At 40.8% G+C, this 143,032-nt stretch overlaps 11 protein-coding genes and 1 pseudogene across 16 annotated transcripts; 8 read left to right on the top strand and 4 right to left on the bottom strand.

Moving 5' to 3' along the window:
* The first annotated feature begins 9,973 nt into the window (after positions 1 to 9,973).
* LOC145488666 (uncharacterized) lies at positions 9,974 to 10,697 on the top strand. Its single transcript, XM_081467587.1, has one exon. The coding sequence runs from the start codon at positions 10,074 to 10,076 to the stop codon at positions 10,695 to 10,697; it is 624 nt and encodes a 207-aa protein (XP_081323713.1). The 5' UTR covers positions 9,974 to 10,073.
* Positions 10,698 to 29,824: 19,127 nt separating this feature from the next.
* On the top strand, positions 29,825 to 34,629 carry LOC145488678 (uncharacterized; annotated as a pseudogene).
* A 189-nt stretch (positions 34,630 to 34,818) lies between these two features.
* On the top strand, positions 34,819 to 36,408 carry LOC145487711 (uncharacterized). Its single transcript, XM_081466534.1, has one exon. It carries the CDS (start codon positions 34,819 to 34,821, stop codon positions 36,406 to 36,408), a length of 1,590 nt encoding a protein of 529 aa, XP_081322660.1.
* A 3,586-nt stretch (positions 36,409 to 39,994) lies between these two features.
* LOC145488669 (uncharacterized) lies at positions 39,995 to 42,935 on the top strand. Its single transcript, XM_081467591.1, has 4 exons — positions 39,995 to 40,021; positions 40,394 to 40,598; positions 41,133 to 41,251; positions 41,654 to 42,935. The coding sequence occupies exons 1-4, from the start codon at positions 39,995 to 39,997 to the stop codon at positions 41,876 to 41,878; spliced, it is 576 nt and encodes a 191-aa protein (XP_081323717.1). The 3' UTR covers positions 41,879 to 42,935.
* On the bottom strand, positions 42,927 to 66,442 carry LOC145488642 (uncharacterized). Its single transcript, XM_081467548.1, has 2 exons — positions 63,441 to 66,442; positions 42,927 to 44,506 (listed from the first exon to the last, which is right to left on the bottom strand). The coding sequence occupies exon 1, from the start codon at positions 65,038 to 65,040 to the stop codon at positions 63,805 to 63,807; it is 1,236 nt and encodes a 411-aa protein (XP_081323674.1). The 5' UTR covers positions 65,041 to 66,442; the 3' UTR covers positions 42,927 to 44,506; positions 63,441 to 63,804.
* On the top strand, positions 50,763 to 58,100 carry LOC145488676 (uncharacterized). The gene is made up of 4 exons (XM_081467598.1): positions 50,763 to 55,678; positions 56,059 to 56,241; positions 56,382 to 56,609; positions 56,911 to 58,100. Exons 1-4 carry the CDS (start codon positions 51,487 to 51,489, stop codon positions 57,141 to 57,143), a joined length of 4,836 nt encoding a protein of 1,611 aa, XP_081323724.1. The 5' UTR covers positions 50,763 to 51,486; the 3' UTR covers positions 57,144 to 58,100.
* On the top strand, positions 58,191 to 61,174 carry LOC145488668 (uncharacterized). Its single transcript, XM_081467590.1, has 3 exons — positions 58,191 to 59,357; positions 60,033 to 60,101; positions 60,261 to 61,174. Exons 1-3 carry the CDS (start codon positions 59,072 to 59,074, stop codon positions 60,455 to 60,457), a joined length of 552 nt encoding a protein of 183 aa, XP_081323716.1. The 5' UTR covers positions 58,191 to 59,071; the 3' UTR covers positions 60,458 to 61,174.
* A 4,191-nt stretch (positions 66,443 to 70,633) lies between the features above and the next one.
* On the top strand, positions 70,634 to 73,402 carry LOC145487710 (uncharacterized). Its single transcript, XM_081466533.1, has 4 exons — positions 70,634 to 70,660; positions 71,033 to 71,237; positions 72,645 to 72,763; positions 73,166 to 73,402. The coding sequence occupies exons 1-4, from the start codon at positions 70,634 to 70,636 to the stop codon at positions 73,388 to 73,390; spliced, it is 576 nt and encodes a 191-aa protein (XP_081322659.1). The 3' UTR covers positions 73,391 to 73,402.
* A 4-nt stretch (positions 73,403 to 73,406) lies between these two features.
* Positions 73,407 to 104,032, bottom strand: LOC145488614 (uncharacterized). Its single transcript, XM_081467501.1, is given in 7 exon segments — positions 73,407 to 77,953; positions 79,485 to 79,596; positions 81,311 to 81,921; positions 82,405 to 82,816; positions 83,301 to 88,063; positions 88,065 to 98,032; positions 103,823 to 104,032. Coding segments are annotated over 7 exon segments (15,984 nt in total). The 5' UTR covers positions 103,856 to 104,032; the 3' UTR covers positions 73,407 to 77,868.
* Positions 103,339 to 126,300, top strand: LOC145488647 (uncharacterized). 5 transcript variants are annotated; one of them, XM_081467554.1, is made up of 7 exons: positions 103,339 to 103,556; positions 105,154 to 105,238; positions 113,580 to 113,846; positions 114,504 to 114,776; positions 121,624 to 121,995; positions 122,466 to 122,674; positions 123,924 to 126,300. In XM_081467554.1, exons 3-7 carry the CDS (start codon positions 113,729 to 113,731, stop codon positions 124,083 to 124,085), a joined length of 1,134 nt encoding a protein of 377 aa, XP_081323680.1. In that variant the 5' UTR covers positions 103,339 to 103,556; positions 105,154 to 105,238; positions 113,580 to 113,728; the 3' UTR covers positions 124,086 to 126,300. The 5 variants fall into 5 exon arrangements, with proteins under 5 accessions (XP_081323680.1, XP_081323683.1, XP_081323679.1 ...); XM_081467557.1 differs by lacking the exon at positions 103,339 to 103,556 and adding an exon at positions 104,626 to 104,778 and having other exon boundaries at positions 113,588 to 113,846; XM_081467553.1 differs by lacking the exon at positions 103,339 to 103,556 and adding an exon at positions 104,626 to 104,778.
* Positions 114,745 to 118,179, bottom strand: LOC145488649 (melanopsin-like). The gene has a single exon (XM_081467560.1). The coding sequence runs from the start codon at positions 116,617 to 116,619 to the stop codon at positions 115,516 to 115,518; it is 1,104 nt and encodes a 367-aa protein (XP_081323686.1). The 5' UTR covers positions 116,620 to 118,179; the 3' UTR covers positions 114,745 to 115,515.
* An 80-nt stretch (positions 126,301 to 126,380) lies between the features above and the next one.
* Positions 126,381 to 139,711, bottom strand: LOC145488639 (serine/threonine-protein kinase OSR1-like). Of its 2 annotated transcripts, XM_081467545.1 has the most exons (17): positions 139,612 to 139,711; positions 139,429 to 139,541; positions 137,163 to 137,271; positions 136,048 to 136,189; positions 135,416 to 135,471; positions 134,792 to 134,901; positions 133,925 to 134,026; positions 133,633 to 133,772; positions 133,303 to 133,351; positions 132,763 to 132,828; positions 131,099 to 131,248; positions 130,356 to 130,425; positions 130,113 to 130,149; positions 129,894 to 129,946; positions 129,055 to 129,123; positions 128,889 to 128,953; positions 126,381 to 128,265 (listed from the first exon to the last, which is right to left on the bottom strand). In XM_081467545.1, the coding sequence occupies exons 1-17, from the start codon at positions 139,676 to 139,678 to the stop codon at positions 128,188 to 128,190; spliced, it is 1,476 nt and encodes a 491-aa protein (XP_081323671.1). In that variant the 5' UTR covers positions 139,679 to 139,711; the 3' UTR covers positions 126,381 to 128,187. The 2 variants fall into 2 exon arrangements, with proteins under 2 accessions (XP_081323671.1, XP_081323670.1); XM_081467544.1 differs by lacking the exon at positions 126,381 to 128,265 and having other exon boundaries at positions 128,277 to 128,953.
* Between the last annotated feature and the right edge of the window lie 3,321 nt (positions 139,712 to 143,032).

Below are 143,032 nucleotides of genomic sequence, written 5' to 3'. Positions count from 1 at the left end.
TTATAAGAAAAAATATCTATTTTTAGTTCTTGAAATGCAAAATTAGTGTTTTATTCAAAACAGTATTGGTAGATGGAACATCGTCGACAAGTTGAAAAGATAAAGGGTCGTAAAGCTCTTTAATTACGTAAGGGACTTCTCTGACCTTGACGGCGCCTTATATTTTTATAACCTCTTAAAATCCCAACAACTTTAAAAGAAAAACGCCATAACGCATCGACTTATGCACATAATCTATCAGCAACCCAAAGGGAACCTACAGGTTTAAAGTAAAATAAAAACAAAAACAAAAACAAAAACAAAAACAAAAACAAAACGATTGTAGCAGCACACTTACGAGATGCTTGATATAGCCAGATATAACCCCACAAAACAGCGCCTACCTTTCGTTCTGACAGAAACAAAGTCGTGAATTTAATATTCATAGACGCTATTGCCAAGACTACCGACAAATTTAATAGGAAACCAGCGTGGGTTAGCTCCTCATTGTCATTACTGACGCTACCTGTGATAATTATTGTCATCACGTCTTTCCTACTCGTAAATTTCCATCATCGATGATGAATATTGCGATCTAACAAAGACAGGCAATTGACAATCGATATAGAAATTTCGTCTAAAATTTTTTTTTTTGACTGTAGTATGCAATTCTTTAAAAAATCGAGTAAAAAGCGAAATAATAAAATGTCAAAATAAATTGACGTGCAGGACAATACTTTTTCCCAGCAGATGCAATGACCGGCAGTCAAAACATTTTTGTAGTTTAGGCTAAATAGCACCGCTCCAGTTAGCCTAAAAAGCACTCCGGTTAGCCTGAATAGCACTCCGGTTAGCCTGTTTACGGTTAGCTTTCAATAATGCTAAGGGTTAACACGATATATACTTAAAAAATTCCGAAAGATGCCAGCCGGTTTCGGTGGCATAGTGGTCATACAGCATGGGAACCGCTTGCCATGCGAGCGTCCCAGGCTCGATGCCTCTTGGGGACACCTGTTTTTTTTTTTTTGTTTTTTTTTACGTTGTTTTAATTCATAAACAATTTCAATTTCAAAGTCTCACGGCCGGTCGTTTAGTGTGGTTAAAACCTTAATCGGCTGCCGGTCATATACCCACAGCCTTTTCGAAAAGCTACCCACCTTCTTTTAAAAATTGTTTTCCGTCCACACGAAAACGAAAAGCCGGCGTTTTCAAATCCGTTCCGTTTGAAAAGTGTTTCGCAAAAGCTCTGTTTTCGTGACGCATTAGTGTGGACGGTAGGCCTAACCGTTGAAACAAAGCTGCGTTTTCAACTTCCTCCGGCGTAGTGTGGACAGGGCCTTTCGAGCCAAACACTGGTCAGTTCTGCACGTGAATTTTGAAACTTTGTACATTTCTTACCCATCATTAAAAGCAAAACAACAACTTGAAATGACCAAGTTCTACGTATTTTGGAGAACGTGAACCGCAATGAACGCTGCATCTATTGCATATTTAGCCTGAACAAGATTTTAGCCGACAGGCGTGCTGAGCAGATCTACACAGTTGCGAAATTCAAAGTTGAAATATAAATCTATTTTTTAAAAGGCGTCGTCCTCGCCGTCGCCGTCGTCAATGCTGTCGAAATGGCAACTGCCCAGTTTACAGAAAACAAACAAAACAAAATTGCTTATTGAAAATGATGATGCAGGTCAGAAACTGGAGAGAACATGGCTCTTGCTCCGCGCTTTTGATATAGTTAGGTGATAACTAATTCTATATAATATGAAACTCCGATAAATTGGTAAAATCAAATGACTATGATATGGTTTGACTGCCTACACTTACATATTAATGAAACGGGACTCAATTCAGCTGCGGATTTTGGTGTTTCTGATATGAAAGATGGCAGCTTGAAATTGGAAAAAGTTATCTTACAACTAAGGTTATACAAAAGGCCATTTTACAGTTGTGTATTTATTTACCTGGTCTATGAATGGGTTACGGTTAGAGATGATCTTGCTTTGATACAGTCCTCTCTGCTTTTCTCATTTAAATGCCGACTTGTTAGTATAATAACAACTTGATTTACATAATAAAAGTAGTGAGGTCTTTATGATTCTTTATCAAAACAAGGTCATCTGCAGCCCTTAGCTCAGTTGGTAGAGCGCCAGTCTGCTGTGCGGAAGGTCGAGGGTTCGAGCCCAAAACCGGACCAACACTCAGGGTCTAACTGAGGACAATGTGCTGCTTTTGTAATTGCATCTGCAAATGGTTAGACGTTTTTGAACGTCTAAAAGTCTTAAAAGTCTTCTCGGATAAGAACTGCAAACCGTAGACACCGTCTCCTGCATCTTCAGAATTACATGGTCAGCAGTTAGCACAAAAAAACAACGAAAAACGAGCGAATAATGCCCGCCAAACAGTGGCCTAACCCCTCGGCCATTCCCATGTAAAAAACGGTTGGTATTTAGATCCAAAAACTTCCCCACGAAAGACTCATTGACGCAGAATCGCAGCAATGTTGAAGACAACAATGACGTCACAAAGCAGAGTCTCAGCTCCATTCCCTCCATTAACGTACGCGGTCATTCTGGAAACGTTTTCGTGAAGCCATCGGCTGTCTTCGTGCTTTTAACATTTTCACGGCTTAGAGAGAAAAATTTCCGCATAAGTTTCCTTTTACATGTTTTTTTTTTTTTTTTTTTTTTTTTTTTAACATTTCGTCGCTATAAAATGGCTGAAGAAAAGATGTCCGGCTAAATTTTGGTTCATTTCACCTTAAAGAAAAAATAATAACCCTATAAAGCATCGACTCATATCATCTATCAGCAACCCAAGGGGAAGCTACAGGTTTAAATTAAATAAAAACAACAACAACAACAACTGTAGCAGCAGACTTACGAGATGCTTGACATAGCTTGACATAACCCCACAAAACAGCGCCTACCTTTCGTTCTCACAGAAATAAAGACGTGAATTTAATATTCATAGACGCTATTGCCAAGACCACTGACAAATTTAATAGGCAATCAGCATGGGCTAGCTCCTCATTGTTATTACTGACGCTACCTTTGATAATTATTGTCATCACGTCTTTCCTACTTGTAAATTCCCATCATCGATGATGAATATTGCGATCTAACAAAGACAGGCAGTTGACACCCGATATAGAAATTTCGTCTGAATTTTTTTTTTTTTTTTTTTTTTTTTTTTGACAATTTGACTAAAGTATGTGATTCTTTAAAAACACCGAGTAAAAAGCGAAATGATAAAACGTCAAAATAAGTTGACGTGTAGGGCAATACTTTTTCCCAGCAGACGCAATGACCGGCAGTCAAAGGATTTTTGTAGTTTAGGCTAAATAGCACCGCTACGGTTAGCCTGAATAGCATTTCGGTTAGCCTGTTTACGGTTAGGTAATAATAATAATAATAATAATAATAATAATAATAATAGTAATAATAATAATAATGATAATAATAATAATGATAATAATAATAATAATTTTTTTTTTAAAATAATAATAATAGCAAACTTTATTGAGCACTTTTCCATACAAACTTGAATCTTACATGTATCTGGTAAAAAATTCAGAAATTCTGTTGTTCCTTAAGTTTTCGGTAATTATAATAGTAATAATAATATCAAAATAATAATAATAATAATTTATTATCATCATCGTCATATCATATATGTCATGATATCATGGTTACTACAACTAATGCTACTACTACTACTACTACTTTTTTTTTTTATAAATAAGGTATATACAAGGTAAAAGTAAGTAAAAGAAATAAACTATTAAAACCTATTTCAACAGTGTTTACATAATGGCTCCCTCCTGGGTTTCAACGTCAATATCGGTATATTACAAGGTAAAAGTAAATAAAAGAAATAAACTATTAAAACCTATTTCAACAGTGTTTACATAATGGCTCCCTCCTGGGTTTCAACGTCAATATCAATGTTCTTAAAGTCACAAAAGGCTTTCCTTCTAGCTCTTGAACCTCTTAGGCAGATTAGTGCGGATCTTAGTAAAGCGAAGGATGTCCTTGCTCTTATCCAGGAGATTGGTTTAGCATAATGTTCTCCTTTCTTGATGGAGATCAGCTGCGCCAGTCTGGAATGGTATTGCAGGCACTCGTTTCCCATGCCGCCTGTTGACGTGAAAATAAGGGGTGTAAAAGTTCCTTGTTCGATATCCAAAACCCTCCTCGCGTAAAGACGCTTCTTCTCGTTCTCATGATTGCGGTATATCTGTTGGAGCTCTAGGTCCCTATACGAATCAGCATTAGGGTGACAAACCCTCACGTCAAAGAATGCTGATCGTTGGTTCTCCCAGAACCCGCGCGCATGAATATCTAATCTCGCATCTGGAGCTCGATTAGAACCTCTTCCCAGCTGTTCACCCGAGATGTCTTGCAGGACAGGCTCAATCTCAACATCGGTACAAACCATATTCAGGAGTTCGGCTTCTAAGTCCCTCAGCTCATTGTGACGTTGGGTAACAAACCCACCTCTCTTGCATATCATTGCGTGGTCCACTGTAAAAGCATCACCGCATACACAGGTGGAGGGGATATCATCGACCGGCCAATCGTAGCGCAGTTTGATTGCATCGCGGAACTCTCTCTTATTTAGATTGAAACCCATTTCGCGAAGGGGGAGTACCGTCAGCCAAACAGATGACCCTTTTTCCGCAGCAAGGTCAAGTGCCCGTTGGACTTTCTGTGGGGCTACCCCTCTGATATGCTCTGCCCTGTCTTGGAGCACCGTTGCTCTCTCACTCCTCATTGCCTGTTGTAGCGGCTTGACCAAAGAATCATCCGGCATCTGATGAGATTGAGCCACGATCTGTTGGACCAGCGGGATGGTAACTTTGACGGAGAAGGATTGCTCAAGATTTGCGTCAAGACACGGGTTTGTCATGCCAAGCCCCCCTAGACGGACTGGCAGTGCTAGAATAATAATAGTAATAATAATAATAATAATAATAATAATAATAATAATAATAATAATAATAATAATAAACTAATATTTTAAGAGGAGGCCTCCAATCACCTAGAGGTGGTTTTCAGGAGGATCCTCTAAAAAAATAAAAGTCTAGAATATACACTAAATGTCTAAAATACAAAAGTAATAAAAGCTAAAAACGTGATACTGAAACTAAGGTTTAAAACTAGAACCAGGATTAAAAATCTACTGCTAACTAAGGTTAAAAATGGTTAAGTAAAAACTCTTTCAGTTTGTATTTAAGAATCCTGTTTGGTATAAGCTTCTTTAGCTCACTTGGCAAGTGAGACCTAGTCGGTTATTGCTTTATAATACGTTTTGTTTCTGCCTCATTCCGTTCTTGGCTTGCTAATTTTGGAAATGCAACCATTTCGGGTATTGTAACCGTGTTGTTGGCTCATGGTAGATCTGAACACATAGAAATGTTCGGGGATCTCTCCTTTCATTACATCTTGCACAAGACAACACCGATGACCAAAACGCCTCGCATGCAATGGGACCCACCCTAACGATGTTAGGGCCTCAGCTGATGTCACTTTTCCCTTTACAATCTTCTTTGCAATGCGACTTTGGAAGATTGCAATTGCTTCATCTGTGTTGTTAGACCAGGCTGATCTCCCCAGACGATATCAGCATAATCTAGGTGTGGTATGACAAGGCCATTAATAAAAGTATGCTATCAGACTTTTCTCGTCGACCATACGATAGATTCGGCTGAACACTGAGAGGCGATGCCCCAGTTTTTGCAAAAGGCTATAGACATGCATCTTCTATTTCCATTTCTCATCCTCTACTCCTAGGTATTTAAAAGATGAAACACGATTCACTTGCTCTTTATCAGTAGAAAACTTAGTCATTAAATGACGACAACATTGTTTCAATAATGGTTAAGAGTGCCTGCCCGTAAAAATCAGACAAATTCTTAATTTCGCGGCAAGGGTCGAAAATTCGATTTCGCTCATATTCTTATGGCAGATAGGCTAGGGCATGACAAAAATATCCTTTTATTTCAAAGAAATATGCAAATTACCAAATACCGTTAAAATCGTCATTTGACGCACCATTTTATTAAACAAGTTTGAGAGCCTCGCATGCAAAACCACATCATTCTTCCGTCTTTAAAACACTCAAATATTTTTGTGCAATGTTTAAATGTGTACTGGGTTGATTTTAGGGAATGTTGCGTTGTCTTTTTGGGTGCACAATAATTAAATTTCGAAGACATGTATTTCATTCACTTAAAAGTACTTCGTGAATATAATTAATTTTCACCATCTGCGAAACCTTCAAATGGACCAAACTTCTGGTGGTTGAATTGCAGAAGGATGGTCTACAGATTCCTGTAAATATTTCTTTGGGCAAATGATTGTGAGCGACGCGAGAGCTTTTCAAAGTACGTCAAAAATGCAAATATTTGACCATCCGTCGTCAAATTTCAATTTACGGGTTAGACGTATATTTTAGCATGCGCCACATGACTTGACCTATGTTAAGTTGAAATAGACACAGAGCTGATAATTTCGAAATGTTCTAACCTCATTTGCTGTAAAAGGCAGGTCCAAAGCCGATTTGACGTGTTTCTATCACCATTCTTCGCACATAAAGCAGAAGTTTGGTTTTGTTTACATAACGTCCGATGTACATCGCCAACTGTCAACTTATTTAACGGTCGAATACCATGAATCTGTGACCCTCGTTCGACACATATGATCACCACTGCATCTAAGTCAAAAACGGCTAAGTCATTTGTAGATAGCTGCTTGCTTTGCACTACATATTACGTTTGATCATCATGGTTTGATGGCTTGAATCCTTGCTTGCAGCGGTTCCTTGTTCGTCACGCAATTCTGTCATCCCATTTTAGGGGGTAGGGGTGGGACAATTTCTATTCTGATACGTAAGGTTCCGTAAGGCTTGCAATCACTGGGAGCACGTAATCGGGTTGAGTAGGAAGAGATTAAATTAAGAAATGAAAAGAATGAATAATTTACCATTGCCCCTGTTGTTATCTTTTACTCGACCACCGCTACCTACATGCCCCCGCGTAATACTGTAACGCTAAACTCATACCTAGGTCTTTTCGCGCTATGCAATTATTTTTGGTTTACATGTAATACAGTGGGCTATCCCCGGGGAAATGGGTGGCGACCTCTTAATGGAGCTAGCCGCTTAAATAGAGGTTGTGTACCTTGAATATTTAATTTTTCACTATCGGGCTATAAATTTCTTGGTGAACATGGAGTCAATTCAATACAATCATGATAGACGTGTGTTTGAATTATCACTCGTCATGCACCTTCAATTTCAGACTCTTCTCTGCCATCGCCCTTTCCAAAACAAAGTTCTTAAATTTTGGGTGGCCGCTTAATAGGGGTAAAGACAATAATGAAACCCTTATCGGAATGACCAAATGATGGCCGCGGAGGTAACCGGTCAATAGGTGTTTTATTTACAATATTTTACTGACGATAATTTTGGACTGTATTGACAACAGTCCTCTATTTTCTGTTACATACGAATGCCTCGCCACTAAGCAAACAACTGATACGCCAAACAAAATGGCATGGCCAGGGCTATTTACTCACGTAATTACTAATTAAATTTAGTCTGTTTTTCTCACGAATTAGACACGTTGTGATTTCCTATTTTTATTTCAGCTAGTTCTTGCTTCATTAATCTATAACTTTTTTATGGCGATTTTCTTAAAATTCTAGTGAGTACAGGTACTAGCTTTATCAGCTGTTGTCTGAAACATCAGAACGTACAACAAACGTGATATGGACCGAGGCCACGTACATTATAGAATATGATTATATAAATATACACATATATTATTATATATATGAAAAAACAGAAGAACAATGATTAAATTGTTTCACTTATGCTGAGAGTCAGGCTCTACAAAATAGATCAAAATGTGCAGCATATGCCGTGACAGCACTGCGTGACGAACAACAACGGCTGTAAGATTGTGCTGCGCCGACACGCTTATCAGCAATGATCAGCAATCGATCAAACGCAATATTTTGGCGCAGCGCAAAGCGAGCAACTATCTACAAATGTCTCAGCCGTTTTAGACTTTGATGCAGTGATGTTCGTATGCGCAGAAAGATGGTCACAGATTCATAGTATTCGACCAATAATAGGTTGACAGTAGGCGATGTACATCGGATGTTAACCTTGTGTAAACAAAAGCGAACATATGCTTTATTTGCGACGAATGGTGAGAGATCGACTAGAAACACGTCAAATCGGCTTTGGACCTGCCTTTTACAGCAAATAAGGTAAGAACATTTCGAAATTATCAGCTCTGTGTCTATTTCAGCTTAACATAGGTCAAGTCATGTGGCGCATGCTAAAATATACGTCTAACCCGTAAATTGAAATTTGACGACGGATGGTCAAATATTTGCATTTTTGACGTACTTTGAAAAGCTCTCGCGTCGCTCACAATCATTTGCCCAAAGAAATATTTACAGGAATCTGTAGACCATCCTTCTGCAATTCAACCACCAGAAGCTTGGTCCATTTGAAAGTTTCGCAGATGGTGAAAATTAATTATATTCACGAAGTACTTTTAAGTGAATGAAATACATGTCTTCGAAATTTAATTATTGTGCACCCAAAAAGACAACGCAACATTCCCTAAAATCAACCCAGTACACATTTAAACATTGCACAAAAATATTTGAGTGTTTTAAAGACGGAAGAATGATGTGGTTTTGCATGCGAGGCTCTCAAACTTGTTTAATAAAATGGTGCGTCAAATGACGATTTTAACGGTATTTGGTAATTTGCATATTTCTTTGAAATAAAAGGATATTTTGCCAAAAAAACTATCCAGTAGTTTTTGTCATGCCCTAGCCTATCCACCATAAGAATATGAGCGAAATCGAATTTTCGATCCTTGCCGAGTTATTTTCCATTTTTACGGACAGAGACTCTTAAAGGTAGCACGATATATACTTTAAAAATTCCAAAACATGCCGGCTGGTTTCGGTGGCATAGTGGTCATATAACATGGGAACCGCCTGCCATGCAAACGTCCCGGTTCGATGCCTTTTGAGGACACCTGTCTAATTATTCTCTTTACGTCGTTTTAAGTCTCACTGTCGATCATTTAGTATATTTAACACCTTGATCGGCTGCCAGTCATATACCCAAATCGTTTTCGAAAAGCTACGTTTTTAAATTGTTTTCCGTCCACACGAAAACGAAAAGCCGGCGTTTTCAAATTCGTTCCTTTTGAAGAGTGTTTCGAAAAGCTCTGAACGCGTTCCAAACTAAAATGGGTTTTTTCTAAAATGCGAAATTCCGTCAAAAAGGTCAATTTTGTTCAAGATAAAACGCGGTTTTCGTTACAACATGAGGATTCTCGACTGCAGGCGCACGATTTACAGAGTCATTCCCGGTTAACGCAATGAAAACACAACTTCAAAACGTTGTTGGAAATACTGACATTTATTCTGAACAGAATTCCACACCAAAAATCTTCTGTTAAGATTACCCGCAACACACGGAGGCGAAGTTTGGCCTGAAAATCTGTAGTTAAGGAAGGGTATTATTATCCAAAGGCCTGAAAGATGCAGAACAACTTCGGTGTTGAATTTCCAACATAATAGAGCATGGCCGCTACTACGCGAAAATTTTGCATCTCAGTTACCAAGAACCAGATAATGCAGAATTTCTGCAACTTAGCCTCAAATAAAATTTAGCATCTAAGACATACAACAACCAGCTTGAGATGCAGAAATTCTGCATCCTGATCCCTAAGTAAATTTTAAAGTGAAGTTCTACAAATTTGTCGGATGCAGAAACTCTGCAAGTTCGTTCCGCTTTATTCACTGCTGTACGTACAGCAAAAGAATGATGCAGAAATTCTGCATTTCAACCGGCTTCTCATAATGCAGAAATTCTGCAATGTCCTAAGACTCGGTGAAAATCCGATGTGAAATAGTTCACTGTATTAATAAGGTGGATAGATAAATTTTGCACTGCAGTAAAGTCACGCCGGGAATTTCTTGGCCCGAACCCGGCCAAAGCGACAGGCTCAAGTAATGCGTCAGCGGTCGACTCCAACTAAGCTCTTTTACTAAACAAAGATGGCGGCCATAAGTGGAGTATCTTCGAATACTGTTCGAGGAGCACTTGCGATCGCACAAGCAGAACTTGCATGTAAAGTTGTTCAAATGGAGAAAATTAAAGATGCACTTGAGGATATGAGAAGTTTGTTGGGGCCTATATGCATTCGTCATTTCAATACATGCGTTGGATTTAAGCACGTTGTCGGAAATTTGTTCCCAATGCTACAGAGGCAAACAATGGATTGGCTCAAGCAATTTCGGCGACGAATGTCTCCCCGATGCTCTGTCAAACACCCTTGGCAGGTAATTGTGGAAGAAAAGCTACCTAGGGAGCTTTTTGATGTTTTTGAAACGATCGTTTCCCTAACAAATTTCGGGGTAATAACAATTAAAACACCCAAGAACTGCGTGTTTGCCTTCACTTCGCACAACCGAGTGAGAAAGGTTTTTTCTGATTGTACCGATCAGAATCTTACTCAAGCCACCTTCTTGAAAAGAAAAATTAAAGGAAACAAGCGTGTAGAAGCGATTATCAATGAAGAAAAACAATTTGGGATGAAATATTCCTACAACAAGGAACTCATGGTCATAGATTTCAATTATGGTTATTGGAATGAACATGACTGGCCTCAACATGTATAAATATAATAACGACAATCAGAAAAATAGTTTCAACACTTTTGATTTGCTGCCTTATAATATTTTGCTATAACTTTCAGGCCTGATCTCATTACAGTAAAAAGTTTATACCTGCTTGGTTAAATAAAGTGTATATTGTTATGTTATGCTTAGTTGGGGACACTATCTAGATATACTAAAGTATAATTAGTAGTCATAGTCGTAGTCATAGTAAATTTTCTTGCCGTGGTCAATTCTGTCCAAGAGAGAAAGGTGCAATGAGGTTTACCCTATGTAAAGCACTAACCCGTGAGACAAGGCCAGACCACAACACCGGGAATTACGTGCCCTACTCTTTTCGATGTGTGTGGGGTCTAGATCTTTTACGCCCATGTAACACAGAAGCTGCAGGAGACAGAGCTTACGGTCTGTAGTCCTTATCCGAGAGGACTTGAACGTCTAATCATTTGCAGTTATATAATAATCCAGGTTATTTTCGCATTTTGATTGGTTTTCGCTTATGATCTATTAGAGGACAGACGCACGATTGACGTCATCATTACAACGCTTTTCCCTCTGTGTTTTAAAATGGAGGAAAGTTTTGAGAATTTGGATAATATTTTACATGACTGGGCAAAAGATAAGGTACAAAAAAGTCTTGTCGAGGCATTGAACAGGTACGAGAAGCATAGTCTAGCAGAAAGAAGAAAGATAAAGCCGTTTCTTTTTTGGAAAATGCCTGAGAAAAATACTCGAGCAGTCTCAGTCGGCAGTCGAGCGAGACTAGACCAAACACAAAATTGGTCTTGGTAAGCGGAGAGCCATTGCTTTATCTCGAATTTAACAAACCCAATAAACAAAATGTTTATGAGATTAATTTATTTAAAAAATTCAACTTTTCTCAGTCTTAAAATAATTGTTGACGCACTGATTGATGGCAGGAATGAAACATCAAAACCGCTTCTTAAAATCAATTAAAATGAACACATAACCTTCCTTTCCGATGCGAATGTTCCAGTCCGTTTCAGGGCACAGAAGCGAGTAAAGTATAGCTCACTATAGCTCACGGCCAACTGTATCACAGCTAAAAGGTATTTCCAACACTATTTGAAACTGATTTAAGAATCATCAAACACAGAGGACATTTCCACCATCACCATAAACGCTCCTTTCATTCAAAACTCAAATCGAATGGCCTCCAGGTTGACCGCAACCGCAAGTTTTCCGAGCGTATTTTTTCAACTCCTGCAATATTCAAGGCAACGTCCAAGCTTTTCGGCTCACAGGGCTGCTCTGATGACTTATCCAGCATTTTCTTTAAGGTTTATAGATTTCACAATTCTGCCTTCACTGTAAGTTTTTATTCCACGAGAAGCGACGCTCGGGTCAAGTTTGACAGTGGCGTGATTTCCCTGGACCAATCACAATTCTTTGCTACGCATAGCAACCAATGAGATTGCTTCATTTTGTATAGACAATAGATTACGTCAAATGGCTTTTTTCGTGTTCGCCAAAGTGGGCAAAGGCCGGCTTTTGAGTTATGTTGAAAGATTTTGAAATTAAAAAAAAAAGCTTTATCTGTAGTAGTTTGTTTCGTTATTGTATGAATCAAACAGATTCCCTGTTGCCGTGTGTCTGTTCAGTAACAGATCCCAGAAGACGTCAAAATGTGGTAAGAACATCAGTGACACACTCGGCTGACATCATCTGTGATCTATTACTGAACAGACGCACGGCAACATGGAATCTATTTGTTAAATTTAATTACAAAAGGAACACATTGTCCTCAGTTAGACCCTGAGTGTTGGTTCAGTCTTGGGCTGGAACGCTCGACCTCCGGCACAGCAGACTGGCGCTCTACCAACTGAGCTAACCAGGCGGCGGTAACTTTTTGCATGTAAGCCAGGGTTTTCTTCCCTCCATATAAACAGCCCATGTGTCGTTAGTTTAGGTTTTTCAATTGTTCAATTTTGTTTTCATTTTACTACATGGACTTGTACCTCTTCGGTTCAGAATCGATAAGTATACAGTAAAAACCCGCATGAAAGAACACGTGTTTTGGGGGTTTCAGCCTGATTTTGTTCTTATATATCAGGTGTTTTCTGCAAAATCAGCCTGAAAGTGTTCTTAAGGTGTTCTTAAAATTGTTTCTAAAAATTAAATACTGCATAGACTATCAACAGATGAAATCAATGTGCAAGCACAACATTTCAATTAATTAATGGATAGCACATATATTGATCTACTTAGTACTGTACCCTAGTAGGTTAATCTAATCTAACTGGCAGGCAATTTTTTTTCATATAAGAACAATTTTCATCTTTCAGGCTGAATATGTTCTTATGTATATGGTACTTTTTCGACTAAATTTCAGCCTGAGTGTTCTTAATCCACTTGTTCTTTTATGCGGGCTTTTACTGTATAGCGTTACAGTAGCAAAGAAAATAAACATAGAAAAGAAAAGAGACCAGCTTATGTAGTTATATTTATTCTGTCACCTTTCAGGCATAGTCGTAATGCAGAGTGTTTGATAATTAGTATGCATTGTCCCGCAAGCCCAAATATATGCAGAGACGCTTCTGGAACCTTCTAAGATTTACATAAGTATAAAAACTTGTAAGTTTAGCTCGGCATTTTATTCATTATTAGTGTATGTGTTCAAGCAATAAAACGTTTGCCATCCGGAGTAGTTAACATGGTGTCAGGATTTTACAAACCCAGCCAAGACTAACATCGACAGCGATCACCGCCAGCTTTTTCGGAAAGATAAATTCTCTAATCCACAATGGCTGAATTAGAGCATTTACCAGCGTCGAAAGAAAACTTCACGCCGGGCCCCGAATGTTACCAAAAGTGCTTAGATTGGGTTGAGGAATGTGAACCCCTTTTGAATGGTCCGTTAGCTTCGAAGAGCAAAGCCGTGAAAGCAAATTATGTTCTCATTTGGGCAGGAAAAACTGGAAGAACGCACATAAAGTCACTGAATCTCACCACGGAACAGAAGGGAGATCCAAGCGTTTTGTTAAAAAAATTCGTGGAGTGGACAAAGCCGAAATCCAACGCACTCGCAGCCGCATCAAACCTCCGCCGCCTGGAGCAAGGTGATCTTAGCCTTGCAGAGTACATTGACAAAGCCACTATTCTGTGCGACTAGTGTGAATATCATACAGAAGCCCGCGATCCACTGCTTCGAGATGCAATAGTAATTGGGCTACGCTCCAAAGAGGCCTATTACAAGTGCATTGAAAAAGGCTCAGCATTGACGTTGGAAGAGGCAATAGAAATCGCTCAGAATCAGGATGCCACAGCACACCAGGTTGGTTATATGCGACCGGAATTCAAAGGCGATCCACTACAAATGGAAGTTCATAAACTCCAAGGAAACAGGCAGACAGGAGCCAAGTGGAACAGACAGCAGCCCCAAAGACCCGGTTCCAACGATAAGCCCCATAGGACAGGTTCCAAGGATCAGAAACAAGTAAAGTCCAAAAGAGAAAGTTGTTTCAACTGTGGAGCGAAACCGTCACATCCCAAAGGTGAGTGTCCCGCAAAGAAGGCAAAGTGCTTCAAGTGTTGGAAGGAAGGGCATTACGGTTCCGTGTGCAGATCAAAAAGTAAAGATGCACGTGTCAATGAGTTACAAGTCCAGTCGGCAACAGCTCCCGAGTGCGTGGACTGCGTAGTGCATGAATACGAGCCAGTTTACTTCAACGCGCCTATTCATCACCTCAAGACAGTAACAGTGGAAAGTCTCAATCATCCAAAATCGGAACCGCATATCCGCCCGTTATGGACCAGCCAGGAATCTTCATCACAAATCTTCCAGATTGATTGCGAGGTTGATACCGGAGCAAGTTGCAACATTCTGCCGTTGTACAAGGCTAAAGCACTCTTCGGAGACGACTTGAAGTTGGGCAAACCAACGGTGAATCTCAAAGGCTATAATTACAGTCCAGTGGAAAACCTTGGATCCTGCATTGTGTGCCTTTACCATGGTAACAAGATATTCAGAGTCTTGTGCGAAGTCGCAGACAGCAAAGGTCATATGATCCTAGGCAGGAAGCAAGCGTTAGTCATGGAATACGTCAGTTTCCCTGAGATCCAGAAACCTGCTGTCCAGGCTAAGACAGATAGGTCTATCAAGACACTCGTAGAAGAGCCGGCGAAAACCACTAATGGTCCAGTAATTCCAAGAGTTCAGAAATGCACTGATCCAGTGGTACCAGTGATCCAAAAGCGTTCTCAAGAGAAGATCACTATTAATGGAAAGACACACTCGTTGCCTACAACTAAGGATTATTTACTGCAGGAATACGCTGATGTGTTTCAAGGCATAGGAACTTTGCTAGGTGGACCTTATCCTATCCAATTAAAAGAAGGCTACAAACTCGTTCAACACCCACCGCGCCAAGTTGCAGTTAGCCTGAAACCACCCTAAAAAGCAGAATTGAAGAGATTAACACAGCTTGGAGTCATTAAAGAAGTAAAGGAGCACACTGAGTGGATTAACTCGACTGTTCCAGTTAAGAAACCAGATTGTTCCTTACGGCTATGTCTTGACCCAAAAGATCTCAACCAAGCGATAAAGAGGAATCAGTGGTACAGCAGAACAGTCGAGGACATCCTACCGGAGCTAGCACATTCCAAGTACTTCAGCTTGCTTGACGCGAAGTCGGGGTATTGGCACGTTCCTCTTGAAAAAGAGAGCAGTTTCCTGACAACCTTCAATACACCCTGGGGGAAGTACCGATGGCTGCGCCTACCCTTTGGGCTAAAGGTAGCAGGAGATGTTTTTTTCAGGAAAGAATCGACAGAGTGCTGAGAAGTGTCCCCAATAGCGCTGGAATCGTTGACGATATCCTTTGCCATGGCAACGAAGAAACTACCCATGACGCTGCAGTCATCACCCTGCTAGAAACAGCGAGAGCTAACAATCTCACCTTCAATGCGAACAAATTTGTGTTCAAGTCTTCAGATTGTGCATTCATTGGAGGAAATCTTACCTCAGCCGGCTACAAGATGGACCCTAAAAAAGTGCAAGCCATCACAGGAATGAAACCACCAGAGAACCTTCAAGATCTGCAAAGCTTCCTGGGACTGGTGAACTACCTAAACCGGTTCAGTCCAGCACTGGCAGATTTAACAGCACCGCTTAGAGCGCGCTGTAAGAAGGACACCCTCTTTACCTGGGAGAGCTCGCAGCAAGCAGCATTTGAGCCCATTAAGAAGGAGATTACGAGTGCACCAGTGTTGGCATACTTTGATCAGTCCAAAGCTATAGCTAGCACTATTTAGTCAGACGCATCCAAGAAAGGCTTAGGAGCAGTCCTACTCCAAGATGGTAAGACTGTGATCTACGCATCAAGAACCCTCACCGAGACAGAACAACGTTACTCGAACGTTGAACGAGAGCTGCTCAGTGTCGTCTTTGCCCTTGAAAGATTTCATTATTATGTGTATGGATACACAGCGACGGTCCAAACAGATCACAGGCCATTGGTCATCGTGTGGAAGAAATCGATAGTGTCTAACTCACCACGCCTTCAGAGGCTATTGCTGAGACTATCCCATTATGATGTGAGCATTGAATACCTGAAAGGAAAGGATACTGTCGTAGCTGACGCACTATGCAGAGTGTCTCCTCAGCCTAAAGAAGGAGAAGACGAGGAAGAATTCATCCCAGTTCACGTGCTCACAGACGAAATCCCCGTCGATTCTACGAGGATTGGAGTTTTCAGACGCGCAACTGCAGAAGACACTACTTCCCGCTTACTGATGCAAGTGGTAATAAATGGTTGGCCTGAATTAAAGAAAGATTGCCACCCACTTCTTGTAGACTACTGGACGTACAGAGAAGAGATCAGCGCAGAGAATGGTCTGTTGTTTAAAGGCCATATACTCATAGTTCCCGAGAAACTGCGTAGCAGAGTCCTCCAAACCATCCACGAAGGTCATTTTGGTTTTGAGAAGATGCAGCTGAGAGCCCGAGAAGCAGTATTCTAGCCAGGAATAACCTCAGATTTACTACAGACAGCCCAGAGCTGTGAAGTGTGCCAGGCGTTCTCGAGGAGCCAACAACGTGAAACACTATTGCCCCATGAAGTTCCTCAAGGACCTTGGGAGAAGTTAGGAATTGATTTCTTCGAGTTTCAGTCTACCACCTATCTCCTGATAGCGGACTATTACAGTAGGTTTCCTGTGGTCAGAAAAGTACGCAGCACTACCGCAAGCGCTACCACCGAGATTCTGAAGCAGGTGTTTAGCGAATATGGATTACCTCAAACCGTTATGACAGACAATGGCCCCCCATTCTCGTCAAAGGAATTTGCAGCCTTTGCAAACCAGTACCGATTCGACCACATCACGTCCAGCCCTCGTTACCCGCAGAGTAATGGTTTCATTGAACGTATGGTGCAGACGGTCAAGCAGTGCATGAGAAAGTGTGCAGCCGCAGGACATGATCCAAACTTAGCTATGTTGATTTCGCATCCATAATGGCGGTTGAAACATGAAGCAAAACAAAAAACGCAAACAAACTCTCGATAGTGCGCAGTACGAACTGGAAATAAAGCTCTGCTAGTAACGCGAATGTAAATGATGATGATGATGATGATAACACCTCAGTCAAAACCACGGAAAAGCTTAACAAATACAAAGATTTGGAAATCGAGATAGAGAGAATGTTGGGGTTCAAAACAACAACAGTCCCGGTAGTTATAGGAGCCCTCGGTACCATCAAGAAGGGCATGGAAAGCTACATCAACAAAATCCCTGGCAACATCAACATACATGAACTCCAGAAAATAACTCTCCTTTCTACCGCCCACCTTCTCAGGCGGGCTCTCTGCATCAAGTAGAAACCCTTTTTGCCTCCCAAAGTCCATGGTTTGGACTCGGATGCTGCGCGAGAAAATCACCCACAATGACACTTATAATAATAATAATAATAATAATAATAATAATATTAATAATAATAATAATAATAATAATAAATTAATATTTTAAGAGGAGGCCTCCAATCATCTAGAGGTGGTTTTCAGGAGGATCCTCTAAAAAATAAAAGTCTAGAATATATACATTAAGAATGGCTGACTGGTAGGATCGAGAAACGCCGGTCAACGACCCATTTGGCAAATCGCTTATATTTTGCCCAAAAAATCATATTATAAAGTTCCAGCGAATTTTTATTTTTCAGAAATTCGCGAAAATTTGAAAGCGCGGTCAAAGTGCGGTTTTTCCGGAAATTTCGAATATCTGTATGCCGTGGAAGATTAAGTGGTCTCCAGCTCTTAACGCCAACACTGAAACACCAGATGATTCTCGAAGTATCACAGGGATCACTAAGCTAAATAATTTTGAGTTTAGCTCCGCTGAGTCAGTTACCTGTTGGCGCACATATTGCATTGACCTCGGACAGGTGGAAAAACAGTCAAACCGGAAAAGCCTGTGGCACATTGTAATTCAGCGTTGTCCAACACGCAATATGTCTGGTTGTAATGCTAATCGTATTTCATAGAATCTCAAGTTTTCTTTCGACACATACTCACATAATGGGGTGGTGACATGCTACTAGATGGGCGTGGCCGGGAGCCACGAGTCAAGTCAGTCAACTCGCAAAGCTTAACCGAGAAGAGTGATAGTGAACCACTGGTGGAAGGACTGCAGATTGTCCCTACGCCTTACCCTAATAGGCCTCTGTGTTATTCTAATGAACTGATGCTGTTACGATGATACTATTTAGCTTTATGAACATGCTAATGGTAAATGTTTTCTTTTGCAGTATAAAAGAATCAGTCTAAAAGTTGATAAAGGCCAATTAATCGCTGGAGCGAATTTGGAAAGGGTGACGATTCCAACCTCGTTCCCAGAGTCTCTCATCTTACCACCCCCTCGTTCCCAAATTCGCTGGGAACGAGGTTGAGACGATTCGACCGTTAGTTTTTCCTCTAAAGGATCTCCCTCCTCTACTCCCTCTCCCTCTCTACAAAAATTTACCGATCCTCCCCCCCCCCCCCCGGCTAGAGATGTTTGCTCAATATCGAAGAAGTCAAACATCGACAGTTCCTAAGAATACTTCCGGCAAGTGCAGTTGTTAGTAAAATACTTCACAAGTGCTGAGTATGGAGCTATTCCGCGCACGAATGGGAGAGGTGTATCTAATCCCATGTCTTCGCACCCGCACGGTAGCATAGGCAGTTTGAGGTTCTTTAGGCCACCCTCCATCGCCAAGGTACAGGGGTCTTGCTGGTCGTATACCAAAGGATGCTGGAGCTGAAGTATTTCTACAGCTTCCTTTACCTGACTAAAATTGCTCTCCTCTTCAGATGCCTGAACATGCATCTCTTCAGGATCACTTTGGTAAGAGAAAAACTAGCAACTGAAAAAGACGAATATTATAAGGGTCCCGGGCTCTGCACATTTCCTGCGCCACCATTTCGGCGTCAAGCTTTCGACCTGTCGTTTGACCTACGCAGAATTTTGCCATAAGATACGATTGCTGCTTGTCATTGGCTGCCCTGAGAGCCCAACCCTCTTTTAAAGCAACAAGGACTTCTTGGTGACCTACTGTGGCTTTGAGTTAAGCGCCAACGCTTGCTCCAAGCAGGGTTTGTAGCACATTTTGGCTAAGTCCATAAGGGAATGTCTCTCCAGGGACTGAGTACGTTTCTCCAGTGACAAGTGCCTCTCTAAAGTAGACAGCCTATGAAAAACACGCATGCAGCTGCCTTAAAGACATTAATACACCCTGTCGTACATGGTTACTATCCATGGAAACATCAGCAGACGCTTCCTCGGTCACAACCGTTGATACTGGCACTGATGTTGAGGTCGCAGTGTTCGTACCTCTTTACAAAATGACCTAAAGTCTCCTTCAGAGAACGAAGCTTCCAGCAGAAATAAACAAAGAGCGATGTCTGACTAAATTGCAAAAGAAACCCCTGACCATTACCATGTTCATAAAGCTAAATAGTATCATCGTAACAGCATCAGTTCATTAGAATAACACAGAGGCCTATTAGGGTAAGGCGTAGGGACAATCTGCAGTCCTTCCACCAGTGGTTCACTATCACTCTTCTCGGTTAAGCTTTGCGAGTTGACTGACTTGACTCGTGGCTCCCGGCCACGCCCATCTAGTAGCATGTCACCACCCCAGTATGGGAGTATGTGTCGAAAGAAAACTTGAGATTCTATGAAATACGATTAGCATTACAACCAGACCGATTGCGTGTTGGAAAATGCTGAATTACAATGTGCAACAGGCTTTTCCGGTTTAACTGTTTTTCCACCTGTACACGGTCAATGCAATATGCGCGCCAACAGGTAACTGACTCAGCGGAGCTAAACTCAAAATTATTTAGCTTAGTGATCCCTGTGATACTTCGAGAATCATCTGGTGTTTCAGTGTTGGCATTAAGAGCTGGAGACCACTTAAGGTAATTCCTCTGAAATAAAAGTGACAATAGATTTTTGTTCAAACTTTCTCCACTGAATATTTGTCATATGATAACTTCAATTTTGAAATAAAAAAGGGGGTGTCCACGCTCATTAAGGAGCAGTGAGGCATTGAAAATGCCCCACTTTAGCATTATTTAATGCTGATTATAAAAACGCACTCCCAGTAATTGTAAAATCTTTGTGAGCACAGACTCATAAGAACACGCTTTAAACTACAGTCAATACATTGTGTCGGACACAAATAAACGTTTTGAGTTTGATTCAGACAGAAAGCTGAATCCTTGATTAAAAAATTAAACCAAATGTCTTGACGTGGTTACCAACTGCAAAATAGAAAAGACCACAGTGTATCTGCTATTTTTCTTATTTATTCAATTTTCAGCAATAGAAATTAGATCAGTCTTTTCTCACGCAAAGCTTATGACTGGTTGATTACAATGACTGGAAAAAAAATTGGGGTGCCCGTGCTCGTTGGTGAGCTAGAGCCATTTTTCAACTGACAGAGCTCAATATCAAGGCAAATCCGTGATGTTTTCAATATAGTGAGGTGGCTTAGGGTGATTTTAAGGCTAGATCGTTACAGAGTGGAGAAAAGCATGAAATTTGGCACAAAGAATCTTGATGGTATAAGAAACAAATTTAGCCTGGATGTCACGTGGTTCGATGATCCGGGGGGGAAGACATGTCATTTGAATTCTCGATAAGCGTCATTAGCATGAAAACGAGGCTGATAAATCAATCCGTAGCTTTTATGCTTTTGATCACCAAATTAAACCAAAGTACGTCAACAGCTTGTAAATTAGGTCGTGTGGTTCACTTAGATAGCCTTAACGTGTTTATGTCAAGTGAAAATAGCATGTTTCTGACTTCAGAGCATGCAGTTGAGTTTGAAATCGTTTTTTTTTTTTTTTTTTTTTTTAATATAGTGTTACTTTGGTTTTTCATTAAGCGAATAAGAAACTGAGGAAATAGAAAAATATACAATCGCTGCCACGTATGCAAAGGATAATACACAACCGGTGCCAAGCGCGGAAAAATATGCAAAAGGCACCAAACACAGGAAACGCGAGTCCAGGAATTCAGTTGAGGATCAGTTTTGGTTTTATGTCGAAAGTGTGATCTGTAAACAACCTTTAATCATGGGCTAACTTCGTTCAGGCAACACGAGGTAAGACAAGCAGAATATTTGATTATCTGACGATACAATTTAAACTTGAGATGACCGGCGAAATATATTAATTTTAAGAGGCCAACTTTCTATTTATATTGAACAGAATGAACAGAATGCTTGGTTTCTACTTTGGGTAGATAGTTATTTAATTGAATTCAGATTCTTCGGGCTACTGTTAACTGTTTATTACGGCAAAAAAGAATAATTTCCGAAGGGTATTTTTAACGAAGTTCAGAACCTGACTACTAAGCGACGATGAAACTTCACCAGCTTTAAGTCCCCAACAATCAGGTATTGGAAATGGAAATGCATTTACTAAACAACAACAAAACTTTTCGGTTATATTTTCTTTGGCAGGTAAAAGAGCGTCGTTCCAACTGAGAACTGCGATAAAACATTTCTGGCCGCACATTTTTATTGCAATGTAAAGGAAACAAACTAATTTTTTCCTGGCCTTGCGCCAGTGACAAAGACAATAAAAATTAATACCATAGCGCTCATTTGCATATTTTATGTTCTTTTTAAAGTTCGCTCTTTTAAATAAACGTTCGCAGAATTCTAGATAAAGATAATTCAGGCAAATACGTGTTCGTTACTTAGATAAGGACTTATTTATATCTGTATCTAAATTTAATTGTCTAGAGGCAATGGATTGGATTTCATGCATTATTTGTGGTAGCCGTAAAGGAGAACCATTAAAATGCCCTGTAGATAGTCCTCACAAAGATTGTCAGCGAGTGTACACGGCTTTTCTGCAGAACGTAAAACAATTTAAGGAACTTGATGCTTTGCCAGTAATTTTGGAGTTTGGGCCAGAAGTTACTGCTAAATTGTTAGCAGAATGTCGAGCATCCTGGCATAAATCTTGTCGCTTGAAGTTTTCCAATTCAAAACTTGAACGTGCAAGAAACAAAAGGAAAAGCGATGTTTATCAAGACGAAACCTCGACCAGAGTTGAGAGGTAGTTTTTGAGCAAGGCGGTTTGTTTATTTTGTGGGGAAACTGGCGACCTTCACGAGGTCATGACACTAGAAGTTGATGAAAAAGTGCGAAAAATGGCCACCGACCTCCAAGATTCAGCTTTGTTAAAGCACATAGCAGGTGGAGATGCGATCGCAATCGAGGCAAAATACCACAAAAAGTGTATGACAAATCTAACTAATCGTCACAGGGCATTTCTTCGTCAAAGTCAAGATTGCCAGTCAGGTGAGGAAGATATGAAGAATGAGGCTAGGGCTTTCGTAGAGTTAATTTCATTCATGGAGAGCTGCGTACACGATGGAAAGTACATATTGACCCTGACAGAACTACATCAATTGTACGTGAACCGTCTACAAGACTTTGACATTGAGAAAGAACTTAACAAGACCCGTCTAAAATAACGCATCCTAGGTCAATTCCCTGGCAAACTTCAGGAACAAAGTGACGGGAAGAATGTTCTCTTAGTTTTCAATAAAGGAGTGGCGTCCTTGCTTAGGGAAGAGTTATGGAAACATGATTATGAATCCGACGCTCTAATTTTGGCGAAAGCAGCAAGGATTGTGAGATGCGCAATGTTTAACGAACCTGGATTCCACTTTGACGGGAGTTTCCCCAGTAATTGCATCAGTTCCCTCTTCTCTAAAGGTGTTAGTATCAATGCTGTTGAACGGGTCCAATATAGCACAAGGAAGCGCAACAGAGTCACAAGCAACACTGACAACATCACAACTAATTGTTTTCAACTCCAAGAAGAAATCCTCTTCAACTTCCAGCAACCGACATTCACTGGAAAAAGAACCCCCATTGCCACTTTACGTTGGCCCGAGTATACACGCATATACCAGAAGCGAGAAGATCATAAACCAGCTCTATCAACTGGGGATAAGCGTCTCGTACGACAGTGTGAATGATTTGATGGTTTAGGTACTGCTGTATGCAGTCGCTTTCAACAAGATGGAGTGGTTTGTCCCCTAAACTTGAACTGTGGCCTTTTTACTGTTGGAGCCCTTGACAATATAGATTACAATCCTTCTTCAACTACAGCACAGGGATCATTTCACGGCACAGGGATAAGTCTCTTTCAGTTCCCAAGCAGCTCGGTAGCTGGCGCTCAGTCGAGGCCTCCAATAACACTTCCTCAAGGATCCGAAAGGAATATACAGCTTCCAGAGAGCTATACAACCGTTCCTGCAGTTGGCGTTAAAACAACGGAAAAACGGCGTATACAGAAGGTTTTTCCGGAAACTTACAGGAAGCAATGGCACATGAAGATTGTTGGGCTCAGCATGCTCTTGCTACTGTAGACAAGGAAGTTCGAAGTAATGACGTCATTACTTGGCAGGCTACCACGGATCCATGAACAGGCTACCACCCATGTTGCCAGTAATTTCTGGACTGCTGCCCCTGTTTTACGGAAAAGCTTCTCCATTGGCAATGGTCAAACATGGAATGGAGATGCAGCGAAAGGAAACGGCGTACCTAAATCCGGGCCAAATTCCTATCACCGCATTTGACCAGCCATTGTTAGCAATTGCAAAATTTGTTCAATGGAACTGGCCCTTGGTCCATGGAGAGAGCAGGCATGTAGTGATGTGTGGCGGACTGCACATCAAAATGGCTCTATAGAGTGTATGCGGTGACCTCCTGGGAGATTCAGGATGGACAGCATCATTGGCAGAAGCTGGGATTGCATCTTCTTGTACAGCAGAGTCATTCTTAAAAGTGACCCAATTAACAAGAATAAGGCATGCTCACCAAGTAACTGTTTTAGCTCTCCACAAGCTCCAAAGGGAGGCATTTCTCCCAAGTCCCGGCCCTGTGTATGATGAACAATCTTTTGAGCAGTGGAAGTCTTCCACAAGTGAAAAGAGCCCCGCTTTCCATTTTTGGGACATGATTCTCAGGTTGGAAGTCCTCATACTCATTTTCATTAGATCCCTTCGTGAAGGGAATTTTCTACTCTATGTTGAAACACTTGAAACCCTCGTTCCATAGTTTCACTCCTTGGATCATACTAATTATGCACGATGGCTTCCAGTGCACATCAGGGACATGAAATCCTTGTCACCAGCAGTCAAAGAAGGCCTACAGAAATACTGGGTTGTGGCTAAGACAAAGAAGCCATTTTCCATGATACCAATTGATTCAGCTCACGACAGAGCAACGCCATCGTAAAATGTTCTGGTGATGCAGTGGGCTTAACCGAAAGCCCAATAGCATTTCAAAGATGAATGGTCTCTAGTCCGGAGTTTGCTCGCTTGCTGGGAGAGTTTCAAGCTCAGTACCTCGCTGAAAATGACCCCAATGCTGAAAAGTCGTTAAAACACCATGAAAGTGGCATTTCTGCACAGAAGACATACCAGACGCAGGTGCTAAACCTGACAGACGCGATGAAAGCATTAGGAAATCCGTTTCAAGGAGACGTGGAAGAGCTTGTGAACATTGCAACTGGAGATTGCGCATCAGAAGAGGTTGTAAATGCATTGAAGTCTATCGAGAGTGTGGGCCAGAATCAGTACAAGAATTTTGTAAAGACAGTGATCGAAGATAGAACTGTATCGATTCATGATACCATCAAGAAAAATTCTCTGCCGCTGTTTAAACGACAAAAGCCCAAGCCAAAAACAAAATCCAAACAGCAAGTAAGTGCACTGAAAAGCGATCGCAACCTTTTCAGCCGTTTGTACAATGCCACCCAGCATCGAAGCGGAGACCTAGACGAATTTTTTTTTTGCCCGACAACCAGCCCTACCCACCATCTCTCTTCGAGTTTGGAAAGCTAAGATTCGGGAAGAAGTCAGACCTCTTGACATGTGTTAAGCATGCCAGTACAAAGCAGCCGCATCCACCTCCACTCTACGATTGTAAGATCTTTGATGGAGCAGCTGTTGTTCACGCCCTTCCATCCACAGCTGTTTCCACCTTTGATAGCTATGCTGAAAAGGTCTTTATCCCATTCATTCTGAATCATCTCCAATCAAGTAAACGAGTGGACATTGTTTGGGATACGTACAAGGCGAACAGTATCAAGGATTCAACAAGAGAGAAGAGAGGTAAGGGTCAGAGAAGAAAAGTAACAGGTGACACCAAGATTCCTCCAAACTGGAAAGCATTTCTTCAAGACAATACCAACAAGAAAGAACTCTTTGCCCTCCTGACAGGCAGAGTTTCAAACTTCCAGTTTCCCGAGAACAAGGAAGTAAACATCACCTCAGACGAATCTGTAGTCTCGAGCAGAGGTTCTACCGATATACAAAGATGTGACCACGAGGAAGCCGACACAAGAATTGCTGTACATGTTCAACACGCGCTGAACAAAGGATGCAGTCAGGTTTTTGTCCACACAGTGGATACGGATGTTCTTGTCATAATGATAGGGATTTTTCATGACTTGATCGCTTTGTATCCGTCTGCAGCCATCTGGATTGGTTTGGGCATGCGAAAATATGTCCAATACATCAGTTTGAATGCCAACTGCGCATTTCTTGGCCCTGAAATGTCTCGGGCACTCCCTATGTTTCATTCATTCACTGGATGCGACACGACCTCCTGTTTCTTTGGCAAGGGTAAGAAGTCCGCCTGGGACGCATGGAAGTCATTCCCTGACGTGACAAAGGCGTTTACGTTCCTGCAAGATCACCCTTATTACCAGCTGGACAAGGAAGATTCCATCTTCAAACTTCTGGAGCGATTTATCGTAGTTCTGTGCGACAAGGCCAGCAATGTGATCAATGTGATCAATATAAATGAAGCCCGCAAATAAATTTTCACCAAAAGAAAAACAGGACCCAAGAGAACATCCCTCCCACACAGGTAAATTGAGTTCGCAACATTTTTTAAGGACTGAAATTCAGGCTTTCGACTTATTCTACTGTTCTTATTTATTTCATGCCGTGTTCCTGTAGTAATAAATGTATAACGACAGGGACAAAAGTAGCAAAGCTGAATTCTAATTTTGCTTATGTAGGACTCGCTATTACAGCACGCTTTAAGAGCAGTTTACCAAAGTAGCATCTGATACACAAGCCTGCAGGCCGTTCAGATGGTTCCTTCACCCGAGGGATGGGGTTGGTGTGACATGGATGGCACGTGGAAACCTGTCTGGATGACCCTTCCTGAAGCGGCCAAAGCCTGTCTAGCTAGAACTCCTTAAATGTGGTTACAAACAAGAATGTGCTGGCAGATGCAAATGTATCAAAGCTAATCTCCCTTGTACAGGGTTATGTCAGTGTTCAGGAGAATGCAGCAATAATTAACATTAACCTGATCTAAATAGAATGTGTTTCAAATTCCATGTTGCCAGCCAGTTTTTAAAGTTTTCTTGATAGCTGGTAACCTCAGACGCCGCCCCCGCCCCCCCCCCCCCCCCGACACATCTTCGTGATTGATTTTTTTCGAGCTTGTTATTAATAACATTTTCGTAGTACGACTTGCAGTTTACGATATAAACATAAACAATGGACGTCTGTGCTTTTCTTAGTTTACTCCATTCTGTAATGACATTCTTGTTACGTATTCAGTATGTGCGGTAAAACAAAAATCTCGGGATGTGGTTGTCAGGTGATTACATCATAATTACTATTAAATCTTTGTGAAATAAATAGAGTACCCAAATGATTATTTCTAATGTTCTTAAACAAATATTAACCGATTATTTTACAACATTTTGATGTACAAGCCTCGTTTTCATGCTGGCAAAGAGTGTCGTAAATTGAACTGCGTGCCACGCTCCCCCGGGTAATCGGATCATGTGGCACCCAGCCTAAAATTGTTCGCAGGACCAAAATGAATTTGTGTGCCAAATTTTATGCTTTCTTCCAGTCGGTAACGATGTTTTCCCTAAGCCACCTCACTAATATGCGCGTGCACGAGCGCGTCCTAATGACGCCATAAATTATGCCCAGTAAGGATGTGCGATGCAAATGTGAGGAATGGCCTTAATCTTCCACGGCATACAGATATTCGAAATTTCCGGGAGTGCCCCCCTCCCGCCCCCCCTCCCCGACTGTAGCTACAACTAAAAGCCATTCAAGAACAAGAAATAATTGCTTCTGGATAGGACAGCTTTAAAAAGCGCATTTCAATCTACTGTCACTGCTTTAAACTTGTAATTGCGAAATGTTGAACATTTGCGCGAAAGCAGTGGAAAGCGTGACTGGGCTGCTCGTACGGTTGTGTGACAACTTTTACTTAGTCTCGAATATCAGCCACGCAGCATGGTTGCCGATATAATAAAAACAGATTCATGAGGCCCCTGATTCTTACAGCAGAAAGCTTGGCCTCTTTAAGGCAATGTGGAGTGCTATTGAGGGGAATCGACGGCTTTTAGGTATGTTTTCTGTAATATTTTCGGATTAAATTAGTCGTATTAATATTTCGTTTATTTGTTTCGGGTCAGACCGTTTCACTTCTCGTTTCCAATTTATATAGGCGAACTTGCTACTACACTTTTAAACTTATGCATCAGTCAATTCCAGCAGTGCCCATCCCCCCCCCCCCCCGGCTAACCCCGGGCATTAGCATTTTTTTTTTAAAAATGGGCAAATTCCCCTGGGTGGGGACACATAAGCTGTCTAAATGCCCCGGTGTGGGGACGAAGAAAGAGGGCAAATGTCCCACCCCCGGGATCGTCGCCTTCCAACACCTCTGCAGTTTTCTTATTAATCAGTGAATAAAACGTTTAACTGTTCAGTTTTTTAATGTAATGGTAAGACTTCAAGGACAACAGTAAGTGTTAGTTGATTCTGATTATATTTATTTCTTTATATTTGTTTTTAACAGTTTGCTGGAGGATAGCTGGGATTGCGGCGGACGTGCCCCCAGCCGCGAGCGATGATAGGCGCCTGTATTTGCTGGCTACTTTTTCTGTGAAGAATCGAGACATTTTAAATGATGATGCATTGCATTTTAAGCTCGCAAGATCTGTCTTGAACATCGCATCATTTGAATTCGCCAACATTAAGTATTTTAACTCCACTTTCATGAATTTAAAAATGCTAGGCTAGTTTTGAATGCGAAATGCGAAATAGTCGTGTTCACGTCAGTAATTGTTTTGTGATGAACAAAATATAGTTCACCTTGTCGCTTATATTTATATGCTTACAAGTAATGAAGAAATATCTGAAATTGAGAAAACATACGTTTAAAAACATCTGCAAGTTTGTCTAGTCCCTGACGGACAAGCCATTGTTCGACAAACGCCTCGTCTTTCCCGATGAACTCATCCATGGCACTTTCCAAAACACGTGTGTCGAATGCCCGGGGGTCGCTCCGGGGTACGCAAATGCCCAGCCCCCGGGCGGCGATATAATTGCGGATGCTCCACCCCCGGGACTGACAACGTGAGCAAATGCCCCGCGGTTGCCCGGGGGGGGATGGGCACTGCTGGAATTGACTGATGCATTACACTTTTGATGACCTCGCTTTGATTTTGTTGTTGTACCGGTGATACATTGCCGAATTAACCTCTCGACTTCTTGAACTTGAACGGAGATCAGCTGTTTAGCAATTAGAATAAGGGCGCGATTTTGATTTGCTTCAAGATATTTCAACTCGATTAATTTACAGTCCTTTAACGTCCTTAATGCTAAACAGCATTCCAAGTTGACCCATTATTGTGTCTTAACGAACTTAAAGCGTCTTGGTGAATCGAAAACATCGACGTTCCAGGAAACCTCTGTGCGTTTGTTATGAGAACCATTCACAGTGTTGTCTACATTAAGGAAATACACGCGATGACAAACCAGACATGACGGCGGACAGGAAATTAAACAAAGTTAACGCGCAATGTTTCAATCGAAAACGTCTAAAAACAGTTTTTATGTAGTGGACATTATGTGGACATTATGTTTCTACCGGTAGCAGTGAATTGATTAATTGTTGAATTGATTGATTAATGATAGCCTTTTACTTTCGCTATTGAAATTGATTTGTCTCTTGTTTGTGTATAATTGTTGTGTTATTTGCGCCCAACACATCGACATAGATTTTCGTTTTTCTCAAAAGGGAAATACTGCGAGTTCGAGCATGAAACTTGGCATGGTATATGTCTAATAATGTTATTTTAAGGCTGTAAAGTAAAATAATCGGAAAGTGAGGTACCAGATGCATTTTTATGCTGTTAAACATGACCTATATTTTGCCATTATTTTTCACACGCTTCATAGGTGTTTTTAAAATGGTTTGGAAAACCACTATATCAACATATATGAGATTAGTTTAAAACGAGGAATAAATTAGAGTGGTTGTTCCACATTTGTGTGAAGTTTGAAGTCAATTGAATTTATTTTAAGACTTTAGCAGCGCTTCGTCCTCGCACCTTATTTCGGTCATTTCATAACACGAAAAACTGCACTTTGACCGCGCTTTCAAATTTTGGCGAATTTCTGAAAAATAAAAATTCGCTGGAACCTTATAATATGATTTTTAGAATTAGCTCAGCTAAGGGCATCTTTGGGCAAAATATGAGCGATTTGCCAGATGGGTCGTTGACCGGCGTTTCTCGATCCTAACAGTCAGCCATTGTTAGAGACAGTTTGCCTTACCGTGCCCCTCTGTACCCCCCTTGGGCGGGTCACGTGATTTCAGCCACCATGTGCTCTGAGCAGTTTGATGTGCGTTGTTTTGTGTGTAGGCGGAAAGTTTGCTTTTACCTTCGCCTTTTACTTTCTCGATGCTGACATCTTGATTAGGCCTGAAGATGCCCCAAAATATGTAAGTGGTCGCTCATTTGTATTGTTTTTTTTGTAATTCAATATTTGTTCGAATCGCAAGCTTTACATTTGTAACTTTCAGCTGTACCGAACCGACGGAAGGACGAGTAACAGAATAAACATCTTCAGTGTGCAATTTGTTTGTGGATTTATTCAACATCGAACGTACAGATATTTGGTGGAAACTCTGGATTGAAGTTCTCGATTGTGGTCACGCAAAAGGTCGCTGGTTGAAGTTCGTATTCTTGTGTGCTGCATCGGATTACATTTTGCGTGTTTGGAGTTCGAAAACCGAGTCTGTCATCGACGTTTGTGGTCTGGCTGTTTGTCGTGCTTGGTTTGAGTTCTGCTAGCGAAATGTACCGTGGAATTGGCGAACAAAGGAGCCTGTCTGAGGAGAATCTTTGTGTCAGTGCTCGGCCTCGAAGGAGCAATGTAACTTTGGATTTACATGCTGTCAATTTGGAGAAAATGGCGGTCTTGCGAAAACAACGTGGCGGCTACGCGTCAAATCTGACAAGGAAGCGGGATGAGTTAAAATCTTTGTTGGGCAGTGGAGCGAGTGTTGATCGCGTCCAGAAAAGGTTGGAACAGGTGAGAACAGCTCTTAAGGATTTATTTGACTTTAATGTTAAATTAATTCAGTGGCTGGAAAAGGCTGGTATGCCAGAAGAGGTTCCCAGTGCCCAATTGTACTATGTCGAGGCTGAAAACAATTGTAGTGAAGTGTTGAAATTAGCAGATCACCGCGTGAGTGTGTCATGTGCGTTAAATCTCTCAAATGGTCGGTTAGAAGACGAACTTAACCCAGACGATAGTATCAGTCAGACAACTAGGAGTACAAAGAAGTCCTCTTCAACAACCGCGTCCAGTGCGCGGTTGAAGGCCGCGGCTAGAAAGGCGGCGTTGATGGCGCGTGCACAGGTCCTGAAAGATGGTTTGGAGCTCAAACAAAAACAGTTACAATTGTAATATGACCAAGAGCAGTTGAACTTAAGAGCTAAGATTTCAGAGGTTGAAGCTGAGGAGAGAGTTTATCAGATGTTTGGGGAGAGAGATGGATTGAGTGATCGCATCAGTGCTGTAAGAAGTTCAGTTGAGAAGTCGCCTTTAAATCCAAACGCAGAGGAGTGGCCAACGAGTATGTCAGGCAATTTGAAGAATGCAGTGCCTGATGCACAGACTCGAGGAGCCAGTGTTGAAGTAAAGAAGAAGATGACTGGTGAGCAAGTTAAATATGCTAATGTTGAAGGGAATGGTCAGGACTCCCCTGCACAAGGCAAAGAACAGCATGTCGGTCCAAATTCCACAGTCTGTGATGAGCCACGCCTCCTTCAGATGATTAACATAATGCAGTTGCCAAAGGCTGAGCTTATGACTTTCAATGGGGACCCATTAGAGTTCTGGATGTTCATGCGTAATTTTGATAACAGCATTGGAAGTGCTGCTATAGATGATAGCGCAAAGTTGAACAGGCTTTTTCAGTATTGTAAAGGAGATGCCCTCAAAGTCATCAAGTGCTGTGCCGTCATGAGTCCTTCAGCGGGATATGCGAAAGCAAGAGCGCTGCTGAAAGAGAGGTTTGGAGATGACTTCAAAATCTCTGAAATGTGGGTTAAGAAAGTCACCGAAGGACCTATTGTAAGACATGGTGAAGGGCACTGCCTTCAGGAACTGGCGGATGATCTTAGAAGTTGTAAGGAGACTTTAGAAGCCATGAGCAAACTTGAAGAAATTGACACTCGCAGGAGTATGGTCAAGATTGTTGAAAGACTGCCACAGTCGCTTCAGAGTCGATGGAGGAAATTAGTTGTTAAGACCTTGGAAGTAACAGGCAGATACCCCTCAATTGTCAAGTTGACACATTTTGTCTCGGAAGCTGCTCGGGAGGCCACTGATCCTGTGTTCGGAGTCTCGGAAAGCAAGTCTAAGGATTCCAGTGGAAGAAGCCCGCGAAGGCCAGGAAGAACCATAGGATCTAGTTTTGGAGTGCAAGGCCATGAGGACCAGCAAAGCCCAGAAAGTCAGGGAAACATCAATGATCCCAAGTTTAAGAACGCTAAGACTACAAGGCATGTTTGTCGGCTGTGTAAGGGGGGTCATGTCTGGAGTGTTTGTTCCCGGTTTAAAGCTATGTCGCCTGGGGAAAGACTAAGTTTTGTTTGCGGTAAGAAACTCTGCTTCTGTTGTTTTGATGGTAGACACATTGTGAAGCAGTGCAGAGCGGGCGTTATATGTGGTGTAGAAGGATGTACTATGAAGCACTCTAAACTGTTGCACCAATCCTTTGGACGATCTGGAAAGGAGGACCCTGGCGAACAGCAGGCAAAGCCTAATCCTGGAACTAGTAGTCAACAAGTTGAAAGCCACACCCATGCATGCAGCTCACCAAAACAAGGGGAGATCAAGTTAGCGCTACCCATTGTTCCCGTGAAGGTGAGAGCCAAGGGTCAAACGGTTTATTATTACACACATGCCTTGCTCGATTCAGGGAGTACCAAGACCTTTTGCTCCGAGGCCTTGATTGAGAAAATTGGGGTGAAAGGCCAACAGGCGAATCTTTCCCTAACTACTGTCAGCAGTAGAGAAAACGCCAATGTGGAAGTGGTGGCTCTAGAAGTAGCAGCGGCTAAGAGTGGGATGGGGAAAACCAGTGTTATCCAGCTGCCAAAGGTGTACGCCCTGCCCAATCTACCTACCTTGGAGAGTTGTATAGCCTCAGCTAGCGACGCCATTAAGTGGCCTCATCTCAGAGATCTTCGCCTCCCTCGAGTTGACAAATCGGGCGTTTCTATTTTGATAGGCCAAGACGTTCCTGAAGCTCTTTGGCCCCTAAAGCTGCGAAAGGGGGAAGAAGGACAACCTTATGCCACCAGGACTCGCTTGGGGTGGTCCCTTAATGGTCCCTTGGAATCTGAACGCCTGATTGAAGAGTCCGCCCTTTCCAATCTTGCTCGTGCCGATGAGAGTCTGGATGCGCAGGTGGAGCAGTTTTGGAAGATCGAAACAAGTGAAGCCTTGGCAAACAGTTTGCCACAGTTTTCAGTCGAAGATAAGAGAGCTGTTGATATATGGGAACAGTCGGTGGAGGTAGTTGAGGGACATTATCAGATGGATATCCCCTTCAAGTCCAAGCTCCCTAATTTGCCTGATAATCGAAGTGTTGCTGAAAAGAGGCTTCAGTCGTTGGCGCGTCGGTTCCGGAAAGACCCCGAGTTACACGCCAAGTACAAGGGCGGAATTCAAGACCTTCTTGACAAAGGTTATGCAGAGAAAGTGCTTGACGAGGAAATAGGTGCAACGCCTGGACAGACTTGGTACCTTCCCCACCACAATGTTGTCAATGAAAACAAACCCGAGAAGTTGCGAATTGTATTTGACTGTGCTGTGACCTTTGGTGGCACGTCGCTGAACAAAGAAGTTTTGCAAGGCCCTGACTTTACAAACAATCTCGTAGGGCTCTTACTACGTTTCAGGGAAGAACAAGTGGCTGTAATGGGAGACATCGAAGGAATGTTTCATCAGGTTCGGGTGTCTCCCAAGCACCGTGATGCCTTGCGTTTTCTGTGGTGGAAGAATGATGAGATTGGTGGTGAGGTAGAAGTCTACAGGACGTGTGTGCATCTGTTTGGAGGAGTGTGGAGTCCGAGTTGCGCTAGTTTTGCCCTGAGGCGCGTGGCAGATGATCACAGAATGGATTTCCCTGAAGAGACAATTCAAACTGTGCTGAAGAACTTTTATGCTGATGATTGCCTTAAGTCTGTTGGTACTACTGAGGAGGCCATCAACATCGTACTTAGCTTATGCAAGTTGCTTGCGCTTGTGGGCTTTCGACTGACAAAGTGGATCAGTAATGACCGAAGAGTACTGGAGGCTATTCCTGTAGAAGAGAGAGCGAAGGGAGTCAAGAACCTCGACCTTGACCGAAGTTCTCTGCCTGTTGAGAGGGCCTTAGGGATTCACTGGAACACTGACACTGATCAATTTGGCATTCAGATCAAGAGTAAGCAGAGAGAGTTCACCCGGAGAGGGCTTCTGAGTATAGTTAGTTCTGTTTACGACCCTTTGGGGCTGGTGTGCCCATTTGTTCTTCGTGCTAAGGTGATCTTCCAAGACGAGTGTAAGTCCGGCAAGGAATGGGACGATCCACTGAGTCCAGAGAATCAGGTGCGGTGGAATAAGTGGTTGGAGGAGCTCCCACTATTGAATCAGTTCAAGGTTGAGCGTTATTTGGTGCCTGCCAGTTTCGGAAAGCCGTGGAAATGTGAATTACATCATTTCTGTGATGCTTCTATGTCAGCCTACGGTTCTGTTTCGTATCTCCGCGCAGTGAACGCAGAGGGAAGAATTCACTGCTCCCTGTTGTTGGGGAAGTCCAGATTGGCCCCGATTAGGCAGATGACCATACCAAGACTTGAACTGTCTGCTGCCGTGATTGCCGTAAGAATGGATCGAATGCTATCCCGTGAACTCTCTTTGGAGATTCAAGACTGCATATTCTGGACTGACGGTATGATTGTTCTTCAATATATCTACAGTTGCAGTAAGAGGTTCCAAACGTTTGTAGCGAACCGGTTGTCTGTCATTCATGATGGTTCAATGCCGAGACAGTGGAGGGAGGTTGGCACAAAGTAAAACCCCGCTGATGATGCCTCCAGAGGTTTGAACGGGTTTGATATGATTTCTAGTGATCGTTGGAAGCGAGGTCCAGAATTCCTTTGGCAAGATGAGACTGCCTGGCCCACCAATCCAGCTGTGCCAGAAATTGCTTGTGAAGATGAGGAAGTAAAGAATCAAGTCAAGTGTTGCGTTTCAAATGTGCAATATGATGCTGGGGATAGGGGATAGGGGGAGACACGGCATGCCCAGAGTGGATAAAGAACAAGAATCAGAAGACCCCATGATCCGTTTTATAGAGAGTTACTCTTGCTGGCATCGTCTGAAAAGGAGTGTGGCTTGGTTACTTCGCTGCAGGGATTGGCTGAGAGCGAAGACGAGAAGTAAGGAAAGGCCATCTTCAGTAATCGCTGATCCTCTGGACCCACTAGAGCTGCAAGCTGCAGAAACAGCTATCGTTAAGTCTGTACAGCACAAGCACTTCAAAGGAGAAGTGGGGGTTCTTAAATCAAGAAAGCCTGTTGTGAAGAAGAGCCCGATCTATATTCTGGAACCGTTTCTGGACGAAGAAGGGATACTCGAAGAAGGGATACGAGTAGGAGGCCGTCTGAAAAATGCACCCCTGCCCGAGAAAGCTCAGCATCCCATTATTTTGCCAAAGAATCATCACGTATCAAGGCTTGTTGCGAGACGAGCTCATGAGTTTCAGAGCGGGCATTCTGGTAAGGAGTACGTACTCTCCCTCATCAGGCAGAAGTTTTGGATCGTAGGGGCTAGACCACTGGTGAAGCGGGTCTTAAGGGAGTGCGTACTGTGTAAGAGGCTCAAAGGAAAGCCAGGAGTTCAGCAGATGGCAGATCTACCTGCCGAAAGAGTCACGCCAGACAAGCCCCCGTTTTCCTATGTTGGTGTGGACTGTTTTGGCCCTTTTGTGGTGAAGAGGGGCCGGAGTCAACTGAAACGTTACGGCTGCTTATTCACCTGCCTTACTATGCGAGCTATACACATAGAAAAGCTTGACAGTCTTGAAGCTGATTCATTCATCAATGCTTTAGTGAGATTTTGCGCCAGGAGAGGCGTACCAGAGAAGATTAGGTCGGACAATGGCCCTAATTTCGTTGGAGGGGAAAAGGAATTGCGTGAGGCAATGCGGAGCTGGAAAGAAGATAGCAAGGCGAAAGCTCATTTTCTGCAGAAGGAGATCAAGTGGGAGTTCAATCCCCCGGCAGCTTCCCATATGGGTGGGATATGGGAGAGACAGATCAGAGCGGTCAGAAAGGTGCTGAATGTCGTCCTCAGGGAACAGATCGTAGATGATGAACGCTTGTCCACCCTATTCTGCGAGGTGGAGTCGATCGTGAATGGAAGACCGTTGACAGTTCTATCTGATGACCCGAATGATGAAACTCCCCTGACGCCAAATCATTTGCTACTTCTTCGTGGAGGACCTCATCTGCTTCCCGGCCGGTTTGACCAGAGTGATATCTATGGTAGGCGTTGGAGACATGTTCAGTTTCTCTCTGATCAGTTTTGGAAGCGCTGGGTCCGTGAGTATTTACCCACTTTGCAGTTGCGTCACAAGTGGTTGCGGCCAAAGAGAAATTTTCAGGATGGAGATGTGGTCTTGATCAGGGATGAGAACACCCCCCGGAAGAATTGGCCTTTGGGACGAATAATTCAGACTTTCCCCGGAAAGGATATATTAGTCAGAGCGGCCCGAGTGAAGACCAGCTGGTCGATCCTGACCAGGCCTGTAACTAAGTTGTGCCTTTTGGAGTCTACAGGTGGCGAGATGTGAACCTGTATGCGTTATGCGATACACTATATACCGGACTTGTCTTAAGCAGGAGTACTTACTAGAAAACTGGACTGTCGATCGTTAAAACACTGAACTGTAGAATTCTCGGTAAACGCTCGGTGCTTATCTTTTCGCGTTTAAGGGGCCGGGATGTTAGAGACAGTTTGCCTTACCGTGCCCCTCTGTACCCCCCTTGGGCGGGTCACGTGATTTCAGCCACCATGTGCTCTGAGCAGTTTGATGTGCGTTGTTTTGTGTGTAGGCGGAAAGTTTGCTTTTACTTTCGCCTTTTAGTTTCTCGATGTTGACATCTTGATTAGGCCTGAAGATGCCCCAAAATATGTAAGTGGTCGCTCATTTGTATTGTTTTTTTTGTAATTAACCGCGCGGCCATGGGCCGAGCGCGGTTCTAGGTTTACCCGTGGTTTATTTTTTTTTTTTTTGTCGGTGACCAGACGCAGACCTCCGCTCGGCCAAACTTTGAGTCACGCAACGTGTGATGTTTTTCCGCCAGAAGCTGTTAAAACATAAATACACGGACAATATTACGGATATCGTTTTCTTTTTTGTGGGTAAAATATATTTTCTTTTCGTTTTATCAAAGCGTTGGATTTAATGGGAATAATAAATACGCTAAAAAAAGGTATTACGTCAGCCATGGAATGCGCTGACGTTGCAGCTTTCACTTTCGCTACGTGACAAATACGATCGTGTTTACTTTGCAAGTTTATTTCGGCAGAAGCGACGGTCATTAATTTATTTGTAATTTTGTGAGTATTTCTTGTGGTTTTACGCAAATGAAGTAAATCCTTTGACGGTTTCATCGCAGCCAGTTCATAGATCGGAAGGAAAATTAAATATTTGCAAGCCAAGCAACGAACTTGTCAGAACGTGCAAGGATTACGTCATTGGTAGGGAAATAACCACCGTACTAAAGAAAGCCGTGGATAACGCAATTCTTGAATTATGTGACTTGTGTGACTTCTTTGCTAGCCCTTTACTCAAGGGAAAGAACAATTTAATTTAATCGTGATTTTTAAGAAAGAAAGCTGTTGTTAATAGTGTTCGTATCTTCATGCACATACATATCCCGAAGAAAGTTCCAGATTAAGACTATTACGTCATCGGAGATTTCACACCGGTTACGACTGATGGTGCAATAATACAGTTTGTGTTGATCAAGTAATGTGGTGTCTACAGTAATCAATGAATCATCAAGGATTGCTTTTGGAATGTACACTGCGTTGCGACTGTAGTGCTAAGAAAACAGTTAAATTTTAAAAGCGCGGTTATAAGATCTAACAGATCTTCTTGTTCAATATTTGTTCGAGTCGCAAGCTTTACATCTGTAACTTTCAGCTGTACCGAACCGACGGAAGGACGAGTAACAGAATAAACATCTTCAGTGTGCAATTTGTTTGTGGATTTATTCAACAGCCATTCTTAAATGTCTAAAATACAAACTTAATAAAAGCTAAAAATGTGATACTAAAACTAAGGTTTAAAACTAGACCTAGGATTAAAAATCTACTGCTAACTAAGGTTAAAAATGGTTAAGTAAAAACTGTTTCAGATTGTATTTAAAAATCCCTTTTAGTATAAGTTTCTTTAGCTCACTAGCTCACTCACAAATTGTTACGAAAAATTGTCTGAGTCAAGTTCTAGAATAATCCAGAACCGAAAGTCATTCAGCCGTGACCAATTTTCAATATTTGAAGAAGCTTAGTGCTGTAAATTCGTGAAGTTACCTTACGGAAATAAATTAGTTTGTTGCTGTTACCGGCGATCCTGAGTTCTGTCTCGAAACAACCCTGCTCTACAACGATACTCGTAACACCGGATCATCTCTAAGATGGTTGAAGTAAAGCGTTGTTCAATGATTTGTGACTGGAACTGTTTGACAGTTACGTTATCGTAACTGAACGGTACTTCACTCCTAGATAGTTCATAAACTACACACCACCTATTTCTTAATTTCACATCTTTTGATAAGAAAGTGCATTTCTTGATAAGATGAATGCAAAAAGGTAACTCATAAAAGAAGTAATGTATCTGAAAACAAAAGAGCGGAAGTTGGGGTCAGTTAGATGTTGTTTACATCTTTCTCAATCAGCATACGACTTCCGTCAGAGAAGGAAGAATGTTCCAATTTAATCACAACCGTCCCAAGCTCACGTCTCGAGAAAGGCAATCGGGCAATCTTTGCCATCACTGTTATCGTCTTATGAAGGGAATAACAGTGGCGGCAAAGAAAGCCCAAATCAGCAGAGATCACCAAAAATCACAACGTACACACAAGAAATGAGTAAGTTTTATTAATATTAACTGTAAAATGTTGCTATTTCGGAATATTTAGCGTTCTATAAATTGACCGTATTTCTTTCCTAATACATATGGGTTATTGACCAAGTGTGAAGTCAAGATGGCTGGATATTGGCCAAATTCTTTCTTTGCGAGTTTATGGACCGAGAAGGACTCGAGGTTCATAAACTCGCAAACAAAAGAACGAGGCCAATATCCAGCCATCTTGACCAAACAAGCTTGGTCAATAAAGGATTTATTATATGGCTTTCCGGGAAGTTTTTCTTGCGGAACACGGCGGGTAGTTCCGAGCGGGCAAGATAGCTCCATCTTGCCCGCTCGGGTGGCCAATCACAGCGCTCCTCGCTTAACGTAACACTGCGTCAGTTCAGCATCACTAGGAATCATACCGCCCTGGACTCACACAACGCTCACTTGACGCTTTCATGAAAAAATACGTAGTACGTGTCTGAGAATTCATTTATTTTTTGCTTTTCTCGAGACGTGAGCTTGGGACGTCGGTGGATTAAATGACTCCAAATCTGGTATTCGTTTAGCTCGTTAAAAAACGGAAACACTCATGATGCTAGTGAACTTACATTCTCCGTGGACATGTAGATAATGTTACGCACGAGTAACGCATTATTTCAATAGTTCATAGCAATAAAGATATGACTGATCGTTGCAGCTATACACACAACTTAAGCAGTCGTGAAATTAAAGCCTGAAAAAAATTTAGGCCTAAACGGGATTCGAATTCATCACCTCTGCGATACCGGTGGAGTGCACTACCAACCGAGCTATCAAGCCAACTGTGCAGGTCATATTGTGAGGAATACAAATGAATATACCTGGCATAGTCAATCGAATCCAATCGAACTGTATTTCAATCAAACTCAATCGACCTAAATCGAACTCAATCCATGGATTGAGATCGATTGAGTTCGGTAATCAACCCAATTCGAACTCACACAAAAGTAGTTGAACAATCGAACTAAATCGAACTTTTAATTTCTGAAGCTTTGATATTGGATTCGTGAGCGTTCTAAATCGGGTTTTGACGCCGTTTTGAAGGGCATTATTCAGCAGTTTTGTTTCCTTTCAATTGGTTGCTAGGTGTAGCTTGTACGTGCTGGTAGATTGGCCTAAATATAATAAATAACAAACGTTACGTTGACTGTGAAACTTGCATAACACATTGGTATAAATAACGACGGTACTGGGAACCATGCATTTCGACATAGCCATTGACCTGATTAAAACAGCTTTTAAGAAAGTGGACTAAATGGATAAAGCACCGTACATTTTCCTCGTAAGTATATATTTTCCTTGGAAAAAGAAATAATTTAAAGCAATTTGTGTTATAGTTTTCATTTCTAGTTTTCTTCTACCTTTTTTACCTTCGGTACAAATTTGATATTTTCGTTAGTTCTGCTGAAAGGAAAATACCAAATTGTACCAAGGGTTATTTTGAACCACAACATTAACATTTATAGCCCGTTAGCCAGTCATTTCACTTGAACAGTCCATAATTGATGCTTTGTAGCTTAAGATGGGTAAATGAGAAGGATTTCGGTCCTTGGCAGTGTATTGAAACAAGTTTTCTCTTATCTATACCATGTTCTGAAAACACCCCTTCAGTGGCATGGGCTTGACTGAAACATGTGCATCCGTTTATTTGTAGATTGTAACCGGGTATACTTTCTTGGTGGGCTCAGTGGAGACCAAGTCACAAAGTGCTTGCTTCAGCTCACTTTTCACATATGAAAGAGAATGTGGTGGAGGCCATCTTTTTAAGATTCACACAGGCAGACGTAACATTTCTTCGGCTGTGAAGCGCCAATTTGACGTATCAGTAACTGGAACAAGCACCACAGGCAAAAGGACTAGTAAGTTAATAAGAAGTATTAGTAAAATGGGGTAGGATTCCTTTTGGAGGAGTATACTACTAAAAGAATTCTTAGGAATAACCATCGCCCCTTTAATACAGCTGCAGCTGCAGGGGACTGTAACGACGACGTCAACGCCGAGGACAACGTCGATTAAGAAAACAATGAATGTATATTTTACCCACGAATCTCACGATACTCTTAATTCATTTAGTTTGTTTCTCAGTTATCTATGGAATTTTACGGTACCATGCTCTATCTCAGTATCATAGAGGTTGATGTTTTGTCTATCATGCTACGTCAGAATATCTGAATATTTCTGGCCCTGAAATATACCCGATTCCCAGAATCTAATTTATCGGCTTGGAAGTATGTATTATATGATGAATATAGGGTAGTCAGGATCAGAAGTATTTAACCGGACAATCCTCCATTTTTCTACAAGATAAGAAAAAAAAGAATCATTTATGTGATTTTCAACTTACAAAACTGAACTTCCAGTGGTTGCTTATAAGAGTATTTTATATATTGAAGGATTTACAGTTGTGGACGTCGACGCTAGTACAAACAGGAAGTGCATTCAATTCATCGATAAACGCGGTACTACCTATGCATTGAAGGTCATCAGTGGTACGAATCTTCCGCGATTCGAGGTGGGTAAAAGCAAATTAAATTTAAACGTATTCGAAGCTTGTCATTGTTATTTGCACTCTTTTTACTTAATGAGTGCGACAGTGAAAGACTTGATAGAAACGGGAAACCCTGCCTAAAAACTCTTGCATCAGCAGAAATAACAGGTTTTTGAAGCTTCGTTCGAAACGAAATTTCGTCCACTTGCGTCGAAAACCCCCGAAATTCCCGAATTTCGTCGAATTTCGTTTGCATTACTTTTGTACACTGTATTGGTCGTGAGATATGGCCGAAGTTCTGGTATGGAAGTCCATACTTCAATAAAACTGCACCGTTGAACGTGGATATATTGCATTCAGTAATCCCGGGGTAAATTTAAGGGGTGCTGTAAATTAACTTGTACTTTATTTTAATTATGTTCACAGCAATACGATGGATGTAAAAATTCAACTAGTAATGATTTCCTGTTTGAAGAAACCGAAACCGGCCTCGTCGAAGGAATGAAAACATTCACATATGAACATAAACGCAGTGGTGTCAGTGGCAAGATGTGTCTTGGTGTTATTGGAGGCTGTGATAAAAAACTGTATCTGTTAAGTCCAGGTGGTCCTAATGACAGGCGCTGTCTATTTTGGAAAATAATCGTGTAAATAGCGTCAAGATATTTCGTGTTTTGAATAAAATGAACGAAAGGAAATCAGCATTGGTGGTAAATTTAGCCTGGGATTACGCAGACAGGGACCATGGAGACGGGGGCTATGAGGGGAGGGGGGAGTGGGGGATGGGGCTTTAGCCCCAAACCCCAATTTCAAGCAAAAATTACATAAAATAATAATTTTACAAATATCGCCAGACCCCCTACAAGGCAGCGTCTCTGGCGCTTGTAAGCCCCCATCCCCCTCCCCCAATTGAAAATACGCTCCGCCATTCCCGGCAGTAGGTGCCACGTTTTACCATCTTATTAGCTTGCATTTCAGCCATTTTGTAATAAATGAGAGCGAAAAGGAAACCTCAGGGTAGAATAAAGACGGTATCTCAATTAAGTTTGCGAAGGGTTTGGCGCGAATGGCGAGCTTGAGCTTCTTATAAGACGTCATATTCCAATCTCAGGCCCCATTTACACGGGTCCGAACAAATGTTTGCGCGGACAAAAGTTTGCATGGTTCCAGCATGCGTTTACACGGTACCGGCGGAACTGCCCAAATTTTTGAACGGCTAAGTGTGCAAGTTTGGGACCTGAAGAAAGGAGGTCAACTTTTTGATCGGCACGGTACCATATTTCGTACGGACTCGTGTAAACACCCGAACCGTGCAACGTTTTGCTCAGATGGCGCGTTTAAGGCCTGGAATCTAGTTATGTTTTGAATGGTTGGTTAACAAAAACGAAACATTTTTTGTTGTTCTGCTCAGTACGTCTGTCGGCTAAAAACTTGCTCAGGCTAGATATGCAATAACAGCATTCATTGCGGTTCACGTTCTCCAAAATACGTAGAACTTAGTCATTTCAAGTTGTTGTTTTGCAAATGATGGGTAAGAAATGCACAAAGTTTCAAAACTGACGTGCAGAACTCCTCAGTGTTCTGCTCAATAACGTCCCGTCCACACTACGTCGGAGAAAATTGAAAACGCAGCTTTGTTTCAACGGTTTGGCCTATTCTACCATCCACACCAATGCGTCACGAAAACAGAAATGCGTTCCAAACTAAAATGGGTTTTTCCAAACTTAGCATTTTCGGTCAACCACATGCATATTTGTCGGAGCCTGCACTGTGTTCATTGTGGAAGTCAATATTCTCACCAACAACTAAACTGGTTCATGAAGAAACGCCTTTATTTAACCGGGTCTATTTAATAGTCAGAGTAAAATGACAGTTCTCAGTGGTATCAAGCCGATTAAGGATGCAGAAATTCTGCACCTTGCTCAATGTGTAATTATAAAGTTAGTGAACCCATCAATGATGCAGAAATTCTGCACTTGGTTCAATGACTAAATACACTCAAATCTACTGAACCAAACAACGATGCAGAAACTCTGCACTTTTTTCAACGACACTCAAATCTGCTGAACCCAACAACGATGCAGGAATTCTGCACCTTGTTCAATGTGTAACTATATATGTAAATTTAGTGGACCCATCAATGATGCAGAAATTCTGCGCCCTGTTCAATGACTAAACACACTAAAATCTTCTGAACCCAACAACGATGCAGAAATTCTGCACTTTGTTCAACGACACTCAAATTTGCTGAACCCAACAACGATGCAGAAATTCTGCTCCTTGTTTAATGTGTAATTATATATGTAAATTTAGTGAACTCATCAATGATGCAGAAATTCTGCACCTTGTTCAATGACTAAACACACTCAAATCTTCTGAACGCCACAACGATGCAGAAATTCTGCACCTTGTTCAATGCGTAATTATATAAGTAAATTTAGTGAACCCATCCATCAATGATGCAGAAATTCTGCACCTTGTTCAATGACTAAACATACTCAAATCTTCTGAACGCAACAACGATGCAGAAATTCTACGCCTTGCTCAATGTCTAACTATATATGCAATTTTAGTGAACCTAACAAAATCACAACAATTCTCAAATTATTCTGTTTTAGGAGTGACTAATAAATTTGTGGTGTTCAAAGAGCATCTATCACTTGGTAGACGCACAAGACAAAACTCAGAATTCTTTACCTTGCCCTATCATTGAAAATACTCTGCATGCAAGAAAGAGGTGAAATCTGTGGACTACAATATTTATGTAGTCAGTGGAAAGAGGAGAATGAGCAAAAACAGGTGCATATACCTCTATGGTGTTCAGAATTAAGTCACTGTATGAATGTTAACAAATGAAAATTCTTCACAAACTTAGAATTTTAAGCTATGAACACCACTCTATGTAGGACTATCTGCAACATTCCTCAGTGAAGTATACTTTTCCATTAAGTGCTTTCTTATGGTTGCCTGAAGCTTCTTTGCTTCTGTAAGTTCAAACGAATGAAGAATGACGCATTCTTTTGGAAGTATCTGTCTCTAAGGCTCTATTGATCTTGGCGAGTTTAATGGAGACCATCTCCCCCTGTAAGTCCCTATCCAGTAATGGATCTTGAAATGATCCTCAGTCACCTCTTTCACAACACCAATTACTGACTCTTCGTCGCAGTTTGACAAGAAAACCGCCACAAACTTTTCCTCATCAAGCCCTTCCAAGAAAGGGTCAACCCGCTCAACTGGATTCTCCATGTTCGTTGGGGCAACATATCTTCCAGTGTAAATCTGAAATAGTGGACCAAAGTGATTACAAACTAATATCAAAAAGAAATTTCCTTCCTTGTATTATGAATTCACATGTAAACAGGCTAGTGAAAATAACTAGTGAAAATATCCATACCAATGGCTATTCTACCAGTACTTCACCATTCAAATGCTCTTGATTTACTATGCAATGAAAGGGTCTTAACATCTATTTGATTACTGCGTGCTCGGCAGCAGTCGGAAGCTGGGAGGAGCGGACGAACATTTCGGTAGCGAAAAACGCATTTGTCGTTTGAGCTTTGAATTTTAGAGTCAGTAAAGCCAATGAAATTAAACTTAATTTTGCAAACTTGGGACTTGCTCGTCTAGCTTTGTGGCTCATTTGCGAAAGAAAAAAAACATTTTTCGGAGAACCTTAACTTGTTGGCCGAAAAGTATTCAGGAAATTAGAGTTACGAAACAAAATATTTAATCACAGCGTGACCTCATCTTAACATATAACGAAAAGACCTCAGATAGAAGCTTGTATTTACGGTTGCCGTATTATTAAAAGGAAATTCGTCTCTTTTCTCGAAACAATTAGGTATTAATTGTACTTGTAAACAGATCGGACTTTCTCTCATTTCCACTGTGGCTGCGGCAGCCACTCGTGGAATTTACTAAAAAGTCCGATGTGTTCATGTGTACAATTAACCCTAATTGTTTCTCGAACAGACCGATTTCCAATATACAAATAGACCGCCTGGGCTGGTTGGATATATATTCTGGCCACATGAGAAGTTGCCGACACATTAATATTGTAAACAATAACAATATCACACTGTAATTGAAGCTACGACAATCACAGACGAATCGAGAAGTGTCGGGCTTCGGAGAGAAGTATTTTACGGAGAATGGGGTTTACATACATTCACATATTATGTGAATGTTTAAATATATATATTGAAACGATTTTATGTAAATGTTGGAATATGTGATAATTTAATTTCTCTTATATACCGAACGAAAATCTCGCCGATGATCAGCGGCGAGGTAATTCTGTCTGTATAATAAGGAACCAAAATCTCGCCGATGTTCAGCGGCGAGGTAGTTCTGTCTGTATAATAAGGAACCAAAATCTCGCCGATGTTCAGCGGCGAGGTAATTCTGTCTGTATAATAAGGAACCAAAATCTCGCCGATGATCAGCGGCGAGGTAGTTCTGTCTGTATAATGAAGGAACCAAAATCTCGCCGATGTTCAGCGGCGAGGTAGTTCTGTCTGTATAATAAAGGAACCAAAATCTCGCCGATGTTCAGCGGCGAGGTAGTTCTGTCTGTATAATAAGGAACCAAAATCTCGCCGATGTTCAGCGGCGAGGTAATTCTGTCTGTATAATAAGGAACCAAAATCTCGCCGATGTTCAGCGGCGAGGTAATTCTGTCTGTATAATAAGGAACCCAAATCTCGCCGATGATCAGCGGCGAGGTAATTCTGTCTGTATAATAAGGAACCAAAATCTCGCCGATGTTCAGCGGCGAGGTAATTCTGTCTGTATAATGAGGAACCAAAATCTCGCCGATGATCAGCGGCGAGGTAATTCTGTCTGTATAATAAAGGAACCAAAATCTCGCCGATGTTCAGCGGCGAGGTAATTCTGTCTGTATAATAAGGAACCAAACTCTCGCCGATGATCAGCGGCGAGGTAGTTCTGTCTGTATAATAAAGGAACCAAAATCTCGCCGATGTTCAGCGGCGAGGTAATTCTGTCTGTATAATAAGGAACCAAAATCTCGCCGATGATCAGCGGCGAGGTAATTCTGTCTGTATAATAAGGAACCAAAATCTCGCCGATGTTCAGCGGCGAGGTAATTCTGTCTGTATAATAAAGGAACCAAAATCTCGCCGATGTTCAGCGGCGAGGTAATTCTGTCTGTATAATAAGGAACCAAACTCTCGCCGATGATCAGCGGCGAGGTAGTTCTGTCTGTATAATAAAGGAACCAAAATCTCGCCGATGTTCAGCGGCGAGGTAATTCTGTCTGTATAATAAGGAACCAAAATCTCGCCGATGTTCAGCGGCGAGGTAATTCTGTCTGTATAATAAGGAACCAAAATCTCGCCGATGATCAGCGGCGAGGTAATTCTGTCTGTATAATGAAGGAACCAAAATCTCGCCGATGTTGAGCGGCGAGGTAATTCTGTCTGTATAATAAGGAACCAAAATCTCGCCGATGATCAGCGGCGAGGTAGTTCTGTCTGTATAATAAAGGAACCAAAATCTCGCCGATGTTGAGCGGCGAGGTAATTCTGTCTGTATAATAAGGAACTAAAATCTCGCCGATGTTCAACGGCGAGGTAGTTCTGTCTGTATAATAAGGAACCAAAATCTCGCCGATGTTCAGCGGCGGGGTAATTCTGTCTGTATAATAAAGGAACCAAAATCTCGCCGCTAATCAGCGGCGAGATAATCTTGTCTGTTATCAAGGGGACGGAAATCTCGCCGAAGATCAGTGGCGAGGTAATTATAATGGTAATTGCACAAGGGACACAGGCAGCCCAGACCTTGAATATGCTTAATAAGTGACGTTATGCGGTTGGCGATTGCGTTATAATTTTAGCCGTTTTTAGCCGTTTCGAATATTGCTGTAAATACGACGTGTAGAAAATAATTTAAGTTGAAATGGCTGACCTTATGTATGCATTGCGTTATTTTGATGTCTCTGTGTTCCTGGAGGCGGTTTTGAGCCATTTAGGCGAGTTAAACTACGAGGTAAGACACTTAATTGAAATTATTTTTTATATATAGGCACCATTTCCCGTCTATTTAGAGCAATTTCCTAAACATTTTCATACACTGTCTAAAATTGTAACGCAATCGCCAACAGCGTAATGTCACGTATTAATCGTATTCAACATCTGCACCGCCTGTGCAGTCAAGATTTTGGAAAAAGTTGAAAATGCCATTCTACCATAAAAAAGGACCGATTTCTTTTACTACAGTGCTTTCATGAAGCTTTTAGCTGTCCTGTGTACTTGACATAAACAGGCATGTTTTATATCAATTTGAGATTGAGGTGACAGCTTTGTAAAATGAGAACTCGCAAGTCTCCCATTCATTTGCATTTCGCGTGTTGATCGAACACAAGCTCACTACTTGTCGTACTACGTTTGGACGTTTTGGAGTTGCTTTTTTCCTTCAAAATGAGTCGTAAATGGTGCACCTATGCTGACTGTGTTCGAGGTTATGCCAGTGACGAGGACGCTTGGCTACGGATGTACCAAATTCAAAACGAGGAGGATGCCATCGAAATAGCATCAGCTTTGTCGGTCCAGGTAATTACCAGTAAGCTTCAAAGACTTTATACTCTACCATACCATTGTGTGTTGTTTCGTAGAACGTAAATGTAGAGCTCCCCGAGTTTTAATATATAAATTTGAACCCGTTTTAATACGTGCGAATGCATCTACTTCTCATTACTCCCGATGGAGTATGATGGAGGCGCCAAGCTAGCTCGTGTTGTCTACATGCACTGAGACTAACTTCCCATAGGCCTGGTTTAAGCCTGGCGTTACCAATCGAACACAATCACAATCACACAAAATCGCGCGAGTGGGTTCGATTGAATTAGGTCATGGCACCCAATCCAGCTGTCTCAGAAAAAAAGGGAATCGAACAAAATCGAACGTTCGACTGATAGGTGAATTGTAGATTTTTCTTTTGTAGTCGATCAAGTTCGATTGCGTCAATTAAAATCGAACGAAATCGAACCCTCTTACTCAGTCTTTTTGTTTTGGTTGTGCTCGATTATCGATTCAATCGAAAGCAATCGTCCGAATAAGTTCAACTAAGTTCATGCGTTATCGAACTATTTTTAATTCGGGCAACATGTCAAGCCTAGGCGGTCTCGGAGCTATTACAAAGGACCAGTGAGTGGTCGCAGTCACACACGAGGGTTGGTCCGGGTATAGAAATAGTTACGTCTCTCACGTATCTTTCTCGAAATTTGTTCTCGATGTGACGTGGAGAATTGAAATTTACTCTCCGCATTTTTTTCTTTTCGTTGTTGTTGCATCGTTTAGGAAAGTAGGCGTGATAATGGAGCGGCCAGGAAAATACAGAAACAGGCAAAGGGCGGATTTTATCCTCATACTACAGCTCGCTCTTGGATTAGCGCTGAACCGCCTGGTGTGGATCTTAATAAGGTATTTCATACTTGATTTATGTATGACTCAATTCCTATCGATATCGAAATAGAAGTAGATTTAGAAATCGATATTGCAAAGATTCCCCTATTGTTGTTACAAACTGTTAATCGCGTGATAAGTACGTTAGAACTTCGTGTTAACGTGCGAATACATCCGCTTCTCATTGCTCACAGCTGATTTGATGTAGACGGCTGTATTTGTAGGCGAACTTATCATAAGCGACAACCAAATATGTTAGTGAAATTTAGAAATTAAGACCTTTTCCCCCCATTTAGAGCATGGTAAAAAATGGCGTCTTTTCTTCCTGGTGCGAGGTCATCACTGACTCGGGTAGTAGAATGGTTTTACTCCCGACTTTATTCCGACCCAGCATTTAGGTAATCGTTAAAATATGATAGGGATGTGTGGGGTCTTGGAACGAACTTGTGTATCAAGTGATCGCTCTCAGTTGCACCCTCCCGCCCCCCCCCCCCCCCCCAATGCAATCGAGAACAACAAAAAAATTATTGAAAAAAAAATATTTCTTTAAAAGTACCTAACAGATTTGAGAGTGAGGCAATGAACACAATTATAATATTTCTTTTTTACACCGTTTAGATAAGTCAACGTAGTAGCGGGGTTACCAGGAAAATGCCGAAACAAACGAAGGGCGGATTTGATCCTCGTACTCCAGTTCGCTCTTGGATTAACGCCTTACCGCCTGGTTTGGATCTTAAGGTATGACACACCTGGTTTGTACATCACTCAATTCCAGTAGTGCCATTCCCACCTGAGGAGCAGTAAGTAAAAAACGGAATTCTCCAAGGTGGTGGAAAATAAGTGGGTCAAATGTTCATGGATGGGAGTAAAAAATGCACCGTTAAAGAGAAGGCAAATTCCCCGTCCTCGAGGAAAATGTCACCAATCATGATGAATTTAAGGTGTTATTCATCAACCGGTATGTTATTGGTTTACATTGGTGTTTATCCTTTCATATATTATATGGAGTTCTGTTTTAATGCATATGTGATCAAAAGGAGATGAAATGACTGAGAGATTTTACAAATTTACAATAAGAAACGAACGAACGAGCGAATGATAGATGGACACACCAGAAGTGCGAAAAGAGAAGACGAAAAAAAATAGAAGAGCGGAAGGAAACTTCGCGATTCTAACATACCAGTCATGTGATCGGTGCACTGAGTTCTGTTCATTGACAAGTATATCTAATTCGTGCAAGGATCAAGGAGGTGAATGACAAGTGGGGAATATTAAGTTGAATCTTACTTATTTAAGCGTAGCTTAGAATAACGTAAAGGAATTGTAAAATCAATTTGAGTGTAGGGACTTTCTTAAGATCCAGCAAAGAAGTTCCAACGAAAGAAAGCCGTCTCAGCACTAAAGTCGAGATCGCTCTAATTTGTCATTAACTTCTGTGGCAAATCGTGTAGGTTAAGATACCATGAATAACTAAGCTCTTTGTTAAACGTTGCTAGGTTGATGCAGTCTCAACAGACCCAACACACGTCGCACAAAAGGCTACAATTAAAAAAAGAGGCAAGTATCAAACCAAAATTTACTTTTTTCTAATAACTAAACAATTTTTTTTTTTAGATCTCGCTCTTTTTTTTTTTCAAGAAAGACCGACCACGTACTTTTAGACAATAATTCACTCATTCGTTGAATTAGTGTCTGAAGGAGTCCATTTAGTTGTTTGCTATATCATCTTTATTGAATTTTATTTAAAAAAATTTCAGGTTACGAAGAAAGGAAGAAGCCTAAACAGGGCACTTCGGCAAACAAACACCGACCATTTGGATGAACTTATCAGCTGGGCCAGGTGGCTAGATTCAAAAGTTGATGTTGCGCATCCTACGAAAGAAATGGCGAAGAAAACATGTAAGCTGTTTTCTCCAAACGCTCGGGGTGAAATTCCTGGCGCTTTTCGCCCGCCAAAGCAGCCGCTATGCCCTCCAGGTAGGACCATTTATAACATAAACCTTCCATGTAATGGCCATCATACATATACAAAGTGTGTACGGCAAGTGATGCTGAAAATAGCGCACTCTCCCCCCCCCCCCCCCCCCACAATTAACTCAACTGCCTAGAGTTTGTATTTGATACGAAAAATTGATCGAAAGGGCTCGTAGATGTACAAACAAAACGAGTCGTAGACGGAATCGTAAGAAATGGAATCGTTTTGACTCTTCCAACTCCGGTTTCGGCGAGCTTGTGACTCCGCTTACGACTCCGATTTTCGATTTTCACAGTCGTAAGCTCTCTTACGACTCTGACTTCGACTCCGTCGCTAGTGAAAACCAGCCTTAAAAGAGATACAGTTGGATGCCAGTTTCAAACCAGTTTCAGCCACATAATATTTCTTTATGTATTGTGTCTCCAAGGCAAAACTTCGAGGAAACATCGCTCACTTAGAACCTCCATGAGAGTGGATATTTCTAGGTTTAATCCTCAACTTGATATTTTTATAATGTGGACCATGTTCCAGGTGATAACAAAAAATTAATGTTGACAAAATTTAAAAATAACATATCAAGCATTTTCCTGCATTTGCAGGCCAAAATATTAGCTTTCAATTGCCCAACAGGTTTGGTGTTGCTGTTCATGAAATAACGTGTTAACGGTCAGGAAAGAAGTCCATCTAGCCAATTATTTTATTAAATATGTCACGCTTTAAACCCCAATGTAAAGGCGTCCGAAATATGTCTATATTTGTTCATAGGTATTAAGCTAAGGGGAGGAGGTGAAGACATTTTCCTCGCTCAGGACCAAGTGAAAGTTGACGAGAAACATTTCGCGGTTGGTGCAACTTGTAAAATGTACAAGGGCTCTTTGGTTTCCTTCGGGAAATACAATGACATTCCGATTGCTCTTAAAGAGTCAGCTGTCGCGGTCACGAGAGGTACCAAACGTTCTATACAAAAGGAAGTAGAACTCTTTAAACAGCTTGATCACCAAAATGTCGTAACATTCTATGGCATAGAGAAATCCAGGTACATGCTTGCATATGAATTGATGGAAAAGAGGGTAACCATCGATGGAGAAGTGATACCTGTATATGACGTAAGGATGTTGCTCGATGAGATGGAGGACAACATTACTTGGAAGATCCGTCTCCATATTGCCCATAGCGGAGCTAAAGGATTATCATACTTACATTCAAAAAATATCATCCACAGGGATGTAAAAGCAGCCAACTTCTTCATCTCTGGGGGACCAGATAACTCGGAATGGATTATAAAGATCGGCGATTTTGGGGAAGCAGTGTATCAACACAAGCAAACAACATTAACGATGACCTCGTCGCAGCCCTCCCAAGGGAGAAATGTGAAAAAAGAGAACATCCGCCGATTAGTCGGCACTGTTCCATACATCGCGCCGGAAATAGCAAGACCTGGTGCAAAGCACACCCAGGCATCCGATGTGTATAGTTTCTCGCTATTCCTTTACGAACTGGCTCATCCATCGAAACCTCATCCGTGGCAAGGGTTATGCGATATTCCTGAACTAATTGTCTCATCCGCCGAAAAGGGATTACGTCCATCGTTATCAGAACTAAAAATTGACGGTGGACAGTTAGATCCCTTTCTGAACGTAATCACTCAGTGTTGGAAAGGAAATGCTTCAGACAGACCGAGCATGGAAGATGTATCAGCATCACTTAACGAGATTAAAGATGCATACGGTAATGACGTGGAAGACCAGTCATCGCTTTCCACTTCTCTCGATCAAGGTGATATTGAAATGGAAGGCGCAAACATTATTTCCATTCAACCGTTATCGTGCCACCAAACTAAAGTATTAGAGGAAGCTAGTGAAGTGCTAGCTCAAGGTTTCGCTGCTGGTGGTGGGGCACTAGACAGAGAATTCGTGCAAGATTTGGAAGGAAACGCCGGTGCCTTAGACGGTACAAATGCGTGTTCCTTCCTGACAATGAAAATCATAGACACGCTTTTTAATTTCGATTTTAGTGCATTCGGTAGTGAAACATCGCAAATTAGGCACGCTGTTGAGAGCATCATAACGACCTTTCCTGCTGAAATAAACAGGTTGCGGGACATAAGAGATCATTTCTCTGTGGACGAAGCATGTGAAATTCTTCAGGCAAATCATCTTCTTTCGCGTGAGTACGAATTCAAAGAATCGCTCTCCACCTCACTTATAGCCCAATCTGTTGCAGGGGAGGAGGAAGTAAGGAACTGCCTTCGAAATATGGCACAGAAGTCGTCAAGAACGTTTGCTGTATACACTTGTCCTCCAATTATATTTACAATTGTTCATACTGCAGGTGGGGACGAGTGCAATCATTTTTTAGTAATAGACACCCACAAAATTTCAAGTGAGGTTGGCGGAAATGGTAACGGAGTGATAACTTCTGCGGACTACCGTGGGGAACAGCTGTCGAACGTAACTACAGAGCTGGCAAAGTGGATTCGAAAAAGAATAGAGTCGTCTGTGAGGCTTCCTGCTCCGCAATCACTACTTGTGGTTGACTTAAAAAGCGAAACCATCGAAATAAGTGATGACAATGACGTCTTAGTGTCGGCTATTGAAGATTTCGAGAATTCGCAGGAAACGGAGGAAACGAATGCGATTGACGAAAGCCATATTCAATCCCAAAGAAAGGAAAACTACAAAAGTCCAGCAAGCGTTCTTCAACCAAGTGAAACCGAAGTCATTTTGTGGAAAGGTTATCTCACCAAATTCGGATTGACATCTTTCCGTGATTTCCAAATTGCAGCCATTAATGCAGTGGAGAAAAAAAATGACGTGGTGGTCATTCAGCGGACTGGAAGTGGAAAGAGCCTTGTGTATCAGATCCCTGCTTTGTTCTCTACATTCAAGTTCACTATCGTAATTTCTCCTACAATCTCATTAATATTGAATCAAGTAAATCAATTAAAGGAAAAGGGTATAAACGCAATTCCCTTTGGTAATCCTGCTGGGAAGGAGAAGGCTAATTACATTGCATTGCTAGATGAAAAAGAGAAGGAAAAACCATCGCTTGTTTACATGACACCAGAGTGCTTTTCCAAACACATGCACTTTTTTGCGCAACACAGAGATGAGATAAAAATGGTAGTACTGGACGAGGCACACAAAATATTTGACAGGAACTCAGGGTTTCGACAATCTTACGAATCGCTCAAAGAAATTCATGCTAAGTTTCCTGCAACACCAGTTGCAGCTTTGACCGCTACCATTGACCATGTGTCCTTAGATAAACTATGCACAGAATACTTGCGAGATCCCGTACTTGTTAAAGGAACTGTCGATCGCCCAAACGTTAAACTGTCGCTCGGGAAGTACAAAGTTGTCGCAGACCGAGGAAAAAGAGGCGAAAGTTCTGAAAGTGGTTCCAAACAAAAGGGTCAGCCTTGGAAAGATGTTGCACAGGAGATATACTCGTTGGTTGGAGAAAACTACGCGATCGTTTACGTTGATTTCAAAAACGACGTAGAAAAGATGGTGGAATCTTTAAAGGCGTGTGGTGTGGAAGAAGCTAAAGGATATCATGGCAGAGACATGACAGTGTCGGCAAAGGTCGAGATCGAAAGGGCCTTCAGGAACAAAGAAATTCAAGTTTTAGTTGCAACTGAGTCATTCGAGCTCGGTACACATTCTCCACATGTCAATATTGTAATAAGGGTTGGTTGTGCACGTAACATGAGGGCCGTTGGGCAAGAGCTTGGTAGGGCGGCTAGAGAGGAAAATAATGGCCACTTTGTTCTGCTTTTTAACGAAAACAAAGACGATCAACGGTTTGGTTACTGGACAAGAGGATGTTCAGACCAAGAGAAGGAAAAACAAGAACAGGACTTCCTGTCAGTGTGGAGGTACGTGTATCAAATTTATATCGGTCAATGCCTTCGAAAACAATTCGTCAAAGCATTTGGGGATAATCCAGAGGAGTTAAGCGTTCTGTCAGGCGATGAATGTTGTGACAGTTGCCAAGAAGAACAATTAAATCAACCGAAGATGAACGGCAAGGAAACAGCTACGACGGTTATAAATGCAATTCAGGAATTATGTGGCTTATCTAGATTCAGCGACGGAGTAAACGAAGGGAAACTTGTCTCGTTTATTCGAGGTTCTAATCAGGACTGGTTAAAGGAAGGAGACGTGCAACCTGTCATTGAAGTGTCTGCCACGTATGGATCAGGCATGGGACATGATACCACCTGGTGGAGCAGGGCGCTAAGGCAATGTGTTGCTCTAGGTTTTGTAGACATAGCATACAAAGTCTCTTTGTTCAACAATTTTTATAAAACGTCAAGGCGCTATGTTGCATCCGTGAAAGGCAAATGCTTCGTGCAAAAACCGTACGACATCTCCGTTCTTGATCCATCGGTAGATCCTTTCAACCCAAATAAGAAATCAAACAGCAGAAACAATGTCAAGTCCACCACTAGCAGAGGAGTTCATTTCCTACCAAAAGTTAGGAAACTCTTAAAAGATAAAAGCAGCTGGGTGGACATCAAGAAAAGAGAAGATTACGAGTTTCCAGGCTTTTCTGAAAATAATGGAAAGTTGATGTTCACCCAAGATTTTAAAACACTCCCGTATGCAGCCAAAAACAGGGTTCACTTTATTTCTGAGGATAACCAGCTAACAACGCGTGGCTCACAAAAGCAAAAAGTGCTAACTGAGGTCGATGGAGTGGAAACAGAAGTCTTTGTAAAGAGAGGACCTTGTGAAGGGGTAAAAGTATGCAGCGCTGACAAATGTGGTTACACGGTGGCAAATACGCAGTTAAGGAACAAATGCAAGGAGCATGGTTCCTCCAAACCATTAACAAGAACCGGAAAATGTCCTATTCACTTTGTTTATATTTGGCCCACTATTAGTACGGATGATCGCAGATGGATCGGAGTTTTTTCAGCCGAAGGAGAGGTGAAGCATAATCATTCAAGACCTGCCGAACACAAGATCTCGAGCAAAGTGGTTGAAGACATTCAACAAACAGTTCATCAGGACATCACTAAGACTTCCAAGGATTTATTGAAAGGTTACTGTATGCTTGTATTGTTACGATAGTTCAAAGTCTATTATATGTTTCTCTCGTATATCTACGCTGTAATTCGTTCTGAGAGTTTCTATGTAACTCTTTTATTCAAATGATCGGCACATTCCATTGTTTATCTCCAGATTTAAAACCTCAAAAGAATAAGTTAGAAACCAAAAAGAGGCCTCATGGTTACAAGCCACTGAGACGTACGGAAAGACAGATTCTCGTTCAAGCTTACATTACATTACATTCAGGTGGAATGAATTTGAGTTACATCAACCACAGAAACAAAGCAAGAACCTATCTCTAAGGTATTTCTATAAAGCCACTCAGGATTTAAAATTGTTTCTCTTTATATTAGTTCATTTTCAATGTTGCAGGTCAGGGTATGGAGTATATACCTGGGGAGAACAGTGCCGCAGCTCTCAACATTGATCGCATAAGGAGGGAGAGGAAAAAAGTTTTAAGCCAACATTCGACAGATGTCAGCGGAAGCTCGAGAGTACTCTTCATTATCGAGCAGTTTCCAAAGATCAAAAAAAAGGTGGACGAAGAGACTAAATGTAAGTTTTTACAATTGTAGAGTTGAATATTGAGAAGATCTGTTAACCCATATTCGGAAAGGAACCATGTAAGAGAAGACATAGACTCTTACAAAACAGTAGACGCAAATATGAACATATTCCGTGTATTTGTTTCGTAGGCGAAGACGAATTTGTCAGGGAAGTAGAGGAACTTGTGGGTAATTATCAAATGGCAGGACTGGAGTACATCTTTACCCCTCAACGAAACATGGCATTCTTTGCGTCTCCTTTCCAGCTAAAGCAATTAAGCTGCACGAAAGTGATATTTACAGACATTACTTACACTGGCAGCAAAGATTTCCCGTATTTACTCAACATGGTGGCTTTCAACGAAGACAGCTTACAGTGTAAGTTTATCTTCAAGTTCTCTTTTTCATGCGCCCTTCTCAAGCCCATGGTTTATTGCTAACCCCGCGCAAAGGAAAAGTATATACAAGTTTAAGAGGACAAGAAAGTTAATGTTCTGCTTGATGTTCATTTTGCTAAGATGAAACAGAGTCAAATTTACTTCTGCAAAAGGCTTTTCTTTTTATCGTCTCTTTTCTATAAAATAGAAATAAAGCTATAGGGTCATCATTTCTCAAAATGTGTCAGTTCTTTTTGATTGCTTACAAACTTTCATTCAACTAATTTGATTTATGCATGCAGACAATGCTGTCGCGCGTGTCCTGTTGAACCGACAAGATGGGGGTACCTATGCAACGGCAATCAAAGAGGTTTTTAAGAAAACAACTACAGATCACCCTGACTTCAAAATGGGATCAGCTCTGGAGGAAATCGTGGTTGATTTCAGTGATGCAGAAAACAATGGCTTTAGAGATGCTATCGGGGAAAGCCTGGCAGCGAAGCTTCTCAGAGGTTGCAATGTATGTACCAAGTAAATCATACTTACAAATTAGTGTATTACTCCTTTAATTTCTGAAAACTGTCCAATTTGGGAATTTGGACAGTTTTCAATAAGGACTTTGTGAGAATCGTTACAAGCTTGTTGCATGCAAATTGTAAAGAAAATCTAATAACTAGATTTTCTACAAATAAACAAAACCGATTTTAAAGACCTGTTTAGATTTATTCATGTTGCCTTGGCAACGGCATATACGTCATCTTTACCATCATCTTAACCATCAAAAAACCAATGTTTGTGTTGTTAACTTGCTCGCTGCCACTGCATCTTATAAACCGTAAACGAACAACGAATTGTATATTGTTAATTTATGGTCGCACCTTCTTCCAATTTCTATCAAACCACGGTATTCGGTGCAAATTTGTGAAATAATAAAAATATGTTTTGCCTCGGCGGCATATTAGATGAGTTTAGTCGAGCCATGGTTTGTATTTTGGTTATGCGTAATTCAGCCCAAACTATGGCGTACTAAAAAGGTACGATTAGGTAACTACCGTTAACAAATTCGGCCATTGTATCGTAGCCATATGAGGTGAGGGAATTTATACCGGGACACGAGACAGACGCGTCGGCTTCTCGGATTGGGTAGGTGCGAATTCGGGTATGGTTAAGTGGAATATCGGATAGCAAACAATCAAACTCGGGCAACGCGGTATGCAGCCTCATCAGCATTCAAATATTGAAGATATTCCGCGCTAATTTCCAGAATAGGTGTTCTTTCTAGTATAATCATTTTAGGCATGATCCCTTGGAAATTAGCGTGGTTGCTGAATGAAAGGTTCTGCTTGCATAATGCTGACTTGTCATATCGAAATATGGTATTTTTTCTCTACCACCATAGGTACACCGGATACGATCAGTACAACGGGTTGAGAAGCTTGTTTGCTCTTCTGTAAACGAAAAATCGGTCTTTAGGCAGGTCGCCGCCAGGATACCCGAAGAACCAGAGAAGAAAAATGTTCTTCATCTCTTCGAGATCCTAGCTGGGGAGAAACCTCTGTCAGAAGGAGAACAAATTATCCCCGACTTCAAAGTACCAGCTGATACGACTAATGATGCGTGGCGTAGTCTAAAATCGTGGTCAAGGTGGTGGAAGAGGATGAATCATTTGAGTGAGCATTACTTTTTGATTACAGCTCCCTTTCAGACATGTACTATCACAAACAGTTTTATTCACTGACCATACGATGAAAACGTTTCAGTTCCTGGTTAACAGCGCTTAATTTTTTTTTTTTAACCATTCAATATACCTTCGCGTGCCACAAAGTAACCCCGACTGCTGAACATCGCACCTCAACGCACTTTCATGATTTGTTAGGAAAATGAAGCATTACAGATGTAAAGCAAAATGAAGTAAAGAAAAGTAAAGTAAAGCAGCTGAAAGTAAAACCAATTTAAATGCTAGACTAAATGTGCTGCTTTGGTCAGCTAGAATAATGGACTCGCGGTCATCTCGCTACATAACTGACTGGAATGATATTCCATCGAACATTATGCATGCACCCTCATTAAGCAGATTTAAATCCTAGCTATCAGATCATCTGTGTCAATTTTAACTCAGGTGTAACTCGTGAGTGACATGTATGCAATTTAATTAGGTTAGCTTTGGGCCGTATTTAAATCTTATTTCATAATTTTTAGTGTCAATTTTAATATGCAATTTAATTAGGCTAGTTTTGGGCCGCACTTAAATTTAGAGTTTTATTTCTTAATTTTTTAGAATGTTTAATATCGGAGAATATTCTTTGTATAGCAATTTAGTTTCCTTAAACTAACTCAAAAGTGGTCGCGAGTACAATGAATTTACCTGACGACTAAAAATGTAATGAAATTAATTCGGATTATTAGGAAATTTTAAAAACGATTTGTGCATTTTCGTTTACGTCATTACTACTGTGTCTAGGAATGTTCACAAAAGCCTACACCTTACTCTCTGAGGAAACCTGGGAGAAAGGACCCAACACAAACAACCCGGTAGAAAGTATTAATAAGCAATCAATTCCAGAAAAAGGAAACAGTCTCGCACCCTTGTTGGAGAACATATATCGGGAAGACAGAGTGCAGGCAGCCAAAGTTGTAGCAGCAGGAAAGAATGTTTCGCTGTCTTATCGTGACAACTCTGAAGAAGCAAGAGGGAGGCGAAATGATAATCGCAGAAGGAAACGAAGATATCATGCTCCTAAAGAAGACGGTAGGGAATTCTCCAAAAAATAAAAGTTTTTAGTGATATCAATTGGGATTACTCAATTGTCGAGCCTTCTTAAATTCCTCGACCATAGTATTTTTCTGAAAGCTTTGCGAGATGATAATACTGACGGATAATGTGAGACCATGCATTATTGTTATCACATATGAAGCTCGTTCTAGGGGTACGGGTGCGGGACCTGGCCCGCATCTTTGTTCAAGGGCTTTGGGAAATGCAACCTATTACCTTCGACGTATCACCTTTCTAGATTTCACCGGAACAATCGGTGTTATGAACACCATTTGCTTTATATAACTGCTAGGGACGATTACTTTGTTTTAACCCAAGCCTTCCCAACATTTGATGAAAATTCTACAGCAGCTTTCAATTCCATTCCCCTCAGTAAGGAAATTTTCAACCTATATTCAAAATAACATGTTAAGCGCCCCTGGCGCAAGACCTGCGTCCTGTCTACTCAAGGCAGCAGCAATACTCAGATTCTTTGACAATTAAGCTAATGCAGTAGAGGACAAGTTAGGCGCAGTGCTACTATAACTATTATGGATGTAGTCAATGTTTGAAGTCATCCTAAACAACTGAAAGGGTAGAGAACGAACAGGGCTCCACCTAAACTCATTTCCCCGTACTATATATAGTTAACAACTGGTTAAAATCTTTTAGGTCCACCGGATAAAAGACGCCAGTTGCAACGTGCCTACAACTACGGAAAACATAGTAAAAAGAGACAAGGTACAAAATAATTTTGGTCTATGATATTTGACTGATTCCATTGTTGCAAGCTTATATCATAAAAGAAAAAAGCCCGCTTTTGTTTTCATTTAAGAGAAATTAACTATGACTGAAGAGGATGTCATGTAGTGGAAGTCATTCATGTACTTCATTCCACAGGTAATGCCCTTATTGGAGCAAGACTCGAGGTAGAATACAACCGAGTTAATTTGGATGGCTCCACTGACTATCTCGGCTGGATAAAGGGCACCATCGCGGCATGGAACAGATCGAAGGGCTATTTAGTAAATTATGAAGACGGTGACCAGGAATGGCTGCAGTCTGTAGATGAGAAGGACGTGCGACTGTTTGAGTAATAACTGATGGAGTATGCGTACTATTCGCTTAATAAAAATTTTAATGGAATTGTACAGTTCAAGAGGCCATGACCTATGTAAAATTCAGAGATTAAAGATAGAACAATAGATCCATATACCTTCGTTTTTTTGATTAAATTAAATCATAAAGGGAAATATCACTTTCTGGCACTCGAATTGTAAGAACAGCGAGTACTCGAACTGCATAGAGAGACTAACTGTTGCGAGATTGGCAAGAGTGACAAGGGTACGTAGGATGGGAAAACGTAATGAAAGCGACGTATGCAAACGCAACGGGATATTTTTTTTTACAAACTACAGCTACTAGACTTCAAGTTCCGATAGTAAGTGATTTTCAAAATTTAAAAATTACCGTCCGGAATATAAACACACAGCATCCTCATCTTACACTATGTGATCGCAAAAGCAACAAAAATATGTTTAGAATTGCTGTAGAGTACTTCTTCATTCATCTCGGCGAGGATCATTAACCTAGCCGCCGATCACCATCATCATCATCAGCGAGATTTCCGTCCCTTTAATACAGACAGAATTTCCTTGCCGCTGAACATCGGCGAGATTTTGGTTCCTTTAATATACAGACAGAGCTACCTCGCCGTTGATCATCGGCGAGATTTTGGTTCCTTATTATACAGACAGAACTACCTCGCCGCTGAACATCGGCGAGATTTTGGTTCCTTTATTATACAGACAGAACTAGCTCGCCGCTGAACATCGGCGAGATTTTGGTTCCTTTAATATACAGACAGAACTACCTCGCCGCTGAACATCGACGAGATTTTGGTTCCTTTATTATACCGACAGAATTACCTCGCCGCTGAACATCGGCGAGATTTTGGTTCCTTTATTATACAGACAGAACTACCTCGCCGCTGAACATCGGCGAGATTTTGGTTCCTTTATTATACAGACAGAACTACCTCGCCGCTGAACATCGGCGAGATTTTGGTTCGTTATTATACAGACAGAATTACCTCGCCGCTGAGCATCGGCGAGATTTTGGTTTCTTTATTATACAGACAGAACTACCTCGCCGCTGAACATCGGCGAGATTTTGGTTCCTTTAATATACAGACAGAACTACCTCGCCGCTGAACATCGGCGAGATTTTGGTTTCTTTATTATACAGACAGAACTACCTCGCCGCTGAACATCGGCGAGATTTTGGTTCCTTTAATATACAGACAGAACTACCTCGCCGCTGAACATCGGCGAGATTTTGGTTCCTTTATTATACAGACAGAACTACCTCGCCGCTGATCATCGGCGAGATTTTGGTTCGTTATTATACAGACAGAATTACCTCGCCGCTGAACATCGGCGAGATTTTGGTTCCTTTAATATACAGACAGAATTACCTCGCCGCTGAACATCGGCGAGATTTTGGTTCCTTTATTATACAGACAGAACTACCTCGCCGCTGAACATCGGCGAGATTTTGGTTCCTTTATTATACAGACAGAATTACCTCGCCGCTGAACATCGGCGAGATTTTGGTTCCTTTAATATACAGAGAGAACTACCTCGCCGCTGAACATCGGCGAGATTTTGGTTCCTTTATTATACAGACAGAATTACCTCGCCGCTGAACATCGACGAGATTTTGGTTCCTTTATTATACAGACAGAACTACCTCGCCGCTGAACATCGGCGAGATTTTGGTTCCTTTATTATACAGACAGAGTTACCTCGCCGCTGAACATCGGCGAGATTTTGGTTCCTTTAATATACAGACAGAACTACCTCGCCGCTGAACATCGGCGAGATTTTGGTTCCTTTATTATACAGACAGAATTACCTCGCCGCTGAACATCGACGAGATTTTGGTTCCTTTATTATACAGACAGAACTACCTCGCCGCTGATCATCGGCGAGATTTTGGTTCCTTTATTATACAGACAGAATTACCTCGCCGCTGAACATCGGCGAGATTTTGGTTCCTTTATTATACAGACAGAACTATCTCGCCGCTGAACATCGGCGAGATTTTGGTCACTTTCTTATACAGACAGAATTACCTCGCCGCTGATCATCGGCGAGATTTTGGTCCCTTTATTATACAGACAGAACTACCTCGCCGCTGAACATCGGCGAGATTTTGGTTCCTTATTATAAAGACAGAATTACCTCGCCGCTGAACATCGGCGAGATTTTGGTTCCTTATTATACAGACAGAATTACCTCGCCGCTGAACATCGGCGAGATTTTGGTTCCTTTATTATACAGACAGAACTACCTCGCCGCTGAACATCGGCGAGATTTTGGTTCCTTTATTATACAGACAGAATTACCTCGCCGCTGAACATCGGCGAGAAAGAGCGTCTATATATGTTAATGTTATTTCGCATATGAAAGTAGTATTCACATATTGAGAACATGGCGTAATTTTTGCCGTTCTGTATATTGAAAGAATCACATAATATGTGTTTGTCTGAACGCCGCGGAGAATGCGACCACAGAAGGCGATGAAAGTTCCGATTAATGCTCGTTTATTTCTGCACAACGTATGTTGATTCTCGTAAACTGAAAATAATGATTATATAACTAAATAAACTAATGTGAACGTACAAAGGCAAAAACTACACTAACTATAACCGAAAATAAGGTATAAATAAAGAAACTAAAACGATTTTAAAGGTTAAACTTGCATGCTGAATTCATATTTGGAGGCGGAACCCGCTAGTTACATAACAACAATACTACAAGAAAAATACATGTTCCGCACGAAAAAACGACAGAAAAATCTAACAAAATATGCAAGGAATAAATGCTGAACAATAATTTCTAACAGCTAGGGACCAATACACTTGAAATATATGCACGAAATCCTAGCATTTGCCACGCTGGAATGCTCCTAACCTAAACACGTGGTCCCTCGATAAACTTACTAAAAGCTTAATAATCGATGAAAAGCGAACCTAATGGAATATAACTAAAATAAACAAAACAATAAAACACTTACATATCTTTTCCGCGCAGTAATGCCTCTAGCTGGCTTATAAAGGTCCTTAAAATTCGACGATGATTCCTACAACAACATAACACCGACGATCCTCTAACAGAAGTGCGACAACTGAGCAAGAACGTGACATGTCCCAAGAGTCATAGCGTGGCGAAATAGATAAATAAAAGAAAACAAAAGAAACACCGGAAATGAAAGGAGAACTAAATACAAAACCGTAACATGGCTCCCCTGAAATAGCATATTTCACAATTCAATAATGTCCCTGAAAATTAATTGCAATCACAGTTCACAATCAAAGTTCAGCTCATGACTCAATCAAAGTTCACTTCATGGCTCCTCGTCGGGGATCTACCCCTGGTCTTCATACAGCATCTGCGTCACTAGGAATCAGCAACACTAACTTGTTCACTGGGCGGTCAAGTTGTTTGACAGGTCCTTCTCTCTTACCGTCAGTATGGAGAGTGGCGTCACCAAGATCAACTTGTACTGAACGGATATATCCGTCTTCGGAGGGATATGTCTTTGGCACACGTGCCAACTGCCAGCAGTTCCTTGGAAGGTTATCATCTTTCACTATGACCACGTCACCAACAGACAGGTTTCTTCTAGGACGGTTCCACTTAGCGCGCTGTTGGAGGCTCAAAAGGAACTCCTTTCTCCAGCGACACCAAAATTCATTAGCAAGGTGCTGGACTCTTCTCCATCGTTTTCTTGAATAGAGGTCAGGAGACTGGAACATACCAGGTGGGGGAAGAACAACCTTTGACTTCATCGTAAGGAGATGGCTTGGTGTAAGTGGTTCCAGTGAGCTAGGGTCGCTTAAGTTGTCAACCGTCAGTGGACGACTGTTGATGATAGCTTCACATTCACAGAGGTAGGTCTCCAGGGATTCGTGATCAAGCTGGGTACTATTCTTCTCCAATATTGCTGCTAACACACCACGAACCGTGCGAATTTGGCGCTCCCAAATTCCTCCCATGCTGCTTGCAGATGGTACATTCATTTTAAAGTTGATCCAATCGCAGTTGTCCTCAAGCAATTCCCTTTTAATTTGATCTTCGTCAAATTCTTCCAATGCCTCCTTCAGCTCTCTTCTTGCACCTATGAAATTGCTCCCTTGGTCGCTCCTGAGTTGACGTACTGGTCCTCTGCGGCATATGAAACGGCGGAGCGCATTGATGAAGGATGCCGTGTCCAGAGAGTTAGAAAGTTCCAGGTGTACGGCTCTAGAAGCCATACACGTAAATAAAACGCCATATCTTTTCACGTCTCTTCTTCCTTCTTTAACTATCCAGGGGCCAAAATAGTCCACGGCGCTATAGGTGAAGGGCGGTGCCGGCTCTGACCGGTCAAGCGGGAAGTCGGCCATCTTCTGCTCCTCAACTGTACCCCTGAGCTTTCGACATGTCACACAGTTGGAGATGCACTTGGCTACTGCTGCGGAACCACCAATGACCCGAAATCCCCGGGAGCGAACTTCACTAAGGGTCATACCTCGTCCTTCGTGCTCCACTTGGTCGTGACAATGCTTGACGACGAGATCAGTGATGTGGCCTTTCCTTGGTAGGACTACTGGGAACTTGACGTTGTCTGGCATGCTTGCACGGATGACCCTTCCTGAAGCGGCCAAAGCTTGTCTAGCTAGAACTCCTTAAATGTGGTTGCAAACAAGAATGTGCTGGCAGATGCAAATGTATCAAAGCTAATCTCCCTTGTACAGGGTTATGTCAGTGTTCAGGAGAATGCAGCAATAATTAACATTAACCTGATCTGAATAGAATATGTTTCAAATTCCATGTTGCCAGCCAGTTTTTAAAGTTTTCTTGATAGCTGGTAACCTCAGACGCCCCCCCCCCCCCCGACACATCTCCGTGATTTGATTTTTTTCGAGCTTGTTATTAATAACATTTTCGTAGTACGACTTGCAGTTTACGATATAAACATAAACAATGGACGTCTGTGCTTTTCTTAGTTTACTCCATTCTGTAATGACATTCTTGTTACGTATTCAGTATGTGCGATAAACAAAAATCTCGGGATGTGATTGTCAGGTGATTACATCATAATTACTGTTAAATCTTTTTGTGAAATAAATAGAGTACCCAAATGATTATTTCTAATGTTCTTAAACAAATATTAACCGATTATTTTACAACATTTTGATGTACAAGCCTCGTTTTCATGCTGGCAAAGAGTGTCGTAAATTGAACTGCGTGCCACGCTCCCCCGGGTAATCGGATCATGTGGCACCCAGCCTAAAATTGTTCGCAGGACCAAAATGAATTTGTGTGCCAAATTTTATGCTTTCTTCCACTCGGTAACGATGTTTTCCCTAAGCCACCTCACTAATATGCGCGTGCACGAGTGCGCGCTAATGACGCCATAAATTATGCCCAGTAAGGATGTGCGATGCAAATGTGAGGAATGGCCTTAATCTTCCACGGCATACAGATATTCGAAATTTCCGGGAGTGCCCCCCTCCCCCCCCCCCCTCCCCGACTGTAGCTACAACTAAAAGCCATTCAAGAACAAGAAATAATTGCTCCTGGATAGGACAGCTTTAAAAAGCGCATTTCAATCTACTGTCACTGCTTTAAACTTGTAATTGCGAAATGTTGAACATTTGCGCGAAAGCAGTGGAAAGCGTGACTGGGCTGCTCGTACGGTTGTGTGACAACTTTTACTTAATCTCGAATATCAGCCACGCAGCATGGTTGCCGATATAATAAAAACAGATTCATGAAACCCCTGATTCTTACAGCAGAAAGCGTGGCCTCTTTAAGGCAATGTGGAGTGCTATTGAGGGGAATCGACGGCTTTTAGGTATGTTTTCTGTAATATTTTCGGATTAAATTAGTCGTATTAATATTTCGTTTATTTGTTTCGGGTCAGACCGTTTCACTTCTCGTTTCCAATTTATATAGGCGAAATTTATTTCGAACTTGCCACTACACTTTTAAACTTATGCATCAGTCAATTCCAGCAGTGCCCATCCCCCCCCCCCCCCCGGGCTAACCCCGGGCATTAGCATTTTTTTTTTTTAAAATGGGCAAATTCCCTTGGGTGGGGACACATAAGCTGTCTAAATGCCCCGGGGTGGGGACGAAGAAAGAGGGCAAATGCCCCACCCCCGGGATCGTCGCCTTCCAACACCTCTGCAGTTTTCTTATTAATCAGTGAATAAAACGTTTAACTGTTCAGTTTTTTAATGTAATGGTAAGACTTCAAGGACAACAGTAAGTGTTAGTTGATTCTGATTATATTTATTTCTTTATATTTGTTTTTAACAGTTTGCTGGAGGATAGCTGGGATTGCGGCGGACGTGCCCCCAGCCGCGAGCGATGATAGGCGCCTGTATTTGCTGGCTACTTCTTCTGTGGAGAATCGAGACATTTTAAATGATGATGCATTGCATTTTAAGCTCGCAAGATCTGTCTTGAAGATCGCATCATTTGAATTCGCCAACATTAAGTATTTTAACTCCACTTTCATGAATTTAAAAAATGCTAGGCTAGTTTTGAATGCGAAATGCGAAATAGTCATGTTCACGTCAGTGATTGTTTTGTGATGAACAAAATATAGTTCACCTTGTCGCTTATATTTATATAATTACAAGTAATGAAGAAATATCTGAAATTGAGAAAGCATACGTTTAAAAACATCTGCAAGTTTGTCTAGTCCCTGACGGACAAGCCATTGTTCGACAAACGCCTCGTCTTTCCCGATGAACTCATCCATGGCACTTTCCAAAACACGTGTGTCGAATGCCCGGGGGTCGCTCCGGGGTACGCAAATTCCCAGCCCCCGGGCCGCGATATAATTGCGGATGCCCCACCCCCGGGACTGACAACGTGAGCAAATGCCCCGCGGTTGCCCGGACGGGGGGGGGGGGGGGGGATGGGCACTGCTGGAATTGACTGATGCATTACACTTTTGATGACCTCGCTTTGATTTTGTTGTTGTACCGGTGATACATTGCCGAATTAACCTCTCGACTTCTTGAACTTGAACGGAGATCGGCTGTTTAGCAATTAGAATAAGGGCGCGATTTTGATTTGCTTCAAGATATTTCAACTCGATTAATTTACAGTCCTTTAACGTCCTTAATGCTAAACAGCATTCCAAGTTGACCCATTATTGTGTCTTAACGAACTTAAAGCGTCTTGGTGAATCGAAAACATCGAGGTTCCAGGAAACCTCTGTGCGTTTATTATGAGAACCATTCACAGTGTTGTCTACATTAAGGAAATACACGCGATGACAAACCAGACATGACGGCGGACAGGAAATTAAACAAAGTTAACGCGCAATGTTTCAATCGAAAACGTCTAAAAACAGTTTTTATGTAGTGGACATTATGTGGACATTATGTTTCTACCGGTAGCAGTGAATTGATTAATTGTTGAATTGATTGATTAATGATAGCCTTTTACTTTCGCTATTGAAATTGATTTGTCTCTTGTTTGTGTATAATTGTTGTGTTATTTGCGCCCAACACATTGACATAGATTTTCGTTTTTCTCAAAAGGGAAATACTGCGAGTTCGAGCATGAAACTTGGCATGGTATATGTCTAATAATGTTATTTTAAGGCTGTAAAGTAAAATAATCGGAAAGTGAGGTACCAGGTGCATTTTTATGCTGTTAAACATGACCTATATTTTGCCATTATTTTTCACACGCTTCATAGGTGTTTTTAAAATGGTTTGGAAAACCACTATATCAACATATATGAGATTAGTTTAAAACGAGGAATAAATTAGAGCGGTTGTTCCACATTTGTGTGAGGTTTGAAGTCAATTTAATTTATTTGAAGACTTTAGCAGCGCTTCGTCCTCGCACCTTATTTCGGTCATTTCATAACACGAAAAACTGCACTTTGACCGCGCTTTCAAATTTTGGCGAATTTCTGAAAAATAAAAATTCGCTGGAACCTTATAATATGATTTTTAGAATTAGCTCAGCTAAGGGCATCTTTGGGCAAAATATGAGCGATTTGCCAGATGGGTCGTTGACCGGCGTTTCTCAATCCTAACAGTCAGCCATTCTTAAATGTCTAAAATACAAACTTAATAAAAGCTAAAAATGTGATACTAAAACTAAGGTTTAAAACTAGACCTAGGATTAAAAATCTACTGCTAACTAAGGTTAAAAATGGTTAAGTAAAAACTGTTTCAGATTGTATTTAAAAATCCCTTTTAGTATAAGCTTCTTTAGCTCACTAGCTCACTCACAAATTGTTACGAAAAATTGTCTGAGTCAAGTTCTAGAATAATCCAGAACCGAAAGTCATTCAGCCCTGACCAATTTTCAATATTTGAAGAAGCTTAGTACTGTAAATTCGTGAAGTTACCTTACGGAAATAAATTAGTTTGTTGCTGTTACCGGCGATCCTGAGTTCTGTCTCGAAACAACCCTGCTCTACAACGATACTCGTAACACCGGATCATCTCTAAGATGGTTGAAGTAAAGCGTTGTTCAATGATTTGTGACTGGAACTGTTTGACAGTTACGTTATCGTAACTGAGAGGTACATCACTCCTAGATAGTTCATAAACTACACACCAACTATTTCTTAATTTCACATCTTTTGATAAGAAAGTGCATTTCTTGATAAGATGAATGCAAAAAGGTAACTCATAAAAGAAGTAATGTATCTGAAAACAAAAGAGCGGAAGTTGGGGTCAGTTAGATGTTGTTTACATCTTTCTTAATCAGCATACGACTTCCGTCAGAGAAGGAAGAATGTTCCAGTTTAATCACAAGCGTCCCAAACTCACGTCTCGAGAAAGGCAATCGGGCAATCTTTGCCATCACTGTTATCGTCTTATGAAGGGAATAACAGTGGTGGCAAAGAAAGCCCAGATCAGCAGAGATCAGCAAAAATCACAACGTACACATAAGAAATGAGTAAGTTTTATTAATATTACGTGTAAACTGCTCCTATTTCGGAATATTTAGCGTTCTATAAATTGACCGTATTTCTTTCCCAATACATATGGTTTATTGACCAAGTGTGAGGTCAAGATGGCTGGATATTGGCCAAGTTCTTTCTTTGCGAGTTTATGGACCGAGACGGAGTCGAGGTTCATAAACTCGCAAACAAAAGAACGAGGCCAATATCCAGCCATCTTGACCAAACAAGCTTGGTCAATAAAGAATTTATTATATGGCTTTCCGGGAAGTTTTTCTTGCGGGACACGGCGGGTAGTTCCGAGCGGGCAAGATAGCTCCATCTTGCCCGCTCGGGTGGCCAATCACAGCGCTCCTCGCTTAACGTAACACTGCGTCAGTTCAGCATCACTAGGAATCATACCGCCCTGGACTCACACAACGCTCACTTGACGCTTTCATGAAAAAATACGTAGTACGTGTCTGAGAATTCATTTATTTTTTGCTTTTCTCGAGACGTGAGCTTGGGACGTCGGTGGATTAAATGACTCCAAATCTGGTATTCGTTTAGCTCGTTAAAAAACGGAAACACTCATGATGCTAGTGAACTTACATTCTCCGTGGACATGTAGATAATGTTACGCACGACTAACGCATTATTTCAATAGTTCATAGCAATAAAGATATGACTGATCGTTGCAGTTATACACACAACTTAAGCAGTCGTGAAATTAAAGCCTGAAAAAAATTTAGGCCTAAACGGGATTCGAATTCATCACCTCTGCGATACCGGTGGAGTGCGCTACCAACCGAGCTATCAAGCCAACTGTGCTGGTCATATTGTGAGGAATACAAATGAATATACCTGGCATAGTCAATCGAATCCAATCGAACTGTATTTCAATCAAACTCAATCGACCTAAATCGAACTTAATCCATGGATTGAGATCGATTGAGTTCGGTAATCAACCCAATTCGAACTCACACAAAAGTAGTTGAACAATCGAACTAAATCGAACTTTTAATTTCTGAAGTCTTGATATTGGATTCGTGAGCGTTCTAAATCGGGTTTTGAAGCCGTTTTGAAGGGCATTATTCAGCAGTTTTGTTTCCTTTCAATTGGTTGCTAGGTGTACCTTGTACGTGCTGGTAGATTGGCCTAAATATAATAAATAGCAAACGTTGCGTTGACTGTGAAACTTGCATAACACATTGGTATAAATAACGACGGTACTGGGAACCATGCATTTCGACATAGCCATTGACCTGATTAAAACAACTTTTAAGAAAGTGGACTAAATGGATAAAGCACCGTACATTTTCCTCGTAAGTATATATTTTCCTTGGAAAAAGAAATAATTTAAAGCAATTTGTGTTATAGTTTTCATTTCTAGTTTTCTTCTACCTTTTTTACCTTCGGTACAAATTTGATATTTTCGTTAGTTCTGCTGAAAGGAAAATACCAAATTGTACCAAGGGTTATTTTGAACCACAACATTAACATTTATAGCCCGTTAGCCAGTCATTTCACTTGAACAGTCCATAATTGATGCTTTGTAGCTTAAGATGGGTAAATGAGAAGGATTTCGGTCCTTGGCAGTGTATTGAAACAAGTTTTCTCTTATCTATACCATGTTCTGAAAACACCCCTTCAGTGGCACGGGCTTGACTGAAACATGTGCATCCGTTTATTTGTAGATTGTAACCGGGTATACTTTCTTGGTGGGCTCAGTGGAGACCAAGTCACAAAGTGCTTGCTTCAGCTCACTTTTCATATATGAAAGAGAATGTGGTGGAGGCCATCTTTTTAAGATTCACACAGGCAGACGTAACATTTCTTCGGCTGTGAAGCGCCAATTTGACGTATCAGTAACTGGAACAAGCACCACAGGCAAAAGGACTAGTAAGTTAATAAGAAGTATTAGTAAAATGGGGTAGGATTCCTTTTGGAGGAGTATACTACTAAAAGAATTCTTAGGAATAACCATCGCCCCTTTAATACAGCTGCAGCTGCAGGGGACTGTAACGACGACGTCAACGCCGAGGACAACGTCGATTAAGAAAACAATGAATGTCTATTTTACCCACGAATCTCACGATACTCTTAATTCATTTAGTTTGTTTCTCAGTTGTCTATGGAATTTTACGGTACCATGCTTTATCTAAGTATCATACAGGTTGATCTTGTCCAATTTCTTTATGATATTCGGTGATAGTCTTTCCGTTTGGCCACTTGCATGGGCTTGAGTTCAAACTAAGCGGAACAAAACAAAACTGCCATTTTCCTATAAGAAGAATAATTAACACTTGTTATAATTAGCGCAACGTTATTTTACTGTTTATGATTTACGCGGAGGGAACATGGTAGGCATGCAGCGTTCGCTTGTTGCAAACTATCATCGACAATGGTCACTTCGTTTTATGAGACGACCCTGCACGGAATCACGGTAGTTGTTTTCATCACAACAGATAATGTTATTATTTAGTCCAAGATGACTAACAAAACTTCCATGATTTCCTGCAGGTGCATCTCATAGGCCGTTTTCGATATATTATTATAAAATAACTGAGCTACTACGCGCGCTTTCATTGGTCGATAGGTGTGTTTAGATGAGAGTATGTAAACACGGTTGTGACGTTTCAGATTCGCGCGTATTTTTGAGAATTATTTTATAAAAGCAATAGAGCACTTTTTCCATGTTTGTATAGCCTCATCTAAACACTCGGGGACTGGGAGAATTCTCGAAAGTTGTGCAAACCCGAGACGTAGTCGAATTCTCCCAACCCTCCTCGTGTTTAGATGAGGCTATGTAAACACGGAAAAAGTGCTCTAGTGCTTATGAATTCAGCTTGGCAGCGAGGGCTGGAGGACACAAACAAAGGAAATTGAATGACCATGCTTATTCATTTGTTTTGTCTGCGTTCTCAAGGCCCCACTATCAAGCTGAATTTTATATATATATAAATATATATATATCGAAAGTGGCCTATTGGCGATTGCAAACGCCTTCGCGCCGATTGATCAGGTGTATAATCATGTGTGTGATAGTTCAACTATAATTGTCTATCATGCTACGTCAGAATATCTGAATATTTCTGGCCCTGAAATATACCCGATTCCCAGAATCTAATTTATCGGCTTGGAAGTATGTATTATATGATGAATATAGGGTAGTCAGGATCAGAAGTATTTAACCGGACAATCCTCCATTTTTCTACAAGATAAGAAAAAAAGAATCATTTATGTGATTTTCAACTTACAAAACTGAACTTCCAGTGGTTGCTTATAAGAGTATTTTATATATTGAAGGATTTACAGTTGTGGACGTCGACGCTAGTACAAACAGGAAGTGCATTCAATTCATCGATAAACGCGGTACTACCTATGCATTGAAGGTCATCAATGGTACGAATCTTCCGCGATTCGAGGTGGGTAAAAGCAACTTAAATTTAAACGTATTCGAAGCTTGTCATAGTTATTTGCACTTTTTTTACTTAATGAGTGCGACAGTGAAAGACTTGATAGAAACGGGAAACCCTGCCTAAAAACTCTTGCATCAGCAGAAATAACAGGTTTTTGAAGCTTCGTTCGAAACGAAATTTCGTCCACTTGCGTCGAAAACCCCCGAAATTCCCGAATTTCGTCGAATTTCGTTTGCATTACTTTTGTACACTGTATTGGTCGTGAGATATGGCCGAAGTTCTGGTATGGAAGTCCATACTTCAATAAAACTGCACCGTTGAACGTGGATATATTGCATTCAGTAATCCCGGGGTAAATTTAAGGGGTGCTGTAAATTAACTTGTACTTTATTTTAATTATGTTCACAGCAATACGATGGATGTAAAAATTCAACTAGTAATGATTTCCTGTTTGAAGAAACCGAAACCGGCCTCGTCGAAGGAATGAAAACATTCACATATGAACATAAACGCAGTGGTGTCAGTGGCAAGATGTGTCTTGGTGTTATTGGAGGCTGTGATAAAAAATTGTATCTGTTAAGTCCAGGTGGTCCTAATGACAGGCGCTGTCTATTTTGGAAAATAATCGTGTAAATAGCGTCAAGATATTTCGTGTTTTGAATAAAATGAACGAAAGGAAATCAGCATTGGTGGTAAATTTAGCCTGGGATTACGCAGACAGGGACCATGGAGACGGGGGCTATGAGGGGAGGGGGGAGTGGGGGATGGGGCTTTAGCCCCAAACCCCAATTTCAAGCAAAAATTACATAAAATAATAATTTTACAAATATCGCCAGACCCCCTACAAGGCAGCGTCTCTGGCGCTTGTAAGCCCCCATCCCCCTCCCCCAATTGAAAATACGCTCCGCCATTCCCGGCAGTAGGTGCCACGTTTTACCATCTTATTAGCTTGCATTTCAGCCATTTTGTAATAAATGAGAGCGAAAAGGAAACCTCAGGGTAGAATAAAGACGGTATCTCAATTAAGTTTGCGAAGGGTTTGGCGCGAATGGCGAGCTTGAGCTTCTTATAAGACGTCATATTCCAATCTCAGGCCCCATTTACACGGGTCCGAACAAATGTTTGCGCGGACAAAAGTTTGCATGGTTCCAGCATGCGTTTACACGGTACCGGCGGAACTGCCCAAATTTTTGAACGGCTAAGTGTGCAAGTTTGGGACCTGAAGAAAGGAGGTCAACTTTTTGATCGGCACGGTACCATATTTCGTACGGACTCGTGTAAACACCCGAACCGTGCAACGTTTTGCTCAGATGGCGCGTTTAAGGCCTGGAATCTAGTTATGTTTTGAATGGTTGGTTAACAAAAACGAAACATTTTTTGTTGTTCTGCTCAGTACGTCTGTCGGCTAAAAACTTGCTCAGGCTAGATATGCAATAACAGCATTCATTGCGGTTCACGTTCTCCAAAATACGTAGAACTTAGTCATTTCAAGTTGTTGTTTTGCAAATGATGGGTAAGAAATGTACAAAGTTTCAAAACTGACGTGCAGAACTCCTCAGTGTTCTGCTCAATAACGTCCCGTCCACACTACGTCGGAGAAAATTGAAAACGCAGCTTTGTTTCAACGGTTTGGCCTATTCTACCATCCACACCAATGCGTCACGAAAACAGAAACGCGTTCCAAACTAAAATGGGTTTTTCCAAACTTAGCATTTTCGGTCAACCACATGCATATTTGTCGGAGCCTGCACTGTGTTCATTGTGGAAGTCAATATTCTCACCAACAACTAAACTGGTTCATGAAGAAACGCCTTTATTTAACCGGGTCTATTTAATAGTCAGAGTAAAATGACAGTTCTCAGTGGTATCAAGCCGATTAAGGATGCAGAAATTCTGCACCTTGCTCAATGTGTAATTATAAAGTTAGTGAACCCATCAATGATGCAGAAATTCTGCACTTGGTTCAATGACTAAATACACTCAAATCTACTGAACCCAACAACGATGCAGAAACTCTGCACTTTTTTCAACGACACTCAAATCTGCTGAACCCAACAACGATGTAGAAATTCTGCACCTTGTTCAATGTGTAACTATATATGTAAATTTAGTGGACCCATCAATGATGCAGAAATTCTGCGCCCTGTTCAATGACTAAACACACTAAAATCTTCTGAACCCAACAACGATGCAGAAATTCTGCACTTTGTTCAACGACACTCAAATTTGCTGAACCCAACAACGATGCAGAAATTCTGCTCCTTGTTCAATGTGTAATTATATATGTAAATTTAGTGAACTCATCAATGATGCAGAAATTCTGCACCTTGTTCAATGACTAAACACACTCAAATCTTCTGAACCCCACAACGATGCAGAAATTCTGCACCTTGTTCAATGCGTAATTATATAAGTAAATTTAGTGAACCCATCCATCAATGATGCAGAAATTCTGCACCTTGTTCAATGACTAAACATACTCAAATCTTCTGAACGCAACAACGAAGCAAAAATTCTGCGCCTTGCTCAATGTCTAACTATATATGCAATTTTAGTGAACCTAACAAAATCACAAAAATTCTCAAATTATTCTGTTTTAGGAGTGACTGTGGAGTCAGGAGTCACTGTGGCTGCGGCAGCCACTCGTGGAATTTACTAAAAAGTCCGATGTGTTCGTGTGTACAATTAACCCTAATTGTTTCTCGAACAGACCAATTTCCAATATACAAATAGACCGCCTGGGCTGGTGAGATATATATTCTGGCCACATGAGAAGTTGCCGACACATTAATATTGTAAACAATAACAATATCACACGTTTACGCGTAAATTCACTCGCCGGCTTAGGTCTATAGTTGCGGTTTTGCCCATAGATTACGAGTAGTCCCTCTTTCGCTTAGTCCGTCGTGCGTGACGCGAAAGAAGGACTTTACCCAAGGGGAGTCTATGTTTTGTGTGTGACCTTTATTCCTACTGTGAAACTGCCCTCGGGAAACCCCTATGGATACAGCAAAGAGAACAAAAGAAATACCCACGACATTCTCAGAACCAAGTCGTGGGGTTTATCTTATATCTAAACAGGAACCGGCAGCACTCGCTGGGCACATTTTTGTGGGGTTGCGCTGAAATTGCGGCAAATAAACCCAGCGGCCACCAGATAAGATAAGATAAGAACTTTATTGATGTGAGGTATGGCCAACTTTCGTGATTAACTGTGATTACTTGATTATTTTAAGTGGTGCAAAGTTTTGTAATTCGTTCTCTTTTCACAGCAACTTTAGACCAAAAGATGCAAATTAAGATGCGGCATCATACAACGGCTGTATTTATTCTAGCGAAATCGGGAGCAAGAGAGTTATCAGAATCCAGCACCGGCAGTATACGCTCCATATCCCCACTATTTTAATCGTAATCGCAGACGCCTTCTACGCATTCTTCTTAAAACGAAATCAACCGCACCAGAAAGACCGACTGCAAGCAAACAATAAGTTTCGCGGTTCGCGATATCCATGATGAATAAATTTGCCGATAAACACTGCCAGGTCAAAAGTTGACTTCGGGGAACTGTTTGGACTATTTGCAGTGTAACCAGAAAATATGTCCTGACCGGAAACCTAAGCTGATACCCACCCAAGTCATAGTTAATAGAGGGGAATGGTTATGGAACTCGACAAAGTTCTTTGTTGTATGTTTTTGTTATCTTTTTTGGTAAATCTTGGCATCTTTGTCTGCTCATTTGATGTTCGCCGGGCTTCATAATCATTCCCCTCTGTGCCCAAGCCAATTACCCATTGGGAAACCTCCGGCTGAAGGTGTGTTTAACAGCAACATGGCAGCTTAGCCAAACTCACGTTACGAGAAAGACTAACATTTTTCATTCCTTTACACACTCCTCTGACTGCCTCTAGGTCTCAGTGGATGACCGATTGTCTTTTTATTGAAGTGATGATGAAACGGTATCGCGTTACCCGCCTCTGAAGCATCCTGAAACGATGCCGATTTGAATGGGAAAAAAAAGTGCGGTAGTTTTCAAACGTTGAGGAAGGCAAACTTCAACTTCAAAAAAATTGATCACAAACTGAAGAGTGACCTGGATTACAAATAATCATGCCGTAACAAAAGTTCTCTGGTTAAGGATTTTTAAAGCGGAAGCCTTCGGCTTCTTATCTAAAAAGAACTTACGTTTTGCGTGTTTGTGTGAATGAACGTATATTATTACACCAACAAACAAGAATTCTATCGCGCTTACATAACTCAACCTGGTTCGCGTCGTTCGTCTCATGAAAGCTTGCAAGGACGAGAAATAAAATAGCCCAATGAGTTTTTCTCTCCGAGCGAACAATCGCGCTATAACTTATACTCTGAAATAATTTTTCACCATAAAGTATTGAGAGTCCCTATCATAATAAGGTATTATGTGACTCACCGTTGTAAGCAGTTGTTCCCGTGGACGCACTCATTCTAGCAGTTCTCTTAAGCGGAGTGCTTTGCAAATATTCAGTATCTCCAGTAAGCGTATATAAACTCTTTTTCATCAATGTGCTCTTCATCCATGATACTCCATAAGCTGACATTTTTTTTGCGGAGAGGATGAATTCAATGTTCCAATTACCTCGCAGAAACTATGAAAAAAATAGCTTTAGCTATAGAGGCGCCATTCTTTGGAACAATCTTCCTTGTGACATAGGGGAAGCAGAATCAGTTGGGCAATTGAAGTCTACTCAAAGAAGCACAATAAGGATTCGTGGAAAGCAGCTTTTTATTTAAACATTTTACATTATATTAGGTATGGATTAGTTATTTATGAATTGTTTGTTTAAAGCTGATGAATTGTACCATGATTATATAAGGCTGATTATCTACCTACCTACAACTTATTTGTGACGATTTTGAAACATATTTTACGAAATCTCCTTATAGCCTCGATATAAAGGGAGGATATTGGAAAAAGAAATCAAACATTTTAATCAGCAGAGATGATAAAGTACAAAAATCTATGAAACTCAAAAACACTTAACTATGTTACCAGCTTAATAGTATTACATCATTGATTTTAGATTGTAGCTCGATATTACACGAGGATCCACGATTTCTTTTTGCTCAACGACCATTTATGAGCAGGGGCACTTTGCCCCGCCATAGTTTGGGACCCAAACCTTACGTTCTCTTCGGACCTTTTTGTTCGTTTGCTTTCTCCTACGGTCAAAAAATAAAACAAGAAAATAAGCTGTATCCTTCCATTAGTAGAAAGGGAACATACAATATGCGGATTTGAAGTTCTACCCTATCCTAGAAACAGTTTTTACGCATCCGGTGTGCGTTGTACACTCTTACTGAAGCCGGATTCGATGAGCGTTTTCACTCTCCCTGGGAACTTTTAGGCCCTCTCTACACGTATCCGGATATTTTTGAATCCGCGACTTTTTCTTTCCCGATTCAAAAATTTCCCCGTCCACACGTAGCGTATTCAAATCGAATTCGCCTGTCCACGCGCATGCGATGGTATGCGGATTCACCCTAGAGAAACTAGGCCTCCACGTTGTGCCGCGATATTGGTTTATTGTTCGGTAAGAGACTGGACAGGATTTTGCTACGTCATCGGAATCGAAAATATCCGGATTCACCGTCCACACGTTATCGGATTCGTTGCGGATTTGTTTTTCTTCCACGCTGGGGAGCCGATTCAAAAATATCCGGATTCGCTGCCGAATTCGCCGGATGCGTGTGTTCGGAAGCCATATCCGGAAAGAAAAAGTTCCGGATCCAAAAATATCCGGATACATGTGGACAGGGCCTTAGTTGTTATGGCCCTGATACAACTTCGCAAATGGCTGATTGTATGCATGTACCTCAGCCAATCAAATTGCACCATTTACACTAGTGAACTTATAGATTCTGCAAATTAGTAGAATTCTGCTCGCATACTAATGCAAATACTACAATGCGATTGGCTGAGCAAGAACACTGATGAAAGCACATTGACCTTAATAACAATTCATTCCGCGCGATTGTGCTGAATACTACGTCGAGAAATGTTTGGAAATCGTTATTTGAGGGAAATTTAGTGCGAATTGTACTTAAACAATTAGATTATATTTGGTCGACTTCCATGACGTGAAAGTTGACTTGGTCTTCCGCCTCATTATCACCTCATAGAAATTAACAGCGATTAACCGAATTGTTAAAGGGGGTCCAAAGAAAAACAACCGAGTTTGGGAACTGAAGTTTGGATTTAGTAGCGGAACTCCTGCGCACCGAAGGAGCGCAAGCGCTTATAGTTAATTCATTGCAATCAGGAATATTGCAGTCAGGAATATTGTTTAACTTATTGCAATCAATAGCTCTGTAATCAGGAACTCCGCCTTTAGATGAGGCTAAATCGACATCTTACTTTTCGGTGATTAGTTCAAAGAAATTGCACAAAAGACCCTGGAAAGTAATCCCTAGCTTTCAGCTGGACGTTGCTGGGCGAAGGTATAAGCACAAGCTTATTAATTGCTTATTTCAACATGAAAACACGGAATCCGATCCAAGCATGAATCAAATTATTTTAATTTTGACGTTGAGCTTGCCATTACATTTTCTCAATATAACTTGCGGATTTTTTTTCTCAGGAAACCAGGTAGTTGCCAATCCTGGTATGATCTGGGCGACAATTAAATTGGGCTAGTATAGTAGACCAGAATGTTGCCTTAAGTTTAAGATGAAGTCAATAATATTTACCCACCTGGATTTTCTACATCTTTTCAGTCCAAGAAAACCACAGCTTGTGGAGTAATATTGAGTATAGTATGTAACGACATAAACGTAGTAGTACTGACTCTCTCGACGGCATTTTGCTGCAGGAAATAAAAAAAAAAACAAGATAGAGGGGGTTTTCTCTTGAGTACCGAAAGTAATTCAATGCTTGGGTTTGCATTGCTACGTTAACCCGCGGACGTACAGGGGTGGGGGATGGGGTGGATGCCACCTCCCATCCCCCACAAGGTTTTTTTTCAAAGTTTTGAAAAAAGATTTACTCTAAGGAGCTGAAACTTTCACTAGCTGTTCCATCATTCTCTGCGGAAATTTCGATATGTCAATTGTGTGTCCATCATTTTTGATGTTGCCACGGCAACCATCAAATTCCAAATTTCAACTTTTTTTGAGATGATTCTGTAGTTTATTTCCAGTTTTCTTCATCAAATTCCGGAAATTCATGAACTCGTACATTTCATCAGCATTCTGGCTTGATTTCGTGTTAATCATTATTTGTTGACTTTTTGAAAAAATTGTGAAATCAAAGATGGCGGGTCAATTGACGTTATTTGACGGCATATGAAGTCATTACCAAAAGAAAAAATAAAAATATCATCTTTTTATATAAATCTATTAGCGTTCTATCACGAATGCCGTTCTCTGATTGGCTTCGCTACTTACTATCTACTCTGTGATAGATAGTGAGTAGCGTGGCAGTGTGCCCTTCTTAGCAAAATGACGGCCGCTTCTTGGCATTTGCGAAGTGTCTGTGAAGAGGATTTAGATAACGTAAATCGTAAACTCGTAAACTCGTAAATTTATACTAAAACATTTAAATTATTCGCTCTCGATTTCTATGCGTGATAGTCAACTATCACTCGATTGAAATCTCGAGCTCATAATCTAATGACTTAGTAGACCAAGCTCAGGGCTATCTAATTAATGTAAGTTTATTTCGCTCCGCCTTAACAGAACGAAAACCAAGAGGGGGGTTCCATCCACCCCTTGTACCACGGTGGGGGTATGAGTTAGCTTCTACGTCCGAGGGTTAAGTGATTGGCTTAAGAACAGCAAACCAAAACGACAACAATGAAAACAACAACAAAAAAAAACAAGGAAAAACAGGGCACACGTCGGCTATGTGTATTTGCCTTGAGTTTTGATTATATAGGCTCAAAGAATTGTCTGTGCAATCTTTACTTGGCACGATTAATTTAAAACTGCTCTAATCGGAATAACAGACTAACAGAATCGGAATAACAGAATAATTCAGGCTGAAAAAATCCTGCATGGAACCGAGTAGTTTCTAAATATAGTAGGCCTCAGTTGTTCGAAGACTGCATAACGCTATCCACCAGATAAATCGCTATCCAGTGGATAGGTGTTAACAAAGCAAACCACGCTATCCACTGGATAGAGATTTATCCGGTGGATACCGTTATCCACCATTCGAACGACCCGGGCCAGGAGTGCAACAGCTGCCACGTATAACACTATATATGACATGGCAAACATTTCTATTATAAAGTCGAGATAATAAATAAATAAATAAATAAATAAGTAAATTGCAGTCTCCTGAGAGTATGTGACAAAGCTTACATGACATTAATTACGATTATCAAATTTGATAAGGCTTCTGGGTGGAGCCGCAGAGTTGCAAACAGCTGCTTATGTGTATATTGGTTGCTAGGAATGTGATGGCAGCGCTGGCAAAGACAATTATAAAACGCATTGCCCGCACTGACATTATATGGCAGATTTTACGATACACTACGAGTATATAGAAAGAAATAATGCTGAAATAAAGCTTCTTACGTTTACACTGGTTGCCAGACTTGTAGTAGCAGCGGTTGCACTGGCAAGTATAAGAGCCAAAGTTGTTGACGCAATAAGCATTTGAAGAGCACGAGTAATGTCCTGTTGCGCACTCATTAACGTCATGGCACCTTGAAGTGGTCACTCGTGGTCTAAAGCCAGTATTACAGTGGCATTCGTAGGAACCCGGAGTATTCTTGCAGCGTGAGTTTGACGGGCATTGGTAGTACCACACGTTACATTCGTCGATATCGATGCAAGTATAGAGGCCTCGGTTTCTCCAGCCTAACAAACAGCTGCAACGGTACGAACCTTCAGTGTTAACACATTTCGATTGCACCGGGCAAGAATTTGGAACTTCTACGCATTCATTGATGTCTTTGCACTTGGGTAAACGGGCATCCTTAGGGTCTGGGTACCACCCTTTGTTGCATATACACTTCCAACTTCCGGGCGAGTTCACGCAAGAGGAGTGTGGATCACAGCCATGAATTCCCCGTCTACATTCGTCAATGTCAACACACTGGAATTCTGAGACTTTCTCCCAGCCTGGATGGCACATACAGTAATAGCTTCCAGGGGTATTAATACATTGCGATGGAATAGGACATCTGAAAAGAAAAACTGTGTTTTGCATTTTGTGGAACCTGTAAATGCATAACCAAAGTTTAAATACAAACAGAAACTAAATTCATGCCTATATTTTCCTTTTCTGAAATGCTTACAAAGGGAACCCATTAGTCCTTCCGTTTTTAAAACGTTGCACAATTTTGAATGTGGCATGCCTGGTAAAATTATTTTAATAACTGCCACAAAAATTTCATGAATTATGTTCCAGTGTCCCTGGAAGCATTTGAGTATTACACTGCAAAGACGCAAGTTTTGCAATTTACCAGAGCTCATGCTGTTCACTTCAAAGGTTGTCATAATATACTGAATCTCAACCTGAACTTTGTTTTAAGTATTGTCTTACAATTTGGGCTAACGTCAACGTCAACGTTCCCATATTAAAAAAAAATGCTTTTAGGAAACAAAACTCACAGGCAGTTCAACAGCTCAGAGAACAGTTAACATTACACAAAAGTAAATATTACTTGTCAATCTCTTCCGCACATTCATCGATGTCGAAACATACAGGATGAGACCCTTGTCCTCGCCAGCCCAAATTACAACTGCAGTTGAATCCACCTGGGTAATTGACGCACGAAGCTTGTTGGTCACACACATTTGGGTATTGGCATTCGTTAGTATCTTTGCAGCTTTTGCCATCAAAGGACCACCCCACGAGGGAAGGACACTCACATTTATACGACCCTGGCGTGTTGACGCATTTGGCTGGTGGCAAGCAATCGTGCAAGTTGAGGAGGCACTCGTCGGAATCCACACAGGAGAGAGCAGTGTCGTTCCATTGATATCCTGAGAAGCAAACGCAGGGTTGGACTGCACGTGGACTACGGTTGCAATAGCCATGAGGTCCACAGATTTCACCTTTCGTAATGGGGCAAGCTGTAATTTATTCATTAAAACCATTAGTAGTTACATTAAAGGCTTTTTGCCTACCCTTTTTTTCTTTCGTTAGTCTAGGGCCTTTAAACATATTTACTAAGTATTGGCATCAGAAACTGTTTACTTTTGAGAGAATCACGTGCCAATCGTGGCGTCAAAAAGAACAAAATAACGTCAGGCATTTCAAAACGTCCATCATCTCTAGCCACTAAATTGATTTCAAATATAGGAGGAAAAAATAGGAATACAAAAAATGTCAAAACAACCAAATTCGATATGAAACAGAAAATTAAGCTAGAAAAAGACTCAATTTGGATAAAATTGCCTTTGAAAACATGGTTGCCTTTGAGACATCAACACGCGTGACCAACAGTTGACACACAAACGGTTTTTCGGATAATTTTTAAGGAAAGCCAAATTTTGACCACTTGGGTTAAATACAATCGAATTCACAGCGAAAGTAAAAAGAATGTAACCTTCTTACCTCTGCTGCAGTTATTTCCAAAGTATTCGTCATTACAAAAGCAAGACTGGTTTTCATAAGTCATCAAATCATAATTGCATGTACCATGACTACTGCACAACTCATCTGGTAAACAAACACTGCAGTCCAGTGGCTGTCTTGTCCAGCCATAATCGCAGTAACAGTTCCCATTAAAGTCACAGGTTCCATGGCCCGAGCAGCGCACCTCTGGTCTACATACTGAGCAGTTGTGACCGCTGTAGTGGCTAAGGCAATCACAAGTGCCATTCCGCAAACATTGACCATGGCCAGAACAGAACGTGGCTGGGTCACACCTGGAACATCTACCGTACGGCTCAAACCATTGGCGTTTCCATCCTTTGTGGCAGGAACACGTATAACTTCCCTGGTTATCAGTACAGTATGAATTCTCGATACAAGTGTGGAGACTAAGGGAGCACTCATCGATGTTGGTGCAGCTTTGTCCATCACCTGACCAGCCCGGGTCACATTTGCATCTATAAGAACCAAGCGTATTGTAACAATAGGCGTGTTCTCCGCACGTAATCCCCTCAGCGCTGCATTCATCTATGTCTGAGCATTTGAAACCGTCCCCTGAGTAACCTACCATGCAACTACAGTTATACCCACCAATGGTGTTGCGACAAGACGCCCTTGGGTGGCACTGATTGAGATCCCTGCTCGAACACGCATCTAAATCTTCGCATAACGAGGTTCTGTTTCGATGGTAGCCATCCAAACATGAACAGTTAAAACCTCCCATTGTATTTACACAAAATGAGGTAAGGGTACAGTTTGCAGTTTTAAGAGAGCATTCATCAACGTCAGAGCAGTTATTGACGCCATTTCCAGTAAATCCCGATTTGCATTCACAGTAAAAGGATCCAACTGTGTTAAAACAGGAGGCATTAGCGTGACAGGTGTCTTTTGAAAGGCATTCATCAGTATCGTGACAGTTCCAACCTCCGTCGTTGCTTTCAAATCCCTCTATACATATGCATTCGTACTTTCCTGCTGTATTCTTGCAGGTTGCTTCGTCCGTACAGTTATGGACATATTTAGTCTGGTCATACGTGGTTGCATTTACGCTTGCGTTCACTGCAAGATACCAGGGAATGGAAACCACAGTTGTGAAGTTTTTTCCGGCTTCAATGACGTCTACAAAAGCCTCGATGCAGTCTATTTTCAGATTATCACCTTCCTCACAGGCACAAACCAACGTGCTTTGATTTAACCTGCTTCCATTATTTGACACGTTGCGATAAACACAGGTTTCAACAAAAGAGCACACACCAGCTTTACACTCTTCCAGTCGACCTTTAAGGGTCTGTTTGATAGTCCCTTCACATTCGTCAATTTCGAAACAGGCTTCCCCACTTTGAAAGAACCCTGATCGGCACTTGCACTCGAATCCACCATCAAGATTGACACAGTCAGCATTAGCATTACAAGATCCATAAAACTGCGGATTAATGCACTCGTTGACATCGATGCACGCCGTGCCGTTTTGATCTTCAGTATACCCTTCTGGGCATACACAGTAATGCTCCATACCAACAGCAATACAGGTCATGTTTTCATTGCAAGTGTCGTTACCGGATTCACATGGGTTCACAGGATCACAAGATGAGTTGCTCACAGCATCGCATTTGCATTCATAGCCACCAATCACATTTTGGCATATCGGGCCGGATGGCGGACAATCGAAAATGCCCCACTTACATTCATCTATGTCTTCGCACTTTCTTCCGGCGTCTGAGTACTTGCCTATACAAGCACAGACGCTTTGTGAAGTTGCGTTCGGATTTGCCTCACTTTCATTGTTGGTGTGATTTCTGCATTGGTACTCCGTACAACTTCTACTTTTGTCTTCAAATCCTTGCAAGCATTCACACGTAAAGCTTCCGTTTGTATTCGTACAAGTCGCAAAAGTATCGCAGTCGTCTAATCCGAGCCTACATTCATCCACGTCTTGGCACTCGTCATTATTTAGGCCACGCGATGTCCAGCCATCTCTACAAGAACATGAATAGTTTCCTGGAACATTCCTACAAATCTGATTCATGCCACAAACGGAACCATTAACACATTCGTTAACATCTGTACAGTAAACTCCATCTCCTTGCCATCCCTGAGTACAGTTACATTCAAAACCACCAAAAGTGTTGATGCAAACTGAGTTAGCTTGGCCCTTGTACATGGAACAGTTGTGCATATCTTCAGCACATTCATCTATATCAATACACAGTGAGCTTGTGTTAAAGGCACACCTTCCTAGTGTTTCTGGAAACGAAGAATTCTCTATTCCTCGCCATCCTTGTTTGCAAATGCAAGTATAATTGCCTTCAGTGTTCACACAGTCTTCGTTTTCACAACAAGAATGCTTATTTAGCTCGCATTCGTTGACATCTGTACAATTGCGACCTGTCCCGCTCCACCCTGTCTTGCATAAACATTGATATCCTCCTGGTAAATCGATACATCTGGAGTTTATGCTGCAGTTATGACTTTCATCTTTACATTCATCCACGTTCTCACAGAAAATACCATTTCCAACCCATCCTTGGTTGCAATAGCATTCAAATGTTCCGTTAGATTCCAGGCAGGTTGCCTGTCCTGAACAAATGTCACTCCCATTGAAACAGTTTCCTCTTTTTACGCAAGAGAAGCCATCTCCATAAAATCCACTTTTGCACTGACACTGCACAAAGGGCAACGACTTGTTAACCACAATACAGAAGGCGTTTTCGTCGCAAATGTTTGAATGGGATTCAGACTCACATCCTCCACAATCCAAGCCATCAAAATCACAAAGCTTCGTATCACAAACTGAATCGCAGGTTCCATCCCTTATTGATGTCATGGAGCAACCCGCTGAGCATGTACAGTCTCCTCCATCAAAGCCGCAAATTCTGTTGTTACATTCGACGTCACAGTGTCCGTTACCAACAAAGCTCTTCGGGCAACTCTTAGAAGAACACTGACAGTCCATGTTGTCGTAATCGCAAGACTCAACGAAACACTCCACATTGCAAACTCCATCTCCCAACGTTGAGTTCATACAACCCGGTGCACACTGGCAATCGTTGCCATCAAATGAGCATTCTTCCACTTCACACTGTGACTGACAGGCACCGTCCTCCACCATATCCAGTTTACATCCTGGACTACACTCTCGAACAACAGGCTTAGGGCAATCTCCGTAATCGAATCCGCAGGCCTGTACATTGCAAGCAGAATCACATACCCCGTCACCTCGAAAACTCGGAAGGCAGCCTTCAAAACACAACTCTGTAGTCAAACCAGTAGGCTTACAATCTCCACCATCAAAGTTACAAGCGGATTCATTACACGATAAGTCACAGAAGCCGTTTGCAATCATTGGTGGCGAACATGCCTGCGGGCAGTTACCTCCCGTTGCCTGTTGGACGCAGTCTCCATAGTCGTAAAAACAGGTGGCAACGTTACACTCTTCGTCACACATTCCGTTTCCCTGAAGTTGTTTGCTACAAGCACAGTTAACGTTTGAGATTTGACCGCAGTCCCCTTTATCCAAACCGCAAGATTCCGTGTTGCACTGGTGATCACAAAAGCCGTCTGCCAACATATCTGATCGGCATCCAGCGCTGCATTCTTCTTCAACACAATCACCTCCATCGTACTTGCATACTGTTTTATTGCACTTCTGATCACACGACCCATCCCCAAGCCAAGAACTAGGGCACATGCACACATCTTGGCAGTCTCCTTTGTCGCTCGAACACTTTGGTATATTGCAATCGGGATCGCAAACTCCATCACCAATCCAACTCTCGGGACAAAGGGGCGTGCATAACTTGACTTTTGAACAGTCGACTCCATCCCAACCGAGACTGCACACACACACGCCCTCGATACAAGTACCATGACTAGAACAGCGGCCGGGGCAGGTGTTCATCTGACACTTTTTGCCTGTATAAGCCAGGTCACACTTGCAACTTGCATTAGCCAAACAAATACCATGTCCGGAACAGGAGGTTAAAGAATTACATTTAGGTGTGGCCTGCAGGGTAGGGTCGAAACGGCTGAGTCTGCTGTTATCCATGCTTTCGCGAGGTATTTGGAGATGAAAATAAGGGATGTGAGGTTTGCTAACATTTGTAACCTGGGTAAAGTCTAATAAATGGGACTTGGTTAGTATTTCAAGGCCAACAAGGAAGTTGCTGTAGTTCTGTAGTGTGTCAGTATCAATTTCAGCGATATCGTAGTCTGTACCACTTCTACCATGCGGAGATACATTATCTACTCCAAGTTCAATTATCTTTTGTGTTGTTAGAAACGTCATCTTTTCCAGTGATATGTTCCAAGATGATAAAAGGCCAACAAGTTTAACAATCTCACCCCTATAGTTTCCGTAAACTAACGTAGAGCGGAGATCGGATGACTTGATTATTTCGAGAACCACCAGCTTTGCGAGAGAATACACGCTGAGTGGCTCGCGCGAGATTCGAATGTATTTCTCCCCAGTAATCTTTTGCAATTTGAATAAGATGTTAAGCGAAGTTGGCGTATAGATCTCGTGAATACTTCTCGGTTCTAATACGAAGTGAGATTGTTTAGAATAGAGAGATAAGCAATCTCCACTGTCATAGTTACATGCTTTTCTATTACAGGCTTGATCACACTTGCCATTGAAGAAGTGCACCGCTTGCGAGCAGCCAGGGCTGCATGGAAGCAGATACGCTAAGGGGTCTCTGTAGTTCCCGCCTTTCGCAACACTCACTCACAAAATTTGGTAGTATTGAGCCTTTGCTTGACATTGCTGTTCCAACACTTTGCCCACTCTGAACACTAGTGATGTTGCGAGGTCTAAAATGAGAGAGAGTAACAATAAAACCTTCCCACTCACTTTGAGGCCAGCCAATGATCTCGATGCTGTCAGTTCCTAGTTTGACGTTTCCAGATATTGGAGAATAGATAATCTGTGATTCAGTGACAAGCAAATCAAGCCAATGCGTCAATTTAAAGCAGCCTTCCAACAATGCTCCAGTGCATGGTTCCTTGATGTTCCAATTACAACTAGACGACTTGAGACAACGTTCTTTGGTTGCCATGCTTTCACACGAAGATGGTGAAGTGTTTTCAGGCGATATGGATCTAAAGAGACCACAAAAGCTATCTTTTCCAGTCCTGTCATGTGAAATTCTTAGAATTCTTGGAAACATGTGGTTAAACCTTGCCCTTGTAGTGCTGCTAAAACAAATTGGATCGCTTTCTGGTTTTGGTATCGTTACAGGTGAATTGACGGCTATATGTGAGGTTCCAATGTGAACTATATTTGCCAGACGAATTTCAGCTTCCTTGATGTTTGACCACACAGATAAGGCACGGAGAGTATCGTTTTGTTTCGTCCTGATAACGCAGCCTTGTTTTGAACAATATTTCCCATAAAAGCCTGGCACGCAAATACACCGGCCATTTTTGCAAATACCTCTACCACTGCATAGGCGACCTTGGTTTACCGGACAAGGTGTTGTACACGTTCCATGGAACCAACTTGTTGGATTGCATACAGCCAGAGATCTTGAACCTGTTGGTGTGCCCTCGGTACAAAGAGGGTTGTCGTCATATAACTGAGAGCCACACCAGCCGCACTTTAAGCTGGAAACACATAGAGAGCATTTTTGATTTCGGAGGCAAGTTTTAGGGCAGGGAGTTTTGTGAAATACTTGGTCTCGGCTACAAAAAGAACGCCTGCTATTGGAAAGACATCTTTGTGAACCTTCACACCAAAAGCATCTACCTGTGGCTGCACTGAAAAGACAGTTTTGACAAGTTTTATGAATGTTGCAAACGTCTTCTCCCATTGTTTTGCTCCGAGGCCTTGTTATGTTGAGCTCATACCACAACACATCCATGAAGTAGGGCAGACAAAAGTCCTTTATTGGGGAGAGGAAACCTTGCAAACTGGACGTCATGTTCAATACAGTGGAAACGATCATGAACGGATCCCATTTTTCATAGTTACTCAGGGGGTTTGAAAGATCGTAGAACGCCTGGTATCTCCTGCTCCAGTTGTATCGCGAGCTTTGTTTTAAAGGGCAATAATAATCGTGTATAATGTTCGAAAGCTTTTCGCTTTCTGAAGAATTAATATTCCGCAAACCAAGAATGTACCCATCGATAGCACTATTAATTGTTGATTTCGGAAGTCGCTTGCGGCAAAAGGACGTTCTTTCCATTGACGTATTCCACGTGCTGATAAAATCCTCCGTACTGAGAAGTACGGCCGTAATCCATGTGAAAGTTTGCAGTGGCTTGTGCATGAAAGGATTAACAAGAAAACTTTCATTTTGACCAAAACGCCTTAAGTTCTCTACTTTCGATGAAAGTATCCCCGCCAAAATAAAATCAATTTCAATGTGGAGGTCGCCAAAGCTGTATCGAGCGTTAATCTTTCTTACGATTCTGTCCATGTCGATTTCTTGTAAAACAGAGTAGGGCACAGGATAAAACATTGATAAGTACTTCCAAATCCTGTTATGGCGTAGCTCTCTGTAACCGGTTTTTGCTGATTGCGAGAGTGACCAGGCCAATGATGTAATTCGGGTGAAAGACTTTTCTGGAAAATTCCTCTCTAACGCCCAGATGTCGCAGTACAGGCGATCGCACGGAGTGCTTAAAATGTTGACAACAAATGTGTCACTTATGCTACTGACAAGATTGCTTGCTGTGACATTTATGACGAACTGTCCGGATCCCAAGAAGTAATGCGATACTTGTTCAGTGGCGTTGTGAAGCGATGTGTTATCCCCAAAGTCGATATAAAACGTGACGTTTGTCCCACTGGCTGATGGAAGGAAATTTACTGAACGGCAAGCTCTTAGATCCCCGCTCACTTGAAGAGTGATATTTGTGACCGATACTTGAATGACCACTACTTCACTGGCAATGCCATTGCTGACCTTATTTCGAGCGAATACATTTACAACGTATACGCCGGGCGAGGTAAAGGTATTTGAGGCGAAGCCATATTGACTGAATGCTCCGTGAAAACTATACTTGTATTGAACATTTGTACCCGAGAGCGCAAATGAAGAGAATGAAACGTCTTCTCCAACTGCCTTTGGACTATCGGATATTACCGCCAAACTTTTGATGGGTCTTTCGCAGAGAACACCATCGCCGATCCATCCACGTCTGCATTCACATTTAAATGACTGGCCGTCTGATCCTGTGCGAAGGCAAGTAGCATTTGGATGACAGTTATTCTCACCAGTTGCGCACCTTCCTTCCTTTATAATTGTGTCCAGGGCAGTTATCTTATCTGCTTTGTCTTCATTAGCCTTTTTGAGGTTTTCAGAAGCGCGTAGGGCGTCTTGTCGATCTGCGTCTCGCTTTCTTTCCTTCAACTTCTCGTCATATCTTGCCCTTTTGAGCTCCCTCTCTTTCGATCTAACACGTGTTTGCTGATCGCTTGCATCTTTCTGTAACTGTCTTTTTCTTCTTTCGTTATTTCTTTTTTCCTCAGACAGAGCATCCCGGCGGTGGATTGAACGTTTACCACCAAACAATCCACTTAAGGATTTTATGGCTTTTCCTGCCAAGTTTCGAAGCCCTCGGGCTATCTCAAATGCTATTTGGTCGACTATTTTAGCGATTCTATTGACCACGGCTGTCAATTCCTTCGATACATTTTGAAAAATTCGCTTTGCTTCTTGCACAGCACTGTCGAGGCGTATGACTTTTGCTACAGCTCCCGCTAAATCCTTTCCCGCTTCGATAAGTATTCTGCCTGCTTTCTCTGCCACCTTCGAAGCATGTTGAACTGTTTTCCTAACAGTCTCTACGGCCTTCTGAGCCGTTTCTCTTGTCAATTTTGCTGCTTCCGCGACAGCTTTAGTGGCATATTCTGCAGTCTCGGCTAACGCCTTTTCTGTATCGACAAGGTTATTAAAGAAACTTCCGAGGTCTTTCACAAAATGTACTCCAAGTTTGAATCCTCTAGCTAACAGGTCTTTTACCAGCTCTCCAGCATTACCAGCGAAGTTTAACAGTCCTTTCGCGAGTGAACCCAACAACTGACCAGGATTTTTTAGAAACAGATCTTTAATCAGGGAAGGGGCTTCTTTCTTGACAAAGTCAATAACATGTGATGATATTCTATTAGGGGTGGCCTGTTCTGAGTTGAAAGTTAACAACGGAAGCTGAATGTTGGTTTCCATAAACGAAAATGACACTCTCATCGAACTTTTACCAGGAGCTGAAATCTTCAAGTCGCAGTTAAAGCGAGTACTCAAAACAATTCTTCCCACTTCCTTTCCCAAAACTTCAATTTTGCCGATGTCAATTCGTAGACGAACTTCAATATTTACCTGGGCTCTAACGCTTAAGGATAATCCGCGTCTAATAAGTTCAATATTTATTCTAGATCCCATGAACAGAGCTTTGGCCCGTGTAACTGATCTTGACGGAGAATCCATTATATAAAGTCGGGAATCGAGCAATTTCACCCCTAGGAGCTTGAGATCAACATTTGCATCTAGAACAAACACAAGGCCAGGACCAAATGCAGCTTTGACCGATCCACCGAATTGAAGGACACCCGGAAAATTGAATATCAACTGTCCAACAACAGTTATCGTGTCTTTGGTTATGTTCATCTCACCAACCAAAAGAGGCTCATCAGCTAGCTTTACTTGGCCTTTTGCGGAGATTGCCAGTGGATTAGGCGAATTCTCGAGCTTGATATTTGCCTTGGCATTAAGACTTATTTCAACCAGATTCGTTATACCACCATCCAGTCGTATGGAGACGCCAGCATTACCAAAATTCTTCACTCGAAACGCCACCTCAGTGGAAAGAAGGGGTAGATCAGAAAAAGCTATCAGTAAAGCATCGTCTCCAGTTTCCGTTACAGGATATGGCCAGATATTTTTGTTCTTCTTTAGCTCGTTTGGTGAAGAGACTGCAAATTTCAACACAGGCCATCTGAAAGGACCAATGTTAAAAGAAACGTCCAAAACGCGATATCTGAGCGGAACGATCTGCAATAACCATTTAGGCTCGAACGTTTTCATAAAGTTCATCCAACCAATGAGAAACATCTTACCATCTATTGGAGGGACGTTCAAGCTAATCTTGTTGCCACCTGTATACTTCGGCAACTGGAGCATAGTCTTATCATTGTTGTGCGACAGTTTCAAAACAAGTAAAGTACTGTTAGCAGTTTTAAAATCGTCCAAAGATAGTAAATAGTTTCTATCTGTATAATACCTCAAAAGGCCAACGAGAAGGGAGGCAATTGTTCCAAAGTCTTTGAATTGAGGTCTTCTATGATATATTCTTGCTTGGGCTTTAACATCAGTAAGAGTCGCGTAGCTGACGGAAAGTGGTGCTGCAAAAATCGGAATCGGCCAAACACCTTTGATGATAAAGAAGCAGTCTTTGCAGATTATGCGTGTTTCCATTTCACCTGCGTCTATAAGTAAAGGATTATCCTTTAGAACACGCGACAGGAGTATTACATACTTCAGATCCCAGAGGTACACTTCAGCATCGATGTCCACAAAGGGCACCCCAAAGGCGGAACCAATTGTGAATCGACTTAACGACATGGCTGCCAAATCACTTGTCAGTGTTATTGGCGTTACCACATCCACTGACTCTCCATTTTGAACGTGTAGACTAAACGTCAGTGGGCCGTTCTGAGCGACTGATAAGACTACGGTTATTTCTTTCGGGAATTTTGGACTTCTGAATCTGTCCATGCCTCTTGGTAGGTTGTCAATGTTACACCCAATCCTATTTAAGGAGCCGGTGATATCGGGAGGAGGCCACACTGGAATGTTCTGTCTCAGTAGGTTAGAAAGGAAAGGGATCTTTTTAAAGAATTGTTGCATAATAGGCAGCGTCAGTGGAATGCACAATTTGTCTAAGCCCTGAGCATTAATAATAGCCGAAAAGCCATCCTTGGAATATGCAAAGGAAGGGAGTTTCAGCCTCACGTAGGAATCCTTCTGACAGAGCCAAGTAAAATCGCAGATGTACTCTTCGCCTTCCGCTTTCTTGCAAGGTATTAGCTTGTCCAGAATTGGCACGGTCTTGAGCTTGATCGCCATTCCTGTCTTTTTTGTTATAGAGACAACCATTTGTAATCTGTCCTTGAACACTTTGAAAGGAAGCAGCGTATTAAGCGCATCAAATCCCGTAACATCTAAGGATATTTCAAGGTCAGCTTCTCGTGGTGTGGCAAACAGAATTTTTGGATCCAAAAACTTCACTGTTAAGTGACAATCTATCCCAGCAAGTTTTAGATCTATCCTGATGTCTAGGAGCTTTTCTTTTAGCGTAACTATGGCCAAACGTGACGTCACGGTAATCAATCCGTGCAAATCACTGAAATGTTTTTCCAATGGTATTCCTTTAAAAGACGCCGTGATGTCTGCAGTAAGCTTCCAATCCTTGTTTTGCTTTAAGCTGAGAACCAAGTTTCGAACAGCAAGGTTTGCTTTAAATATATTGGACGGATCAGCCAGTGGTAGAGGAAAACCAAAACCGATATCGAAATCGTGAAGATCACACCGAATATTTGCATTGAGAACATTGAATTGGGGTTTGTTGAACGTTATGTTCAAGCTATTTAAAGTCACTGTTTTAAAGCTGAAGAACTCGACTGGAACAACTTTCAACAGTTGCTCGCCACCAATTAGAGTTGCCAAGTCGTATATATTTAAAGCCTGCTCTGCAAGGTTTGCTATTTCTAACAGTACAAAATCCTTGTGCACAGAAAGAACTGTGGGAAGAACCACTTTGCCAAGCTGTATCTCGACATAAATCGTAGGTATGACAGTTTTCTTGGCAGCATGAAAGGGATTCTTTATAAACAGGCTGACTCGAATGTGTCGAATAGTTACTCCCAATGGAAGCCAGACGTCGGTGAGATTTGCTTCGAACACACACGTTATGTTAAATATATGAAATCGTGGCTTAGGCGTGAAAGAAGCTTTGAAGCTGTTCAGGACAAATTTCTCTGCTTTTGACAGAATCTGATCCGGAAATAGCGACTTTAAATCAAAACCACCTCCTGTCAAACCAACAATATTTGCCGCTGATAGCTGATTAACGTGATCTGGGAAGATGTTAAGTTCCCAAGCTTGGGACGAGACGTGTGGCATTGTAAGGAATCCTCGAGTCTGAATTACGTCAGCTCCATTTCCAAGCGTGATAAGACATGCTAATCTTCCAGCTACACTTACTTGAATGGCTGTCTCTACGCTTAGGTCAGCGGCTATGTTTTCAATCCTCAACCAGTTTTTGAGAAGAGTTATTTGGTCTTTAAGAGAAAACCTCAAAGTAAAGCCTTGTATCTGCAGTTTTTGCAAAGGAGGTACTAATCGTAAGTTTAAGAACTCTAGCGAAATCTTTAGTTTATCAAATGCAGGCGGAAATAAGTTCTGTAATCTGAACCCACCAATCAGCAGCTGGCCTAATTCTGTCATTGTTATGAGTGGAAATCTCGGGAATCCCATCACCATTTCAGCTACATGTGGTAAAGCTGCTGGGAAGGGGATATGGAAAGACACAGGGTGGGCCTTCAGGTAAAACATCCCAAATAGAGTTGCTTGAATGCTTTCCTTAAAGTTTAGATGCACCGTAATATTTTGAAGTGTCAGTGGAAAGCCTTTAAGGTTCCAGTGTCTTAGGGCAGTTGCTGTTAAGTTTAATGCAATCATACGTGCCGAGAGAGGTTTGAAATGTGCTTCCAACGGCCACATTTGCACGTCTCCAATGAAGTCTGAAATTGGTGATAGCAGGTCAGACGGAATTAATTTTCCTACCATCGGCAGAACGGTAATCTTGGAGAGGTTAAAAATAACTGCACTCCTCAGCTTCAAAGCAATTACAGCTCTGACGGAGACGGGTATGTTGCATTCAATTGGAAGTACGAGATTCTGCTCGTTGTCCGAAAGTTCGAGATTGCCAGTTATACCAAGCGTATACGAAGGTATGTCGTTAAGATCTTTAACACGGAGGCTCATGGTAGGGGCTACAATCGAACAGCAAGACTTGAAAAAAGACCAAGCATTTGATATCTGTACTTCGAAAGTAAACGAATGCAAGGATTTCAAATTTTTGGAGAGCTGCACTTCTGCCAACTTTATCACGGACGCATCTATTATATTCAAGTCAAGAAGACTGGCGTCTGGTACATTCTTTATTTGTGGAATCATCTTTTCCAAAGCATCCTTTACTAGCAGTTGAAGTTCAAAGACTTTCATGGGCTTTACGAGTCGAAATAGGTGTCCATCAGATGAACTTCTTAGTTCTAGATCAAAGTTACTGGTACCTAAGGAGAGGACTCCTCTTAGGTTAAACGATCGTGTTGTCATAACGGCTGTGACATTCGAAATAACGAGGGCTCCAATTCCTCCCAGGTCCCACGATGTGCTGCACACAGCGTCAAACTCTGTGATTTCGAATGTCGTCAACATCTCGTCAAAGGAAATTTCTAGCCTTTGAAGAATCAGCTCTGGAAGAAATGGCCCAAGCATCGTTGGAAATTTACTTTTCACGGCAGCCGTCAGAATTCCAGTGAGTTGCTGGAATGGAATTCGAGGGCTTTCAAGTTCTGGGAGCCTAATGGTTAGGTTTTGGTTCTTCGATAAAGGGACAGCCATTTCAAAAGGAATGTGCGCCCTGTCTTCTACCAAAACGACCCTTCCTCTAACAAACATGATGAAGGACCTTTCAATGTTGACATCGATAAAAAATGACACGTTTTCGACGGCAAAAAAGTCATTAAGAAGATCCCACGAATACTTTGGAAGAGCAGCCATAAATGTTACCTTCGTAATTGAAAGATCATTAGACAAATGGAAGAAAGCTTTTTTAAGAGAAAATGAGGGTACAATTGAAAGTTTTGTTCTTCTTAGCCCGGTTAAGGTTTCTTGGAGTGTTTCACTAGCACTGCCGAAGAATGCACGATAAACTGCACTGATAAATGGCAATACACCAGACATATCCATTCTTTTAGAGAGCTCGATGATTTGACCTTGGGTCGACGGTGGCCATTCAATTTGGCAAGGCAGGCTGAAGTTTGCAATAGTTATTGCACTAGTTACCAGGGTCCGATCAAACGTGTAAAACACTGTCATGCTTCCGATATAAAAGAATGGAAACTTCCACTTCGTTGTGGATGGTATTTCTATTCGAAACTCTGTCAACGAGAAAGGGCCTGTTAAATTGAAAGGAATCCGCAACTTCAACTTTGTGACCACAAAGTCTGTCAGCAGAGTTCTCAAGAAAAGGGGGAAACTACTACTTAACCCTCCAAGTTTTGAAATGTTGGCGAAATCAGCCTTTATTGTTTTTTCAGCCTGAAGTGACAAAGATAAGGCTTCCACTTTTGTTGGAATCTCAATCACAAAGGGAAATACGAGGAATGCAGGCTGCCCGATGATAGCTGATGCGAAAAATTTTGCTTTGATTTCTACGTACTGAGGGCCAGGGAGAACAGCAACATTCACACTTAATTTCGAATCCTGCAATTCTGTCGGTGTCGATGCTCCACCGAGAATATTCCATCCTCCTGGCAATCCAACCAGTATGGCAATAGAGGCTAGCTTTAACTTTGGCCTTAAGCTGAAGTTTATTTTAAAAAGGTACAGCCGAAATTCGATAGACGAGACATTCATTTGCATGAAATTTGTGTCCGGGCGACGTTCTTCTCTTTCTTCGACACAAGAAAGAAATCCGTCCATGGAAATCGATTTATTTTCGTGCTTTACGTTTCTTACGGCTTCCAAAGTCAGGTATTGATTGGCATCCTTCAGCATAGTAACCGGTAGCTGTTGTCCGCAGATTTCAATCGTGGCTCGGAAGGAGTTTCGATTTTCACTCAGTTCCAACGTAGCATTTCTTAGAGAAACTTTGCCTAAAACTAGAAATGGTTTGGTTGAACAAGTGGTGACATTGACTATTGAGATATTGGAAAGCCCAGGAGCCACGCTTATGGAAAACTTTGGTACTTTGATGCTTTCAGAGATGTCCTCGATTGCGCTTAGAATCTTTCTATCCGTGTAAGAGGAAAGCAGTGGTACCAACGAGTTAAGGTCGACTATGGCATCTTCATCAGCGCCTCTGATTTCCAGGAAATCGTATTCATTTTCGGGAAAGACAAGTTCAATGGGTAACCCTGTGATACTGGAACTTAAAACAGCTTGATTGATCGCCGCGATAAACCCGTTGCCTGTCACTTTGAATGTAGACTGGGGTAGAAAACCTATCTGAATTCTTAGTTTTGGCTGCACGACTTTGAACTGAAATTTGTTCAAGGCGTCCCATCCAGGGATACTAAACGCCATTTCCATCGATGACAGGTTTCCGTCATCGAAGGATAGAATGAGAATTTCAATGGAGAAACCAAAGTCTCCAACCCCAACCAGTTGAAAAGGTGGCAGTGAACCACTGACGCCTACCTGTTTAGTGAGTGTCTCGGCAAAGCCACAGATGTCAGGGACTGGGAAACTCTTGTGGCGTCGCATTTGTATGGTACCATTTCTGTTTAAAGGCCATGGAAACTGGATAGAGATGTTTAGAGTTCCAATTGTTACGTCTGCATGGTATAACCCAGAGCTATCGTTCCAAATGCTGACAAGCTTGATGTTTGCTTTGCGCAAGGCCTCCTCGACATTCCAAATTGAGGAGAACTGATTGTTGTTATCTGAATAACAGCCAGTAATGGACAAGAACTGCAAAAGAAAGAAACATTTTCTATCAATCTAAGGAACCTCTAGCGTGCCTTGGAAATCAGGAACTAATCAAACAAGCCCTTAATATTTCGTATAGTGTGATCGTCCGGGTGAGGGTAGTTCTGAAAAGAACTGTTGTTGGTGACTGACGTTTCGACAACCTGAGCGGAAGTCACCTTCAGAATCAAGTGAATAGTGTTTGTCAGTCGATGACTGGGACTCTGCTCAGTGCTTAACCTACAGTACAAACTATTTTCAACGATTGACTCTGGAAAGCTGGTACACTAACCTAGAACAAACGCCTCTTAACAGATGTCAACAACTACCGGTGCCTTACAAACGATTTATCCACGACGGAAACGAAACCGACAAACGGACTTCTAACAGACCGACTTAACAATACATGGACCAGAAACCGACCAATTTGATTAACAATAGACGGATCGAAACCCACCAATGACTGATGACAAACTTTACACGAGTCTTTCAGCCAATACCATCATGGCTAAACTGACCAATAACGTTCAACGGACCAAACTTATAACATCATCGACTGACAAACACTATTTACTTGACTCTGAAGATGACTTCCGCTCAGGTTGTCGAAACGTCAGTCACCAACAACAGTTCTTTCCAGAACTACCCTCACCCGGACGATCACACTATACGAACTACTGATACTCCAGGGTTCAAACCATTTACGAAGCCCTTAATATTGTCGTCAGAAACTAAAAAAAAATCTATCACTATCATTCTGTGTTCAGAAACCGAATGAAGTTGGTTTCCGTCTGAAGCCCTTTTGTTTTGAAAAAATGTAAGTTAGCGGTAGTGAGAATCCGAAAAATGACACATTTTTTCAACCTTAAAGTCACTTTCAGTTAAATTCCCCTTGCGTATGTGCTAACCGAACTGTGAAGTTTGGGCACTTTCTAACAACAGAAAAGCTATTTTCCACTGGCTTAAAAATGATTTACAATTCTAAAGAAACTACTCAAATTCGCGAAACTTACAATTACGAAGAGGTTGTTGCTTTTGCAATAGAAACACCATTTAGGCTACCATCGTTTACGTTACGGACGTTCGCCCCCAAATGTTCCAACATTGATTTTTTTTTTTCTGAGACTTTTACCACTGTAAGATGATGAGAACACCCTAAATCTGAAAAAAAGCGGGCTTCGTTAGCGAATAAGGCCATAGTGTCTGTCAGCCCAAAAATATTGCAATTAGATCTTTGAAGTGAAATGTTCTCTGCCACATATTGTTTAAGTGAATTTAGACAACTGGCGAGGTTCCTTAAAGAACAAGTTCGCATTAAGCAACCATAGTTTCACGAGCCTTGCAGCCGCAAGATGGCAGGATTCGATGTCCCGTGGACAGAAATCTTGGAATTTTTTTAACACCCCACATTAAGTTTTTGTTCATTTTTGGACAATGTGGAAATAATTGTAAATAAAATCTGTTTCTGGAAAGAAAAGTAGGGGTAACCGAACGTCCAAGATCGTTAAATCCAGGCAAAGCTATAGCAATGGCCATCTGCCCTATCATTCTTCATTTTATTACTTAGCGCGCGCTCTCATGCATGACGTAGCGTGGGAATTTCTCTGCGCAGTAAGGATGCGCAGAAAACAATTAGCGCGAACGTCCTTAAAATTTATCGTGTAGTATAACTGCAAATTTTCAGAATTCCCATTAAACAACACATTTAAAGGAGATTTATTCACCCCATCCGGGGAATAAATGATTTTACGCTGCTTGTTAGTGCCACTCTCCCATCAATTGGCCGGGGGTCATCCGGGTCTTAGAGAATCCAATATTTAAGCATACATGGCCAGGTTACTGTCCTCTTTTCCAAAACTCTAGCTTCCCACGCAGTTCGCAATTTCCCACCCACCCACCCACCCTTTAGATAGACAGGGGGGATTTCAAATGTTTGGTGATTGCGGGTACTCCCTCACCTTTGCTGGGAATGTTTTTCGGAGTAAAAAGTTAATTTTTATAGAAATAAACGGCCACCTCGGTGGCCAAAAAATGGCGTATCATACTTTGTCATTTCTTCCCAGCAAACTTCGCGCAGCCACTGCATTGTGTAGTAAATGAATCTCAAGTTTGTGCAATAACATAGAGCTTAAACATTGATTTGATTTTAAAAAGTCATAGCTAAGATTTGGCTTTGGGTTATTCAAAGGCAACTCATCCTCTACGGTATGGAGGTGCAGCAAATATTTTGAAGTACATGCATTAAGACACTCATTCAGTGGCACAACATTACTCCACCCTGAAATCAAACAAAGCAGCTTGTAAACCAATATTCTTTTGTTTCGTCTTCTTTTATAGTCTCGTTCTCTTGAAAGCCGAGTTCCACAAGTCTAGGAAAGACCTTCTTTTGGCCTTTAACTACTTTAACAAGAGTGACCGTGAGATTTTCAAATTAGCATGCGCATTGTGTTATCTGACAATCTCTTTCTCAGAAGCTTTGAAGCGACAACACGAATGCTTTCGGGACGAGATCATTATCAAGACTGTTTCCGTGACTCAAAACTCTACTACACAGACTTAATTCAAATTTATGAATAAATTATGCGATGTCGAGTGATCTGATATATCTCAAAACAAGCCCAGATAGGAATCGTACATTTCGGAATGGCTAAACTTATCGACCTATATACTTTAAAAACGGAATATTGACTTCTTTTAAAAGCATTAAGAGCATGCGCATGAAAAATATCAAGCTGAACCAGGCAGGAGGTTCGAGTCTGCGCTGCGCTTTAAGTCTGATAATTATAGGACATGATCCAGTGGACTTCATTTCAACGTGGCCTTTCTTCTTTTAGAAATAGTAAACCAAAGAAAGCTAGTTAAATATGCATAAATAGGCGTTAAATGGCCATTTTGCAGGGGGTCCTCTTAAAGGGCCTTAGTCAGCCACACCTTGGTTTTTGTTTACATGCGAAAGTTTGACTATTATACTTTATTCGGAGCATGTTGAAACGAAGGAAATCACTGTGAAACTACTAAAGATAATTGTACAGCTTTCAGGTACACAACTTAATTACAGTAAAACAATAAAATTTCGTTTCACCATGCAATATTAATAATTTCAATGGCATCGAAGATGGCGGAGGCTAACTAGGGTCCTTTACGGGTTAGCGTTTCAAATATTTTGACCGTCTATTTTTTCCATAATCATTCGCTTACCAAACCCAACTAAATCTGTGATTTGAGTTGTATCAGCCCCTGCCTGGTTCCCTCATGGACAAACTAGCGCCCAAGCTCAAGATTCAAACTTTGAAAACTGTGAATCTTTTAAAAATCTAACAACAATACCTTGTAAAAAACTGGGGTCGTTGAATTGTAAAACATCAATTGGTTTAGCTTTCTTACAAAGGTAAAGTAAATACGAAGCATATTTTCCAGTCATTTGAGGACTTCTTCTTCAAATAAAATAAAAAATCGCATTATTTGAAATCTATGACTACCAAACGAGCAAAATTTGGCATTTCATAAAATGGATTCCAAAGGACTTTTTTTGATAAAGTTTGGGGGACCTCGATTTTTCTTTCTATCACCTCAATCGATCCATGGTATTTATAGAAAGTTGCTCTTAAAAGAAAAAAATAATAACTTACCTGTATTTTGCAATACAAGCTAACTATAAAAAATTCACGACGTTTCGACCTCTCGTTCCGAGGTCATTTTTAAGCATAAGTAAAAATATCTAAAATTAGCATAAATATTTTTCCAACATTAAAAATTTAAAATTTCACAAACGGTAGAGTGCAGTAAATCTGTAAGATACGTGAATAAAAATAATTACAGTGTGATTGATTGTGTGACTCAATTCGCCCCAATTAAATTCTTTGTTTAGATCAGTTCTTTTAAGCTTATTAGTATTGTTTTATTGTCTGAATGTTTTAGGTCCCCTTTTTTATCACTTAACTTACGTTTTTTATTGCATTCTACCGTTCGCCACATTTTTAAGTATTTTAATTGTCAGAAACATATTTATGCTAATTTTATATATTTTTATCGCACTTGAAAACGACCTAGGAGAGGTCGAAACGTCGTGACTTTTTATCGTTATTTTTTATTGCAAAATCGATCTCAAAGAAATTACTCATCGAGATTTTCTCTGTTTGCCTAAAAATATAGGGATAGTTTCATTTACTGATGGGAGCAACAAGAGTGGAATGTTGAAATGAAGGTGCAAATTACGACGAAGAAACTCGACAACTGCCCGACAGCTATCCGTAGTATTTCCATGATGGCTTGAGATCACCTGCATCCTTCAAACGCTAATATAGCAAAAGACTTCGGTTATCTTTAGCCCGAGAGGTCTTTTTTCAAAGATCAACCGGGTTTCGAACATTCGCGGATCTAGTTCGTTCGAAAATCACTTTAGTACTTTCGCAATTTCTAAAGAAATTAAATCCGACGATTGCCGAAGATGGCCCGAATCTGTCTGAAGTTTTTCCATTGCAAACACACTGGATATTGTTCATACGACGCATGGAAGACAGAGGGTTCTGCCCAGTCGAGCTGAGGCGAGTAAGTAGTCAATCAATGCATAGCCCAAACGTGTAAGTAGTCTCTCTTTTTTTGTTTCAAATAAACTTTTTTTTTTTTTTTGAAACAATCTTGGGCCGGTAAAGAAATGCTTGCGAGATTACAAACTGTAAAGCTATACCCAAGCAACGAAATGGCATGATGTACGCCTAATTAGCCTTGATCTATAAGCTGTCGACTTGCTTTGATCAAACTACGTGGCTATGACTCTGAAATACAGCCGAAATATTGTAACAATCTTTTTGCATTGTAATAAACCAAAACTTGGTTTTCAACGATGTTAACAATCCTCGGACTCGTCTTATTTGTGTTACATTCAAACCTGTGGGATAATGCTGTATTCTTAGCCAAACTTATAGCCAAACTTATTAATTTTTCGCGAGATGTTTCATAGAAAAGTGTAGCGAATATCCACTGGAATTTCCATGGGAAATGAGATGACCTTCATTGAGTGTTCCTTTGACAATTTGTTTTGATTTCACCGGGTAGAAATAAATTAATATCCTGTATATTTATACGCACGAAAATCTTTGGAATTACTGTAAATAATGTAGTTAAATTTTAGTCTCTTTTTGTTGTAAATATCAAATTTAGGTTTTTAAATTTTATAATTTATTTTATTTATTTTATGTGTCCCCTATTAGTAGAGGGTTTTTTATCCTCGGCTAGAATGTATTTGACACATTAATAAAGTTATTGTTGTTGTTGTTGTTGTTGTTGTTGCCCTTAGTGTAACATAAACACAAACAATTCAAACAAAGAAAATAATGGCAATGCTTCCAGGAAGTAAAAAAAAATTTCAATGCAAACAGTGGTACAGCTGTCACGTACGCCTATTATGCTTTTCAATTGCTTTTCATTCCTCCTCATCACGCCAAACCATTTAACTGGAATGACATAAAGTCCAGGGTAATCCTAATTGTTGCTTATGAACAGCTCCAATTGGGTTTGCTTTTAGCAGGTAAAGGAGCTACGCAACGGTTTGAGCGTTTTGAATATTTAACCTAAATTTTTCAAGTTCGTCGTTTGCAATCCATGTTAATCTTAACCATCCTTAACCATCCCCTTTCCTTTATGGTTTATTATTATCTCTTTGGTGTTTTTCTATTATAGTAAACTACTATTTTCAGGTTTCCTTTATTTCAAAGGTACATTTGTACGTGGACAATGTAACTCAAAATGCCGTGGTTGATCCCTGTTACATAACTATCTCTCATATACACTTACCAAACACACCAGTGCCTGAATCCAAATCACCATCTTTGGGTACGTCTCCCTGCAAAATTTAAGACCACGATCAATTCTTCTTCAGACTTGTAAGATCGTTTGGAGTATCTAGCTACGACAGCCGCATGCTACATATCAACTTAGCAAAGCTTGCTGCATCTTTGAACTGTGGAAAGTCGAGGCTTTGACTTGAAGTATAGACTTCCGGAACATTTTGATAACGGTTTCATTCATCAATAGAAACTCAAGTTGCCTAATTTTGCTACCAGTATAATTCTGATCTCTAGTACGTGGAAAAATCTTCCGCCTTGTCAATACACAGATGTCAAGGTTGGTGGCCTTTCTGGATTCTGTAAAAACTCCTTACGATATCATATTGATTTAAAGTTTCAACACGTTTTAATATGGCAGAAACTTGGTACAAACATACCCCCAAAACACACATACAAAAAATAAGACCATCACCTGGGTGTTTGTTTAACCTTCCTTTGTAGTGTTAGAATTATGAAAGGTTATTTGTCACCTAATATCAGTTAATGTATGCGGTTTCAAGAGGTCGGTTTTTGAAGGTTGATAAGGCAAAAACAAAATGAGTCCTATTAATTATCGAACTTTTTAAATAAGATAAAGGGAAAAAGGGAAGGCAAGTAAAGTCGGCTAAACTGAGAGAAGGCGGTAAAGATTCAAACCGTTAAAAGGAAAAAAAAAGACCAAAGTGACCGCTGTTTAGTATTGGACCTGAGAAAGGCAAAAACAAAGTATACGTGTGCACTTTTCAGTATTAATATGTGCGTGAACAACAAACAATTCGCGACATGATACCTCATAGTACTTGTAAAAAAATTGATTAATGGCGCAACAGTCCGGCACGAGAGGAAAGGAATCTAAATAATATTACCACAGTCATTTAACTCATGTCTAAAGCAAACTAAACCAGACGAACACAGTACCAAAAGGTAAACAGTCTGTATGAGATTAATTGGCATGTCGGATGTTTTTATTTATTACAAATAGTTCCCTATTAGATGTCTTTAGAAGCGCAAAACTGAAAGTTTTATATATTGCATACTGTTGTTTCCTAAACGCCATTCCACTGCAAAGACAGTTGCAACTGCACAATGTTCCACATATTGTCTTCCTACAGTCGTTTTTATATAGGAATCCAGATGTCGCTGATGAAACTCGTGTTTCCACACAGCAAGCTAGTGAGATATCGTACTTACAATGAATGTTACACACAGTTTCTAGGAGCCTTGCACTGACTCAATATATGCTTGAAAAAATACACTGAAATTATCATAAACATTGACACCCTGTTTTCGTATCCTTAGGACGCTGAAGAAATGAGACCAAACAGCTTACAGAAAATTCCGTTCTTGTTGCTTGCGGGCATGATGCTGTGTGGAGTCAATGAAGGTAAGTTTGTAATACCTCGTTCACAGCAAAATATACATAACCAAAAAATTATTGAGATTGGGAATAACGTAATCTCCGCAAAACAATGAAGCAACGTCCAACGGACATCTATTAAACAAAAAACATATATTATATGATACAGCTGTATAGGAATATCAAAATGTGGGGCGGTTATAAAAAGGAGTTTCACGCCTTTCTTTTTATCCCTACATTTTTAATACCACTCCCTCCTCTGATAATGCCTTTTCTCTCTCTAGCAAGATACTATTACCCAATTGCAAGTTTCTGCAAGCTTTGCGATATCGCTTGCTGGCGTGATGCTATGAAGACGGTTTTTATATTGTTTTCACGGATGCGAAATGTTAAGAATGGCTGACCGTTAGGATCGAGAAACGCCGGTCAACGACCCATTTGGCAAATCGCTCATATTTTGCCCAAAGATACCCTTAGGTGACCTAATTCTAAAAATCATATTATAAGGTTCCAGCGAATTTTTATTTTTCAGAAATTCGCGAAAATTTGAAAGCGCGGTCAAAGTGCGGTTTTTCGTGTAATAAAATGACCGAAATAAGGTGCGAGGACGAAGCGCTGCTAAAGTCTTAAAATAAATTAAATTGACTTCAAACTTCACACAAATGGGGAACAACCACTCTAATTTATTCCTCGTTTTAAACTGATCTCAGATATGTTGATATAGTGGTTTTCCAAACCATTTTAAAAACACCTATGAAGCGTGTGAAAAATAACGGCAAAATATAGGTCATGTTTAACAGCATAAAAATGCACCTGGTACCTCACTTTCCGATTATTTTACTTTACAGCCTTAAAATATCATTATTAGACATATACCATGCCAAGTTTCATGCTCGAACTCGCAGTATTTCCCTTTGAGAAAAACGAAAATCTATGTCAATGTGTTGGGCGCAAATGACACAACAATTATACACAAACAAGAGACAAATCAATTTCAATAGCGAAAGTAAAAGGCTATCATTAATCAATTCAATCAATTAAGCAATTCACTGCTATCAGTAGAAATATAATATCCTCATAATGTCCAATACATAAAAACTGTTTTTAGACGTTTTCGATCTTTCTTTAATTTCCTGTCCGCCGTCATGTCTAGTTTGTCATCGCGTGTATTTCCTTAATGTCAACAATACTGTGAATGGTTCTCATAACAAACGCACAGAGGTTTCCTGGAACCTCGATGTTTTCGATTCACCAAAACGCTTTAAGTTCGTCAAGACACAATGATGGGTCAACTTGGAATGCTGTTTAGCATTAAGGACGTTAAAGGACTGTAAATTAATCGAGTTGAAACATCTTGAAGCAAATCAAAATCGCGCCCTTATTCTAATTGCTAAACAGCCGATCTCCGTTCAAGTTCAAGAAGTCGAGAGGTTAATTCGGCAATGTATCACCGGTACAACAACAAAATCAAACCGAGGTCATCAAAAGTGTAAGTTTAAAAGTGTAGTGGCAAGTTCGAAATAAATTTCGCCTATATGAATTGGAAACAAGAAGTGAAACGGTCTGACCCGAAACAAATAAACGAAATATTAATACGACTAATTTAATCCGAAAATGTTGCAGAAAACATACCTAAAAGCCGTCGATTCCCCTCAATACCACTCCACATTGCCTTAAAGAGGCCAAGCTTTCTGCTGTAAGAATCAGGGGCCTCAAGAATCTGTTTTTATTATATCGGCAACCATGCTGCGTGGCTGATATTCGAGACTCAGTAAAAGCTGTCACACAACCGTACGAGTAGCCCAGTCACGCTTTTACTGCTTTCGCGAAAATGTTCAACATTTCGCAATTACAAGTTTAAAGTAGTGACAGTAGATTGAAATGCGCTTTTTAAAGCTGTCCTATCCAGGAGCAATTATTTCTTGTTCTTGAATGGCTTTTAGTTGTAGCTACAGTGGGGGAGGCGGGGGGGGGTACTCCCGGAAATTTCGAATATCTGTATGCCGTGGAAGATTAAGTGGTCTCTAGCTCTTAACGCCAACACTGAAACACCAGATGATTCTCGAAGTATCACAGGGATCACTAAGCAAAATAATTTTGAGTTTAGCTCCGCTGAGTCAGATACCTGTTGGCGCGCATATTGCATTGACCGTGGACAGGTGGAAAAACAGTTAAACCGGAAAAGCCTGTTGCACATTGTAATTCAGCGTTGTCCAACACGCAATCGGTCTGGTTGTAATGCTAATCGTATTTGATAGAATCTCAAGTTTTCTTTCGACACATACTCACGTACTGGGGTGGTGACATACTACTAAATGGGCGTGGCCGGGAGCCACGAGTCAAGTCAGTCAACTCGCAAAGCTCAACCGAGAAGAGTGATAGTGAACCACTGGTGGAAGGACTGCAGATTGTCCCTACGCCTTACCCTAATAGGCCTCTGTGTTATTCTAATGAACTGATGCTGTTACAATGATACTATTTAGCTTTGTGAACATGCTAATGGTCACGGGTTTCTTTTGCAATTTAGTCAGACATCGCTCTTTGTTTATTTCTGCTGGAAGCCTTTTTCTCTGAAGGAGACTTCAGGTCATTTTGTAAAGAGGTACGAACACTGCGACCTTAACATCAGTGCCAGTATCAACGGGTGTGACCGAGGAAACGTCTGCTGATGCTTCCATGGATAGTAACCATGCACGACAGGGTGTATTAATGTCTTCAAGGCAGCTGCATTCGTATCTTTCATAGGCTGTCTACTTTAGAGAGGCACTTGTCACTGGAGAAATGTACTTAGTCCCTGGAGAGACATTCCCTTATGGACTTAGCCAAAATGTGCTACAAACCCTGCTTGGAGCAAGCGTTGGCGCTTAACTCAAAGCCACAGTAGGTCACCAAGAAGTCCTTGTTGCTTTAAAAGGGGGTTGGGCTCTCAGGGCAGTCAATGACAAGCAGCAATCGTATCTCATGGCAAAATCCCGCGTTGGTCAAACGACAGGCCGAAAGCTTGACGCCGAAATGGTGGCGCGCGAGATGCGTAGAGCCCGGGACCCTTATAATATTCGTCTTTTTCAGGTGCTAGTTTTTCTCTCACAAAGTGACGCTCTGCGCCAAAGTGATGCTGATGAGATGCATGTACAGGCATCTGAAGAGGAGAGCAATTTTAGTCAGGTAAAGGAAGTTGTAGAAATAGTTCAGCTCCAGCATCCTTTGGTATACGACCAGCAAGACCCCTGTGCCTTGGCGATGGAGGGTGGCCTAAAGAACCTGAAACTGCCTATGCTACGGTGCGGGTGCGAAGACATGGGATTAGATATACCTCTCCCATTCGTGCGCGGAATAGCTCCATACTCAGCGCTTGTGAAGTATTTTACTAACAACTGCACTTGCCGGAAGTATTCTTAGGAACTGTCGATGTTTGACTTCTTCGGTATTGAGCAAACATCTCTTGCCGGGGGGGGGGGGGAGGATCGTCAATTTTTTGTAGAGAGGGAGTGGGAGTAGAGGAGGGAGATCCTTTAGAGGAAAAACTAACGGCCGAATCGTCTCAACCTCGTTCCCAGCGAATTTGGGAACGAGAGGGTGGTAAGATGAGAGACTCTGGGAACGAGGTTGGAATCCTCACCCTTTCCAAATTCGTTGCAGCGATTAATTTGCCTTTATCAACTTAGAAACAGGTGATCTAACGTACTTTTTCCGACACTGCGCGCAGGCGTAGCGTAACAGTGCCCTAACAAACTAATCACTCTAGAACATCTGAAAACATAGATCTCGCGAACAGCTTACTTTTCTTAAAATAGTTTTTCACAAAGAACTACTTATTAATGATTCTTTTATACTGCAAAAGAAAACCTTTACCATTAGCATGTTCATAAAGCTAAATAGTATCATTGTAACAGCATCAGTTCATTAGAATAACACAGAGGCCTATTAGGGTAAGGCGTAGGGACAATCTGCAGTCCTTCCACCAGTGGTTCACTATCACTCTTCTCGGTTGAGCTTTGCGAGTTGACTGACTTGACTCGTGGCTCCCGGCCACGCCCATTTAGTAGTATGTCACCACCCCAGTACGTGAGTATGTGTCGAAAGAAAACTTGAGATTCTATCAAATACGATTAGCATTACAACCAGACCGATTGCGTGTTGGACAACGCTGAATTACAATGTGCAACAGGCTTTTCCGGTTTAACTGTTTTTCCACCTGTCCACGGTCAATGCAATATGCGCGCCAACAGGTATCTGACTCAGCGGAGCTAAACTCAAAATTATTTTGCTTAGTGATCCCTGTGATACTTCGAGAATCATCTGGTGTTTCAGTGTTGGCGTTAAGAGCTAGAGACCACTTAATCTTCCACGGCATACAGATATTCGAAATTTCCGGGAGTACCCCCCCCCCCCTTCCCCCACTGTAGCTACAACTAAAAGCCATTCAAGAACAAGAAATAATTGCTCCTGGATAGGACAGCTTTAAAAAGCGCATTTCAATCTACTGTCACTACTTTAAACTTGTAATTGCGAAATGTTGAACATTTTCGCGAAAGCAATAAAAGCGTGACTGGGCTGCTCGTACGGTTGTGTGACAACTTTTACTGAGTCTCGAATATCAGCCACGCAGCATGGCTGCCGATATAATAAAAACAGATTCATGAGGCCCCTGATTCTTACAGCAGAAAGCTTGGCCTCTTTAAGGCAATGTGGAGTGGTATTGAGGGGAATCGACGGCTTTTAGGTATGTTTTCTGCAACATTTTCGGATTAAATTAGTCGTATTAATATTTCGTTTATTTGTTTCGGGTCAGACCGTTTCACTTCTTGTTTCCAATTCATATAGGCGAAATTTATTTCGAACTTGCCACTACACTTTTAAACTTACACTTTTGATGACCTCGGTTTGATTTTGTTGTTGTACCGGTGATACATTGCCGAATTAACCTCTCGACTTCTTGAACTTGAACGGAGATCGGCTGTTTAGCAATTAGAATAAGGGCGCGATTTTGATTTGCTTCAAGATGTTTCAACTCGATTAATTTACAGTCCTTTAACGTCCTTAATGCTAAACAGCATTCCAAGTTGACCCATCATTGTGTCTTGACGAACTTAAAGCGTTTTGGTGAATCGAAAACATCGAGGTTCCAGGAAACCTCTGTGCGTTTGTTATGAGAACCATTCACAGTATTGTTGACATTAAGGAAATACACGCGATGACAAACTAGACATGACGGCGGACAGGAAATTAAAGAAAGATCGAAAACGTCTAAAAACAGTTTTTATGTATTGGACATTATGAGGACACTATATTTCTACTGATAGCAGTGAATTGCTTAATTGATTGAATTGATTAATGATAGCCTTTTACTTTCGCTATTGAAATTGATTTGTCTCTTGTTTGTGTATAATTGTTGTGTCATTTGCGCCCAACACATTGACATAGATTTTCGTTTTTCTCAAAGGGAAATACTGCGAGTTCGAGCATGAAACTTGGCATGGTATATGTCTAATAATGATATTTTAAGGCTGTAAAGTAAAATAATCGGAAAGTGAGGTACCAGGTGCATTTTTATGCTGTTAAACATGACCTATATTTTGCCGTTATTTTTCACACGCTTCATAGGTGTTTTTAAAATGGTTTGGAAAACCACTATATCAACATATCTGAGATCAGTTTAAAACGAGGAATAAATTAGAGTGGTTGTTCCCCATTTGTGTGAAGTTTGAAGTCAATTTAATTTATTTTAAGACTTTAGCAGCGCTTCGTCCTCGCACCTTATTTCGGTCATTTTATTACACGAAAAACTGCACTTTGACCGCGCTTTCAAATTTTCGCGAATTTCTGAAAAATAAAAATTCGCTGGAACCTTATAATATGATTTTTAGAATTAGGTCACCTAAGGGTATCTTTGGGCAAAATATGAGCGATTTGCCAAATGGGTCGTTGACCGGCGTTTCTCGATCCTAACAGTCAGTCATTCTTAAGTAGCCGGTCGCTAGGTGTGAGCTGTTATCAATAACATCAATAAATCAAATGGAAATTTCAATCGTAATCTGTACTAAAAATTGACTTGTAGATGAACCCATTAAAAATTATTGTCTCTTTACGCTGCCAAAGATGAAATAATTCAAGGTCATTTTATCTCAAATAGTGACCGTCTGTTAAGCCGCTGTGTATAACTTCTGGTCAATATTAACGATTAAAAATAACAGAAGAAGCAAAACTATTGTAGCTAGTATTGTAGCAAAAAAGAAACCGTTTGCTGTATTAGAAGTTGTTCTTTATTCTTGCATAACTAGAAGCTCAAGAACCAATTTCCGGTGTACAAGTGCTATACGCAATATCACATAAGACACATATGAGTGGAATGTCTTTTATCTCGGTAGTTTTCCTGTGCACGTATACGTTCCATTACCACACCAACAGCACGTACCTCGATTAGCCGCCCTCTTAGATGAGAATACCGTTAAGATCCTGGGGAAGAGCCTAACTGTGTTTCACACAAACTTTCTGTGCTCAGTTAAGGACGTTCGCGCCCAAATCTTCTCATGTTTGTAACTTTTGCTGTACTCAGATAATGACCAATTTATGTCCGAATTACAAAACAAAAGAATGGGAAAAAAATGGGGGTGGGGCGCCTACTTGTTTTGAATGTAAAGCTTTTTGAAAACCGTGCGATTTCAGTAAGCTTTGTTCAGATAACGTAACATTTGCTCAATTGCTTTCCGCGAAGAATAAAGTAGAATGGAGATCTCTAGATAAGGCTGCGTGTGTTTACTTCACCACAATATTTTCCAAGTTATATCACTCTGTCACTTGGCTCTACAGAAGCCGGATATTTGTGTGTCGTGCACATCCGAATTAGCAGAAAAAGTCGATTGCAGGAGAGTAAAAAGGCGAAATATTTGACCTTCGCACGTTCGTATTGTTTGACTTTTTTTGCTTGTTGTTAAAATGCAGAGAATCAGTTTTTTAAGTGATATTTGAGAAAAAAAAAATGGGCTCAACAACGTAACAACTTTTCGACAAGTGCAAACTGCAGGCGAAGTTAACGCAACCGCTACTAAGCCTTCAATTTGTTTATATTTCTTCCCTAGGGCGAAAGCTCGATGCATTAAAATTTTTGTTTTGAGCCGTATGTCAAACAAACGCAGTTGCTATAGCATTGTCATATGACATGGAGAAACAATTCGCACATCGAGATGTTTAAAACGAATAAGTAAATAGCTAAAAAAAAAAAGTCCAGGATCACCGTGTAAAGTCCCTTTCCGAAATTGTCCAAGATCATTGGGGGGTGGCGGGGGATGACATTCAGCCCCCCTCCTTTTAGGCTCGAGAGTAATGATAATCGAAAGATCGATTTCACGCATGAAAGTTATAATTGACGCTTTTAACTGTTGCCGTAAACGCGAAAACAAATGGTAGCGCATAATAGATTTCTCTACATCGCCTCAATTAGACATTTTTTTTTTTGTTTGTTTGTTTTTTTTTTTTGTATTCAGCACTAGGTTTCTTTGAAAACTCAATTTGCATTGGTGATTGTACTCTGGGGATTATGCAAATGACAGTATAACAAAATTCACCTGTGTTCCACCCCATCACTCTATTCGGGGCCGCGACAATGAAGAGGTTGGCGAGCCGCCCTCCCACCCAACGAGTAAGTCGGGCTTGATCTAGCTGTCCGCTTATATTTTTATCCTGTCTTGTACTTGTCCCAGGCCATGTAGAGCGATATTACCATGTCATTAATAACAATACCCAGGGCAAAGGCAGACCACTCTATGCGACTCACGTGTGGTGTGTTTCGCCTTCCTGGGCCGTCTGAATCGTCTTTTTACGTGGGATTCCAAGTGCTTATTGGTAGATTTGAAACGGCCTGCGTGCCTTGAATTCCTTTGGTCGCTGACTTTGGCACCGATCATATTGAGAAAGCTATATTCCCGATTTCAACATCGATTTTCTCAGAAAATGTTGCAGGGATGAAGCTCAAATTCGGTGAAGAGATAGGGAGAAATCTCATTAATCAACAACCGTCGCCATTCAGGTGATATTTTCGGTATTTTGGCGGTAATTCCAGTTTGAAGTGGAGAGGGTCGAGGCTGGCGGCCGCCAAGTTGCAAGCCTTGTCTCCCTCTCTTGTCTTACCGGTCTCCGGCCAAAAGTAATTGCGCAAAAAGACGCTTTAGACGGCCCAGGAGAGTCGATTAACGTTTCATTTAACTTTATTGGGATATTCAGACCGAGATGTAATTTAGATATGCAATTTTCAGAGCTTCATTCATAAACCTCATAGATTCTGTTCGTTTCATATTTATTAACCACGAACACATAGAGTGGTCTGCCTGTACACTCAGTACATCTTAAAGTTTTCGATTCTTTGCCCTAGCTTTGCAGTAGGAAATACAAGCATTTCAGCCAGCGGTTGTTCCTATACGAGCAATCACCACTCTGACGCTTAAAACTGACAGGGAACTGAACGTGACGTCAAACACCTCTCTTCAATGCCGGTTCAAGGAGATCTCGGTGCCGGCCAGAATGGAAGACGGTTTTATCTTTTGTGACACACCACCGATACGTAACACCGACAGAGTCTCGGTTCATCTTGATGTTGACGGGAAGCTGTTTAAAACTAAGAAGCCACTGTACTTTTATGGTGAGTGGTGACAACATCGTTACGATTTAGATGTGACAAATGAACTGTAGACACTTGTTTGTGTGATTTAAGCATGCCAAATTAAAGCTTAATCTAAACATCTACTCAGTTCTGTTCTAATTCCTTATCAGTTATCCTTGTCGAACTTTTTTGGTCTTCTAAATCAATACCTAAAAGTAAACACGCACATCCGCGTCGTATCATATATTTGTCCGTTCTGAAGGAGAGACGGAGGGAGGGGGAGGGGTGATGCAGGCAGGGAGGGAGGGAGGGCATTTTGGTGTGATCGTTTCAATCGAAATAAGTTCCTTCAATGCAAACAAAGAGTTTAACCCACCTCGAGTTACCACTATATAACCCAATTTAGTATACCTCCGCTCGCGTTCTATGACGAATGCCGCTCTCTGATTGGTTTCGCTACTCACTATCTATTCCGCTGTGAGTAACCTAACAGTGTGCATTTGTTAACAAAATGACGTCCTCTTCTTTACGATTTCGAAGTGTCTGTGAAGAGGATTTAGCCAAAGCTTTAAACGACTAGTAGATTTAATTTCTACTAAAATAAAAAGATTATTCGCTCGCGATTTCTATAAGCGATAGAAAACTCGAGCGAATATCTTAATTGTTCGATAAAACATATCCTCACTTTCCTTCCAGAACCATTCAAAGTAACTAATATCACTCCACCAGTTGTCTCACCGGCTCAAAACGTCTTCTTGACCGTCAGCGGTATCTCTTGCAAAGAATGGATGCAGTACTTCGTCAGATTTCAGACTGGGAACGGGACGAAGAAGACCCAGCAGGGGATCTGTAAGGATTCTATTGTCTCATGCTACGTGCCTGAGTTTCCACCCAATACTCGACTCCGAGTTGGCTTGACCTTGAGCAATAGACTTGTGCAGTGGGCCGACAAAAAGATTCTTATTCAGTGTAAGTAATAAGTATTTGGGTCACGAATTAGCGATGTAAGTATTTAAAATACTTCCTTTATACTTGTTATCTGTTTTACACCCCGAGTAACAAAAACGACACCAATAATTGTATTTTTCACTTCCCAGGAAACTCCCCACCAAAATTTCCAAGTCAGTGGGTATCCCGATATGGCTTTCAAATTTCAATCTGGTATACAGTAAATTACTTGTGGTTGAAAAAATAACGGAAAATCCAGAACATGCATTGTACAAATTTAAAAAAAAAAACATGAAAAAATAGAACGTGCGACAAGTTGTATGTAAATACGTCTATATTTATGACAACAGAATGTCTCTATAAATTAAATTGATAAAATTATATAGCAATCTCTTTAGAGAAAGGTTTAAAAGGTATTTTTGGAGATCTGTTTGTGGGAGATGTTTGGAACATATTATCGCGTATGCACTCGGGCGGAATTTTCTGAGACCTGACATCAATTTTATTTTGTTCGACTTAGCGCAATATTTGATCAATTCAAGCTCTTATGTTACAGTTATGGCTCTTGTCAACAAACAAACATTCTCTCAGAAAATGTTCACCAAATCGGTTATCGACTGGTAAAACTAAGACAGTCAAGTTCAACGGAATAAATCAAAAGGTTGTTTCGGATGAATTAGACAGAAAAAAACGCCTCTTTTCTGACGCATTACGTTCCCCTTTTAAGGACTTCGCCGTTCGAACTGAGCCGGCGTTAAACTTAATCCTTGCTTCCGTCCTTGTCAGAACCAGTTAAAGCCGTGACCAGCTCTATCTTTACATTATATGCGTCTCGCTTTGTGAAGCGTCCGCATCCTGCTAATGGCCGCAATGTTTTTCGAAGGCTAGCCCGAAATTTCTTAAACAACAAAAAGTAAATGATTGGATTGTAACAAGCCGCTGTTTTGGCAAAAATGGCTGGTAAGCTTGCTACCAAAGGGGAGATAATCGGTTTCGGCACTCTTATGACGGCGTATAGCGAAACCATTGCATACGGTGTCCATGCAAATATGAAGCAAAGTGACATTATGAATGCCATGCGCGAAGTTTTGGACTCTCCTTGAACTGCTTCCAGAGTGGGCGCAGCGTTTTCCCCCCACAGGTCATGCGCATTTTGCGAGATCTTTTTTACGGTGTGGTAAATAGAGTAATATGCTGTCGCCATGGTCACAATGGGCCCGACAAAGAAGAAAAAGAAGATACAAGCTATGAAAGCAACATTTCCTGGATCAGAAGATTGCCAGTGAATCGAGCAAAGCAAGCCCGCTCCCTCAGGAGCGTAGGCCGACCATCCGGCCAGAGGGAATGTGCTCCAAAGCAAGGCAAACATCCACAGTCCAATGATAACGAAACGGAGTTTTCGCTCAATGGAAACCGAGGCTACGGAGTATCTTATTACAGCAGCTCGCTCGATGGCGAAGGTGGCGTGGTGCAGAATTACGCCGAATGATAAGAATGCTGTGATGAAGGCGTACCACAAACAACTGGCATGGTTGGATCGCCAATCCTTTGACACATTCGCGACAATTCCAAAGGGGTAAGCCAGAAGCGCATGGAGCCAATCACCGACAGCCATGCTTAGAATAAGTTTGTTAGAGTGTGTTCGAAGACTTCGGTCGCTTCGAAAGGTGACCAACACGAGCGTGTTAAGACTGAACGCTGTGAATGTGAGAAGCCCATACACGCCAGCGAAGATGTAATGCGTCTGCTCACTAAGTGATTCTGCAGTTCCTTGTTCTTCACTTTTGTCTGACATCCTGAATTTGAACACAATACGTCTCTGTATACGAGAAAGAAATAGAGTAATTAACAACACGTTCATCATGACGGTGGGTAAAGGTAAGGTAAAGTCTGCATACGAGCCAAGTGGCCCATCAGGCCGAAGCTTATCCCGGTTTCTGTAGCATGAAGCGACTAGGAGTATTTCTACTCCCCCCTGGATGGGATGCTAGTCCATCGCAGGGTTACCCCCAGCATTAAGTTCGCCGGTATCCATTTATACACCTGGGTGGAGAGAGGCACTGTGAGAGTAAAGTTTCTTGCCCAAGAACACAACACAATGTCCCCGGCCAGGGCTCGAACCCGGACCGCTCGATCCGGAGACGAGCACACTAACCATGAGGCCACCGCGCCTCCCTTCATCATGACGGTGAGTTTCGACTAAAGGTATCCGTTTCGGTGTGCTCTACCGTGTCAACTCCGCACTAAGCAAATCAGCTCTTGTTACAAAACCGACGAAGAAATCTTCCCATAAATCATAACAACATAACAACTAACAGCAAGTTTTGATAACAAAAACGAACAAAAAACAAACAAACAAACAAAAAAAAAACAGAAAGCTATGCTAGAGGAGGAGGAGGACTGCAAAGGCAGAAACTTCAGATTCTAAACCTTAACTGGAAGAAAGCCTCACGGCTTGCAAAGGACCGACAGTGATGGAGACATCTTGTTGATGTGTTGTTCATTCCATTCAAAATACTTGATTATTTTGACTTTTTTGTCGTTCTTCCGATCTTTGTGCAATAGTACTGATTTTTTTTTATCAAACATCATATCGTTATTTTTCTTTTTTTGCCCATTTTTGGTTAAACACATACATATAGCATATTGTTTGTTTTTTGCACTACCATGCAATGTGCTTCAATAGGTTAACAGTGAAATTGGTCATGGAATTTTCAGATTTTTATGATGATTTTTAAGGTTTGAATGAAGGATAAGAAGGAAAAAAAGATAAGCAAATTTAAAGTAAACCTGCGAAATAAGGTGTTAATGTAGATTTAAATTAGGTTTCTTTTAATTTAATAATTCATAGATGGATACCAAAATACCCTATCCCCAACCTGAGGTGTTCTCGTCCCAGAGCATTCATTTGCCTCGTCATTTTTTAAAGCTATATTCTTATTTCTTAATATATTGTTTTACATATTTTTCTATTTCATTCCCCTTTCGACTTTCATCCAGTTGCAGTTGCGATAAAAATTAAACCAGACTCCGATCAGTCCTTGACTTAAAATGCTATAAGCTTGCGAGGAAACGGAACACGAGCTAAATATCGCTCTCAGAATTTGGTTAAAATCTTCTCAATGGCAAATGTTTGTACTAATAGGAAGGTGACAAGCTTCTCGAGTACACTTCATCTTCAGAATGTTATAAACTCCTCGCGTCTTGATTTGTTACTTTCCCCGCCCGGCAATATCGACAAACTGAGAAAATTACTCTGAAGAAGCAACAGACACTGGTTACAACGTTTAACTGCAAAGTCGTGAAAGTGAAGACCATTCGCAAATAGTCCCAAAATTTGTATGTACCTTCAATTGTTGCTCCAGATTTGACCCAGAAGAGGGACTCTTCACACAAGTATACGGTACAGAATCGAAAATCATCCGAACTTATAGCATTTAATTTTTTTAAGTAATATTTTGACTAAATGATGCAAATTGCTGGCGCTTCAGAACTAAATGAAAAGCGCTTTTGGCAATATCCAGAATCTTGACGAATGTGCACAAAGAAAAAGCAATTAAGCTTGAACCTCATGAATATCGGCTATATATTACTTCATTTTACATTACCGAAGACAATTAAAAAACTTTTCAAAAACTCCGAGCTGAAATCAACATGGCTGACCGCAGCAACGCGACTGGTAAAGCAGACATTCACGAAAATTGAGAAATAACATCGGCTTTGCTTTTAAAATCTTTCCTCTTGCTGTTATAAGATTCGACCATGTTAAACCGTTTTTTTCCTGATGGAATTTTGTTGGGCGAAGAGGTTGTTTTTTCCTCTGTCTCGTTGTGATGACAAGTTTTACAATCTCCTAACTCGTCATTAATATTTTTGATTAATCCTTTTACGCTGATCTGTTTTTACGTGATCACGAAATGGATTTCAGCACTTCAGCCAGGATTGTTTTTCCTTCATCCCACGCCGCCGACAACTCTTAATGGTGTTTTCTCGGGACTTACCGAATATTTGTAACAATTAAAAAGAACTTAGCGTGTGTAATATTTGCATGAAAAGTGGCCTTTAAAATGTGATTAGAAATTTAAAAAATTCACGCATTTTCTTAGTTCAACGATGAATTAATCCATGCATAAGCAGCCTTGAAAAGGTATTATTTTGAAACTTTGCTTTTTGTCAGTGCAAAACAATTTTGTCCAAGTTGACAATCGATTAACTGTCTGGTTACGATGATATGTGTGTTTTGATAATAAGCACTGCATAATAATAACAAAAAATTTAAACCATGCATTTCAATATTACTACCTTATCTGACGGCCATTAAGGGTAATGTTGCTTTTAAGTCCTGAAACTTCATTCAGTCAAAACAGATTTCTGTATTGACTGATAACAATGCAATCATCTATTTTTATTTTTAAATTTAAAAATCAATTTCAATATTCCGTGTGTACACCGCATCGATAATAAATAAATAAAGAAGAATTTGCACTAGTACATCGTGCAGAGAATCCCTTCGTCCACTGTTTCAAGATAGCATTTGAATTTAGGAGTGCTGGTTTTTGTGGAAGGAGGAAAAGCGGAGAACGCGAAGAAAAATTTATCGGAACAAGGTGAGAACCAAAAACAAATTCAACCCACTTCTATGTCGACGGGTCCAGAATTCGAACCCAGGCCACGTATGTGGGAGCAAGTGTTCTCACCACTGCGGCATCTGTTCTCGCCATAGGTTGATGTGAATAATAATTATTTTTTGTTAATTTGTTTGCTTTGTTGAATGAAGCTAAATAGTTCGGAAAACCGACATTAAAAGAGAACGGCAAATATAAAGAACCGCGCCTGTAAATGCAGTTGATTTAAAGGAAACAAACTTTAAATTGAGGGAAACCTGAATATAACAATTTACTAAGATAGGAAAACACTGAAGGGTAAACCATAAAGGGACTAGGATGGCTAAGGATGGAGAAGACTGACACGGATTACAAACTTGAAAAATTTAGGCTAAACTTTTCAAGACTTGCAAATCGTGAAGTAGTTCCTTTAAATCATTGACATTAGCATATTAAAAACGTGAAATTTGAAAGGTGAACAGCAGGATACTCTTTGGAACACGATAAGCGACAACGCTTCATAGTCGCCACTTTGTCGGGTGGAACAAAAGCAATAGAAGACGACTGCAGACAGGCTACTCAAGCTATCGCAGTGTCTATTAATCTGTGGACAAACTGTCGATAGGGCATTATCTTCTCCCTCTTTAACACACAGGTGGTATGATCTCTTTAAATACGAGAAAACATAATGACCGTACTAAACAGAAACTTATCTACACTTAAAAGGAACTTTTCAAACTCGTTAATAATTCATCAAGTTGTATGGCTCCGTCCACACTATACCGGAAAAAAATTGAAAACGCAGCTTTATTTCCACCGTTAGGCCTACCGTCCATACTAATCTGTCACGAAAACGGAGCTCTTCGAAAACGCTCTTGATCAAAACAGGAGGAATTTGTAAACGCTGGATTCACCTTTTGGTGTGGACCGAAAACTTTTTGAAAACAGAGCTTTTCCAAAATGACCGGATCCGTAAGCGTTGTGTTTTGAACCCTCCTCTCGGTGTTTGGAAAGGCGAGCAAGGTCTTTCGTGATTGATGTACTACTTGAAAGCTTGCTTGTGACCAAATTTATAAGTAGCGAAGTTAGCTTCAAGTAAACTGCAGCTCAAAACAATATTGGTACCAAGTGCCACAGCGTTGCCAAGTTTACCTAAAAAAACATCGACTGTAAGGGGTGTTTACTTGGAAAACTTTAGCCTTACTATAATTTTAGCCCCGGCTGCAACAATTTCTTCCTGGAGGCCGCCATCTTGTTTCATTGTCACCACGCATGTCCAAGTTTCCTTCTCCTGAAGTGAAGTGAAGTGAAGTGAAGTGAAGTGAAGTGAAGTGAAGTGAAGTGAAGTGAAGTGAAGTGAAGTGAAGTGAAGTGAAGTGAAGTGAAGTGAAGTGAAGTGAAGTGAAGTGAAGTGAAGTGAAGTGAAGTGAAGTGAAGTGAAGTGAAGTGAAGTGAAGTGAAGTGAAGTGAAGTGAAGTGAAGTGAAGTGAAGTGAAGTGAAGTGAAGTGAAGTGAAGTGAAGTGAAGTGAAGTGAAGTGAAGTGAAGTGAAGTGAAGTGAAGTGAAGTGAAGTGAAGTGAAGTGAAGTGAAGTGAAGTGAAGTGAAGTGAAGTGAAGTGAAGTGAAGTGAAGTGAAGTGAAGTGAAGTGAAGTGAAGTGAAGTGAAGTGAAGTGAAGTGAAGTGAAGTGAAGTGAAGTGAAGTGAAGTGAAGTGAAGTGAAGTGAAGTGAAGTGAAGTGAAGTGAAGTGAAGTGAAGTGAAGTGAAGTGAAGTGAAGTGAAGTGAAGTGAAGTGAAGTGAAGTGAAGTGAAGTGAAGTGAAGTGAAGTGAAGTGAAGTGAAGTGAAGTGAAGTGAAGTGAAGTGAAGTGAAGTGAAGTGAAGTGAAGTGAAGTGAAGTGAAGTGAAGTGAAGTGAAGTGAAGTGAAGTGAAGTCTGCCTCAAATCAGTCTGAATTTCAGCCTGCAGTGAACTTTTCCCATGTAATTACTCAATTCAAGATCATTTCAAAAACGGGATCAAATTCACCATCTGATCATTCATTTTCTTTTCACCTTGCTTTCGTCTGCCTGAAATTGTCTCCAACACCGACAAATGCCGGAAGAAATCTACTTGAAAAAAAAAAACTATGTTTTGCTTTTAGCGGGAACCAATAAGATTCCTTGTTTTCATCGTCAACAAGCTCGCCATATGATAAATTTACTTCTTATCTGAAACTGTCGATCGTTGCTTTTTAACCGGATTGCTTTTGTGCATGTTTCTTTAGACCCCATCGACGCCATGAGAAGCTCCGTTCAAGATGTCGTGACAAATACTACCCAGAAAGGAGCATTTACCTTCCGGGTAGCGCTGAAGGACCGCTTTAACAACTCCATCAGAATCACTGACAACAAGAAACATGCAAAGATATCAGTGCAGTATTCTTCCTATACTCAACCCCAGTCAATGACGTTTCTCCAGTGCTCCACAACGCCAACAACTACCGGAGATGGAGATGCCTTTGTGTTAAATTGCGCTGGAGCTGAAAAAGAACGAATCTTGTTTTATCCTTCGATAAACAATGTGCCACTTGGAGGACAAGAGAAATATGAAGCTCGAACTACCTTATGTCCAGGAAGAAGCAGTTGCGACATTCAAGGTACACTGTAATAACGCATTTCTGTCACTCTCTGTGTGTCGAAAGTAATCCAGTCGAATTTCCCCCATTTTTGATTCGTTTCCTCGAAAGTTCGACGATATTATCATTTAGCTTTTATCGTCGGTTTGATTGTTTTTAAGCCAGCTTTTGATAGTTTTTTCACTTTTCATAAATATATTTCATGAAATGCAAAATTATTTTTGTTGCTGTTGTTGTTGTTTATTTCGTTTATTTTTTTCTTTTTCTTTTTCTTTTTGTTTTTTGTTTTTGCTTTTCGTTAAGGACCTCAGAGGAAATAATTTTTCGTGGACGTGCTTTAAACATTTCAAGTTTGATTGTCAAAGCTTTAATATAGAGTTACCGAGTAAAAGCTTCCATAGCCCCTAGGGCTAAAGGGGCACAAGCAGTACAAGAGCTCTTCTGACCGTTCTTTGTTTTCACTTGCTTTTACACCCTTATTTCATGCACAGAGAAGTCGACGTCGTTACCACTGGTTCTTCCACTTGCTTGCGGAGGGGTTGCTCTGTTGATTTTAGTGGTGGTTGCAGTGCTGTGTTTTGTTCGACGTCGCAGTGAAGAATTTGTATTCGAAAAGAAACTGAGGGAATTCCAGAAGAGAAAGAAGTCAGAAAAAATGGAGGTTCTGCGGCCTGAGAATGACTCGGCCAATGACCCTACGGTACGGTAGCTAGAGTCGTTATCACAGTTGGTTGGGACACTAGGCTCAAAGTCATGATCAGTGGGCCATGTCTAAGGTCCTTCCTTCATCTTAAATAGGGCTCTAAACATACTTTCCGTTTTCGCAAGTGCTTAGGGAAACACAACGAGTGAACTTGACAATGATTTATCTGGGATAATCATGGTAACAAAGAGATAATCAAATAGGCGTTTAAAAAAATTGTTTAATTGCTGGCAAAGTTATTATTCGTTTTTTTTCCCAAGCAGAAAGATTCTCAACTTCTTCAATAACATTCGAATCGTTATATCATGTTATAGAGACCCAAGAGAAAATGAAGGGTAATTAATAAGAGAGTTAAGATAAGTGCCCAGTTCTGCCGGAAATAATGCCACCACGTACTTCGCGTGGATGTTTTCATAGTCGATGGAAACATCGGTGATTTCCATTTGAGGAAAAATTCGGTTCGAATTTCCTGAAATTTCCAGCAGCGGATGCGACAGCATTTTTAGGAATTTCTAGACATTTGAGAACGCTTTCCATTCAACATAAATTTCCAGAGTTTTCGAAACGTACGACTGCACAAGGTACGTCACATTTCCTGGAAAAGTTGATGAATTGGTAAATTTACGAAATGAGAATCATTCAAACGAAAATCCCGGAAATTCGGGGGGGGGGGGGGGAGGGGACATATTTCGGTGGGAAAATTTCGAAAGTTGGGGTACACATAGCGAAGTTTCCCTTTCACCCAGGAATTCCGGGAAAATATCGTTTCATTCACCACTACAAATTCCTGAAGTATGTGCCCCAAATTTTCGAAAAATCGTTGCCGAGAATTTCCTTTCCATTTGATTTTTCTCTCTTAATCTCCGAAATTTTTGGTTGAATAGTGTGCATTTGGGAAACTCAATAATTTTCGGATTTTCCGAAAACTTTTCAAGCTGAAATTTCCGTACCAGTTGCTCGCGTTTCAAAACTTCTAGATTTTTTTTGGTTGAATGGAAAGCATCCTACTGATGACTAAAGCTGCCTAGACTGTCCACATGAGCAAAACATCTGTTTCACAGCGGTGACAATTTTTCGGACCCTCCTAAGATTTTCGAAACCGCGAGTCGTCTATAAGTAGCTCGATAAGGATAACCTTGGGGGATTAACTCACCTTTCATTATAATCAGTTCATCCTCTCTTTTAGGAAAATACAGTGGAGGGTTGAGGGTTTTATTGACTTGTTTTACTTGAATTTTTTTCGTAGAGTCAACTAGTCAAGCTCACAGCGTTTTATCCTCAATTGGATCATCAACAACAGCAAAGTGGTGCCGAGCGCAGATATGAAGGGACACAATCTGCAAGGCCTTCGGATGTTTCAGATGTTTCACCGGAACTTAGTTTGGAGCAACGGGAAGGGAGTGGATAATAATCACACGGACACAAAAAAGAACGAATGAATGTAAAAATGTTTTCTTGAAATAGACCATTTTACAGTTGTCTGCTTGGTGACCTGGGCTTTGAATGGCAGCAAGGCTGGAGGTGACCTTGCTTTGCTACAGACCTCTCTGTTTTTGTCATGTAAATGCACCTAGTTAGTATTAAAACAACTTGATGTACACAACAAAAGCAGTTAGGTCTGTATCAAAACAAGGTCATCTCCAGCCTCGCTGCCATTCAAAGGCCAGGTCACTGGGCAGACAACTGTATAATGGTCTACTGTCCGTGGTACCATGAGAGTCACACGACATGACATTGAGTGACAAACTCACGGTAATATTTAGGTGTCTAATCCAAAAAAAGCAATCCCCAAATAAAATTAAACAAAAAATAAAATAAAATAATAACCATATTCATATAAAAGATTGAGGATAGTGCTCAGATCTGGTCAAGATTAGACGGCCTAAAGCTTAATGCGCTCCGTTAAGCATAAAACGTTAAGTTCCAGGCTATCCATAACAATTTTCGGATCACATTTTATTATGCTACAGTCTAGCTCACGTGAGTTGAAGTTTTTCCTTACACGGTATGGTACGTAAAATATCTGTAATCGGTTAAGATTTCGTAAAGTTTATTTCCATCAGGAAGGTAGAAGATGTCCCTACTAACTTCAACCGTTAACAACTTTTAAAACATGCAAGTAGAAGCTGCCAAACTTTTTCACTCTTTCTGAAATTAGCATGTGAAATATTTCCTATGACGTGTTACTGTTAGTACATAAGAACTCTTTTTCCTGTAGTTGTGGGAATTTTTCTTGGACAATTCTGTCCAAGGGGGAAAGGTGCAATGAGGTTAACCCTGTGTGAAACACCAACCCGTGAGACAAAACCAGTGCCCTACTCTTTTCGATAAGTGTGTGGGTTCGTTAACGTCCCCTGCTAACCATGGATTAGATGGATCCTAATGGAAATTGTTTACCTTATCTTTTTGTTATCCTTTACCTTTGAATTAGCAGCTGCCATCTCGAATGCTCTGCTACTTTGGCTGCTGCACAGGCATTTAAAAGTGATTATTTTTCTTAGTTTTACAACCTGTATTTGTTTTCTACTGACATGTGTATTTTTTCATTTCTTTCAAAGTGATATAGTGTGGTATGGTAGTGGCAATGGTATGAATAAAGGTTACATTTGATTTGTACTCAGAAATTGATGTTCTCTAGGCAACCATATAATTTTTATAAGCATGTTTCTTATCTTTGGAATTTTCTTGTTTTAATTAACAAAACGTAATTTTCATGTATTCAATTTTACATTTCTAGAACTTTTAGCATTGTTTCATTGATATTAATAGCTTTTTGAGACAGTTAACAACACAAACGTTGGTTTTTTGTTGGTTAAGCCGATGTATGTGCCGTTACCATGACAACATAAATAAATATAAACAGGCCTTTAAAATCGGTTTTGTTTATTTGTAGAAAATCTAGTCATTAGATTTTCTTTACAATTTGCATGCAACAAGCTTGTAACGATTCTCACAAGTTAACACCATTTTGCTAATAATTTAACAGAGATCTTTAATCATTCCTTGTTGAAGGTTCACTGGAATATCTAGAATTTCCTTCGTTAAAGTTTTTCAATACTCCAGTTACTTATTTCCTGAAATATTTTCGTGCCAAATTTCGTGAAATTCTAATGAGTGTTTCTCGAGAAATAGGAGTATTTCCGAGAGTGCAATTTTTTATCCAATCGCAGTTTTTTGACTTACTACGCATGCACTGCATTTAGCTGGGTTCTTTCGGTAACAAAGAAAAAGCTGAGAATTGTTAGGTTCTTTGCATCGTTACTTTTTCTAACATATCTTTGTAATAAACGACTAAAGCCATGAATACAGTGCTCAGTTATAGAGAAAACTAGCGCAGATAGAGCGGGTGTTGACTAAATAAGTGATCGCTCTATTGACGGCATGTTTTTTTTTTTTTTTTTTTTTTTTTTTGCAATCCTTGTGTGCGCGCTGAATTACATCAGCAAAAGCGCGCGCGAAAACTGTGTTCGGCCACGTTAAATATTCCTGAAGTTACGTACAAGGGAAGAAATCCTTCCCCCTCCCCTGACCTGTGTACATCCACCCCCTCTCCAGGGGACGGATGTACACAGGCTACCTTTTCCCCAGTCGTAGAAGCCCACTCTAAATAGGGCGGCCCTCCCTAGCCACACCTCTTAAACAACCGAGCTGCAAAACGAAAAAATAAATAAGCAAACAAACAAGCAAACAAACAAGCACCACATTGCATCTGAAAGTTTGGTTTTATCAAAATATCTTAATTACATCTATTATTAACTTTAAGTTGACCATTTCTATGTTTATCCCAGACGCAAATTACAATGGTGTATACGAATGCATTGAATATGACCCAATCTATACAAGCATTATAAACATTAATTGTAGAATCACCCACCCTTCGCAGAAGAGCCTTCTTTGAGGTGACACCGCGAACTTGCGCATGATCCCCTAACCAATCACAGTGAAGGTATTTTTTTGCCAGCCAATCACAACTTGCCTTGTGCGCAATTTTTCCCGCCTGTAACAACGGTTACATGTTTTCCCCGCTTGTTTCCTGATTGGTTTGTATTTGCTCTCTGTTCTGCTTTCTTTGGTTTATTTTCAACGGAAATGTAATTGACAAAATTGGCTGTGCAATTTTGAGTTTTTGGTCAGTTATTGGAAAATTCTTCTAGGCATCTAACAATAAGGGTTAGTCCCGGATAAGAAAAAGTTAACAAGCTTAAGAAAAAAAAAAAAAAAACACGCAATAGACTGCAGAACAGGCGGATTAGCGGGCCTGAGATCGAGACGCGATAGACGCGCGCAGAGCGCGACCACGAGCACGAAGCGCGAGTCTACTCGCATTGCGCATGCTTGGTCTCGCCTTGCTCTCTGATCCGCTAATCCGCCTATTCTGTAGGCTCAAAAATGCCTGACTGCACACTCGTTTCACACTAACTTTTCTTCCCAGCCTACAGTGAGAGTTCAGCGAAAGGAAGGTTCTCCTTGTAAGTTAAAGACTCAGTTACAGTGTAAAGCAACTCATTGCATTGTCCAGTTGTATGTTATTTGCAATCTTCTGCTCTACGGGTGAGTATATCAGTTTACCTCGGTGGTCCCGATCCATGTTGCCCTCTCATGATTCTAGTTATGTTTGACTTATAGGATACTTAACGTTATTTTGTCCTCGCTGATTCCTCCCTTGGAGTATTTTTCTGACCTCCTCTCTAAGCTTTGCACTGATAAAGTTAAGAGAAATTAAAAACTTGTCAAGACTAAAATCGTTGACACATTCGTGAAATCTATTCCATATTAATAACCCGCTCAACCTCGACATATTGTAGAGATCTTCCTCATGTCTAACGAAAAACATCTAATCATTTTTTTTTTCTATCTTTGAGTTAAGGTGCTAGGGTTTTATATAGCACCTTATATTTCGTCATGGTGTATGTCTATACGTTGGAATAAAAATCTTATTAACCATTTAATATCAGACTCGCCAACCACAGAACAATGCAGAAAGCAGTGAGAGTTACATTCTTACAAAGTACATTCTGGTTAAGTAGGTTCCTCTTTAGATTCTACTTTCCTGTGTTTGTTTGCTTTTGTTTTTGTTTGTTTTTTGCCGGTTGTTTTTGTTTGTTTTGTTTTTGATTTTGTTTTTGATGGCAAAGCGCGTAGCTGTCCGAAAGTTGTGAAAAAGATAAGGGGAAAATTGCGAAGGATAGCGAACGAAATACTATATTTTTGAGGCGATATACATTATGAGACTCCTTCAATCTGCAGTCCCTTCTACGAGAATCGACTTTGGCCGCTGCATTAACAAGAGGCTTACGTATATACACAACATAGCCCCTTTAACTTGCGATAAGACTACATCCGGCGCGCTTGATTGCCTAAGACTTTGGCAAAACGTTCGGGAATTCGTTCCACCGAACGATCTTACTGGAAAACACATCTACGTGTAAGTACGGGATAATTCGTGTGACACAAAACTAATCATTTTCATTTATCTTTTCTTGTGGCTGATTGATGGGGGCTATCCTTTGCTAAGAGTTAATTGTGAGCTGAGCGAATCCAATAAGTGTGCGATCGTCTGGCGGCTCGTTTAAATTCCCACTTGATTTCTGAAATAAATACAAAAGTAAGAAATGAAGGACACATCTATAGCATAAAGTCAGTGCTAGGAATCTCAAGAACCAAGCGCCTTACATGTAGCTTTATAATCACTTCCTCAGTCTTCAAGAGGGATGACACGGTATAGCATTTTGCCAGGTTGCAAAATCAATTTACAGACCTGTACCCTTTTACACTTCTATAAATCGCAATGTTCAGAGAGGATGCCACATCAGCCTTGGCTGGTTTTCATGCAGGTCCTCTGTCCTGGTCGAATTGGAATTTGGAGATGTTAGTTTTTGTGCAGGGAGGAAAGCCGGAGTAACCAAAGAAAAACCCTCCGAGCAAGGCGAGAACCAACACCAAACTCAACCCACATATGGCAACAGGCTGGAATCGAACCCGTGCCACATTGGTGGGAGGGGAGCGCTCTCATCAAAGCGCCATTCCTGCTCCTCACGAATTCACCTCGAGAGCTACTGTGAGAGAAGTGTCTTGATCAAGAACACAACACAGCGAGCCTGGTCAGAGCCTGAAGCCTGCCCTCTCTAATCGGGATGCAACGCACTACCCAACACGCCTCCCAAACAAACGAGAAATCAAACACAAACAAAAGCACACACGCGATACTTACCAGCGGGAACGTCATCGATTTGCTACTTGGTGGATTATCAATTACTTTGCTGAGGTTAGCGGCAACTGGAAAGAGCAAATACAGGAAATGTTGAACAGATCACAAACACTATACGCCCGAAAAGGGAGTAATGAGAACTTTGCGAGAGTACGAGAGTACGTCTTACCAACTACTAAATCCTGTCCACTTATTAGACCGGCCGACACGAGCTCTTGCGCCACGCCTTCAGCTGTATCTGAGTGAGGAAAGGATCAAGATAAGGCTGAATGACATGAACAATGCACCAAAAAAAAAAAAGAAAGAAAAACAGGAATATAAAACAAGAAAAAGAAAAGAAGATAAAAGAAGCAGAAAAACTAGTCTATATTTAGCAAGTTGACAGAGAGCAAAAGGATAAGAAAGGAAAAGAGCTGAGGAGAGGGGAGAGGGGTGGGGGTAGTACTGATAGCTTGCAGCCAGTCCCGAGAGATTTAAACAACAACGACGAGGCAGCTGAGCCATGTTGAATATACACACAAGGAAATCTTTAGTCAATGCCCTCAACATTGCGGCGATAACATCACGTAGAAGTGGCTGAAGAGTTGATGTCCCCCCAAAAAATATGGAGCAAGTCTGCAGACGTAAAGGGAGCTTTGAACTTAGAGGGAAGTAGTTGTTTGGAGTGTACTGGACATGACTTCGCCACAGCAATAACGTTTCTCATTTGCTATACCTTATTACATGAAATTTTCGCAACAAGTTCATTTCGCGATGTTGAGGTGCGCATATTTCGCGACACTTAAATTCCGCGATTTTGCGAAATTGTTGTATTTTGAATCTCTTTGACTTCGCGTTTTTGAGTAACACACAATTTATTTCCTTGACAATGTTACCTTAACATGTCCTTGTAGATATAAAAGTTGGATTATATTGTAAAACAAATGGGAAAAGTAAATCGTTAAAAGGGCTATTAAAGAGAAACGGAGACACATATAAGAGTCAACAAAACCATGCAAAACTTCTTACCTTTACCAGGAGTGAAGTCAAATCTGATATCATTCAATTCTTTCTTAGCATTTCTGTAACAGATCAGAAGATTCAAATGATGACACATTATGATCACTTCCAACACAATCACAAAAGTTCGGATAAACGGAACAGGAGATTCGGCATTCTCGCATCCTTTTTAATTTATTATTACTTTGGTTTTACAAGCACAAACTCAACAAAACACAACCCACATACCTCAATCTAAGGGTAAGATCCAAATTAATTTGTGCAGCTGAAAAATGATACAAAACTGTCAGTAACCTCAAAAAGCTGCAGCCCTCAAAGGCAAGAATTTCTTGGTTAAGTTTTCAGTACCATGTCCTCGGTCCATTGTTGTGTGACCAGAACGAAACACGGGCTACGTGACACATGTGCGTTGCGTGACAACGGTGACGACACAAAAGATACTACACTACATGTTGTATTAACGATACTTACGAGGTTTTGGTGATGTTGGTGTGGACGGTTGGACGTGGATAGGCGGTCCTTCGTTTTTGGGTGGATTTCCCTGAAAAATAAAAATATGCTTAGTTCACACAGAATACAAGAAATATTATTTTAGTTCATGTAAGGAGCGTCGGTTTAGTTTTCGGCAGATTCATTAGTTTTAGTCTCAAGAGTGCATTTCATCCTGTCAGTGATCGAAGGGTACCACACATGCACATTGCGCCTGCGGAAATTGCGGGATATCACTTAGGCTGATTGACTTTCTTTCTTTCTTTCGTTGCATGTTAAACAACGAAACTAGACAAGAATAGGAAGACGGCGAAAAGCGGAAGTTCTTCAAAGCTTACCGACTATCCCCAGAGTTAACTTCAGTTCACTTGTGTGTCAAACGGGTCAAAACACTCGTCGAGGTCGCACAAAAATCTAAGCGAGTTCGAATTTAGCGATTGGCCAGCGATTGAACGCCAGTTGGTGTTTTTGGCATTTCCTGCACACTTTAAAAGGAGGTCGGGCACGTACCTCAAGTGCAACGAGCGATTCACACTAGAAGCCGCCGCAGCCTCTTCCAGGAAATAAGTCAGTTGCGGCGAAGCACGAAACACGGCGGCGCAAAATGTGCTATTTTTCGCGGTGTGTTCCAACCAACAGAACACCTGCAAGAGGCTGAAGCCGACAAGGATCACCTAGGCCTACATGTAGTTCTGCATGCATGGACTTTTTCGTTGTCATCTTACCTTTACAGTATCCACATTTGTCGATTTTTGTTTATCTTCTCCGTCGTCATCATCGCTTTTATCTCCTTTTCTCTCTTCGTCATCTGACCACTCCCAGCTGCCATCGGCCGCGCGGTGAAGCCGTCCACTGGAGCCTGGGACTCGCTTTACCTATGATGCAAATAAGATGTTACGTTAGAAGACTTACTGAATAAGGTGCGTGGAGTATCGAACGAAGCCAATGAATGAATCCTTGCCTAGAGTGGATTCATTGTCTCCCTTGATGCACCATGATCCGAGTGATCTTGGATCACTGATCCTGATTTGGATCATCCTAAAGCAACGCATCTTTCGTCTAAGAAAATTAAAAACTGACTACATGAAGCGTAGCTTCAGTTACAGCGGAGCTTCTCTATGGAACGATCTTCCCGAGGAACCTCGTATTACAGAATCCTTAGACCTCTTCAAGAGAAGCATTAATAAATGGTTCTCTGAATCGGACACCCACACGGCAAATATATAAAAAAGTACATAGGAAATCTTACGTGCGATGTACACATTTTTCTTTTTCCATTACCGTCAAACCCAGTGAGGCGTTCCCCTCAAGATTACATTAATGAATTGATTATTTGAATATTGAACCCGCTAGTCGTTTCAAGAGTGCAATAATGAATTGATTGTTGGAAAATTGAGCCCACTAGTCGTTCCAAGAGTACGGCTAATGGGTTTAATGTTCAAAAAAATCGATTTAATATTGATTTTTGAAATGACTAGCGAGTGCAATATTCAAATTATTAATTCATTATTGCATTCTTGAAACGATTAGCGGGTCCAATATTCAAATAATTAATTCATTAATGTTATCTTGAGGGGTACGCTTCACTTGATTTGACTGTAATGTATGCTTATATTTTTTACCGTGTTACAAATAATGTTTTCATTCATTCATTCATTCATTCATGCATTCAACCATCACACTCTAGCTGATCGACGTATACAAGATATGTTAATCTTAGCTTTTAAAGCTGTCAACAACCTTCTTCCTACATATTTAAGTGACTTGTTTACTATTCGTGAGAACATTAAGAATCTAAGGGGCACCAACAAGCTTGTCATCCCTAAAGTTAACACCACCCGTTATGGGACTAAGTCCGTGGCCTACACTGCTTCAAAAGCTTCGAATTCACTTCCGGATACACTACGTTGTATGAAGACACAAAGATTTTAAGATTGCGGTTAGATCTGTTGTAAATTTACATACGTAAACTAGTCTTAGCTATTATATATTTATATCTTGTAATTTTTTAATTTCAATTTTCGTTCGTTTAAAGTTATTTCTCTCGGTAAATTAGCATAATCTTGCTAGAGGCCTAATCAGCCTCATCAACCCGAGTTGAAATAAAGTTATCTATCTATCTATCACTGGGCAGGGCGGGGTAATATAAATTTACGCGTCGTTAGAAATGCCGTATCACCAACAACAACGAACTAAAGATTTTCGGCGAGGGAAAAAAGTCTAACTACGGAAGCCCGGACAAAAAATAATGGTTTGAGTGCTGAGTAATATCGTTCAGTTACATTTTTGTCTGGTTGCTTGTAACTTTATTTCTTGCTTTTCGTTTCCGTTCTTATTTGTTTTTATTCCGTTTTGTTATCTATAAGATGTGCATCAGTTAACTACTTACCTTCTGTGACCTTTCACCCAGTGAAGGCATAAGCGGGACTAAACTTTCAACTAGAAATTCCTTTTCCTGCAAAGAAGGGTATAGAAACATTTGCCTAAACATGCCAACCCTCTGAGAGTTTTAGGAACAGTTCATTTTTGATGAGATAGGGGTGAGGAGGGGGTCATGGCAAAAAAGAAACTCCTTCAAGTGGGGAGGGGAGAGGGGGGAAAGGGGGCTCTGAACATGCTCCAAGATCCGCCCACATTAATTGATAGATGTTCCCAACAGCATCAACCCAACCCCGCCAACTATTTTGTAAAAAATACGGTCGACCCTCCCTAACAACAACATCCAATTATCACTTTAAGACTGTCGCAATCTAAAAGGATTATGAGTGGGGAGGGAAAAAATTCTGATAGTGGGGAGGGGGTTAGGAAATTTAAAAGGATTACATGTACCTTAAGTGTATAAAACGTCACAAGCCCTCCTTACCATATAAAAATAGCTAATAAATAAAACTAATAGATTAATTTATTGCATCTGAGGCAGCAGCCTTACCCTTGCTTTCTTGAAGAAGGGAAGTTTTAAAAGTTCTTTAGCATCTGGCCTAATGATAATACAGTCACATTAATGCTTGCAGAAAGACTGAAATTCCAACAACATGTAAGAGGGAGAGAGCTGACTATTCACTCTTCCTACAATAACACTAAGTAACATGCAACACAGTTTGGTAAAAATGTACCATGATATCCACCTTTGTTTCATTGGCATAAAAGCAACTAGGAGTATTTAATTTGCACCCTTCAATTGTACATGTATACATGTTTAAATTACGTTAAGTTCATCAGATCTACATGTAGTGGTCTTAATTTTTATATTATTTCATACCTCTGAGCAGGCTCTTTCATCAAACAACTACTGATCATCTTTCTGAACACCTTGGAATACTTCTTGTAGTTTTCTTTTCCGTCATTCTGAGCAACAGTGTCGAGAGAAGGTGGGTCATTCTGTAACGTTAACATAAGTACCTGGAAAGAAAAGAAGTTGTGTTAAAAAAACATGATGTGTTTCCCGAGTTGTGTTGCATCGTAAGCCTAAGCTGCCCTGCATCGTGAGCCTTAAAGCTGCCCATGCTAACCGTTGTCCTAAAATTGTTATCAAAATCTACGAGCCAGCTTACCTTCATGGCTGGAAATTTGGCGTAAGGAGCTGTTCCAGTTGCCAGTTCAATGGCTGTAATACCAAAACTCCATATGTCAGCCTTGTGGTTATATCCATGAACCTAGACAAGTTGGCATGTCATTAACTTAAAGCTAAGTTTGAAAATATGAGCATGATGGCTTATACATGTACATGTAGAATAAGAAAAACAACAGCAGCAGTAAACATTATAACAATATCAAGACATTGAAAGAATAGATGGCCGGCAGGTGTGCTTTGAATTAAATACTACTGGCTCATTAGAAGTAAGAAGGGACTGGGTACTACATGCAGTAGTTACCAGGTCCCTTTGTTTAACTCTGTCTATAGAAGATGCATTTACAACAATTAGAGTATGTTACATTACATACATGTACACTGTGACAACACATGTATCCCAGAATTTCAATATTTGAAACATTGCACCAATGGTAACAAAAGCACATAAATTATTATAAACTTTTTTTTTTGTTTAACTGTCGCAGATTTTGCACTTTTTCAAAAATAATATAATGAATATATATACATATTGTGTATATTCGTACCACTAATAAATTTCTCTTCAATACTGCATGGGAATTTGGTTGACACTCTACTTTTTAAATGAGTCACTGAGGAAGTGAGGAATTTTTCCATGCATCTGCATATTAAACAATCCCTTCGTATAAACACTGCAAGGGGCTTGGCCCTCCCAACTTCCCCCATGTTGTGTTGACATGTCACAAGCTGTTGAATAGGCCTACCTCTTCAACAAGCCACCTTGTGCATGCCAGCCTCAATGTCGGAGTGTTCTACTGTAGCTAGTAAGTAACTGTACAAAGTCGTGTAATATTTTAATGACTCTCACCTGCTCCATGACTTCTGGTGCCATCCAGCATGGTGTACCCACAAATGTCTTCCTAACCTTCGGCCTGGATCTGTCGCCGTAGTCACTAATCACAGAACTAACACCAAAATCTACAAAACACATATTAAAGATCCCAGTCAGCCACATCACTCTTTGTGTTAAGCACTTGTTAAGTCATTCATTTGGGTCAGGGTGAAAGTATGTATTTTTACATGTACATGTAAGGCAACATGTTGAGGCCATTATGGTCTGTAAACATTTTGCACTGGATACATTCAATTTGTACTCTTTGTAACCTTTTAAAAACCCATCACATATTGCATTTTGTTTGTCAGTCTTCCATTTTAGTGCAAGCTCAGTTGACTCACTCAGAAGGATTCAGTAGACAAAAATAAATTAAAAGTATTAATTAAATTTACATTGAATTATACCTCTTACTAACTGAGTTTGAGTTACGGACCATGTTTTTCCCCTTTGATTTATGGCCCAAGTGTCAAGTGCGCGGGCCATAAATCGATGGGGGAAAAACGAGGAGAGATGTAACATTATTAGCTACCTTTTCAGTATGAGTTTACATTTAATTTTACTGCTTTGGATAAACTAAAGTGCACAGAGAGAACATACCAGCTAATTGTACTGTCCCATCAGTAGCCAGTAGGATATTACCAGCTTTAACATCCCTACAAAAAGTATTTAAAAAAAAAAAGAAAGCCATACATGTAAATCAAAAAATACTGTATGCACTGTATATATAGCAATGATCACCTATATATTTATACAGTTGGAAACCCTTATTTCAAACTATCAGGGGGAAAGAAAATTCAAAATAGCCCATAGTAAATGACTGAAGGACAAACCAAGGGAAATGGTTTTGAGTTTGAAATAATGGAGAATTCAAAATAACCGAGTTCAAATTAGTCAGTACATGTACATGTACATGTACACGACCTTTGTAAGCTAGTAGATCTCAGGATTAAGAGGCACTATTAAAGTTGTACCTGTGCTTCTATCACCTAAAAACACTCTATAAGGACCCAAATTATTAGGCAGGTCTCAGCTAAATGTCTGAAACCAGTCTTAAAAGACTAGCTTCAGAACATGAATTAATTAATAAACATAACCACAAATGATGTGCTTACATGTATCTCTAACAAAGTTATGTCTACTTATCAACAAATACAAGAAATCAATAGCATTAATTCAATCAAGCTGGTATAAGTAGTTTCTTGAGATCAGGGGATTTATTATAAACAAACCTGTGTATAAGGCCTTGACTGTGAAAATAATCCAGGCCTTTCAGAACTTCTCGCAACACGGATGCTATTACTGCCTCATCAAGGACACCATCTTCGCAGCCACCCCGCTTTTTCTGGTGCTTTATCACATCAAGCATGGAACCTAACAAATTAAAGCAAAATAATTCACATACACTGTATTAACACATGTGTTCAAGTTCTTGCTCTGTGGTTGTTTGCATTTTGATTTGTGAAAATACATGTAATCCTTTTCCCTAAAGACCACAATCCTTTCAGTCAACACAAGAATCTGGACCTCTCTAACTGGTGCAAATGTTTTAAACCAGTCCAGAGTTCTTGGTTTTGATTGTCAGCCAATCAGATCATAAACCTGGTAAACTAAGCTAACAAACCCTTCATGCTTGGTCTGTGCAGACCAACTCAAAGTCAAAATGGGATTCGACCGCTGGGAATGGTAATCTTCAAAGCCCAAAAAACTGAATCTACATGCGTTTTTGTCATTTGAGATAAAGTAATGGAATACATGTAGCTAGAGAAACTTTAAAGGATTTACAATATAAAGTCTGCATGCGAGCCAAGTGGCCCATCAGGCCGGAGCTTATCCCGGTTTCTGTAGCATGAAGCGACTAGGAGTACTACTACTCCTCCCTGGATGGGATGCTAGTCCATCGCAGGGTTACCCCCAGCATTAAGTTCGCCGGTACCCATTTATACACCTGGGTGGAGAGAGGCACTGTGAGAGTAAAGTGTCTTGCCCAAGAACACAACACAATGTCCCCGGCCAGGGCTCGAACCCTGACCGCTCGATCCGGAGACGAGCGCACTAACCATGAGGCCACCGCGCCTCCAACATGCTAGACTAAAGATCCCTGCAATGTGTTCTCGAGTACTCAAGACATTTAACTCTTGCAGTGTGGGTACTAGTTGGCAAATTTAATGCTAGAGTGTACATGTAGCCTTGCAGTGGAATAGCATCCCATACAGGGCAGTGTAGAAATACAAAATGCACTCCCAGTTGCTTAATATCAAAGAAAATGGGATTAGATCTGATGGTATGGACCTGGCATGGAACATTTTTTGTCAATAAGACATTACAGCAGAGTGAATTAATATACCTCCATTCAGCAATCTCATCACAATCCACAGTTCTTGTTTAACCACAAATGAAGTATAGTAATTCACTACATTCTCGTGGTTGCACTGGCTCATGGTACGGATCTCTTTCTACAACAAAAATTTACATTAGATATAGATGTGATTAGTAAAATATAAAATAGCTTCCAGGAGTATGCATTAAACAATGATTTGTCCAATTGAATATCAATTTTGTTATATATGTATACATGTATAAAAATTGTACATCACACCACCCAACAGGGTCCTCTAATCTGATCTAAAACTGGATATCCATTTTCTAAAATGGGGCACAATATATTTCGTACCAACAAAAGCTTAGCAGCAGCAAATATTATTTTAAATTGCCTAAAATAATTTGCGTTACACATTTGTGAGGTCATTAATATTAGGACCAAAAAAAAAAATCAAAAAAGGACTAGTATTGAAATTTCCTAAATTTCTATGGCATTAAAAAATGGCCCCTTTCAAACACAGGATGTCATGTTTTGAATACAATTCTTTACGCAGCTGAGAAACCAAGTCCAGAGTTGGATACCATGAGGCAATCCAGACACCAAAATTCTATCCAAGTATCTCTCCCCCCTACCCCCCTCCTCCCAAACTTACATTAGCACCATGGTGAGTGTGCTCTTGAAAGTAGATAATCTTAATCTTATGATTCCTAGCATGCAGGGTCAAAACAGTTGCTGAATCTCTGTGCAGGTCTCAACCAGTAGTGATTGTGCAACTGCCAGATTGCTTGCTGTTAGTGACCTGTAGTCTGCATAAGGGATTGGGGGGAGGACCCCCCAAAAATTGCAATTTGCATTTTAAAGGAGTGGGGGCTGCCCAAGAAATGGAGGGAAATGAGAGAGGCTGTTTAAAGTGTCTGTTGATAATTGTTCACCTATTACCCGCAACATCAACTGGACATTTACACTGTAAGAGGGTAGGAGATAAGACGAGTTCATTTCTGGATATCAGTCTGGGGCACTTTGGACCAAAAGCAAAAGATTTGATCCAATTTAATAGCTTTACTTTCAACTGAGAATGACACAACAACGACAGTCTTGAAGTTTTCACCTGCAAATATGATCACAACTGACTTAACTTAGACTTAAGAATAAAGGGCAAAGCATACATAAACAGTGTAGTCAAACATGGAAAATGTGAATGGCATAAAAACATACAGATGTTTCAACAGAACAGTTACAAGAAAGCTTCATTTGATAAATAAAAAGTGTCCTTTATGTTTGAATTTAAGCAATAGAATGATAGTTTAACATGTTAGAGACATAAACTGCAGTGACTGGAATGCAGTAACTCTCAGGGTGGGGGTGGGGAAGGCAATTATGACCAAAATGCTCGGTTCATGCTCATGTTATGCAAGGAAGAAGTGAATATGTCAACAGCCCCTAACAATTTATTGCAAACTGAACATGAAAGAGTGACATGCGCAATGTACATTCCTCTCAGCACTATCAATAAGGGCCATAACCCGTAACACCTGTTACAGCTGAGTATGTTTGATGGACCCTTGATGTTACGGGTGAACTGGCCTGTAGTTGATACAATTCACCCATAAAGTAACAAGTTTGCTACGGGTGCCAAGATCAAGGCTACAGGTGAATTAAAACTTAACGACAGCCCTGCCTCTAATCCATAAATATCTATTTTAGGAAAAATTACACATTTTGGTGCCTTAATCCTCTAATTATGAAATCAAATTTACACGTAGATCTATCTGTTTGGAAATTATAGTAGAATTCACAACTTGTATTAAAGAATACATAAAGACATCCTAGAGGGTGAAATAATACACAGTATATAGATTTCAATAAGAGAACTTTCTTAAAGTACTTTGCACTTGAAAAATAAACACGATACAAGCTGAAGATAGTGTACACAGCTGCATGTAACTTATTTCGCTGATGACATTTTCATTAATTTTTTATTTTTCTTGACTGACAAAATCAGCTTGTAGCTTTAAGTTTAAATATGCGGTTTCTATGGCATAAGGACTTTTATGACAGGTACCTATGAAATTGTTTAGATTAGACCTATCGAGCACTTGTAAAGACTGCTTCACAAGAAATGCCAGGTGAAGTCGACCGTACAAAGTACAGTGTGAAATAAAAAAGAATACGTCAAAGCCAATTTTACTAAACTAGGGTAATCCTGGAGCTCCAATCAGAGATACAGCATATGCGTCATGTTGTTTAGCATTTCCAAGCCGCTTGTCGTGACTCACAGTAGTTAACTTACCATCATTTCATCGATACTAGCTCCGCATTTCTCCAAGTCAATCCTCTTCACAGCTACACGTTCCTTGCGAGGAATGCACAGAGCAGCTTGGACGACGGCCGTAGCTCCATAACCTTGGGTGAAAATAATATCTTAGATGCAAAGGCTAACGTCTGTTTGCATAGTACAACATGAAAATCGCACCTATAACTTCCTGCAGTTCATACTGTTCCTTTTCATTCGGCCATCGACCTTCGCCGGCAGCCGCCATGTTTCTCGTTTGAAGCCCTCCGACGCTAATTTCTTGTCCGGGAGGTAGGAGGGGATGATTTTGCTATTTAGTGCCCAGTTTCTTAGCTTGCCGACTTCTAAAATGGCCTGGGGTCCAACTTAGAGAAACTTAGAGATACTTTCCACATCTACTGTCTTTCTTTTGGAAACGCGGAAAGCGCGAGCGAGCAAAATAAAAACGCAATTATCCGAGTGAGACTGAATCGTGCCGAAGAGTGAGTGGAAATTTAACATAACCAGGTTTTGGAATATATTTTAATCAGTGATTTATATTTTGTTCTTTGCCCGCCGGCCTTTTCTTTCGTGCACGAGCTCGACGCGACTGAAAGTGACGTAATCTAATTGTGACGTATATAATCGCCATCGTTCGAATTTTTGTGTGGGGTAACTTGATACGTGATGAGAGTTGAAGTTTTTCTTCAGTCCGCCGCTATTAAGATCTTGCAACAAAAGCTTTCTGGCGTTTCTTTCCCTGCTGGTAGGTAGCTTTCACTTGTGTTTTCCTTTTTTTTTGATTTATTGTTTCAGAAGGAGCATGAAAAAAAGTCAAACACGAAAAGGGAATCTAAACGGTACGCCAAAAGTTATTTTAAGATCTTTTTGTGTTCTGTTCGTCGGGTTTGTTTGTTTGTTTGTTTGATTGCTTGTTTGCTTGTTTGTTTTCTTTCCGTGCTTTCCTGCTTCTACGTTACCCGCAATAATAGTTTCAACTTTAAATTTCTTGTCCATTTCTTGACAATAGCGCGTTTTTATCCATATCAACAAATACTGTTCCCAACTACCCCTCCCGAGTCTTTAATAAGTCAAAAACCATTCCCTAAACATCAGGTTGATGGCGAATTAGCTGCTAGAGCCACTCATTAGGGGCGGACCATTGGAAAAGTAATAGGGGGAGGGTGGGACTTTTTCAGCCCGCAGGAATTTTTTTTCACGTCCACTGCCTCTGCAGGATTTTTTTTTGTTTTCTTTTTTTCGAGTTCAAGTCCCCTGCACGAATTTTTTTTTTTTTTTTTTGGATGGGGTTGGGGGGGATTCTAGTATCGCAATCTTAATCTTGACACTTGACGCAAGCTGATTATCTGGAACAGGCTTTAAACATTTTTTTTTTTTTTTGTCTTTCACATAGCCGTTTTGCTTTACTGTCAAAATTATACTGCGGAGGGAACATAACCAACTATCAGACACATTTAAGTGGCTATAACTTAACTGATGGGGTTGCGTTGCATTTTTTGTTTCATGTTAAGGGAAATATAAATTTTATTTATTTATTCCCCTTGTAATGAAATTCATTCTTGGCATGTAGTGAATCAAGGTTTAAGCTAGGATTCTATGACTGGCCGTCCAGTAACAAATATGGGGGGAAATGGCCTATTCCACTAGAGGGGCTCACTAGAGAAAATTTTGCAAAATTGAAGCATTCTTGGTGCGTTTTCTACGATTTTCAGCAGATAAATTTAATGTATCGATTGGACTTGAATGATGATGCGTCGTTTACTTTGTCAAAAACCTAAACTAGATTGAAACAACCCAAACTAAACGCATCAGTTGTCCATAGTAATCGCATCATGATGTCATTATTTACGACGTTTGTCCAACGTTGATCTTAGCGGCCATCTTAGGGCAAGTGTTACGGTTCGCCATGCTGGTGTGTACATCTGTGTCCGCAATCGTCATTTAAAACATGTCATTTGTGAAATCACTCCTATATCTCGAGGCTTTCAATACACGGTATGTTCTTGCTTAATTGCAAACAAATGAAGCAGGATGGCTGTTTATGGCCTAACATGGTATTTTTTTATTATTATTATTATTTTTTTTTTTTTTTGTTATCACTTTTAAGATTATGAGATTACTGTACACAAAATGTAGCAGACTTGAAAGGCCTGAAAAATGTCTGTTTTCGTAATTGTAGAGAAAACCAGGTCCAAGAAATTAAAGCTGCAGTATAATGGCTGCCAAGGTGCCCTTCAGGCGAGTACAGTTTGTTAGCCCGACAGTGCAGTTCACTCTGCAGGAATTTTTTTTTTTCTTCACTTCTCCTTAGGAAGATTTTTTTTTTCAGTCACCCTCTCTTGCATGAATTTGTTTTTTTGTTTTTTCCCCCACCCCACCCCCATCACTTTTCTAATGGTCCGCCCCTTAATTGTGCGCGTGAATCTTTGGTTCAATACTTAATTATTTATTTTTTTATTAATTTACTTTTATTTATATATATTGCCTAACTGCCACGGGTTTCCCGCTCCGCTTAGAAATGGTTCAAGTGCTGTTTACATCTGTGTACTATCTGTTGATGTTGATGCTATTGATTCTCGGCGTTATGGCTTTTCTTGTACGACTTTACTCGTACGGAACAACCCGAAATCTTGAACCGGACAGAAGGACACTACCAAAACAAGAAAAGTAAGTGTGCAATTCAGCAACTTGCAATTCAGCCGCAAATGAACTCAATTAACTGAATACAGAGTACACCGAACTAAGGAATGTTTCATGCATTTTCGGACTGTACGAAGGTTCACCAGACCGAAGTAAAGAACAATGTATATACACACACATATACTTTTTGATAAGGCAGGTCTGAATAAGACAACCTTATTAGGGCTGGTCTGCACTTGTCATAAAATGTAACAACTGAAACAAATTATTCAAACTGAACATAACACTGTTAAGAATCCCAACTGGTCGGAGGCAAACCAGATGGCTATTTACAAGCGTGGCCGAGGATTTGAACTCGGGGCTACCGTGAAACAAATCCAGGTAGTAATCAGAGCGCGACTCGAACCTGGGAGCGCTGGATTGTAAGTCTAACGCACTAACCACTCGGCCACGCTGCCTCCAACTCCGATAAACACTGCCCGAGGGTACATAAAGGTATGTTTTTTTGTATTTTTTTTATCTAATATTTATATTTACAAAGAAAGAAAATCTTAGGATATTAAAATCCGGGTTTTTAGAACTAATTAAACAAGTCTCTTTTTCAAATTGGATATGGTCAAGAGACATGGAATCATTTTAAAGTCTTCTTTTTTCAAGGATGAAGCGTCCCTAATGACTTTATTAGGGATGGCACTCCATACAGTGGGGCCCCTGTGAAGACCAGTCTATTGTTTAATAAAATTACGTTCTATAGTATCGCCTTTGGGTTTATTGCCACAGCGTCAGGGAAAGAAAATCACTTAAAAAGAAAAGATCAAGTATTTACTCACATGTAGCGGACTTTTTGAACCTTAACCTGCACGTTGAGCCGTGCTATTGACAAGGAAAGTGGCTTCGATACTAGATCAAGTGGCTAAGTAAGGGAGCCGCGCTATCATTTCCAAAAAGCCCGTAATTACAC

This window comes from Orbicella franksi, chromosome 5 (assembly GCF_964199315.1).
Source record: "Orbicella franksi chromosome 5, jaOrbFran1.1, whole genome shotgun sequence".
In the NCBI taxonomy this organism is placed as follows: domain Eukaryota; kingdom Metazoa; phylum Cnidaria; class Anthozoa; order Scleractinia; family Merulinidae; genus Orbicella; species Orbicella franksi.
Note: the sequence above shows the minus strand (reverse complement) of the source record. Positions and strands in the feature narration are given on the sequence as shown.

What these genes read in the sequence shown, in the direction of transcription:
- LOC145488676 (XM_081467598.1), top strand. Translation starts at nt 51,487, where the DNA reads ATGTACAAGGGCTCTTTGGTTTCCTTCGGGAAATACAATGACATTCCG. An exon ending in TTCCAAGGATTTATTGAAAG is followed by an intron (nt 55,679 to 56,058) that starts GTTACTGTATGC and finishes TCAATGTTGCAG; the next exon opens with GTCAGGGTATGGAGTATATA. An exon ending in CAACGAAGACAGCTTACAGT is followed by an intron (nt 56,610 to 56,910) that starts GTAAGTTTATCT and finishes TTATGCATGCAG; the next exon opens with ACAATGCTGTCGCGCGTGTC.
- LOC145488666 (XM_081467587.1), top strand. Translation starts at nt 10,074, where the DNA reads ATGGCGGCCATAAGTGGAGTATCTTCGAATACTGTTCGAGGAGCACTT.
- LOC145488669 (XM_081467591.1), top strand. Translation starts at nt 39,995, where the DNA reads ATGGATAAAGCACCGTACATTTTCCTC. An exon ending in AAGCACCGTACATTTTCCTC is followed by an intron (nt 40,022 to 40,393) that starts GTAAGTATATAT and finishes GTTTATTTGTAG; the next exon opens with ATTGTAACCGGGTATACTTT. An exon ending in CGAATCTTCCGCGATTCGAG is followed by an intron (nt 41,252 to 41,653) that starts GTGGGTAAAAGC and finishes TTATGTTCACAG; the next exon opens with CAATACGATGGATGTAAAAA.
- LOC145488642 (XM_081467548.1), bottom strand. Translation starts at nt 65,040, where the DNA reads ATGCCAGACAACGTCAAGTTCCCAGTAGTCCTACCAAGGAAAGGCCAC.
- LOC145488639 (XM_081467544.1), bottom strand. Translation starts at nt 139,678, where the DNA reads ATGGCGGCTGCCGGCGAAGGTCGATGGCCGAATGAAAAGGAACAGTAT. An exon ending in AGTCAAGGCCTTATACACAG is followed by an intron (nt 135,472 to 136,047) that starts GTTTGTTTATAA and finishes TACTTTTTGTAG; the next exon opens with GGATGTTAAAGCTGGTAATA. An exon ending in TGGACAGGATTTAGTAGTTG is followed by an intron (nt 128,954 to 129,054) that starts GTAAGACGTACT and finishes TGCTCTTTCCAG; the next exon opens with TTGCCGCTAACCTCAGCAAA.
- LOC145487710 (XM_081466533.1), top strand. Translation starts at nt 70,634, where the DNA reads ATGGATAAAGCACCGTACATTTTCCTC. An exon ending in AAGCACCGTACATTTTCCTC is followed by an intron (nt 70,661 to 71,032) that starts GTAAGTATATAT and finishes GTTTATTTGTAG; the next exon opens with ATTGTAACCGGGTATACTTT. An exon ending in CGAATCTTCCGCGATTCGAG is followed by an intron (nt 72,764 to 73,165) that starts GTGGGTAAAAGC and finishes TTATGTTCACAG; the next exon opens with CAATACGATGGATGTAAAAA.
- LOC145488668 (XM_081467590.1), top strand. Translation starts at nt 59,072, where the DNA reads ATGTTCACAAAAGCCTACACCTTACTCTCTGAGGAAACCTGGGAGAAA. An exon ending in TCATGCTCCTAAAGAAGACG is followed by an intron (nt 59,358 to 60,032) that starts GTAGGGAATTCT and finishes AAAATCTTTTAG; the next exon opens with GTCCACCGGATAAAAGACGC. An exon ending in ACATAGTAAAAAGAGACAAG is followed by an intron (nt 60,102 to 60,260) that starts GTACAAAATAAT and finishes TTCATTCCACAG; the next exon opens with GTAATGCCCTTATTGGAGCA.
- LOC145488649 (XM_081467560.1), bottom strand. Translation starts at nt 116,619, where the DNA reads ATGATGAACGTGTTGTTAATTACTCTATTTCTTTCTCGTATACAGAGA.
- LOC145487711 (XM_081466534.1), top strand. Translation starts at nt 34,819, where the DNA reads ATGATGCTGGGGATAGGGGATAGGGGGAGACACGGCATGCCCAGAGTG.
- LOC145488647 (XM_081467554.1), top strand. Translation starts at nt 113,729, where the DNA reads ATGGAAGACGGTTTTATCTTTTGTGACACACCACCGATACGTAACACC. An exon ending in GAAGCCACTGTACTTTTATG is followed by an intron (nt 113,847 to 114,503) that starts GTGAGTGGTGAC and finishes CTTTCCTTCCAG; the next exon opens with AACCATTCAAAGTAACTAAT. An exon ending in ACTCGGCCAATGACCCTACG is followed by an intron (nt 122,675 to 123,923) that starts GTACGGTAGCTA and finishes TTTTTTTCGTAG; the next exon opens with AGTCAACTAGTCAAGCTCAC.